Here is a 144179-nt window from a genome sequence, read left to right on the forward strand (position 1 = left end):
TTTTAAAACATCTGCCGGTGATTACTTTTGTCTGTCCTTTCACCGTATGTAGGCCCTTGACAAATTAACAGGTACAAAATAGTACCCTTCCTTTCCTGCCTTGCCTTCCCGCCTTCCCAGCGTTCCTTGCCCCATGTACTGACATGTGGATCCGCCATTTTAGATGTCCTGGAACCTGGACCGCTGGAAATTGAGTTTAATTAAGTGATTTGCGCAATAGAATCGCAGCGTTATTTGCATTCGTTGCAAAATGAATATTTCATGAAATTTGTAACAAATTTGGGTTCGTCAGCTTCGATTCGCTCATCTCTAATTAGGGAATATAGTCATATATTCGTGAATATTCGTGTTTTATTTTCGCATATGCAAAAATTCGCGTATGCGAAAATTAACATATGCGAAAATGAGCATATACAAAAATCAGTACATGCAAAAATTCGCATATGCGATAATTAGCATATGCAAATTTTCGCATTTGCGAAAATTCGCACACCAGTTTCACACAGTAGTATTAGAGCCTTCTTTACACCACACAAGCTGGAAGCAGAGAGGGATGATCCCCTTAGGATAGGGGATAAGTTTTTCAACACTGGACTACCCCTTTAAGGCAAAATTGGGCTGAGTCCTTAAGGGGGTAAATTGGGCTCATCTAATCATCATAGGTGACCGAGATTGTGTTCAGTGATCAAAAGAGCCCTGAGACACAATGCCATCCATGAGTTAAACTGAAAAACAAAATAATTAATCTTTGTGATACTTAAATATAATTTGCATAATAATTTGGAACAGGGTGTAAAAGTTTAACAGTGTTACATAGTGAAGGTGCCAGTGTCATCAGAGTAATACTTAGATTACAATATCTTAGTAAAAACATCATGTGTATTGTACACAGTGGTAATTAGTGTACATGTTAAGGGGGCGGGGCATACATACACTCACCCGGGCTTTACTGTCTGCAATAGATATTCAATAATGGCGCAGGACGCCGCTGCTGCTGTTTGGTGCACCATGTCGACCTATGTGCCTGTGCACATGCACGCACATGAATCGCTAGAAAGTCAAACCAATCAGCGGCAGGCGTTCTCGATGTCCTGTTTTAATAACATATGAATAGGAGTCGGTGGCATAAAACAGCATAAAAATCCTCACTTGTTATGTGCATAGAGTCTAAACATTGATGTCTGTAGATGAGTATATGCTTGGTAGCAACATTTCCCTTATTACGTATGCCTGACGAATTGGCTGACAGGCTTTATCTGACCCCCAGGGTCCCACGTTTGTGACAGGGTCCGTGATGGTCCAAGCGGTGCTCCCCATTACGTGATTTGCGTGAGGTGAGGGCGCCATAGCCAGTTGAGCCTATTCTAACAGCAGGTATTTAAGTCATTTATTCACTATAGTAATGTCCAAGCACATTGCTAGGAACCTAGCATGGCAGTCCGAGACTCTCTTCCACCTCTTGCGCAGACACGTGCCTACCAGGGAAAAGGTTGTCAGGATAACGAGAACACCTGCTGCTGATTGGTTTGACTCTCTAGTGAGTTATGTGTGCGCATGCGCACAGGCACACAGGCCGGACAGCAGTCCTGTGCCATTATTGAATATCTATTGCAGGCAGTAGAGTGTATGTATGCCCCGCCCCTCTAACATGTACACTAATTACCACTATGTAAAATACATATTATGTTTTTACTAAGATATTGCAATCTATGTATTACTCTGATGACACTGACACCTTCACTATGTAACGCTTTTGCACTTTACTATGTACACTGAATGGATGGCTCATTATGATTATGGAATTTTACAAAGGCACTTTATTTAATATGTTATGCACTAATTAAGATGATTGCTCAGATAATTGGAGCCAAATGCTTAAAATACCCTGTTTATGTATAAAGCCTGATGAGCTGTATTTGTGCGAGGGGCGGAAGTAATTATCGCTCCCTGCACTTCCAGGTGGGGCTTATTGGGAACAGGTGGGGGCGTGTGTATATAACTTCCCCCTCTCCTACAGGGGCGGAGCACGTGTCGTTTGTGGAATCTCTGCTTCCTGTGTCTGGTGTTTGAATCTCCCACAAAAATCCTCAGAGCTGCTGGTCACAGTGCGGAGGCCTCGCTGATCATGAGTCTGGGGGTGCAGGCGTGGCATTCCTGGCAGCTCCGCTGACCGTCTTATCTGGGGATGCCGTGTCTCACTCTGATTATAAGGTAATATTGGGCAGGTATGGTTCTGGCTGGCTCTGCCCGCAGCGGTAGTGGGGGCCAGGAGCGGCAAGCAGGGGAGTTAAATCGGTGCTGGGGGGTGGTGCGGCCTCAGCATTTCACGCAGCCCGCTAGCTGCCTCATGGCGACATGTGGACCGCCCGCCAACCGCACAGCTACAATTGTCTATGCCCTTGGGACAGGTTGCGGCAGCTGCCCAGTCCTCTTTATGCGGTTCTGACAGCTTGTCTGCTATCGTTAATCTAAAGTATAGTGTAATGCTCTGCAGAGGGTTGTTTCAATATAACGTTTGCTGTATACAGTGTGGTGCAATGCTCTGCAAAGAGTCGTTTCAATATAACTTTTGCTGTGTGCTGCGGTGCTCTGCGGGGTATACGGTGCCGTTGCAGTATACGGTACAGTGTAATGCTCTGCAAAGGGTCTCGTTACAATATAACATGTACTGTATAACGGTATAGGTCAGTGCTCTGCAGATGGTCTTGTTACAATATAGTATACATGATATACAGCTATGGCGATATGCTCTGCAGATGGTCTTGTTACAATATAGTATACATGATATATAGTTAAGGTGCAATGCTCTGCAGATGGTCTCGTTACAATATAGTATACATGATATACAGCTATGGTGCTATGCTCTGCAGATGGTCTTGTTACAATATTATATATATTATATACAGTATAGTGCTATACTCTGCAGATGGTCTCATTATAAACAAACTTTATACAGTTAGTGCAATGCTCTGCAGATGGGATGGTTTCAATACAACATATTATATAGGACATAGTGCAATGCTCTGCAGATGGTCGTTACAGTTAGCATGTCCAGTGTGGTGCATTGCTCTGCGAAGGGTCTCGTTGCAACACAGGGTGGCATTTACTGTTTGGTGTGGTGCAATACTCTGCAGAGGATCACGTTGCAGGGTAGCATATGCTGTGTGTGGTGATGCAGTGCTCTTCAGACTGTCTTGTTTCAATATAGTATGCAGTAGGGTGCAATGCTCTGTAGAGATATAACATAGGCTACATCCAATTAAATCATAGTATACACAGTGTAATACTCGTTATTTGCACGATCATGGTATCCATACGGTTCATACGCTTGGTTTATTATGGGCATACAAGCATTACTGGTACAAGGTGCACACGAATAGAGCATCTTCACGGTTTGATAACGCCATGAGTTTCTTATTTTCCGTACTCTCATGGTTAATTCATACGCTTATGGCACACTGCTCGTACGCGCATAGTATGTATACAGTTTCATGTGCTAATATCATTATATACGGTACATATACTCACTGACGATACATTCACAGCATTTATACTGTGCAAACTCGTTTATGCTGTTCACCTCATGGTTATTCTCTCACTCGCTGGTGTTTTACACGGTCCACAAACTTGGCATTTATGCTGTTCACATATTCTTGGCATGTTCACGGTCTTACGTTCTTTCTACCATGTTACGTTCATCAAACACCTCGTAATTATCACTGGTTCATACGCTCAAAGTATCATTCGGTTCATATGTTAATGGTATTTCATACTGGTTACGGCAGTATACTGCCTATAGCGATTATATGGTTCATACACTCATGGCAGTTATAGTGGTCACACGCTCACGGTTCTTAAGTTGTTCACATGTTCACCGCATTCATACACGCAGGTTTCATATGCTCATGGCAGTTATATTGGTCACACGGTTATGGTTTTGTTCATCGCATTCATACATGCAGGGTTCATATGCTCATGGCAGTTATATTGGTTACACGGTCATTGTTTTGTTGTTCACACGTTCACTGCATTCATACACGCAGGTTTCATACGGTTCTCACACATAGTGTCATGCTGTTTCGTGCAGTTGTGGCCATGCGCTCATAGCATGTTCACAGCATTATACTGCTCATAGTACTCATACCTCATAGCGTCATACCACATATTAATTTGTAGCACATATGCTCGACGCTTATACTGCACATGTACTTGTAGCATTTATACTGCACATGCACATACGCTCTTAGCATTGATACCGCAAGTATACTCATAGCATTATACTGCTCATAGTATCATATCACTATACGCTCATAGCATTTATACCACATATACGCTCGTTGTATTCATACCACAGACATGTTCACGTCATGTATATTGCACATAGAATTGTAGCAATACACTACACGGACATTCGTAGCATTCATTCTGTACATACGATAGTAGTAATTATTATGCTGACACGTTGTAGTACTTATTCTGCGTACATGTAGCATTCATTCTGTTATGTTCTCTGCACTAACATCCATAGTGTTTACTGTACATGGGTAATGGTATTTATTCTGCATGTTCATCCATAGCGTCTACACTACACACATGCTCCCGTAGCTTTTACTGTACGTATGTTTATAGCATTCATTCTGTGTATTCGTGCATAGTCTTTTATACGGAAAGTTCACTCAGGTTTGTCAGGATGTAGCCCTATTGCCTGACTCCTCTTCAGGTTAAGGGGTCAATGTTGGTTGCTACTGACTCGTTCAGAGCAATCGCATTGTTGTTTATTGTCATGATCTGACAAGTTCTCAGGTCAGATACAACCTCCTCTGTTGTATTTCACAACTACGTTATCAGTTAGTTATAGTACACATATTCAACTATACGGCACAGGTACTCGTTCAAAGGGTGGTCATCATTTTAGTGGCACTAATCGGCTGTTCAATACCCGGTCATCTGACTCGTTCCTTCAGGGGTTGAATTGCGGTTGTTACTGACTCACATTCAGAGCAACCAATTTCAGGAATACTCACAATGTTAACCTGTTGCCTGACTCCTCTTCAGGTTAAGGGGTAATGTCGGTTGCTACTGACTTGTATTCAGAGCAATTTTGTCGTTGGTGTATTTGTTATGACCTGACACGTTTTCAGGTCAGATACAACCTCGTCTGTTGTATTTCTCGATTACATTATTTTGTTATAGTACACAGATTCAACTATCTGGCATAGTTGCACGTTACGCTCATAGTCTGGTTACGTTCATAGCTTTATTTTGTTGTACTGCACATGGGTAATAGTTTTTTGCATTTCCATCCTTAGAGTCTACGCTATACATATGCTCCCGTAGCTTTACTGTACTCATGCTCATAGCTTTATTTTGTTGTTCTGCACATGGGTAATAGTTTTTCTGCATTTCCATCCTTAGAGTCCACACTACACATATGCTCCCGTAGCTTTACTGTACTCATGCTCATAGCTTTCATACTGCATATTCGTGCATAGTGTTTATACGGAAAGCTTATACAGCTTTGTTAGGATGTTGCCCTATTTGCCTGACTCCTTCAGCTTAAGGAGTTAATGTCGGTTGCTACCGACAAATTTTCAGAGCAATTACATTGTGGTTTATTGTCATGACCTGAGACGTTCTCAGGACAGATACAGCCTCCTCCGTGGTATTTCATGACCGCGTTATCAGTTACTTATAGTAGACATATTCAACTATCCGGCATAGTTGCACATTGTCTTTTATCTTTTTAGATATATGTTTACACTTTATTTTCTCGGCATGTATGCGGTACTCATAATGATGTTAGAGCATAAATTCATAACGTTCCTTACGTTTTCACGGTACTTACGCTCCCAGTTTGTGTATGATACATGCACCAGTACACAGCATTTGTTGCATACTACCATAGTTGTATGCGGGTAGGTTATTATGTGCATTTGTTCCTAGTGTTGAATAGCAGTTGCACCTCTGGCTGTACATATATTTACAATACACGATTACAGTATTCATATGGTGCTTACATTCATTGCAGATATATCGAGCACATATTCTTAAACCTCCTACGTCTGCAGGGGGGGATGCACCACATAGGTTATTGTTACAGACATGTCTCAGAGCAATAACATATTGAGTAGCGACTTGTAGTGGGGTATACTGTTAGCAGGTTATGCCGTACATACGGTTAACATGTTTCATGTGGTGCACACAGGGGAGGTAGATCATTTGCTTAGGGTATTGGACACAATTGGTCATTTTTGTTACTGACACGCCTTCAGAACAACACGCCAGCTTCATACAGGTATCTTGTCATGAATACTCATGTTACCCTGTTGCCTGACTCCTCTTCAGGTTAAAAGGGGTAATGCCAGTTGCTACTGACTAGTTTTCAGAGCAATTTTGTCGTGTGTTATATTTGTTATGACCTGACACGTTTTCAGGTCAGATACAACATCGTCTGTTGTATTTCTCGATGACGTTATCATTTCGTTATAGTACACAGATTCAACTATCCGGCATAATTGCACGTTCTCTTTTAAGGAGGGCCAGCATTTAGTTGCAGATATATTGTGCATTTAATACAGTTACATGACTCATTTCTTTAGGATCGGGGATTGAATCGTGGTTGCTGCTGTCTCATTTCAGAGCTATTGATTTGACAGGGTTATGTAGGTAATCTGACACGTTTCAGATAGCATACAATCTCAATATGGCATTTCACACTTATTAAAAAAAAAAAAAAAGTGGTTTACAAAGACCTGTGATGTTTACAGACACGATGATTTCACAAAGACCTGTCATGTCTACAGGCATGATGGTTCACCTAAACACTGGTCACGTCTACAGGAACGTTGCTCTCGCAGGGAGCTGTCATCTGCAACAGGTCATCACTTCCAAGTCCAGTTGGGTCAGTACAGTGGCTAGTTAGGTATGTCTGTTACAGTCTTAATCAGGTAAGGTGCCTTCGTGAACCTTGTCAGGCGACATGACCCACACGGTCAATCAGGTAGATAGGTATTTCTTGTCATTTTCCTGTCAGTTTTTGCCTCTTAAATAGCAGGGGATTGGTGCTAGTCAGACCTGCCATGAAGTTAGCCTTTCCGTGTCCATTTGAAGTAATGTCACAAGTAGGGATGGTGATAGGTATAGTTCAGTTAGTATATTTGGCAGGGAAGGTTATTCTCAGGTTGATTCTTTACAGGTGGACATTACTACCACGGTTTCAAAGGTATGGTTACCACCTCTAGTAGTCACTAGTTGGTCAGGGCTACTCTTTCAGCACACTAGGTAGTCTACTTCGGGTATGTGAAGATTGATGCTGGTTGTAGGATGTTTTATTTCAGGAATTGTATTCATCCTAGCATGGTTGCTTTTTGCCCTCTATAGGCGTGCCCTCATTGCGCGGTTATGGCACAACTCAGACCGCTATGCTAGGGTAAGATCTTGTATAGGTATGTAGGCAATCTTTCCTGTCACTAGTACACGTATGGAGCCCCGATCACAAGTATAAAGCCTGATGGGCTGTATTTGTGCGAGGGGCGGAAGTAATTATCGCTCCCTGCACTTCCAGGTGGGGCTTATTAGGAACAGGTGGGGGCGTGTGTATATAACTTCCCCCTCTCCTACAGGGGCGGAGCACGTGTCGTTTGTGGAACCCTCCCAACCCTCCCTTATCTTATTCCTTCACTATAGTGCATGCCCTCTATAGGCGTGCCCTCATTGCGCGGTTATGGCACAACTCAGACCGCTATGCTAGGGTAAGATCTTGTATAGGTATGTAGGCAATCTTTCCTGTCACTAGCACACGTATGGAGCCCCGATCACAAATCACATTTGTTAAACTTGAGAAAGGCTACAGCCGAAACTTAGCTGTGACACTCGGTGAATAAACCACATTAAGTTTTTCATGCATATTGGAGTGCTGCTGGAATTTTTTTATGGATATGTAGGAAGGTAGCCAATTCACGGGTCTCCTCTCAGTGTAGGCCGCAACCTATGGTGGCCTCTACGAGCCCATTGTAAGTTGAATTCATCTTATGTCAGGGCCATACAAATACATAGATATTCGCATCTCAGCTGTGTGTAGTTCTTGTAACAAGGGTAATAATAAGATGGCATATGGGTAGTAAAATGGTGTAGCTTTATGAGATGGAAAAACTCCATTAAAGGTTTGAATGAGGTAGGAGTAATATTTAATGTTCCAATTATGTTAACCAACTAAACATATTAAACAACTGAGTAAAGTTTTACATGTATATCCCAACAAATCAGGTGTATATGATGTGTGAAGTAAGGACTACAAATATAACTGTACAGTAAATACCTGATAACAAGGACTGTTAACTGTCAGTAACTAAACAGACCTGAGAGTTCAGCAGGATGCACATTATATTTCATGAAAGTGTCAGTAACAATCTGAGGTAATATCTGATATGGTAGCATCAGTGAACAAAGATATCAATAGAATGTTCAAGTTGGTCATATCATTGTTATTAGGAATAGCAGTGTGCTGGTGAGTTTTGCCCATTTAAGTAGCTCTAACCAAGGGCCTAGTGTTATCAATGCATATAAGATTTGATAGAAGAATAGGTGTGTACAGTATCCAAGTCATTAATAGTTCATTTTTAATCTTCTGAATGTATGTAGTGTAATTCCTTGTCATTATGACGCTGGGCTGGAGGCATCTGATATCGGATATTTTTCCAGAACCTTGTGTTAGGTGAAAGAGCTGCTTCTGTGAATTTTCCTTTCCACCGCACAACACCTTGCTTCTGTTTGATGTATTTGATTGATTCAGACATGTTTGCGTAGTCAGTTATCTTTTCTAACTCAATCAAAATGACTTTAGTTTTATTCCGAATGAGGGCATCGTACATGGCTTTTTGCTGTTCAAAGTCATCACCATTCTTTTCATTGAATATGTTTCCTAAGACAATGATTACTCTTCTGCTTTGTGAAATGGTCTCATCCACAAGATCTGCCATAGCTGAAAGTATATAAAAATATTTTATGTTAAAAATGAAAGTACAAATCAGTGTAATCCTGCCTGTGATGATAGAGAGGAGACTGCTAAAAGTGATCTCTATATAGTTTCAGATTATTACTTGGTTCAGTAGCCAGAGTATAGGGATATATAGCAAAAGTGGAAACACGGCATCACTCCGAAGTAGTGTACAACGACATTTTGGCTACCTCACGTGGCCATCATCAAGCCTTGATGATGGCCACGTGGGGTGGCCGAAACGTCGATGTACATTCTTTGTTGATAATAAAGCCACTAGTTATCACTACTTCAGAGTGCTGCCTTGTTTCCACTTTTGCTGTATCCAGAGGGGCTCGAGACCAAAGCCTAACCACAGCTTGCACCCACCAACCTATGTTTGAGTGCTGCTCCACCTGCGGGATATATATATATATATATATATATATATATATATATATATATACACATACATATATATATATATATATATATATATATATATACATATATATATAAACAATAAAGGTTTTTGCAGCACTACTTAGCTTTCTAAGAAAAGACGGTCGGGTGCCAGCTCCCAGGGAACTTGATCAGAGCTCCATAGTTAATCCATCAAAGAAATGGTGCAGCACTCCATGCAAAAATCCAAGGTGCAAAAGGTTTTATTCACTCCATATAAGTAGCTACTGATATGGAGTGAATAAAACCTTTTGCACCTTGGATTTTTGTATGGAGTGCTGCACCATTTCTTTGATGGATATATATCTATACAGATAGTAATGAGCACAATTTGAAATAAGAAAATAGACTAAACATTTTTTTAATTATATATTCAACATAAAAATTTAATTTAAAAAGTACCTGTCACCAAATAAACTTTTCTAAACTAACTCAGGCTATGTTCCCTAACAACCCTTAACACCCCTCCCACCCTTAAAAAAAATTCAGAGCTTTAAAAAGCTCTGTATAGCTCTAGTATAATCTCCCATCAGGAGAAAGTGGGCATTTCCCAGCAGGCATGACATCATTGAAGCCTGCTGGGGGACTACTTCCGCCCTCACATGGTTGAATGCTGTGATGAATAAAAGACCTCAAGCTCTGTGCATATTTCAGTGAGGCTCTATGCATGTTTCAGTGAGGCTCTATGCATATTTCAGTGAGGCTCTATGCATGATTTAGTAAGGCTCTTTACATCTTTCAGTGAGGCTCTGTGCAGCTTTCAGTGAGGCTCTATGCATGTTTCAGTGAGGCTCTTTGCAGCTTTCAATGAGCCTCTTTGAAGCTTACAGTAAGGCTCTGTGCAGCTGTCAATCAAGCTCAGTGCAGAGAAACACACCCTGAGTGTGGTCTCCCGCTAGACCAGGAGGAAACTTATTGTATTAAATGTGGCAGGGAACAGAACAGAGCCACCTAGTGGCCGTTTTTTCTATTACATTTTAAACATATTTACAATATGTTGATAATTTTAAAAGCAAATGAGTGGGAAAGGGTCTGTGAATTACACAAGGAACACTATATTGAAAGTTTTATTTGGTGACAGGTACTGTTAAAACAATTTTAATTTAAACTTTTGACATTCTACTCATTTTTTTTATTACAAAAAAAAAAACAGGATCCATCTGGACAAAGACAAGTAAAAACAGCCCACCTCTTTTTGGGCTTTTCTGCATCGTGTTGTAAACTTCACCCAAAAAAAATTGTATGAACCTAACCAAAAAGGCAAAAACACCTTTGGGTGCTATCCATAAAATTCATAATATCAAAGCATCATACCCAAACAGAATACAAGATGTGAAGTCAGACAGGCCAAGGTCAGAAATCATTGACAGATGATAAATTGGTCTGGCACAGTAGGCATACAGGAGAACAGGTAGAATACGTGCCAAAAAGTAAAGAGTCAGGACTGAAGCAGGCAGACAGATGTGGTCAAAACCTGGGTAATAAGAATAGTGGAACCTTTATACTTTACGGAAACCTTGGAACCATATTGCTCATGCAAGAAATTATGGGCGATGGATCATTAAGTAGCCTGGGGAAACTGGCCATTGGTTGACGAGGAAGTAATTTGGAGTAAAATTTACAGCAAGAGATCCTACTGAACAAGCATGAAGGAACACAATTTGCAGTGGTGAAGAGGAGTGACACTACCAAACTAGCCTTTAAATCTAAATAGGTATATGCAGAAACATTTGTAGCGCTGTGTCAGAAAAACAAAGCGCCATCAACTATAAATACATATTTTTATCATTTAATTAAAAAATTCACCCAAATTTTTTTTAACCTTTTCGTTAGGGTCATACCATAATTTTCATGAAATCATGAAAAAAATTAATATTTTTGCGCAAGCCTCCAATTTTTATAAATATTGCATAAAAATTTGCTACTTTTTGTGCCAGTTTTCTGGTGTAAACCTTAATAAATTCTCCCCTTAGAGTTTTATGGATTTTACAACAGTGTGGCCTTCTTATATAACCACTGTAGCATTGGACATTTATTACAGGGAACCTGTGATCACATCACATGTTACCTGAACCACGAGCCATTAGGGCAGTCCCTGGGGGCTTCTCCTCACCCCAACAACCTCTATTGATAGGTCTTTCCATATTTGGATATAGAACAAGATCTATCCATTGGGGCTGGTATATAACATATTCTTGAAACTTTATATGGATTCCAAATTCTTGGCCAAAAATATTATTCTGATGTTTTACCTATTCATAAACATTATAAGCACATAATCTGAATGAATACTTGCCTTGGCCTGGTAAATCATCTCTTCCAATAATAAACAATCGGTAAAAACACTGTTTTTCAAGAACTTCCGGCAGCACTTTTAGTACAAATATGTCCGTTTCATAAGAGCTTGTTTCCATAGATTTTTTAGGGTACATTATGTAAGCGTCATACTTTTTTCCATCTGCAACTGTGATGACAATCATAGGAACAAAAGTATTATGGCACTGTTAAATAAGATTCTTGTGTAGATCTATAAGTAGCATATGACTCAAAGTGTGAGTGTGAGTGTTTGGGGGGTGTTCACATACAACTTTTTTGGAGCATTTTTTATTCACCGGAAAGGAGAAATCCTTTCACTATATTTCCCATCCCTTTCAATTTCAGGATAAAAGGGGTACTCCAGTGAAAAACATTTTTTTTTTTAAATCAACTGGTGCCAGAAAGTTAAACAGATTTGTAAATTACTTCTATTTAAAAATCTTAATTTATCCAGTACTTATCAGCTTCTGTATACTACAGAGGAAGTTCTTTTCTTTTAAAATTTCTTTTCTGTCTGACCACAGTGCTCTCTGCTGATTGCTCTGTCTGTCTCATTAACTGTCAAGAGCAGGATAGGTTTGCTATAGGAATTTGCTCCTGCTCTTGACAGTTCCTGAGACAGACAGAGGTGTCAGCAGAGAGCACTGTGGTGAGACAGAAAATACATTTAAAAAGAAAGGAACTTTCTGTGGAACATACAGCAGCTGATAAGTAATGGCAGGATTAAGATTTTAAATAGAAGTAATTTAGCTATGAGTAAGGGTATAGCAACCTGAAACGCGTCAGCCTGGTTTGGGACTGTTTTCTACTTTTTTCTGCTTTGGTTGGAGGTAGCCGTGCACGCCCCAGGTGAGCTGAGACTCTTTTCTTCTTTTATTGTTATAATTTACAAATCTGTTTAACTTTCTGGCACCAGTTGATTTAAAAAAATTGTTTTCCACCGGGGTACCCCTTTAACTGGATGTGGACATAATAGCACATGTTAACATATATCCTGAGTGGCTTGCCCACATCTTGCTACAGTCAGCAAATAAAACAGCAGAAAACAAATGTTTTCAAATCAACTGGTGCCAGAAAGTTAAACAGATTTGTAAATTAAAAAATCTTAACCCTTTCAGTACTTATCAGCTGCTATATGCACCAGAGGAAGTTGTATTATTCTTTCCAGTCTGACCAAAGTGCTCTCTGCTGACACCTCTGTCCGTGTCAGGATTTGTCCAGAGTAGAAGCAAGTCCCCATAGCAAACCTATCCTTACTCTGGACAGTACCTGACATAGACAGAGGTGTCAGCAGAGAGCACTGTGGTAAGACTGAAAAGAATCACACAACTTCGTCTGGGGCATACAGCAGCAGATAAGTACTGGAAGGATTAAGATTTGTATATAGAAGTAATTTACAGGTCTGTATAACTTTCTGCCACCAGTTGATTTGAAAACTTTTTTTTTTTTTTTTACCGGAGTACCCCTTTACCCTTTAAAGTTTACACATTTTGTTGTTTAGACATTTTGATCTAATTTAATACAGCGTATGATCCAGTTTAACACAAAAACATACAGCATTTTCATGGCATGTTCTATAGGACTCTATATGTATTCTCAAGTAGCATCTATTATTTTGCTTCTCTCTCTATGAACAGACCCTAAAATATTGGTGCCATTTTTATAAACTGTGAAAATGTTTTGCAAACATATGGTCCCTATGTCAACCCCTTGTGACAAACACCCACTTAACTCTCAAAGGGGTACTCCGGTGGGAAACATTTAGCTGAGCCCAAATGTGATGGATCGACTACTGGAAACCATTTTTTAAGGTAAAAAAATGAATGAAAAACTGTGTGACCCCGATGAGTTAAAAGGTTGGAAAAAAAATCTGAATCTGGTTTGTCATATAATCCATAATCATGTTTTAGGGCTCTTCAAGAGTTAAACATTGATTGAAAACATTTTTTTTCATAAATATACCCAGGCTGCATGATAAAAGTAAAAAAGTTTGTTCACCTCCCATGCTCCCCTACAGCCTCCATGATGGACATTTATCAACGGGTTTAGTCAGGTTTTCTTTACTATAATTGTCGCAAAATTGTCGCAACTGCGACTTCGTGTGTTTTCGTGCGGCAATTTGCATGAAGAACAAGAAAAGCAAGAAAATTCAAACTTGCTTACGTAGTAAATTTTTCAAAATGTATTTGCTTTAGTCGGGTATTTATCAACTGCGACAGTCGCAACTGCGCAAAAAAAAGTTGCAACAAGGTTAAAAATTGACTAAATTTACTCCAGCTCAAACATGGAGCAGAAAAAGCTACTACCAAAGTAAAAAAGGAAAAACTGTTTACGTGAAAGAAAATTATCAACAGGCTGAAAGCAGATGATAAATAAGTCACACATAAGAAAAAAAAAGTAAGGAAAAAATTACTACAAAAAAGACTACATAAGCAAACATTGATAAATGTCCCTCCATTATCGCAGCACCCAGTCCCCGCCATGCTGCACTTCCTGGTGCTTTGGTCAACATATGGTGTCCCTGTGTCCTGCTGCAGACAGCGATTGGCTGAGCGGCAATGCGACATGTTGACCACAGCACCAGAAAGTTCAGGTCTTGGTTTATATGTTATTGTTTATTTACCCTTAGCCTCTGTTTATTTACCCTTAGCCTCTGTTTATTTTCCCTTACCCTCTGTTTATACACCCTTACCCTCTGTTTATATACCCTTACCCTCTGTTTATTTACCCTTACCCTCTGTTTATTTACCCTTAGCCTCTGTTTATTTACCCTTAGCCTCTGTTTATTTACCCTTACCCTCTGTCCTCTGTGTGTATCATGTTTTTTCGGCTCCTATTCAAGTTTATCTGTGGGATGTCTAGCCTTTTCATTACAGAGAATAACAGTTCATAGTGAATATATACCGTAAAGAGGAACTAGTTTATATTATATTTGCTGGACTAAAAATTGTGACAGACTACAGGTTTCAGTCCGGCAACAAAACCGGACATGGTCTAACAATAAGCCAACCGGAGTCACTATCTTATTCCGTCCAGCTCCTTGAAGTGAATATGGTACAGCGCAGGTACGGCGGGACCATGGCAGTGACCATTTTTTTAATTCTCCTGCCAGATCCAGCTGCCTTATAGCCAAAACATGGTGTGAATGCACCTTTAAATTGGAGGTAAGATTTCTTGTCAAACCCAAAGGGTCCTTCTTCTAAGGCATAAAGGGGTACTCCGGTGGAAATATTTTTTTTTTAAATCAACTGGTGGCAGAAAGTTAAATTTTTTTTTGTAAATTACTTCTATTAAAAAACATTTATTCTTCCAGTACTTCTTAGCAGCTTTATGCTACAGAGGAAATTCTTTTCTTTTTTCATTTCTTTTTTGTCTTGTCCACAGTGCTCTCTGCTGACGACTGATGTCCGTATCAGGAACTGTCCAGAGCAGGAGAAAATCCCCATAGCAAACCTGTGCTACTCTGGACAGTTCCTGACATGGACAGAGGTGTCAGCAGAAAGCACTGGGGACAAGACAAAAAAGAAATTAAAAAAATAAAGAATTTCCTCTGTAGCACACAGCTGCTAATAAGTACTGAAAGGATTAAGATTTTTAAATAGAAGTAATTTACAAATCTGTTTAACTTTCTGGCACCAGTTTATTTAAGAAAAAAAAAAGTTTTCCACCAGAGTACCCATTTAAATATGGCTTAAAAAGTCCACATGTACAGCATAAGCAAAGCAAGAATAGTCTGCTTGTATATATATATATATATATATATATATATATATATATATATATATATATATATTTATTTAGTTATACTTTTTTTTTTTTTTGTACCATTTTTTTTCCCCATGCCCATTCAATTCCACAGTCCTATATTGAGCTATGAAACATTGACAGTTTGGGGGTCACCTCATCAGCAAGTTCCCTATTGGTATCTTGATTCTGATTCTGTTGCTGTTATCCTATCCAAGTAATAGTAATAAAGAATTCCCTCTGTAGCACACAGCTGCAAATAAGTACTGAAAGGATTAAGATTTTTAAATAGAAGTAATTTACAAATCTGTTTAACTTTCTGGCACCAAATTATTGAAGAAAAAAAAAAGTTTTCCACCAGAGTACCCCTTTAACGACGCAGGACGTTATAGGTCCTATGGGACCTATAACACTGCAAAAAAAAGTTAAAAAAAAGTGTTAATAAAGGTCATTTAACCCCTTCCCTAATAAAAGTTTGAATCACCCCCCTTTTCCTATAAAAAAAAAAATAAAACAGTGTAAATAAAAATAAAAATAAACATATGTGGTATCGCCGCGTGCGTAAATGTCCGAGCTATAAAAATATATTGTTAATTAAACTGCACAGTCAATGGCGTACGCGCAAAAAAATTCCAAAGTCCAAAAAAGCGTATTTTGGTCACTTTTTATACTGTCACGATTTGGCTGGCAGGAGGTGGATCCTCTGTGCCAGAGAGGGATTGGCGTGGACCGTGCTAGTGGACCGGTTCTAAGTTACTACTGGTATTCACCAGAGCCCGCCGCAAAGCGGGATGGTCTTGCAGCGGCGGTAGTAACCAGGTCGTATCCACTAGCAACGGCTCAACCTCTCTGACTGCTGAAGATAGGCGCGGTACAAGGGAGTAGACAAGAGCAAGGTCGGACGTAGCAGAAGGTCGGGGCAGGCAGCAAGGATCGTAGTCAGGGGCAACGGCAGGAGGTCTGGAACACAGGCTAGGAACACACAAGGAAACGCTTTCACTGGCACGATGGCAACAAGATCCGGCGAGGGAGTGCAGGGGAAGTGAGGTATACATAGGGAGTGCACAGGTGAACACACTAATTAGAACCACTGCGCCAATCAGTGGCGCAGTGGCCCTTTAAATCGCAGAGACCCGGCGCGCGCGCGCCCTAGGGAGCGGGGCCGCGCGCGCCGGGACAGGACCGACGGAGAGCGAGTCAGGTACGGGAGCCGGGGTGCGCATCGCGAGCGGGCGCCACCCGCATCGCGAATCGCATCCCGGCTGGAGGCGGTATCGCAGCGCACCCGGTCAGTGGATCTGACCGGGGCGCTGCCGTAGCGAGGATGTTGCGAGCGCTCCGGGGAGGAGCGGGGACCCGGAGCGCTCGGCGTAACATATACCATTAAAAAATGAATAAAAAGTGATCAAAAAGTCCGATCAAAACAAAAATCATACCGATAAAAACTTCAGATCACGCCGCAAAAAATGAGCCCTCAAACCACCCTGTAGGTGGAAAAATAAAAAAGTTATAGGGGTCAGAAGAGGACATTTTTAAATGTATACATTTTCCTGCATGTAGTTATGATTTTTTCCAGAAGTACGACAAAATCAAACCTATATAAGTAGGGTATCATTTTAACCGTATTGACCTACAGAATAATGAGAAGGTGTCATTTTTACCGAAATATCCACTGCGTAGAAACGGAAGCCCCCAAAAGTTACAAAATGGCGTTTTTTCTTCGATTTTGTCGCACAATGATTTTTTTTCCGTTTCGTTGTGAATTTTTTTAGTAAAATGACTGATGTCACTGCAAAGAAGAATCGGTGACGCAAAAAATAAGCCATAACATGGATTTTTAGGTGGAAAATTGAAAGGGTTATGATTTTTAAAAGGTAAGGAGGAAAAAACGAAAGTGCAAAAACTGAAAAACCCTTAAGGGGTTAAATATGGCTTAAAAAGTCCACATGTGCAGCATAGGCAAAGCAAGAATAGTCTGCTTGTATATATACATATATATATATATATATACATATATATATATATACATATATATATATATATATATATATATATATATATATATATAAAAAAAAATTTTACCATTTTTTCTTTTTTTTTCTTTCCCATGCCCATTCAATTCCACAGCTTAGGGTGATGAATTGACCAAGCATCTGCACAGTGATTCTATTTATACTTTATTTATATGTGATGATTGGTGTATTGTATATTATGAATACCTTGTGATTGATTATTACCACATTTATGGTGAATATCTATCTTTGAGTGTACACAACAATGTCATGGTGCTTAATGTATTTTAATTGGTTATGCAAATAATTGTATCAATATGTTTAGAACTAAATATCAAAACATGTTTTTGGTACTCTATACTTTCAACACAAAGACCTGTATCTTTTTTGGGTTGAAATGCTGCCATGTACTTACATAATCATTAACAATAAGAAAAATATTTTATCTGAAAAAAGTTGTCTTTAGGAGACCAGGCTTTCTAAAACAGATAGGTGAAACATACCTGGTTGACCTTTTTTAGCGAAACAGGAACTTCGATACCAAAGGACAATGTCAACTTTAAAAATCCTTATAGTAATAATAGATATAACCATAACCAAGAACACTGACACAAAAAATGCAATTAAGAATCCTTGGAAATTAGGATCTGCAAATACAATATAGAATACAGGGAGAATTAGAAATGTAGTATATTTGTCATGAATTTTTCAGTTTATAAACTAAAAAGCTTTATTCCTCTATTCTACTGACCAATTATCAACTATATACAGATTTAGCAGAGTGATCAGTCATAGTCTGTTAACTAGAAATGTTAACCCAGCATGTCTGACTGTTAACTCTGCTACATCTTTAGCTAATACACATTTTCAAAATAAATTTAATAATAAGATATAGGCATAAATTGACTCTCAGAATTAAAACGGCAGTTAACCTTTTGGATGTTTATAGTCCCTTAACACACATTATTTATACTTATCCTTCTCAAAAAATTTTTTTACAAATATATGATATCGCTATTATCATAAATCCATCAGGTTTCCTTAAAGGGGTACTCTGGCTCTAAAACATCTTATCCCCTATCCAAACGATAGGGGATAAGATGCCTGATCGCGGGGGTCCTGTTGCTGGGGACCCACACAATCTTCCATGCAGCACCCCGCTATCATCAGCCTCCAGAGTGAACATCGCTCTGGGTCTGATGAATCACGATCGTGGGGCCGAAGTCATGACGTCATGGCTCATGACGTCATGGCTCCGCCCCGTGTGGAGTCACGCTCCACCCCCTCAATGCAAGCCCATGGGAGGGTGCGTGAAAGCTGCCACACCCCCTCCCCCCCTGCATTGAAGGGGATAAGATGTCTTAGGGCCGGAGTACCCCTTTAAGTTTTTAATCCTATATTGTAGGGTTTTCACCTTTATTTCTTTGATCCAGAGATTTATTTTCAGGGTATAAACACTAAAAGGAACATAGGGCTGACTGGGAAATTTAAACAGCTAGAACTGAACTCAAAGGGTTGGTAGTTTGCATCTCCATCCCTAGTGGCAGCCTTGTTCTGCAGAAATTAGCTACTTAAAAGGAACCAATCAGCATATTTTAGCATATATAATGCTTGGCAATGCGTTATATATGCTAAAATCACTATCCTCACATCCCCCGGGGACGTTTGTGCCCCCAGGGATGGTGAAGATATTAAGTTATAAAGTCCACCCAGCCGTCCAGCAAGTAGTCCCCTGGGCGGGGACTTACACTTACCAGCTCCATTAGCTTGAATGACGGCTTGAATGACGGCTCGCTTCATCGCTCTGCTCCATCTGCTTAGGGAGCAGAGCGGTGACGCAAGCCATCATTCAAGCCGTTGGAGCAGGGCCATGGCCTCAGTCAACAGAGCTGGTAAGTGTAAATCCCCGCCCAGGGGACTACTTGCCGAGCGGCCCGGGGGGACTTTATAACTTAATATCGTCACCATCCCTGGGGGCACAAATGTCCCCCAGGAGATGGTAAGGATAATGATTTTAGAATACATAATGCATTGCCAAGCGTTATATATGCTAAAACATGCTGATTGGTTTCCTTTAAAGGAAATCTATCAAGACAGAGAGTTGTGTTGTCTGCCCTGTGGGCAGCATGAAATCCCATCAGGCTTTCTTGTTAAAACAGCTTTGTTGTACTCTGAAATGCTGCAGCAATTCAGAGAAAACATTATTTAAAAACTCCCCACCTGTCTTAGCTTGACAGGTCTCTCTCTATTTGGATATACTGTTCTTGTCCTTGGTATATGTTTTGGATCATCTATAAGTTACCCTGTCAAAGGATAGTCAGTGAATGGCAAAAGATTTAGACCATTCTCTGCCAATTGTCCATGCTTTTTATGTGACAGCAATAAGCTTGACAGATGTTGACTGAAGGGAGATATATTTAGTTGTGACTGGAAACCGGAGTGATGGGGATCCGGCACTTGCAGGACTAGGGCAGTGTATTGGAGCGGGAAATGACGTTGGTGCAGACAAAGCAACGTGTGGATATCGGCGGGGCACCTCAGCATAGTAACATAGTTTGTAATTTTGAAAAAAGACCAGGGTCCATCTAGTTCAACCTATATCCCTAATGAGTCCCTACTGAGTTGATCCAGGGGAAGGCAAAAAACCCTCATACTAGAGGTAAAAATTCCTTCCCGACTCCAAATATGGCAGTCAGAATAAATCTCCTGATAAACATGCTTTCCCTAAATATTTAGTATACATAACCATCAATGTTATTATTCATCAAAAAAGCATCCAGACCCCTTTTGAACTCTTTTACAGAGTTCACCATGACCAACTCCTCAGGCAGAGAATTCCACAGTCTCACTGCTCTTGGTGGTGTAGAAACCTTCTTTCCCCTAAACATAGGGGAGGCCCCCTTGTTATAGATATAGTCCTGGGTATAAATAAATCATGGGAGAGATCTCTGTACTGTCCCCTGATATATTTATACATAGTTATTAGGTCTCCCCTAAGCCTTCTTTTTTCTAAACTAAATAACCCCAATTCTGATAATCTTTCTGGGTACTGTAGTCCCCCGTATTACTCTGGTTGCCCGTCTTTGAACCCTCTCCAGCTCAACTAGGTCTTTCTTGTACACTGGTGCCCAGGACTGTATACAGTATTCTATGTGTGGTCTGACTAGTGATTTGTACAGCGGTAGAATTATTTCCTTGTCGTAGGCATCTATGCCCCTATTGATGCACCCCATGATTTTATTTGCCTTGGCAGCAGCTGCCCGACACTGGTCACTACAGCTAAGTTTACTATTAACTAAGACCCCTAAGTCCTTTTCCACATCAGTCGTCCCAAGTGTGCTCCCATTTAACATGAACCCCATTGCAGATTTTTCCTCCCCATGTGAATTACCTTACATTTATCAGTGTTGAACCTCATCTGCCACTTCTCAGCCCAAACCCCCACTATCCAGTGTAACAGTGCACTGTCCTCTATTGTGTTTACCGCTTTACAGAGTATAGTATCATCTGCAAAGATTGCTACTTTACTATTCAACCCCTCTACAAGGTCATTAATAAATATATTAAATAGAACAGGACCCAAGACTGACCCCTGTGGTACCCCACTAGTAACAGTCACCCAATCAGAATAAGTACCAATCTTTTATGTGGCACCGTATCAAATGCTTTGGAAAAATCCAGATATACGACATATAGCGATTGCCCCTGGTCCAGTCTGGAGCTCACCTCATCATAAAAGCTGATCAGGTTAGTTTGACATCCCTCATAAAACCATGCTGATATGGAGTCATACATTTATTTTTATCAATGTACTCCAAAATAGCATCTCTTAGAAAACCCTCAAACAATTTACATACAACGGAGGTTAAACTAACTGGCTTGTAATTTCCAGGGTCAACTTTTGTCCCCTTTTTAAATATTGGCACCACATTTGCCATGTGCCAGTCCTGGGGTACAGTCCCTGTTACTATAGAGTCCCTGAATATTAAAAATAGAGGTCTGTCTATTACAATACTTAATTCCTTTAGAACACGGAGGTGAATGCCATCTGGACCTGGGGATATGTCTATTTAGATTTTTTGTAGGCGGCACTTTACTTCTTCCTGGGTTAGACAGGTGACCTGTACTGGGGAGTTTACCTTATCTCGCTGTATTTCACCTGGCATTTCATTTTCCTTGGTGAATACAGTGGAGAAGAATGTGTTTAATATATTTGCTTTTTCCTGATCCCCGTTGCATGAGCAACAAAGTGAAACAAAATAGAATCTATACGAAATTGCACTCACCATCCACGGACTTTATTCAACAGAATGTAGGCATGTACAGGCGGAGGCAGGGGCACACCAGGTGTGCCCCTGCCTCCGCCTGTACATGCCTACATTCTGTTGAATAAAGTCCGTGGATGGTGAGTGCAATCTCGTTTGGATTCTATTTTGTTTCATATCTAGTTGTGATCTGCCAAGATGGATTTGGTTGTTATCAGGTACAATAGTTCATAGCCATTCATGCCAAACAACAGATGTGTAGAGACCGTTTAATTTGTTGCTGGCATTGGCATCTAATACCACAACCGTCACAGACCAAACACTAGTCATTTAGAAAAAGGTCCATTACTTGTGTATTTTTAGCCCAAGCTGAGAGAGACCGTCTTTTCTATATAATTTACCCACCAAAATAAAACTTCAGTACATACCTGGCCTTTTGAGTGTAACATAAAACTTCGTGTCTTGGTTATTCTTTAAAGACCATATGTGACAATAAAATTTTCTGTTTAAGTCCTCTTCAGTAACTTTTGTAAAGTTTAAGGTTATGAAGTTCTCTATCCCATCTTCTGTAACTGTTTGCCTAAGGTAAGACAGAATTACATATCACATTTCCATAAGGGTAATATAGTAAAGCAAAACTCTGTTTGGAGAGGCTTTCTTTCCAACTATCCATGATTTCTTCTCAGAGCTGAAAAATGACTGTCCTATTCGGAAGCACTCGGGCCCATTGTGTCATACTGCAGCTCAGCAAATCGCTGGCCGAGGCAGGACATCACGACAGCCAGTGAATTCACTGAGCCGCAATCTGACACTTTGGGCCCAGATGCTTCTATAGATGACATGTGACGCTGCTGCTCCTGAAAGATGGGGGGGGGGGGGGGGACTGTGGGTAAAGCACGACGGGGGTGCAAGGTAAGTAGAGAATAATTGCAGTTGCAGTTGACCTTTAATGACTTATGGCATACAAATGTTGACTTTAATGATACTTAAGGAATTTGTTGAGTCTTTTTGCGATTTAAACCAATTTACAAATACTAGTTTATGATATCAAAGTTGCTGCATGTTTCTGGCATAAAAGCTTCCCATAGGCTATGTTCGCACGTAAATGATCTGCTGCATATTTTTGCTTTATATTTTGTGCAGCTGATTTTGCTACCCACTGAAGTTAATAGGTAGCAAAATAAGCTGCACAAAATATGCCCCATATGAATGTACCCTTATTTTTCAGCAATTTTACATTGATGGCCTATTTACAGAAATGGCCATTAATGTCTGATGGCAGATGCGGCACCCCTGCCAATCAGATGTTCTGCAGAGCCATGGCTCCAGCATTTACACAATGAACTTCCGTAAGCATTGTGTAGTGGTGGTGCTAAGTTAAAGCAGCGCAGCTCCATTTGAAGTGGATGGAAGCTGAGTTGCAGTAACATTGATCCAACACTAAGCAATAAACGGAGCCATGGCTACTGGCCATTCAGTGGGGGACATTTATCATTGGGTTTACACCACTTCAATGTTCTAAATGTCCCTGCAAATTTTGCACAATTGCATTTTTTGCGCAATATTCGATAGAACATCTTTCAAAGTTGTCTACTGTTTGGTGCATCGTACCCCACTTCATGCAGTGGAGCTGTATTTATTATTTGCGCAAATTAAATTTAGAAGTGTTTATTTGTGCAAAGCCTACTTTTTTTGCGCAAATCTACACCATCTAATCGGACACATACAAAAGTGTCAGATGCTAGAGCACAAAGCCTAAACCAATCTCTGCAGCCAACTGGTTTCTATGGTGGAGCAAAATTTATCAAGTCCTGTGCACCATTTTAGTAAATTTTGAGCAACTGTGCAAACAATCCACCAAGCAAACAGGGGTAAAATCTTTTCTACCTTACACTAACATTGATAAATGTCACCCATTTTGTATATGTTAAGCCATAAAAAAGTTCTAAACAGCTGATCGACGGAGGTGACAGCACTGCGCACATCAGACATTAATGGCCTATCCTGAGGAGAGGCCATTAATGTTAAGTACCTGAAAAAACTTTATTACCCTACTAGAGCTTACTATGTGTGAAACCTTTCTAGGCAACATACAGATTCCCTCTGCTTGAGCTCTACTAGTCTAAAGCTGGGTTCACACTACGTTTTATGCAATACTGGACTGCATATGGCTGGGGGGAGCAAAAACCGGGCGCTCCCGTATCCCTGCTGTATGTGGCCCATATGTAATGTATTTCAATCAGCCGACCGGAGTGAAGCGCTGACTTCAGTCGGCTCATTTTTGTCCCATATGCATACAAGACAAAAATGAGCCGGCCGGAGGCAGCGCTTCACTCCGGTCGGCTCATTGAAATACATTACATACAGGCCACATACAGCAGGGATACGGAGCGCCCGGCTTTAGCTCCCCCCAGCCGTATGCAGTCCCGTATTGCATAAAACATAGTGTGAACCCAGCCTTACATCTGGTTCCAGTGCAAATGTAAACAATTTCTAAATATTTTTTACAAACTGTTATTATAGAAAGTAGTATAACTAAAGTAACTACTTACTCCACATATCCCATTGTAACTCTGTCATCTTCAGTATAGAATGCCATAGTAGTGTCATTGTAAGTCCAATACAAGATAATAGATTCGTTATATAACACTTTACAGGAAAGTGTAATAGGAGATCCTGTAAAACATTTAAGGACAGGTAGTGGGCACACATGAAATTCAGCAAGAACCAGTTATGCATATTCATGGTCACTTACCTCTAATGGTAGTGAAGACAAATTACACTTTACTGCACACTTAATAATAATAATTTTATTTATATAGCGCCTACAGATGCCGCAGCACAACACTTTTGGTTTATGAGGATACCAGCTTTTGCTGGCTGTTGTAACTCATGTGGCATCTCATCAGACTGCATTTGCAGTGTGTTTTTACTGTATGTGCCAGGAATGCTCTCTTTATATGGAAAATATATCCATAGACCAGAGGCGTAGCTTGCAGCTTTTTGGCCCCAATGCAAAATCTGCAACAGGGCCCCATATGCCAATTATAATAGTGGTCTCTTATGGGGCAGTTGTGCTTTGGAGCCCCCTTAGGCACCAGGGCCCATGTCGACTATTACCTCTGCTACCTCTATAGCTACGCCCCTGCCATAGACCGTCATTACCCACCAGAGGCCAAAAGAGTGTTATTTTGGCATCCAATTAAGTGTATGTTTATTTGCTTATGCTTCTTTGTTGCATAAAAAGAAATGTAGAAAAATACATGTACTACAGACTATATATTAGGGCCTATGAACACTGTATGTCACAGTGTGAAAGTAGCCCTATGCTCAGTTATATTCTGCCTGTTAAAATCATAAGGCTATTGATTCTGCCCCTTATCAGTGAAATAACAGAGCCTACTACTGTCTCTCAGGGTATATTCTCATTGGGCAGATTTTTTTTCTGAACAAAATCCGCAAAAAGAATAGATAAGTCTATTCTCTTTGCGGAACATCGGATTCAGGATTTTTGCGTCAGTAACATCTACTGTGGAAATTCCACCATGTGAACAGTGCAGCAGAATCCTGTTTATTCGGCATGGACATTCTGCCGTGTGAACATACCCTTAGAGTTCAGCTGACTATTTTGGATCTGTAAAAAGATCCAAAACCTACTTTACCAAAGCTGTCTTAACTAAGCAAGTACTTTTCAAAGCAAGGTACTAGAGTTGATATGTAAGCTTAGAAAAAGATGTTTAATGGAAAAAGGTTGTTCAGAAATTAAATGTAAAAAATTAGTGTTACAGTCATTTTGTAAAACTTTTGACATGTTATCAAGACATATCAAACATATAGATCATACCGGGTCTGCTGTGATTGTGAGATGAAGCCGGGTGAAGTGCAGAGCAGTATGCTTTATTCCTCAGCTGGCCAGCCGCCTGATCTCACTGATGCGCTCCATAGACTACAACTGACGAGTGATTCACCTGGCTATAACTCACAAGCGCATGTGGGTCAGACCCAGTGTTAACTTAAATTTTCACGTGCCTCGATGACATGTCAAAAGTTTTCCAAAATGACAGCTGCACCTTATGGGCTCATGGACACATAAGAGCTTTGTCCACACAGTCTGTAGGGAAGAGCACAGACACTGTCCAACTTTCTATAATGGAATCTCTATGTGTGGTATTCCAGCCAAGGCCGGATTAACATAGGGGCTGATGGATCTGCAGCTCCAGGCCCCTACCTGAAAATAGGCTCAGCTGAGCCCCCAGGCAAAAAAACAAATACATAATTAAAATTTGGCTGAAATATACTACACTGAAGGGGCATGGTTACACAAGAGGGGCAAGGCTTGCTATGAGCACGTCGGGAATTTTCAGCATCGGCTAGACACTTGTTAAGGTTAGTAAAGTTGAAGTGCACCATGGTGGGAGTTGTTGTTTTGGATCAACTGCAGAGCCATGAGCAATATCAGAGCATGCTGGGAGTTGTAGTTTGTAACTAACTGCAACTTCCAGCATTCCCTGGCAAAGACTATTGCTTTGCAGATGACCCAACCCAAAACTACAACTCCCAGTTGTAGTTTTGGTTTGAGACAACTGCAGAGACATAGGCTGTATCAGGGCATTCTGGGAGTTGTAGTTAATAATGAGTTTGAAAAAGGGCAGGGTCTTTGCACGCTGCCCGCAGCAGATTTTCGGCAGCGGAATCTCTGCTATTGAAAATCCGCCGCAGACCCCACTGAAGTCAATAGGGTCTGTGGCGGATTTTTAATAGCAGAGATTCCACTGACAAAAATCTGCTGCAGGTAGCACCCCTTTTCAAACTCGCAGCAGGAGATCCGCTGCAAGTTTGAAAGAAATACGCTTGTGTCAACGTGCCCTAAGGGTATTTTCACATGTGCGTATTTTTGCTGCAGATTTGTTGCTGCAGATTTGACTTCCTTTGACTTCCATGGGTAGCAAAATCTGCTGAAGCGCGGATTGTGCGGATTTTCCGCAGCTGATCTGCTGCTTTTTATTTTATGCTGCTTATATTCAGCTGCGTATTTTCAGACGCTTATTTTCTGCAGAAAAAAAGCTGTATAAAAGAAGCTGAAAATAAGCAGCTTAAAATCTGCAGCAAAATACGCACTAAAATACGCAGCATAATCCGCTTGTGTGAGTGACCCCTTAGGGTATGTTCACATATGTATTTTCTGCTGCAGATTTGCTGTAGCCGATTTTGCTACCTCTTGAAGTCAAGGGGCAGTAAATCTGTAGCAGATCTGCATGAAAAATACACGTAAGGTATCTTACGTTGCGGATCTGCCGCTGATGGACCGATGTATGGTGCCTTTAGATGTGCCGGCAATACGCCACTACGAGCAGACACACTGAAGCAATGTGCGAGTCGCCACGCATGCGCGGTGTACTCGCACACATCGCGGCCACTTCCCCTGCTTTATGAACTAGGCCAAGTGCAAGTATACTGCGCATGCACGTGGTGACTCATACATCGCTTCAGTGTGTCTGCTCATACTGGCGTTATTGCCACTCTGAGAAGGCACATGTAAAGGCACCATACAGCGGTCCTTCAGCGGCAGATCCGCAACGTAAAATATGCAGGGGTTACGCTCATGTGAATGGACCATAAGGGTACGTTTACACGAGTGGACCCACAGCGTATTTAATGCTGCAGATCCGCCGCTGAAGGACCCCTGCATGGTGGCTGTACATGTGCCTACTCAGAGAGGCTATACGCCGCTACAAGCAGACACACTGCTATGTGCGAGTCACAGCGTGCATGCACAGTATACTTGCACATCGCAGCTGCTCTCTGCCTAGTTCATGGCACAGGGGGAGTGGCCACGATGTGTGCGAGTACACCTCACATGGGTGGCGACTCGCACATCGCTTCAGTGTGTCTGCTCGTAGCGGCATACTGCCACTCCGAGCAGGCACATGTAAAGCCACCATGCAGTGGTCCTTCAGTGGCGGATCTGCAGCATAAAAAACGCTGTGGGTCTGCTTCTGTGAACGTACACCTAAAGGTGCGTTCACACACGTGCGTATTTTCTGCTGCAGATCTGCTTCTGCAGATTTTGCTGCCCATTGACTTAATGGAGTACTTCGGTGGAAAACATTTATTTTTAAATCAACTGGTGCCAGAAAGCTAAACAGATTTGTAAATTACTTCTAATAAGAAATTGTTACCCTTCCAGTACTTTTTAGCAGCAGTATGCTACAGAGGAAATTCTTTTCTTTTTGAATTTCTTTTTTCTCTTGTCCACAGTGCTCTCTGCTGACACCTGACACCCGTATCAGGAACTGTCCAGAGCAGGAGAAAATCTCTCTAGCAGCAATCCTATGCTGCTCTGGACAGTTCCTGACACGGATAGAGGTGTCAGCAGAGAGCATTGTGGACAAGACAAAAAAGAAATTAAAAAAGAAAAGAATTTCCACTGTAGCATACAGCTGCTAAAAAGTACTGGAAGGGTAAAGATTTTTTAATGGAAGTAATTTACAAATCTGTTTAATCTTCTGGCATCAGTTCATTAAAAAAAAAATTCCACCTGAGTACCCCTTTAAGTGGGCAGCAAAATCTGCTGCAGAACATCTGCAGCAGATCTGCAGCCAAAATATGCATGTGTGAATGTACCCTTAGGGTCTAAGGGTCTTAGGTACAGTATTCTGTGCAGATTTGATTGCAGGATTTGATGCACATGATTTAAAGTTGTATTCGGTCATTTAGATTACATTGAAATCTGCAGCAGCAAATCCTGGGCATCAAATCCTGCACATAAAATCTGCGCTGGATACTGTTAAATGTGAACGCACCCTTGGACTGTGTTCACACACAGGTTTTTTTTTTGCTTAAAAAAGACTGTCTAAGGGTAGGTTGATCCGCCGCCGAAGGACCGCTACAGGGTGCCTTTAGATGTGCCTGCTCGGAGCGGCAATCCGCCACTATGAGCAGACGCATTGCAATGTGCGAGTCACCGCGCAAATGCGCAGTATACTTGCACAGCTTGCGCAGCTGCTCTCGGCCTAGCTCAGGGAGCAGGGGGAGCGGCCGTGATGTGTGTGAGTACACCGTGCATGCATGCCGATTCGCACATCCCAGCAGTGTGTCTGCTCGTAGCAGCATAGTGCCGCTCCAAGCAGGCACATCTAAAGGCACCCTGTAGGGATCGTTCGGCAGTGAATCTGCAGCGTAAAATACAATGTGGATCCGCTCGTCTGAACGTACCCTTAGGGTACATTCACACGTACGTATTTTTTGCTGCATATCTGCTGCAGATTTTCTTCAGCAGATCATGCTGCCCATTGAAGTTAATGGGCAACAAAATCTGCAGCAGCAAATCTGCTGCAGATCTGCAGCAAAAATACCCACATGAGAACCCACCCTTATGGTGTATTCACACATACAGTATCCTGCGCATATTTGATGCACAGGATTTAAAGCTGCAGATTTGATGCTGTATTCAGTCATTTAGTTTACATTGAAATCTTCAGCATTAAATCTGTAGCTTCAAATCTGCGCATCAAATACACAGCAAAATATGGCATGTGTGACCCTACCCTTATAAGGGAAAACATATCCTGTGTACAGCTGGTAATTACCACTATATGGTCCTGTATATAATCCCTTTTATGGTATACAGATCCTGTGTACATCCGATATATACCTCAATATGGTCCTGTATATAATCACTTACAGTATATGGTATACAGATCCTGTGTGCAGCTGATATCTACCGTTATATGGTCCTGTATATATTCACTTATATTGTATACAGATCCTGGTATCTATCTCTATATGGTCACTGTATGAAGGAATAATAGTCTGTGTACAGTGGTTTTATTCAGTAACAGTACAGTCACTGTGTGATGTATAGTGTGTTCCTGATGCATCGGTATGATTTGGCCCTTGTATTATTTATATACTGGTATTATTGGTATTGTTAGTCTGTGTATAGTAGTTTTTACTCAGAATGGTGTTATTATCTAGTCTTTGTGTGCCGGTTTTTGTTCCATGTATGTTGTTATTGGTAATATTGGTCCTGATACTCTGTATTTGATCACTAACAGTACAATGGTAATATGTATGGTGATAATATTCCTCCTTGTATACTGGTATTATTGGTAATATTGGTCTCAGAAAACAGGATTTGTTCAGTATCAGTATGATGGTAATATGTATGGTGATAATATTCTTCCTTGTATACTGGTATTATTGGTAATATTGGTCTCAGAAAACAGGATTTAGTCAGTATCAGTATGATGGTAATATGTATGGTGATAATATTCTTCCTTGTATACTGGTATTATTGGTAATATTGGTCTCAATATACAGGATTTGGTCAGTAACAGTATGATGATAATATGTATGGTGATAATATTCCTCCTTTTATACTGGTATTATTGGTCTCAGTATACAGGATTTGGTCAGTAACAATATGATGGTAATGTGTATGGCAATAATATTCCTCCTTATATACAGTACTGGTATAATTGGTCATGTAAAATTATCTTAAACGAGAAGTATCACGCTTAGGTTGGTGTAATTTTATAGCTAGCTACCTGGCTACCTACCTAGCTAGCTAACAACCTACCTAGCTACCTACCTACATCACAATGTGATCGTATCGTGATGTGTCGCACATAATGTAAGTACAGTCATGGCCGTAAATGTTGGCACCCCTGAAATTTTTCAAGAAAATAAAAGGGGTACTCTGGTGGAAAACTTTTTTTCTTAAATCAACTGGTGCCAGAAAGTTAAACCGATTTGTAAATGACTACTATTAAAAAATCTTAATCCTTCCTGTACTTATTAGCTGCTGAATACTACAAAGATATTTATTTTCTTTTTGGAGCACAGAGCTCTCTGCTGACATCAAGAGCACAGTGTTCTCTGATGACATATTTGTCCATTTTATGGACTGTCCACAGTAGGTGAAAATCTCTATAGCAAACATATGCAGCTCTGGACAGTTCCTAAAATGGACAGAGATGTCAGCAGAGAGCACTGTGCTCGTGATTCAGCAGACAGCACTGTGTTCCAAAAAGAAAATAATTTCCTCTGTATTATTCAGCAGCTAATAAGTACTGGAATGATTAAGATTTTTTAATAGAAGTAATTTACAAATCTGTTTAACTTTCTGGAACCAGTTTTCCACCGGAGCACCCATTTAAGTATTTCTCATAGAAAAGAATTGCAGTAACACATGTTTTGCTATACACATGTTTATTCCCTTTGTGTTTTTTTGGAACTTAATATTTGATTGCACACCCTTTGGAAAAAATAACTGAAATCAGTCGCTTCCTATAACGATCAGTTAGCTTCTTACACCTCTCAGCCAGAATGTTGGACCACTCTTCCCTTGCAAACTGCTCCAGGTCTTTCTTTTTGGAAGGGCACCTTTTCCCAACAGCAATATTAAGATCTTTCCACAGGTGTTCAATGGAGTTTAGATGCAGACTCATTGCTGGCCACTTCAGAACTCTCCAGTGTTTGGTGCTTTTTGACCTATGTTTGGGGTTATTGTACTGCTGGAAAACCCAAGATCTCAGATGCAACCCCAGCTTTCTGGCATTGGGCTGTACAGTGCGACGCAAAATCTGTTGGTAATCCTTTGATTTCATGATGCCTTGCACATATTCAAGGCACCCAGTGCTCACGCTGACACTGATGCTCCCTAAGCCGGCAGGACAACTTGAATATCTTTGGAACTTGTTTGGGGCTGCTTATCCCTAGTCCTGACTATCCTGCATTGACACCTTTCATCAATTTTTCTCTTCCGTCCACACCCAGGGAGATTAGCTAAAGGTCCATGGGTTGCAAACTTCTTGATAATGTTGCGAACTGTGGACAAAGGAAAATCTAGATCTCTGGAGATGGACTTGTAACTTTGAGATTGTTGATATTTTTCCACAATTTTGGTTCTCAAGTCCTCAGACAGTTCCCTTCTCCTCTTTCTGTTGTCCATGCTTAGTGTGACACACACAGACACACAATGCAAAGACTAAGTGAACTTCTCTCCTTTTTATCTGCTTCTTTTTTAATTTTTATATTGCCCACACCTGTTACTTGCCCCAGGAGAGATTAAAGGAGCATTACACACTTGAAACAATCCTTTTTTTCCACAAAGGGTGCCAATAATTTTGTCCAGCCCATTTTTGGAGTTTGGTGTGACATTATGTCCAATTAGCTTTTTTTCCTCCCCTTTTTGGTTTAGTTCCAATACACACAAAGGGAATAAACATGTGTATAGCAAAACATGTGTTACTGCAATCCTTTTATGTGAGAAATACTTAATTTTCTAGAAAAAATTTCAGGGGTGCCAACATTTACAGCCATGACTGTAAATAGAGTTACACTGCGACCCACAAATGGCTGCAACCCAGCTGATGGGTCAAGGCCACTTTTAGGCCCAGAAAACTCTTCAGCACCAGGCCCATGGTGCTTTTAATCCGGCTCTGGTCCCAGCACCAATAGCTGTTCTGTGGCTTTGGACTGTCTTGGGCAGCTTGGCAGCATAAGGTGTTGGGCCCACCAACGGACTTACTGTAATATTAAATATGATCACATACTGTTGCAAAGTAATATATTTTTCTAATCATTTATATTTTTGTTATATGTATATATGTTTTTCTATGTTACTGTACCCTTAAATGAGAGCAGTGAACCCCATGTGACCCTGCCTGCCAATGGGAACCCCTAAAGTCTACCCTATGTAGTGTAGTGGGGGGGGGGAGGAGTTGGTCAGAACAGTGTAAGCTGAGCTACAGTTTGGTTCAGTTGTGTGTGCTGTGTGCTCTGAGGAGAGGCCTAGTTTAAATTGAATCTCATCTGGTCATCCGGCAAGGATTACTCGCAAGGAGTAAGTTCATGCCCCTGGGGAAAAGGCTTAAGTACCAGTATTCATTCTTCCGTCTCACAAGTAAGTAAATCAGTATTAATCTGTTTGGTGTAAGCACCACAAGTTCTAGCAAGGCAACAGGGCTCCCAAGGGTTTACACTGTACTCTCTCACCTAAAGCCAGCTGTACGTGTATTACTATCTGCACCCAGCTCAGTAAAGACAGTTATCCGTAACCTAACATCGGTGTGTTCATTTACTCCCCATGTCTGGCCCAGGAGAAGCTGTCCCCAACCTCGGACTGTGTATAGGATAACGATGCCCTGGCGTCACGAAGTGATCAGGTATTTCTACTAACACCCCGTGCACTGCTCCATTAGGTGCTATATGTAGGGACCAAGTATGGAAGTAGTGGAAATAAGTGGCACTCACCCCAAAGATGACTTTGAAAACAGGAACAGGATTTAATTCTAAATGACAGCATACAGGTAACAGGGAACAGATAGTCTTCAAGCGGGGAGGATAGAGACCGTAGCCACGGTCAGAAGCGGGGGCACACCATGAAGCAACAACTAGTTTCACGTCATCACAACGCTTCTTCCGGTTGCAGGAAGAAGCGTCGTGATGACGTGAAACTAGTTGTTGCTTCGTGGTGTGCCCCCGCTTCTGACCGTGGCTACGGTCTCTATCCTCCCCGCTTGAAGACTATCTGTTCCCTGTTACCTGTACGCTGTCATTTGGAATAAAATCCTGTTCCTGTTTTCAAAGTCATCTTTGGGGTGAGTGCCACTTATTTCCACTACTTCCATACCTGGTTGCTGTTCGCTTGTATTGCATATTGAGCACCCCCGGCTATAAGAGACTTTAGAGCAGCGGTCCAATTATTTCAGGTGTGATCTCATCCCGTACACACTGTATGAGGCAGTACTGCAGTGCCTGGTGAATTTCTGCTCTCTCCACATCTTGCTATATGTAGAGAGCTATCCTTCCCCAGAAGTATTGCTTTGAGTGTAGAATTATCCTGTAGATACAACGTCCAATATAGCATGTCACAATTTCTGCATGCTACCGTTATGAAATCAGAGGTACATGGAAGTACAGTGGAAGGGTAAGGTATCTCTGTAAAAACACTGTTTTGTCTCTGTACTAAACAGTTGTCATGTGGCCATGTACAGGAGCTTCTATGCTGTATATAAACCGTAAATTCTATTTTCAAAGCAGAGAATAACTCACCTAATTCCACATCTAATACATTATTGCTTGGGAATTTCATAACAGCTTCGGCTATTTCTTGTTGATCTAAAAAAATAAAACACAAAAAACATTTACTATTGATATTGTTTAAACAGCATGAACATATCTTACACAAAATCTTACAATGTTTTATCTGAAGGTGTAATATAAGGTTTTTATAGCCTTAAAGTGGCCATACACTTAAATAACTGTTATTTCTCCACTAACTGTAAAATGGATGAACACTAGTTCACCTCTTCCAGAACAATAGGGTCTGACAGTAAAAATTCATCTTTAATAGGAGAGTCAGGAGGCCACCATACACTTTAAACAGTCAGCCAAACACCTCATGTGGGCAGGTACAGCAGACTTTAGTCTAAGGTGTATGTCCAATTACATTAAAGGGGTTATCCAGGAAATAACTTTTTTTATATATATCAACTGGCTCCAGAAAGTTAAACAGATTTGTAAATTACTTCTATTAAAAAATCTTAATCCTTTCAGTACTTATGAGCTTCTGAAGTTAAGGTTGTTCTTTTCTGTCTTAAGTGTTCTCTGATGAAACGTGTCTCGGGAAACGCCCAGTTTACAAGCAAATCCCCATAGCAAACCTCTTCTAAACTGGGCGGTTCCCGAGACACATGTCATCAGAGAGCACTTAGACAGAAAAGAACAACCTTAACTTCAGACGCTCATAAGTACTGAAAGGATTAAGATTTTTTAATAGAAGTCATTTACAAATCTGTTTAACTTTCTAGAGCCAGTTGATATATATAAAAAAAGTTTTTTCCTGGAATACCCCTTTAACGTGATCTAAAGTGATGTCCACCTTTACAAGCATATAGCAGCGTACTCTCCAATACTCATGTATTGAATCAGCTTATCTTTTCAATAAAAAACTTAGAATATAAGAGGAGGCTATATAACTTATTGGCACCACACATTCAGTTTTTCAGTTGGTTAAACTTATACAGTGGTCCCTCAAGTTACAATATTAATTGGTTCCAGGACGGCCATTGTATGGTGAAACCATTGTATATTTCAACCTGATAATTGGTTTTGAACCCTCAAAATGTCTTCCAAAAATAAGAGATTAGCTATAACGTTTATATTGTGTTGTTCATCCTTTTGGCACTGGAACAACTCTGATCTGTCATAACATGGAATACACAAGACCTTTAAAGATGTCTGGTGGTATCTGACACTAACTCTCCATGAATCGGATTGCGTTCTGGGGAATGTTAAGGCATTATCATTAAGTATGACCAAATAACTCTGCATACATATTTCAGGAGGCATTGCAGAGATCTCTCCCACAATCTAATTATACCCAGGACCATTTTTATAACAAGGGGAAATCCTCAACATCTACTGTATAGGAAAGAAAGTTTCTACACCACCAGCACTGATGGGGTTCTTTACTGTAAGAGCAATCATACCATGGAACTCTCTCCCATGGTAATAACATTACAAGTTATGGATACTATATTAATAGGGATTTAGGGTTGATCCAGGGATCTCTCCTGTTTGCCATATTGGAGTCAGTAAGGAATTGTTCCCCTCTGGTATGGGGTAATTGGCATCAGCCTCATAAGAGTTTTTGGCCTTCCTATGGACATTTATCTTTTTCAACCATAAAAGTGTTACCATGTAACTTTAGGTCATGTTCCTCAAACCATTCCTGAACAATGTTTGCAGTGTGGAAGGGTGCATTATCCTATCCTAAAAGCAGTGGTACATTACCATACCATACCATAGCCATAAAGGGGTGGACTTAGCTTGCATAAATGTGCCCACTGTAAGTGTTTCCAGAGGTGGACAGGGATCAGCATGGGCAATCTTGCCGGTCTGCAGCTACCCAGCCCTGGAATATACTGTGTTTTTTTGTGCTACAGCAGCTCTTCTGTGGGACTGGACCAGAAGGGGCAACCTTTGCTCCCCACAAGCATTAGTGACCCTTTAGTAGCCATAACCATGTCATCGATACCCCACTTGTCCTTTCTTGGATAGATTTTGGTAGGGTAGGTACAACCCACTGCGTACTGAGAACACCCAAGAAGCCCTGACATTTTGAGGATACTATTATGCAACATTTTGGCCCTTGTCAAAGATATCTGACATCCTTGGATGGTAAACAATCTGTGATAGGGTACCTTTCATTAATTCTTCAAAGTTTGGGAATACTTAGGGGGGAACAAGTGTGCCTTATTATGCAAAATAAATGTTGCACAAACTCCCACTTTGCACAAACAGAGCTGGTTAATAAAATTTGCACAATGTTGCTCCTCTGCACCGGTGCAGGAAATGATAAATACCCCCCTTAGTGCTTTCCTGTCAGCATGTTTTTTACTATATTCATTTATGTTCAAACATATACTAATAATATAATACATAGTTGTAGTTATACCTAATATATTGTACTGAATTGTACGGGAGATGTTATAACTGACACCATTGTATGTAAATAACACTTCACAAGTATAATTCCCACTGTCTTGTGTGGATAAGTTGCTTATAATCAAGGTTTTTCCAGGCATTTGGTAGCGCTGACTATCCCGGTTCAGTGGTTGGCATTCCTGTGCACAAAAAAAAAGTTGTTAACCATCACAAATAGCATGCTTTTTATGTGCAATGTCATTTAGCAAACACAGACATGTCTAAAAGCCTGAACATTCAACCACTTTGTCATTTAATGCTCCCTGGCCACTGAATGATCACCTATGTGGCAAGCTCTAGTTTTTGCAATTAATATACAATAAAAGTTGAAAGGGAATCTGATGCTAGGTATGTGTAGTATAAACTTTTATGAAGGTGTAGTGTTCCGCTGGGTCCACACAAAGTGTTTTATTAGCCTAATGCATAGTTTTATGCTGAATGTGTCTTAAAGGGGTACTCTGGGGAACTAAACCCATAGCCCATCCTTTCTCTCTCACCAACCTGTTCATTTGTATAAATATCATTCATTAGCTATATAGAGCGGTTTTCCTCTTTCAGCTGTCACTTACATGCAAGGAGTGAGAGAAAGATGTCATTATCAGATCCACTTTGTCTTTGTGCAAAGCCCTCACTAAGAGTAGCCCCCACCCCCCTGCAAGTCAAACACCATGTGATTTCTGTCTTGTCTAATGGTCTGGCTTCACAGCCACACCTCCCCTCCCCTTCCCTGTGTGAGGATAGTGTCAGGAGAGAAACAGCCCAGCATCTCCTTAGCACACAACGCTGCTCTTTTTCTGCTGTAGTTCTAATCACTGACTGCTGCCATTCAAAGCATAACATGATTTTTTGCTGGGGGGGAGGATAGTTTGAAAGAAAAGACATGTACAGTGTGTGCTGATGACCGTATTTACAACAACACAGCGTGCACACAGATAGTAAAAGAAACTGACTGCTGGGAGTTGTAGAATCGGCTGCAAGCAAGGAAAAAGAATATTCAGGAGACAACAGGGGCCACATGAGCTAGCAAATTCACATGGATAACTACAGGGGACACAGAACAGGTTTTGTGGTGGCTTTGGGGAATTTTTATTTTTATTAACTTCCCCAGAGCACCCCTTTAAGTTGCAACTACCTAAGTGGCAAGTAGCACCCAATGCTCTGTTACAGTCTGAACTGAAGGCCATCCCACCCACATACAGGTGCCCTTATATACACAATTAAGTGTCTGCTATAAAAACCTAGCACAACCTCTACTCAGGTAAGAAGCAGGTAAAATGAACAATCCAAAATCTAGCTTTTGGATTGTTCGTATACTTTGTTATTGTATGAGCACCCTCAATCTGAAGTTGCTGCCAATTGTAGTTCATCCAGGAGGATAAGGCTCAAAGTTGATAGTTTGCAGTACCCAAACCTGACCATCTCATATACATTAAGAAGCAGGTTATGCTGTGTGTTGGTGGGATATACTGAGTCAGTTTGTCTGTGGAAATAATAGTGAAGATGACCAGCAGGTGACGTAAAGCTGAAAGAAGATATACACACATAGATATACAGAGTAACGCATTATTCACACCCCAACAGAAAGATAATACAGGATTTGAATAACATGTCAGCAATTAGTTATTTAAATGATTAAGAGGCAGAACGTCACTCCAGTGGGCAGAGAGGTAACGCGGTCTAGACACATTTTGAATGTAGCAACACTCTTTATCACAGATACCTTTCCTAATAAGAAAACCTCCTTATATATGGTAGCCTAGGAATGGGGTATTATAATGTAAGATCACAACATTTGCAAAATAAAATCCTAATTAAAAACCAAGCATAATAGCAATGACAATGGAAATCCCACTACCTTAATAGAAAGTACATATGTGTATTGGCACTCACCAGTCACTGGAACATAACAGATAAAGTAGTCTTACTGTGACAGATTACTAATATGTGTATTATACTATGTTGCTTGTGTAATTGCATATACAGTGTGAAAACTGTTCATTACTATAAATAAAAACATAATGCAATTATTCATTATTAACTTTTGTATAATGATATCTGAACCTTTTAATTAATGGAATTCTCACCATATAAACCAACGTATGTACAAGTAAAATGTATTAAATAAAATAAAAAACGTAATATTAAAAATATTAGTACCTTAAACCATTTGACTTTTGTGTTCCTGTAATTGACATAGATGTCTATGTCTGGACATTCAATGTTAAGTGATGGCGCCATCGGTATTTCATTCAGATACATCACTGAATGATTATAGCACAGACCATCATCATAATCAAACACTTCAACTCTCCTAATCTTCTTAATGCAGTAAGTTGTGTTTCTGTATGTAAGAGAAGGATAAAATCTGAATCAATAGGAAGAGATAACACTAAATTTATAACCCATTATAACATACATTTATCACCATCTCCTAAATGATTTATTAAATGAGTTGTCTCACGAGGACAAATGAGGATCAAACTCCTTTTATTGCCAGAAAACAGGTCATGTTTGTAGGGGGTAAACCACATATCCCACCTTTTGTAAAAACGTAACTCATGTTCAGCATTAGTGGGGAGTCCTGGCTGCTGATTGCAGCAATTACTCACCAGCTTTGAAACAAGCTCCACTTTTGAGCTCACTTCAAAGTCTTGCAGCGGGAACAGGGCCAAGGGCGTAAATGTACAGTATTCCCTGACACTTATCTTTGATGATTAAATGGGAAGGGTGGAGATAGTAATGGAAAAATGATGACATTGTTTAAATAAAATTAATTTTTTCTTAGTATTTCTTAAGTCTCCATAGTAATATTAGAGTGCTAAAACCATTTATTTTGCTACAAGTAAGACACTATGCAGGGCTCCTCTTTATAAGGAATTGCATTGTCAGCTAAAAAAGGGATGAGGCTACTTATTGTCTTAAATGGGATATCCAGCGGTGGTACAAAAAAACAAACTTTTACTTACATCCTGTGCTCCAGCAGTGTCTCCATTGGCCTGCTCTAGTAACTGGCCGCGATCCTCTTCCATTCAGAAATCATGACTCCTAGATGAGGAGTGACATTGGGGCTCAGAGTGTTACACTGTCCCGCTTCAGCCAGTAATTGGCTAAGGGGCAGTGTGACACTTTGGGCCCCAATGTCACTCCCGATCCAGGCACCATGAATTCTGAAAGAAAGAAAGCCACCGGGGACTGAAGCAGGACACCAGAGGCAGCACTGGAACATAGGAGGTAAGTGAAAGTTATACCATATAATGTTAAGTGCCAAAGTTGTAAAAAAATAATAAAAATTAAAAATTAAAACACTGGATAATTCCTAAGGGAATGGAATTGGTTATAGGGGAAAAAACTAACACAAGTCTCTTCTGTCCTGAGAAAGCAATATCTCATTTAAATCTTTGCTATGGAACCCTTTTACATCTATGCACCAAATTGGGTAAAGTTGACATAAGAATTATGGATGCTATTGAACACTTGAATTCCTGGGAATGAGGTCTAACTACAACCCCCAAGCTCCCCACCCCCAAATATACTTTTAGTTTGTGGTTCTTGTTTTAAATACTTTTTTGTTTGTGTGTATAATAAGCCATGGATGTTTATTCATTTACCATACAGCATACATCTCTTGCATTGTCTCATAAATGAATATTAATATTATGAATAGAGATGAGCGAACTTACGGTAAATTCGATTCGTCGCGAACTTCTCGGCTCGGCAGTTGATGAATTTTCCTGCATAAATTAGTTCAGCCTTCAGGTGCTCCGGTGGGCTGGAAAAGGTGGATACATTCCTAGGAAAGAGTCTCCTAGGACTGTATCCACCTTTTCCAGCCCACCGGAGCACCGGAAAGCTGAACTAATTTATGCAGGAAAAGACATCAACTGCCGAGCCGAGAAGTTTGTGACGAATCAAATTTACTGTAAGTTCGCTCATCTCTAATTATGAATATGGACACAGTCTCACCTGAGAATACATTGATAGAGTCCACTATCTTGTAGATCTGCAGGGATAAACTTTAGGTACTTGTGATCTTGATAAACTCTTGCTTGCCTATCTGTGGCCATTTCTGTTTGTGAGTCATTTCTTATCCAGGTTACATTGAAATCATTTTTCTCAAATAAGAAGTAAAGCGGGCAGACAGCATACAGAGGCTGGCCGACACGTGCATATTCAAATTCAAACTCCATTCCTTCATCAATACAGAGCTCTACAAAATAAACATATTCATCTATATACATTTGTCAGGAAAAACACATCACCAGTATGGTTTAAGTAAATGTAAAGCTCCAATTTCCAGCTACTTTTCTTTCAAATTTGTAATTTTAAAGGAACTCAATAGACCAGTATGCCAGTATTAGTAATTGTGCCAATTGTGCCAAAAAAATCAGTTACAATTCATATTGCATCAACTTCTAGATAGATAGATAGATAGATAGATACTGTACATAGATAGATAGATGGCAACATTTTTAGCATGACAAAAAAAATGAGGTCCAGCTGGACAGGAAATGTCCAGCACCAAAGGAATGTTCAGTCTTATAGACAATTGGCCACAATTAAGGACAGAAATATGTGGTGTTTACCAAAGAGAAAAAATAATCTAATGTTTGATAATGTAAAACAGAAGTCTTTTATGTGAATCACCAGCTTAACAGTAAGAAAAATTTCAACATTAAAGTGGTTATCCAGGAAAAAACTTATTTTTTATATTTCAACTGGCTCCAGAAAGTTAAACATATTTGAAAATTACTTCTATTAAAAAAATCTTAATCCTTTCAGTACTTATGAGCTTCTGAAGTTAAGGTTGTTCTTTTCTGTCTAAGTCCTCTCTGATGACACGTGTCTCGGTCAATGCCCAGTTTAGAAGCAAATCCCCATAGCAAACCTCTTCTAAACTGGGCGTTTCCCGAGACACGTGTCATCAGAGAGCACTTAGACAGAAAAAAACAACCTTAACTTCAGAAGCTCATAAGTACTGAAAGGATTAAGATTTTTTAATAGAAGTAATTTACAAATCTGTTTAACTTTCTGGAGCCAGTTGATATATATATATAGATATATATATAATAAATTTTCCCTGGAATACCCCTTTAACTATTCTGTTTGCTGAACATAAAATACACAATACATATGATAAAACTCTGTAAAAAAAGGGACCAGATGTGCTTCGTGCCATGCACATGTATAGGTTACACCCTTCTTACAGGATGTGGAAGCTGGACTTAACTGCTAGAGGGTACCAGGTCATTTCCCAAAAGTGGTTTGGGTAGTGGCTGGCCAAGCAGACCAAAAAAACAGTGATGTGAGGCAACAAGAAGTCAGGCACTGCAAATCGGGGTCCAAGTATAGGTCATGGGCATATGGCAAGATAGCATAATTGTAAACAGGCAGAAAAGCTTCATGGTCGACAGTCCAAGTGAAGCACAAGCAAGTTAAAATAGTACGGAATAGGTAAGGCCGAGGCAGAATCAAAAAGACAGGCACAGGTAAAATATACAGGATAACAATACTGTTCAGACACCAAGGAGCATGTGGGTTTGACTTAATAGGAACCTGTAATTATTTTCATACTGCCTGAAACATGAGTCATCAGGGCAGTCCCCGGTTGGTTTTGCCTGCTCAACAAGGCTCGATTGATATATTTTTCCCTATACCCAAAAAAGGTGAGATCTATCCATCAAGGCCGGTGGGGTGGGGAGATGCCACCAGGCACAGCCCCAATGGCTCAGGAAGCATGAAAGTAATGACAGTTTCTCTAGAAATGTGCAATGTATAGCTAAGATAGGAGGGGAACAGGATTGAGTGTGTGCACTGCTCCTTTAATTGGCAAATAGAGCACAGGGCACTAGAGAGGAGGGCACATACCTGGAGTCAGAGGCGGTAGAGACTGAAAATGTATCTACCATCAGAGGTACAGACTTCTAAAGACAATGAGGGAGATTTATCAAAACCTGTCTAGAGGAAAAGTTGCTAAGTTGCCCATAGCAACCAATCAGATCGCTTCTTTTATTTTCCAGAAGGCTTTTCAGAAATGAAAGAAGGGATCTGATTGGTTGCTATGGGCAATTTAGCAACATTTCCTCTGAACGGGTTTTGATAAATCTCCCCCAAGAAGACCAACCGCTTTACTACTCAGTACTAGAAATTTGTGGGAATAATTTGTTATTACCCAAACACCCCTTTAAAAATCAGGACGTTCTTTTGGTAATTATGTAACAGAAGTGCTTAAAATGTAACACATTTAGTGACATTTCCATGTACAATATTTTGTACAATATCATGCAATCTGATTTCTTCTGATTTCCATTGTCATTATGCCTCAGGTTGCCATAATCTGCCATGTGCTCTGTAAAAAACAAATATTCCTACTGTTGGATTTGACATTGTACCGCCATTCTGTGTAGCTGCTGAGGGCATCATAACCTAAGGGAAACATGGCTAACTGGCATCTCCTTAGCCTTTAGCCAACAGATAAAGGCCCAAATGAAATGAAGATTTGGCAAAGATTATTTGCATGATAGACTAATTTCCCTCCCTAACGTATACTCATAGCTGGAGTACCTTACATCAATGCCTTGGTCAAAACAATACGGTTAAGTCCACAAAATGAGTAAGAGATGCAAATATTTTTGTAAAGTGTTTGATCTACAGTATAAACTTTTTCAGCATTCTGTGTGGTTTAGCTTATGACATAAAATGATTTAACATCATATTATTAAATGAAAAGCTGACTCCAAATTTCTATGACATTTGAATTTAGAAAAATGAATCATCCAGCCATATAAAAAGTTTCAGCTTCAAATCTGAGAATTTTTTTTAAATAAAATGCATATTATTTAGGAAGTATTTTGTATCTACTGTATAATAATACAGCAGAGCTATGTTTGTTTGTTCCCTATTCGGATCTACATGTATGTTGTGTCAACTGTAATAACACCCAACATATTGTAATACCCTGATAAGTTGTTCCAAATGACAATCTCAACTTTTCTGCATCCTCTACTACATCTTTTTTTTGTATTTTTTTAAACTGTCATTTTTATTAAAGATTTTACATGGAAATGAATCCAGACATAAAAATAACACATGAAGTACATGGCAAGGGTCGCAGCCCAAAAATAGTTCCATAGTAATATAAGGCAGAAACAGGCAGACAAGTAATCGAATCTAGCCCGTAGGCAATAGAACGTCCTACTGGAAACCTCGGCATCCTCTACTACATCTTTATGCTAGAAAACAATGTTATGAAAGTTATACTGGACTTACCTGCTTTACCTAAAGACAGACATATGACAATATGAAGTGCGTAAACAAGCAAGGGACCCAACATTTTATGGACCTGTGGAAATACAGAATAAAAGTTTAATTGCTTCACCTCCACCTATCTGGACACTCATTAAATTAAAACACTATTACTGTATTATATTCTTTATTATTAACCAGTTTCTGCTTTGTTTTCCTGAAAATTAGTTGAAGCTTTTCTTCTGCACAGCAGTAACTTAGACAATAAAAAAAATTTCTTTGCCAAGTGGCAGCCATACATGTAGTACAGCATCTATATACACTGCTAAAAAAAAAAAAAAATGAACACTAAGATAACACATCCTAGATCTGAAGAAATGCCCTTCTCCGTGTCCTGTTTCAGGGACGGGCAGTGCCACGGCTCGCATGTCAGGCTGAGGGCGCACTGTTTCACCTGGCAGTTACTTAGCTCTCTGCACTCCTGGCTCCTCTGCTTCCTCTGACAGTCGGCATGCGCATACCTGTCTCCTAGGGCGTGCGCACCAGCTCTCTGAAATTTAAAGGGCCTTGCCGGGTGCTGACACTATATAGTGTCTGCACTTCCTCTTGACCTTTGTCAGATCTTTGTGCCTTGTAGCCATTGAAAAAGTGTTCCTTGCTGTGTCCAGTCTATACCGTGTATCAGTTTCATTTCACTACATTTCCTGACCATGTACCTAGCCGCCTGCCCTGTCCTTTCTGCCTGACCCTGAGTTTCCTTATTAAATTGTATCACGTCTCACTTCGGACACCACTGTGGGTTAGTTGTACCTGGGAGTTCGCCTGCAGTAGCAAGTCCATCCCACTTTGCTGCGGGTTCTGGTGAAAACCAGCGGCTCCTTAGACTCCGCTCCCTGGTGCGGCTTTCTCCAGTGGTACAGCGGATCCACTACTCAGACCGTTACAAATACTTTCGTCTTTACATAGTTGAATGTGCTGACAACAAAATCACACACAAATTATCAAGAAATCAAATTTATCAACCCATGGAGGTCTGGATATGGAGTCACACTCAAAATCAAAGTGGAAAACCACACTACAGGCTGATCCAACTTTGATGTCCTTAAAACAAGTCAAAATGAGGCCCAGTAGTATGTGTGGCCTCCACGTGCCCGTATGATCTCCCTACAATGCATGGGCATGCGCCTGATGAGGTGGAGGATGGTCTCCTGAGGGATGTCCTACCAGACCTGGACTAAAGCATCCACCAACTCCTTGACAGTCTGTGGTGCAACGTGGCGTTGGTGGATGGAGGACAGATTCAGGTCTGAGGAATGAGTGGGCCAGTCCATAGCATCAATGCCTTCCTCTTGCAGGAACTGCTGACACACTCCAGCCACATGAGGTCTAGTATTGTCTTGCATTAGGAGGTGCCTCATTTCTTTGAGAAAGCCATTCAGAATGGAGAAAACGTTTAGAAGAGAGGATTAATGTTTTAATAGCAGACTGTACCAGAGACCTTTCCTAGTTAGTACACCGAGTGCCCAAGCTGCAGCAGGGCACCGGGGTACACTAGATAGTAATGACAAACTAATAGTCTGCATGACAGACATTTTCATGATACTATAGGAATTAACTGGATACAGTGCTGATAATTTTAAACACCACTGCCATTTAGATGCAATAAATGTGCAATATACTAGTTTGGACACTATTTTAATGAGCATAATTAAAAGTTATATTTTATGGGGGATTTCTAGTCAGGGTTTATCCTGAGGGGATTTATTCCCCAAGTAGGTTTTGTGTTACTTGCATTAGGAGGAACCCAGGGACAACCGCACCAGCATATGGTCTCACAAGGGGTCTGAGGATCTCATCTCGGTACCTAATGGCAGTCAGGCTACCTCTGGCAAGTACATGGAGGGCTGTACGGCCCCCCCCCCCCCAAAGAAATGCCACCCCACACCATTACTGACCCACCGCCAAACCAGTCATGCTGGAGGATGTTGCAGACAGCAGAACGTTCTCCATGGCATCTCCAGACTCTGTCACGTCTGTCACATGTGCTCAGTGTGAACCTGCTTTCATCTGTGAAGAGCACAGGGCGCCAGTGGCGAATTTGCCAATCTTGGTGTTCTCTGGCAAATGCCAATCGCCCTGCACGGTGTTGGGCTGTAAGCACAACCCCCACCTTTGGACGTCAGGCCCTCATACAACCCTCATGGAGTCTGTTTCTGACCGTTTGAGTGGACACATGCACATTTGTGGCCTGCTGGAGGTCATTTTGCAGGGCTCTGGCAGTGCTCCTCCTGCTCCTCCTTGCACAAAGGTGGAGGTAGCGGTCCTGCTGCTGGGTTGTTGCCCTCCTACGGCTTCCTCCACATCTTCTGATGTACTGCCCTGTCTACTGATAGCGCCTCCATGCTCTGGACACTACGCTGACAGACACAGCAAACCTTCTTGCCACAGCTCGCATTGATGTGCCATCCTGGATGAGCTGCACTATCTGAGCCACTTGTGTGGCTTGTAGACTCTGTCTCATGCTGCCACTAGAGTGAAAGCACCGCCAAAATTCAAAAGTGACCAAAACATCAGCGAGGAAGCATAGGAACAGAGAATTGGTCTGTGGTCACCACCTGCAGAACCACTCCTTTATTGGGGGGTGTCTTGCTAATTGCCTATAATTTCCACCTGTTGTCTGTTCCATTTGCACAACAGCATGTGAAATTGATTGTGAATCAGTGTTGCTTCCTGAGTGAACAGTGTGATTTCACAGAAGTGTGATTGACTTGGAGTTACATTGTGTTGTTTAAGTGTTCCCTTTATTTTTTTGAGCAGTGTATTATACACTAACGCCATCTTCAAGAATTTTATCTTCCTATTTTGCTGTGTGTAGCTTACAAATCTGGGCTTCAGAAACCATATGGAAAAATAGTTTCAGCTCTTACAGTAAGAACACTAAAATTCTACTTGAAAGAATGGATATTTTGCAGAGCAAAATGAAAAGCTAGATATATGATTAACATGAAAAACAAGCTTTCTGACATCTAAAAAAAAAAAAAAAAACATTTCTTCTACTGTAAAGAACTGATATACTGCAATGGAATTCACTTCTTAATGGGAAACTAAGCTAAGCCCATGGTCAGACAGGTTTAGCAGCAGGGTCCCTGTCATACCTTACATTTGGTGAGCCTGTGTTATTTTCTGAATAGGTAAATTAATCTTAAATGCCCAAGGTGTTCCCGAGCACTGCAAATGCCTAGCAATCCTAACCCATCTCGCCTTTCACTTCCGTGTGATTGACTGCTTCTAAGCTGTCCTTTCAGTTTTCTATTTTGGCAAAATCTTATATCCTATTGTGGGTGGGAGATGTGAAGTAAATCATTGGTTTCTCAGGGGCCTCATAGATGTTTACATGATAAGACATTTATTTTTGGCCTCCAGTATTCCGAAGGAAGAAGTGGAGACAATAAATTCCTTAAATAGGCACTGTCATTAAAACTTATTTTTGCTATTGCACTCCTTATGGCAAATAAAAAATCTTTCTAATGTACTTTGTTTAAAAGAAAATGAAGTTTTCTATGTTTTATTTGTGTTTAACCCCTTAACGACGCAGGACTTATATTTACGTCCTGCGCCAGCTCCCGCGATATGAAGCGGGATCGCGCCGCGATCCCGCATCATATCGCGTTGGTCCTGGCGCTCATCAACGGCCGGGACCCGCGGCTAATACCACACATCGCCGATCGCGGCGATGTGCGGTATTAACCCTTTAGAAGCGGCGGTCAAAGCTGACCGCCGCTTCTAAAGTGACCCGGCTGCTCAGTCGGGCTGTTCGGGACCGCCGCGGTGAAATCGCGGCGTCCCGAACAGCTTGCAGGACATCGGGAGGGCCCTTACCTGCCTCCTCGGTGTCCGATCGGCGAATGACTGCTCCATGCCTGAGATCCAGGCAGGAGCAGTCAAGCGCCGATAACACTGATCACAGGCGTGTTAATACATGCCTGTGATCAGGATGAGAGATCAGTGTGTGCAGTGTTATAGGTCCCTTTGGGACCTATAACACTGCAAAAAAAATGTAAAAAAAAAGTGTTAATAAAGGTCATTTAACCCCTTCCCTAATAAAAGTTTGAATCACCCCCCTTTTCCCATAAAAAAAAAATAAAACTGTGTAAAAAAAAAATAAATAAACATATGTGGTATCGCCGCGTGCGTAAATGTCCGAACTATAAAAATATATCATTAATTAAACCGCATGGTCAATGGCGTATGCGCAAAAAAATTCCAACGTCCAAAAAAGCGTATTTTGGTCACTTTTTATACCATTAAAAAATGAATAAAAAGTGATCAAAAAGTTTGATCAAAATAACAATCATACCGATAAAAACTTCAGATCACGGTGCAAAAAATGAGTCCTCATACTGCCCTGTATGTGGAAAAATGAAAAAGTTATAGGGGTCAGAAGATGACATTTTTAAACGTATAAATTTTCCTGCATGTAGTTATGATTTTTTCCAGAAGTACAACAAAATCAAACCTATATAAGTAGGGTATCATTTTAACTGTATGGACCTACAGAATAATGATAAGGTGTAATTTTTACCGAAATATGCACTGCATAGAAACGGAAGCCCCCAAAAGCTACAAAATGGCGTTTTTTCTTCGATTTTGTCGCACAATTATTTTTTTTTCCGTTTCGCCGTGCATTTTTGTGTAAAATGACTAATGTTACTGCAAAGTAGTATTGGCGACGCAAAAAATAAGCCATAATATGGATTTTTAGGTGGAAAATTGAAAGGGTTATGATTTTTAAAAGGTAAGGAGGAAAAAACGAAAGTGCAAAAACGGAAAAACCCTGAGTCCTTAAGGGGTTAAAAAAGATGCCACTAGGTGCCTCCCTACTTGTCCAGAGCATATTTCTCCCCATCTCTTGCACAGACTGTGGACTCCTGCTGGCCTGGCAGAAGTCCAAAATCAGGAAATGCTGGGGGGGGGGGGGGCAGCCTTATCCAATGATAGCTCATCCCACACTGAACTGCTCTGGGCTGTGTGTAGCAGACTGAGGGAGGAAGTTCTCTCCTGTATGGCTTCAGATGTCACATCTGCGCAGAAAATACAGAGCAATATCAAGATGGAAAACAAAAAAATAATAAAAATTATTATCGTGATGGGGCAGTGAACTGGGAGGATTATAAAATTTAACAAGATCATGACAGGTACTCTTTAATAATAAAATACAGACCTAAAACAGATCACTGTGTTTCCAAAGTAAAAGGCAACTGACAAACCTTGTAAAATGAGATCCAGTAATCACGCTTTCTTTCATTCATTTACTATGTCTTGCTTATGTGCATATTGTAAGATAGCAAAAATTAGGGGGGCAACTAAAATTAAGTATAACAGCAAATCAAACTTTACAAGTTTGTCTGTTTTCTGTTACCAGTGTGATGTCCCAGTACAGGATATAGTCCCGTACAGTACTTGGGCCCTGTCAGGTTGAGTCCCTCTGTGCCTTAGGGGCCCTCCTGCAGTGTCTACCCCATAGTAATATATATTACTATGCAGCTTGACCTATGGGCTTCTGGCTCAGCCCCCCTTTATAAGAAGGCCAGCCATTACAATCTCTCTCTTAGATCCTGAGGCACAGTGAAGACCAGACGTCTCAGAGCTAGTGTCCAGCACATCTGGAGGCCTCAAGTAACCTACAGCCAGTAAGTCAAGTATCTATCATCTGCTGTCACTACCTACAGTCAAGTCTATAGTCAAGTCTATTATAGTGAGTGTGGCTGTACTAAAGTCTGTCAAAGTCACTACAAGTCCCAGCAGGTTGCGAGGTCCTTCTGTGTTACTGGCCACCTCTCTGGGATCCTGGTCTAGCTGTAAAGACTATTTCCATCTGTCTACCTCAGTAAAGCTACCGTTAAGTCTAACCTGGTCTTGGACTATTATTACCCTGCCTAACCTAGGGATAGGGTGCTACCATTCGGGTGGTTACCGGGAAAACCCACGCCTTGATGTCACGAACATTTAGGGGTTAATAACATCTGCCCCTGGGCTATAACACCTGCCCCACACACCTCACCTTCACACTCTGTGGCTCACCACACCAGAAAAAAGTACAGATATACTGTAGTTAAGAGCCATTAAAGCAAATTAAAAAAAAAAGTGACTAAGCTTGGTCAACCACGAGATTACTTGAGCTGCACTTTTTACTAGCTGTTTGTAGTACACGGTTATCATGTGTAAAGTTGGCCTCATTTTAGCTAGTTTTATTGTTTAATTTACATATTATTTATGTGCATGTGTGCATTATCTTTTTTCTCCAAAGATGGACTTGTGATTACACCTGTAAGGGCTGTATTTGTGGGCGTGGCCTGAGTCTATAGCAACCCCAATATCTTACTGCCAGACATATGTTGGGTTGCATGTTCTCTGTTTACAGAAACATTGCTGCTAGCACTTAGGTTTAGAATAGGAGTGAGGAGTATGCCATGTTACGCACAGTTTCAGAATACCAGGACACCCAGTGTCAGGCAAAGATTGAACAGGTGCAGCAAGTTCAGTGGCCAAGCGGCTTCATGGTAACTGCAGTTGTGGAGGTCATGCTTACAGTTCCAGTGAGGCAGACAGCTGATGGAGAGTGCTGGTCTGCGGTGATGTGGCCGTGTATAAGCTGTCGGCAGGTTCTGGCTTGTCAGCAGGGCGTCCATGCTCCTGAGCTCATCCCTAAACTGTTTGCACTCAAAAGGAGGGAAGCCAGGCATGACTAGGTATGGTGGATGTGCAGACATTGGCTAGGGCTCTTAAAGCATAGCCAGATGCTGCTTGGGTAGAATGGTTGATGGCGGGGGTCAGGGAGGAATTTCACACTGACCTTATAGCCCTTCCACAAAGCATAATACATGCAAAAATGTATAGTCTGCTTCACAGGATCCTAATACCATCTCTGCCCTGATACAAGTAGAATTGAATAACAGGTTCCAGCTTGGAACTTTGTGAGAGGTTCCTTTTGATTACTGGCAGGTTAGCTCCATAGGTATTGTCACAGGAAAGTTTAATAATAATAATAAAAAACTTTGATTTCCAACCTGTCAGCACCTCATTCATCCAGTATTCCTAGTTTAAATGCACTCATACTATTAGAGGAATTTAGTATGAAGTATATTGCAATAGATCAGACTATACAGATGGTTTTGCAATTAGGAAGAGTGGTGCATGGTTGTCCAAGGCTGATATTGCTGGCACATTTATGTTATTACCAGTAAGGGCAGAATCATTAAAATGGTATGGCATAAAAAGGCAGGGGTTGTATTATTTTGCTAATAAGTTGACATTTGGATCATAAAACGTTACAATCCGAATTTCAACTTATTAGCAAAAAAAAGTGTGTTAGTGACCGCAGCTCAGGCATGGATACTACTGTAGAATTTATTTCTGACAACATAGCTACGATTGAGGTCCTGAACAAAGGTCCAGTTTGGAGCAGGTCATGCATTTTGCCAGGAGGCTGGTGTGGTTGTCACTACATCATGGTTTTATTTTCATGTGTCAGCGCATACAGGGTGTACTGAACATGGCAGCCGATGCCTAGTCAACGTTTCATAAAAAAACTGTTTTTTTTAGGTTATGCAAGACGCAGAAACAGTCAGTATCCTGGTCTTTCGCATCAACTACTCATGATGGACTAAATCAATATGCTGTGGTACCAGGTCACTTATTCAGGACTCCCTGTCAAGTCATACACATTTGCCTGGAATACGTATGGTGATGTGAACAAAATCTACGGGAAATGGCAAAAAAGTTTTTTTTTCCCCAGAAGAATCAGTGTGGAGGCAGCTTTACCATGAAATGCGTCTCTGATGAGACAATCCCTTTAAACCAAAGGGCCACAATGTGTCAATGTGGTGAGGACCACTAGCTCAGGTGTTTAACACTATAACATGACATGAGATAAAGAGAATTTAAATTTTGAATCTAATTATAAAAAAAGCTAGAATGTGTCCTTATTCAGGTAGTCAAGGTGAGTAAAACATGTAAGAAAAAGGATTTTATTCACATTTGTTTCAAAATTAAAAGTACAGTTTCTGACACACAAAAGGAAAACTTCAGTCTAGCATGTAAAACGGAAACCAGGATGAGTAACTTTACTTACCACAACATTTCAGTGTAAGTTACCAACCAGAAGGTTTTAAACTTCTGTGTATCATTACTATATAAAAATCACCTATGTTTAAAAAGTTTTTCTTTTCTGAAAAAAAGTCCAAGTAGGTTCATCGGAGATTTATGAATGTCAGATAAATGGTAGACACCCACCAATTCCAAGAACAAGTAGATGCTGGCCCTGGTTCTATAGCAGATGTAAGTCTGATTGAAAAGAATAGGAATTATTGAAATGTACAAGTCTTTAAAGGGGAACTCCAGTGGAAAAAATGTTTTTTTAAATCAACCGGTGCCAAAAAGTTAAACAGATTTGTAACTTACTAAATTTTTCTAGTATTTATCATCTGCTGTATACTACAAAGGAAGTTGTATAGTTCTTTTTAGTCTGACCACAATGCTCTCTGCTGCCACCTCTGTCCATGTCAGGAACAGTTCAGTGCAGGAACAAATTACCATAGCAAACCTCTCCTGCTCTGGACAGTTCCCAACATGGACAGAGGTGTTAGCAAAGAGCACTGTGGTCAGACAGAAAAGAACTATACAACTTCCTCTGTAGTGTACAACAACTGATAAGTACTGGAAGGATTAAGATTTTTATGTAGAAGTAACTCATAAAACTGTTTAACTTTCTGGCACCAGTTGATTAGAAAAAAGTTGTTTTCCACCAGAGTACCCCGTTAATGTCTACTCTTCACACTATTAAACGGGTCTTTTCTCTTTGAATTGCCTTTCTATCTGACCACAGTGCTCTCTGCTGACACCTCTGTCCATGTCAGGAACTGTCCAGAGCAGGATAGGTTTTTTATGGGGATTTGCGCCTACTCAGGACAGTTTTTAAAATGGATAGAGGTATCAGCAGAGAGCACTGTGGTCAGACAGAAAGGAAATTCAAAAAGAAAATAACTTCCTGTGAATCATACAGCAGCTGATAAGTATTGGAAGGATTAAGATTTTGTAATAGAAGTCATTTACAAATCTGTTTAAATGTGTTGGTTTAGTTCAGCATACTGGCAGAAAGGTATTTTAATGCCTTTCTACCCGGGGCCTGCTGAGTTCAATGGGCTGAACTCATGGGGGAGGGGCATTTATCAAGGTATTTAGAGCCTTTTTTTTTTTTTTTGCTTACTCCGGGCACACAAAAAGTCGCACGTGCGCCTAAGCACTATTGTGGGTACGTAAAAAGTTACAAACAGCCTTACCTAAGCAAATTTCAGTTTTAACTTTGCAGTGGTAACAAATTTATGATGTGCGAAAGTTGCACATAGACAAAAAAAAAATTACTTACAAAAAGTCGCAAGTCTGCTCCAGCTCTGATGTCTGGAGTACAAAACTCCTGTACATGAGCAAATTTAAAATGTCGCAAAAAGGTCTCACAAAAGTCTCAGCTGCAACTTTTTTCTTTTACTTATGTGCTCAAAACGTATCAACCCCTTGTGACAGTATGAAAAATATGTAGCACACAAGCAAAACTAAAGCAAAAAAAAAATGACTTCAAAATCAAAGCAAACATTGACAAATTCAGTTTATCTACAAAGGTATATTTTTTGCAGGACTCAAAAGTACTGGTGGCCACACTATTGAGTGCTCCAAAATAAAAGTATACATTCAGAAATGGATCAAAGTAGTCACTAGTAGACTAAGTTCAGTCCATTGAACTCAGTGGGCCTGGTGCTTGCTGGGACTCTGAGTATACTTTAAAGGGGTACTCTGGCCATAGACATCTTATCCCCTATGCAAATGATAGGGGATAAGATGTTTGATCGCGGGGGTTCTGCCGCTGGAGACCCCCGCGATCTCTCCTGCAGCACCCACTTGTCATCAGTCTCATGGAGCGAAGATCGCCCCGTGTCTGACGACTCATGATAAAGGGGCCGGAGTATCGTGACGTCATGGATCCCCCCCTCTTCCATAGGCTTGCATTGAGGGGGCGTGGGATGAGGTCACGAGGGGGCAGAGCCATGACTTCATGATACTCTGGTCCCCTGTATTGTGAGTCATCAGACACGGGGCCATCTTCGCTCCATGAGGCTGATGACAAGTGGGTGCTGCAGGAGCGATCGCAGGGGGTCTCCAGCTGCAGGACCGTGGTTGACCACAGTTTTAGGTCCGGTTGTAAAAGCGCATACGGCGCAATAATGAGCCGACCGGACTGAACGTTTCACTCCGGCCGGCTCATTGAAATGAATGACATACGGGAGCGCATACAAAGGCATACGTTTTAGCTCCCCCCTGCCATATGCGCTCCCGTATAGGAGAAAACGTAGTGTGAACCCAGCCTTAAATTGTAAGATACCAACTAGGCCTCAGTGTCCTCTCTACAAAGGTCCAACAGCTGCCACATTATGTGCCATTATAATATACAGGGCCGCCCTTAGGGGGGTACAGTCAGTACTCCAGTGAGGGGCCCGGGATCCCAGGAGGCCCGGGCCCCTGCTGCACCCCCTGCAGCAGCCCCAGCACAGAATCAGAAGACCGCTGTTTAAACAGACAAGTCCTGCCCCCCCCCCTCCTCTGTGGGGAGACCATGTGCCCAGGCCTCATGTCACTTTATTAACCTCTTCCTCTCACTTTATCTTTTCTCTAACAGGCTCTGTTCAGACTGCTTTTTGAATCCTTGTCACAAGTATCTGTCAGCATCCGGCCAAGAACTGGAAACTGACATATACTGTGGTAAAAGCAGTGGGTGCCATTTACTTCAATTCCCTTAAAGGGGTACTCCGCCCCTAGCATCTTATCCCCTATCCAAAGGATAGGGGATAAGATGTCAGATCGCCGGGGTCCCGCTGCTGGGGACCCCCGGGATCTCCGCTGCGGCACCCCGCTGTCATTACTGCACAGAGCACACTCGCTCTGTGCGTAATGACGGGCAATACAGGGGCCGGAGCATCGTTATGTCAAGGTTCCGCCCCCTCATTACATCACGGACGGCCTCAATACAAGTCTATGGGAGGGGGCGTGGCGGCCATCACGCCCCCTCCCATAGACTTGCATTAAGGGGGAGTGCCGTGACATCACCAGGGGGCAGAGCCGTGACGTCACGATGCTCCGCAGCGGAAATCCCGGGGGTCCCCTTTGGATAGGGGATAAGATGTCTAGGGGCGGAGTACCCCTTTAACAGAATCTGCTCCATTCTGGCTGTACACGCTAGAAGGCTGGCTCACATTGCATGAAGCACCTTAGGGTATGTTCACACCACACTATTTCTGTCCGTTTCACCCCTTGAGGACCCAGCCAATTTTCATTTTCCCGTTTTCGTTTTTTCCTCCTCTCCTTCTAAGAGCCATAACTCTTTTTTTTCCATCCACAGACCCATACTAGGGCTTGTTTTTAGCATGACCAATTATACTTTGTAATGACACCTTTCATTTTACCATAAAATGTACAGCGCACATTAAAAAAATATAATTTTGGAACAATTGGAAAAAAAAACATTTTGCAATTTTGAGGGTTTCGTTTTTAAGCAGTGCATTTTACGGTAAAACTATCATGTTCTATTTACTGTGGGTCAATACGGTTAAACTGATACCCATATTTATATAGTTGGGGGGCCCATAAACTTCAGCTGTATGGGGCTCCAAAATTTCAGATGGCAGCCCTGATAATATATATATATATATATATATATATATATATATATATATATATATATTACTTATATGTCAACAACAAACATAGGATAGGTAAATTAACCCTTACTCACCCCCATTTGCCAGGGGCAGGGTTTTTGTTTAAAGTCCCATACAAGTCTATGGGAAATATATGTTACTGCATAACTTCCAAACAGCTGGAGATATTTTGATAATACTTGGTCACATGTTACTTATACGTCCACTTAAAATATAGGATAGTTAATTTAACCCCTAACTACCCCCATTTGTGAGTGTCAGGGTTTTTGTTTAAAGTCCCCTGCAAATCAATGGGAAATGTATGTTCCCACATAACTTCCGTACGGCTGGAGATATTTCAATACCTGGTACACATATTATGGGTCGGGATATGAGGACGGGATATGAGGTCGGGATAGGAGGTCGAGATAGGAGGTCGAGATAGGAGGACAGGATATGAGGACAGGATGAGGATGGGATATGAGGATGGGATAGGAGGTCGGGATAGGAGGTCGGGATAGGAGGTCGAGATAGGAGGTCGGGATAGGAGGACAGGATAGGAGGACAGGATAGGAGGACGGGATACGAGGACGTGATACGAGGATGGGATAGGAGGTCGGGATAGGAGGTAGGGATAGAAGGTCAGGACAGGAGGTCGGGATAAGAGGTCGAGATAGGAGGTCGAGATGGGAGGACGGGATATGAGGATGGGATAGGAAGTCGGGATAGGAGGTCGAGATAGGAGGACGGGATAGGAAGACGGGATAGGAGAACAGGATAGGAAGTCGGAATAGGAGGTCGAGATAGGAGGTGGAGATAGGAGGACACATGTTACTTATATATCAACAACAAACATAGGATAGGTAATTTAAACCTTACCCACCCCCATTTGCCAGGGCCGGGGTTTTTGTTTAAAGTCCAATGCAAATCTATGGTAAATGTATGTTTCAGCATTACTTCCGTACAGCTGGAGATATTTCGATAATACTTGGTCACATGTTAATTATATGTCAAATAAAAATATATAATACCGGTAGTTAAATTAACCCCTAACCTACCCCCATATGTGAAGGATGGGTTTTTGTTTCAAGTCCCATGCAAGTACAGTGACCCCCCCCCCCCCCCGACCTACGATGGCCCCGACATACGATAATTTCAACATGCGATGGCCTCTCAGAGGCCATCGCATGTTGATGGCAGCATCAACATACGATGCATTTGTATGTCGGGGCCATCGCATAAACTGCTATCCGGCAGCGCTGACTGCTTCAGCTGCCGCCGGATAGCCGTTTACGGTGCCCCGTGTGCTCCGGTGATGGTCTCCTACCTGTCCTCGGGGCTCCGGAGCTCCTCTTCACGATCCCCTCCATCGCCGGTGCTCTCCTTTTTCGTCATCACGTCGTGTGCACGTCGTCCCGTCATCCAATAGGAGCGGCGTGCGTAGTGATGTGATTACGGAGAGCTTAGAGCGAGGATCCCTGGGAAGCAGAGATGTCCGGAGCGACGGGGACACCCCGGGGACGCGGCGACAGCGATGGAGGGCGACATCCAGGGCAGCGGTGACGGGTCTGGAGCGGCAGGGACAGGTGAGTACAGCTTCCTATACTTTACATTGCACGGATCCCTCAACATACGATGGTTTCAACAAACGATGGTTCATTTGGAACGGATTACCATCATATGTTGAGGGACCACTGTATATAGGACTTCTGGTGCCTTACTCCACAAGCTCCGCTCTGCATCTCCTGGTGAATGAGTCAATCTGGCTGGCAAGCCACACCCTCCCCACATTCCATGCCAATCTTGCAAAGACACGCCCACACTTTAAGCCACACCCCTTTACCAGTCATATCTTTACCACAACTCAGCCCCACCTGAGGACGGGATATGAGGATTAGAAATGAGGATTAGATATGGGGTTGGGATATGAGTACGGGACATGAGGTCGGGATTGGGGACGAGATATGGGGACGGGATATGAGGACAAGATATGAGGACAAAATATGAGGACAAAATATGAGGACAAGTACTTTCTCCTTTGTTGCTTTTCCTCCCCCACAAGGATAAGGTAGGAAAAACCGGGCAGCGCCGGGTACTCAGCTAGTATATGTCAGCATTGTGCACCCATGTAGCAACACATCATACAAATACCGTATTTTTCGCTCTATAAGACGCACCTGACCATAAGACGCACCTAGGTTTTAGAGGAGGAGAACAAGAAAAAAAATATTCTGAACCAAACGGGTACTAAAATATTTGATAAACTATAACAGAATAATTATTCAACCATGTTATTCAACCCCCCTTGTGGCCAGCAGGACCCCCCTTGTGGCCAGCAGGACCCCCCCCCCATGTAAACAGCAGGACCCCCTTGTAAACAGCAGGACCCCACTTGTAGTTGCTTACTTATCGCCGGTCCGCAGCCCCATACTTATCACTACCGCTGCCTTGTTCTGCAGTCCGCATAATGGAGACTATGGAGGAGCATGTGACACACACGTCACTCTGCTTCCTCCGCAGCATCACACAGGGCGCAGCGGAAAAGGCGGAGTGACGTGTGTGTCGCATGCTGCTCCATAAGACTCCATTATGCGGATAGGAGAACGGGACAGCGGCAGTAAAGGGGATGGCATAATGGGGGCAGCGGCATGAATCAGAGAACGGGGCAGCGGAGAACTTCACCGTACAAACACAGGAGCAGGTTAGCTTCAGCAGCCTCCCCTCTGCAGCCTTCCTCCTCCATCCTGCCGGGCGCGATATGTCCTCCTCTATGCTGCAAGCCAGGATCTGCTCTCCACCCCTGCACTTCGGCACACATATTCACTCCATAAGATGCACAGACATTTCCTTCCCACTTTTGGGGGAGAAAAAGTGGGTCTTATGGAGCAAAAAATACGGTAATTTGGTTCTTACAGCTACAATAATAGGTTTGGTGCACAGGTACTTTTTGCCCATTTACAGATCTCATGCAAGGTATAAGCGTAAGAGAAGACACACTAGAATAATTATAAATTATTTTAAAAAAATTAATCTGGCATTGTAGCAGCAATGTATGTTAGGCAGAGTGCACCTTTTTGGCATTGTAGTAAGAGCTATTTAAGCTATAAAGTTTTCTGATTTTGCATTACCCCCTTGAAGTTAATGGGTAGCAAAATCAGCTGCAGAAAAAATGCAACAAAAATATGCAGCAGATCCTGTATGCATGAACGTACCATAAATATAGTTCTAGCTCAACCTTATAATTGTACTCACCCAGGAAAGAGACTTTAATAGCTCTTCATCTGCAGCATCACAGCACTGAGAGGCACAGTTTAATACCTGTAAAACAAATAATTTCCTGTCATTAAAAAGAGAGGGATTCCCCCCACCCCCTTCCACCACCACAACAGCTACACCACGATTATTAATGAAAGTATTGAAACATTAAAAACATTCTAAAGATATCTTTTGAGCATCAATTGAAATACAAGTATTTCTGTACAATACAATTACAAGTAAACTGTGAAAAAGGAATAACCTTTAATGATTTATAGAATAGCTTCTTAATGACTTATGTCATGAGTACATACAAAGCCAACACACCCCACCAACAGGAAATGTTGTCAATGCGATTCCGCTGTACAAAGCACACTACAGAATTTCAGCAGTAGAATTTTCCACTGCTGAAATTCCTCCTGCAAAAGAATAAACATGTTCAATCTTTTGGGGAAATACTGTCCAGAATGCATTAGTGTCTATGGGGACTGGCAATGTCCACATGGTCCATGTCGGCAACTCTCGGAATCTCTGTAGTGTGCATGGACCTTAGCAATAGTTTGTTGTAACCAAAAGAATTACACCTACCTACAAAAAACAGAAACCGCCAATAAATATAGAAATATAGAAACATCATATATATTAATTAAAGGGCTTAAGTATAAAAAAGAAGTTATACTCATTCTACTGCCTGATCCTCTATGTGCTGCTGTCTCAACAGTGCCTGGTTCTCCTTTAAAGGGGTACTCCGGTGAAAACCTTTTTTCTTTTAAATAAATTGGTGGCAGAAAGTTAAACATATTTGTTAATTACTTCTATTAAACAATCTTAATCCTTCCAGTACTTATTAGCTGCTGAATGCTACAGAGGAAATTCCTTTCTTTTTGGAACACTGATGACATCACGAGCACAGTGCTCTCTGCTGACATCTCTGTCCATTTTAGCAACCATGCATAGCAGATGCATAGCAGATGCATAGCAGATGTATGCTAAGGGCAGCATGGTGGCTCAGTGGTTAGCACTGCTGCCTTGCAGTGCTGGGGACTTGGGTTCAAATCCCACTAAGGACAACAATAAATAAAGTGTTATTATTATTATAATAACGTCAGCAGAGAGAACTGTGCTCGTGATGTCATCAGAGAGTATTCCAAAAAGAAAAGAATTTCCTCTGTAGCATTCAGCAGCTAATAAGTACAGGAAGGATTAAGATTTTTTTTAATAGAAGTAATTTTAAAATATGTTTAACTTTCTGCCACCAGTTGACTTAAAAGAAAAAAGGTTTTCACCGGAATACCCCTTTAAGGCTGGTCACCGCTAGGGCTGGTAATTGGCCGAGTGCACGTTTCCTTAATATCAAAATCAACACATGAATTGCTGATCGGGCTCCATTGAGATGGCAGCAGTGGGGCATCAGGCAGCTCATAGCAAAAGATTTTGTGGGGCTGGACAACCTCTTAAGGGGTTGTCTAGGATTAAAAAAAAAAAAAACATGGCTGCTTTCTTTCAAAAACAGCTCCACACCTGTTCTCCAGTTGTGTTAGTATTACAACCCGGCTCCATTCACTTCAATTAAACTGAGCTGCAATACCATACATAACCAGTGTGGTGCTGTCTTTTTAAGAAATAATTTGTTTCTCTAAACGCCTTTAAAGCAATTTCATAAAGTGAATGTGGGACTGTTGTGCCTGAGGAAGCATGTTTCTGCCACTGGAGTGGAGACTGAGGTGGAGTGGAGAGAGAGTTGGCTATCAGTCTATGTACTCCACTCCAGCCTAGAACTCATTAGGCCAAAAAAACAAAAAAACACTGGGGGGGGGGGGGGGGAGTACTCTTTAATACAGAGCTATGAATCCCAGTGAGTGACTTCCAATCCAACATAAGAAGACAGAGGCATTCTAAGCAGGAGAGAACAAAGCTTCGGTTGCTGAGCACTAACCTCAGAATATGACTGATAGGGACTCTATTTAGAGCCCTCTGACTCTATTTAGAGGCTAAACAGGCAGGTTTTCATTATGTTTATATTATTTACTTTGCCCAGTTTGCTGTGAAATGAAGAATAAAGCTTGTTCCAGACAGTCTTAAAACCAGACCTATTTGTGTTGGAGTAAAGTTTCTAAGTTTCTAACAATGTGTCAACCATCTTTACTCAGGAGATGGCAATCCCTTATGAGCTATTGCCCAACCCCTCCTAAGATCACAGCATCACCAATGCAGTTTGTAAATAAAAAATAATAACCATGTATTTGTGTATAAAAGTATAAATATTAACCCTTTAAGGATTCTGCCCATTTTTACCTTAACCCCTTAAGGACCAAGCATTTTCCTGTTTTTGCACTTTTGTTTTTTCCTCCTCACCTTTTAAAAATCATAACCCTTTCAATTTTGCACCTAAAAATCCATATGAGGGCTTATTTTTTGCATCACCAATTCTACTTTGTAATGACATCAGTCATTTTACCCAAAAATCTACGGCAAAATGGGGAAAAAATCATTGTGCGGCAAAATTGAAGAAAACACCATTCTGTCAGTTTTGGGAGCTTCCGTTTCTACACTGTACATTTTTCAGTAAAAATGACACTGTAACTTTATTCTGTAGGTCCACACCATTAAAATGATACCCTACTTATATAGGTTTGATTTTGTCGTACTTTTGGGGGAAAAAATCATTACTACATGCACAAAAATTAATATATAACTTTTTTATTTTTCCACGTACAGGATGGTATTAGGGTTTATTTTTAGGGCCGTGATCTAAAGTTTTAATTGGTACCATTTTTGTTTTGATCGGACTTGTTTGCAGCAAGTTCTCATTTTTGCATTTTCATTTTTTCCTCCTTCCCTTCTACAAATCATAACTCTTTCAATTTTGCACCTACAGACCCATATAAGGTCTTGTTTTTTGCATCACCAATTGTACTTTGTAATGACATCACTTATTTTTTAATATAATCTGCGGCGAAATGAAAGAAAAAACAACACCATTTTTTAACTTTTGGGGGCTCCTGTTCCTACACAGTGCACTTTAGTCTAGTTTTAGGATGCCACGATCAATTTTGATCGCGGCAGCTAACGGGTTAATGCCAGGCATTGGCCCGATCAGCGGTGCCCACCATTAGACGTGGGTCCTGGCTGCCGCTAGCAACCAGAACCAATGGGATTTAACTCATTCTCTGCTGGTGAGAACGGTTTAAACCCTGTTAACGGAATCAGGGCGTACACGTACGCCCTACGTCCTTAAGGACTCAGGATTCAGGGCGTACCTGTATGCCCTGCATCCTTAACAGGTAAAAACTGTTATTCAGTTGACAAATGCATACAAATGTCCCAGTTGACTATATGTAGAAGGTAAAATAATGCAAATATACAAAAGAAGAGATCTATTAATCAAGGCCAATTGTACTGGGAGAGGCTGGCTGTGACAACCAAGAAGGGCAATATTACTATATGGGCATCATGGGCATAAGGAGGGCATCATTACTATTTGGAGCACAGGTGTGCATTATTACTATATGGGGAACAGGATGGCATTATTACTATATGGAGGCACAGCAGTGAATTCTTACTATATGGGGCACATGTGGTCATAATTACTATATGGGAAACAGGAGGGCATTAGTAGTGTTGCTCACGAATATTCGCAATTCGAATATTCGTTGCGAATATTACGAATTTCGCGATTAAAATTTGCTATTACGAATATTCGTCTTTTTTTCAAACTGTTTTAAAAACTGAGCACATTGTAGGGATCTCCTTCGACTGATAAATGCAAAGCTTGTATCATTTCATTAAAGACCCAGGGATGAGACTGTGAGGCGAAAGGTTTATGCTTGCGAATATTCGTGGAAATTCCACCCTACTTATGCCTGTGAGCCAATGAGAGTTCTGCAAGCACAGTTGTCAGAGCTTAGCAACGTCCCTAGCAATGTCCCTCGCATGATGTTATAGCGCGCATGCACAGACTAGCGAAATTTCGCTATTAATTTCGCATTCGCAATAGCAAAATTTCGCAATTCAAAAAAATGTCACGAATATAACGAATATTCAAATTTCACGATAATAGAACGAATATGGCATATGCCGCTCATCACTAGGCATTAGTACTATTAGAGATGAGCGAGCCAAATCCGGTGAAAAAGCAGGGCAGGCAGGGGGCAGTGAGACGATGTACGGACATCAGCAGATCACATGATAACCCAGACTTATCATGTGATTTGCTGCTTACTGTGTCAATCAGCACAAAGGTCGATAGGACACAGCAAGGGACACAGATAAACGGTTCAGAGCGCTGGAACTTCTGCACAGAGGAGAAAGAGAAAGAGGTAAAGAGCCAGACATAGGGACAGTTAGTAGTTAGAAATATAGAGACTGAGATACAGATTACAATGAGAAAAAAAATAGGGACAGTTAGTGATTAGAAAGAGAGAGATAAAGATTACAAAGAGAGACCTTGTGTGTGTGTATGTGTGTGAACAGGATTCAATCCCCATACACGTTTCCTATAGGGGCTCCTATACACCAAAAAAGCATATAAAAAGGGGACATTTTAATCACAGCCTTTTGAAGTGCTCATCTTTTGCTACCGCAAATCCAAAGCCTTTTTCAAGGCTCATACCTGCATATACCTGAATTGAATGGTGTTCCTGAACTAGCTAAAGTAGCTAGTGAGGTGCATTGATCTGTGCCACCCACCCACAAAGCATATTCAAATAACACCTATATACCTATAGGGCCTGTCAACACAGTAGTGAATATAATAGATTTCCGCAAACACCTTCAGTACTTATTGTGCTGTCATCCCTGCGATGCAAAAATCATGTTGAAGTTACACGTATCTAGCCTGTAGTGTTATACGGTTCTGGTGCATTTAATATTGATCCGCAAACCCATTCAGTACTCATTGTGCTGTCATCCCTGCCATGCAAAAAACATGTTAAAGTGTTTAACATGAAAACCTGTGAAAATCGCTATTGCAACCTCCATCCAGCCAGCCAGGCCTGGGTCACCTGGCTGGCCAAATGTGAATTGAATTTAATTGTTTCCCAACCTGCTGCTGTACTTAGGCTACTACTACTTCCTCCAGTAAACCACTATGACATGCTGAAGGTTGCTATTGCAACCTCCCTCCATCCAGCCAGCCATGTCTGGGTCACCTGGCTGGACAAATTTGAATACATTTTTAAGGTGTCTCAACCTTCTGCTTTATGACTACTACAACTTCCTCCAGTAAGCCAATGACAAGTTCTGCATGTAGTTTCAGCCAGGACTTTGCATACACAACCGATGCATGTCAGCATCAACAGTCCAGGAACCATATAATAACATTTTTTTTTTTTTATTTAAAAATGAAAAAACTTAATTGAAACATTTTAAAATTTAATTTAAAAACCACCACCTTCCTGCTACCACCAGTCCACCATCTCCTGCTGTATGCTTTTGACATAACTCCACTATCTCATGCTTTACACTAGTAAAAGTCAGCTACCACCTGCTGTATATATACCAATATATATATACCTGCTGCTATATACTACCAATAACACCAATTCACCATTACCCTACTTTCAGCCAGGCCTACACGTACACAACCCATCATCCACAAAAGAAGGGATCATTTTTGGCACGCTTGGAAAAAGCCACTGCATCTTCCAATGGCTCTGTATGGATATTAACACTAGCAGGCATCTACCGACAACCAGGGATACTTTATGCCGCTTTATTTTGGTGTGAATAAGCCTAAAAAATGGTAGAGCTGTAATAGTTACCATAAATAACCACATGTCGCCATAACTGATCCTCCTTATAGTGTTAGACAGGGGTTAAGAGGTGTTAGACAGTGTAGTAAACCTGTTTAGGGGCTTATTTCATTGCCGGTTCGAGTCGAACCAAGCCAAACTCTTTCCGAAAAAGTTTGGCGACTCCGGCAAACCGAACTTTACAAATGTTTGCTCATCTCTAATTACTATACAGCCCACTGGTGGGCATTATTACAATAAAGGACACGAGGGGGCATTATTACTATATGGGGCATAGGGTATAGTATTAATACAGGGGGATATTAGTGCTGTATGGGTTCACAGGAGGGCATTACTACTATATGAGAGTACAAGATGGCATTGTTAATGAATGGGTGTACCATTGGGATGTTATTGGTGATTGGGATCACAGTTGCCGCATTATTAGTGAGGACATTTTTACCACATAGTACATTAACGGGGCAGGAAATTCTGTGGAGACAAGTCACAGTTGGGAGAAGTCATCAATGGGGTGGTGAAGAAAATGGAAAAGAAACTACTTCAGTCAGAGAAGACATCGACTGCGAGTCACTGGATGTATCTACACTGTGAACACCTATATGGGCCGCAAAGCTTAACATTTGTATCTATAACTGCATTGTTATACAGTAACCCCCCAACATGCGATGGCCCCGACATATGATCAAATCGTCATACGATGGCTTCTCAGAGGCCATCGCATGTCGATGTCAGCATCGACATACGATGATTTTATATGTCGGGCCATCGCATTAACTGCTATCCTGCAGTGCAAAATGCTTAAGCTGCTGTCGGATAGCAGTGTAATGTGCCCCAGCAGGTTCACTTACCTATCCCTGCTGCTGCGGGTCCTCTCCGGGGTCCGGGCCTCGCTTTCCGGCGTTGTTATTACGTAGCTGCGCACGCCGTCCCAGCGCAACAACATAATAACGTCACCAGAAAGCGAGGCCTGGACACCAGTGAAGATGCGGAAGACGCCGGAGGACCCAGAAGAATACGCCGGAGCAGCGAGACACCATCGGGAGCGGTGAGGACGCGGTCCGGAGCGGCGGGGACAGGTGAGTATTTAATGTACTCATTGCACAAATCCCTCAACATACGATGGATTCGACAAACGATGGGTCGTTTGGAACGAATTACCATCGTATGTTGAGGGACCACTGTATTGGTCTTTGCAGTAGATGCTGTATATGTAATGTGGAGGTATTATTTGGCCTTTGTATAGTGCTGTTGGTAAGTGCAATACTGTGTTTTGCAGAGAGATCCCATTATATATACAGATTATTACATTATTTGGGACGGTGCAGATGTATCTTTAGTTAGGTACAGGTTTCAAGATAAAGTAATATGCAGGAAAAGTGTACTATATATTTTAAAAGGAAATATTTATATATGTATATCTATCTAGATATACATATATATATATATATATATATATATATATATATATATGTGTGTGTGTGTGTGTGTATGTGTGTGTGTATCTTTTTTTTAAGAGGGGAAGGGAGGGTTTAAAGATATATTTTCTGACCCTAGCAACGCCCCTAATATAATTTATTATCCCCCAGTATTAACTGAATAACATTGTACAGCAATGATTTGGCTATGTGTTCATTGTCAGATGACCTTATTTTTATCACTAGGTGCTGTACATCATAAACTGCTACCGGCTGCAATGATTACTAATTGTCTGGGTTGAATCCTATTTCCCAAGGCTGTTACTTAAATTATGTACTTTCCTGGAAATGTCAACCTTTTTGTTCACCGCAGCTGTTATCTGCAATGCAAAAGAAAAAATTTTTACGGAAATCTGTCACCAGTGTCACCTGCACTAACCTGTCAGTACCGACAGATAGTGCAGGTGATACTGATGACAACGGTTCTTACCTTGTCCCGTTCCGTGGCGGGGATCTCCAGTAATCTCCTCTGTTAGCTTCGCTCCGGGCACCCGGCAGAGAGCAGCAGTGGCTTGGGGCATGGGCGGAGCTTAGTGACATCACCGCTGCTGCTCCCTGCTGGGTCCCGCTGTGAGAGAACATTAGCGGTGACGTCACTAAGCTCTGCCCGTGCCCCAAGTCGGGTGCCCGGAGCGGAACTAAAGGAGGAGATTACCCAAGATCCCCGCCACAGACCAAGACAAGGTAAGTACCGTTGTCATCAGTGTCACCTGCACTATCTGTCGGTACCGACAGCTTAGTGCAGGTGACACTGGTGACAGATTTCCTTTAAAGAGTTCCTGTCATTAGGAAAAAATTTAGACATGTTACCCACACATATCAAAAGTCTCACTCCTGTTACCTACTGTAACTGCATGTCTGCATAGACTTGTACAGAAAATAAGATTAGATCTGCCGGCCAGGGAGTGAGAGGCTGTCTGTCACTGGCTTCCCCATGTGTGCTAAAAACTTTTGACATGTATAGGCAACGTGTCAAAAGTTTTTCCTAATGACAATATCTCTTTAAGTATTCCTAGTCAAAATCACTTGCAAATAGAATGAATCTGCCATGCTGCCATAAACTACTAAATATTAATGCAATACAAAATAAATTCTGAAGCAATACTACATATGTGTGTTCCTAATCCACTACCTTTTCAAAAGAGCATACTGTGATTTAAATAAACTTTTTACATGTCGCACAGATATGGCAAAAGTTTAGATTGGTCAGGGACTCAGTCTGGAGACCCCCTCAGATCATTATATATAGCTGGATTAAGCATAAGACTTGGTTCTTTACTGCCAGGATCACTGCTCGATCTATCTGATTGCAGGAGACAGACTCTATTATAAGTCTATTATTAGGATTGAGCGGCAAGCGGAGGAGTGAAATGTGTGTCATGTGCTTCACCCAGCTATATTTAATGAATGCAGCAGGTCTCGAGACTTGGACCCTGACTGATCTAAACTTTTGACATGTCTGTGAAAGTAACACCTTAAAGGGGTTATCCACCATAAGGTTATTTTAGTACGTACCTGGCAGGCAGTAATGGACATGCTTAGGGAGGATCTGTGCTTGTCTGGGGGCTAAATGGCTATGGTGTGAGATTACCATAACACTGTGGCTAGCTTTTTGTGAACTTGTATTTCCTGTTTGACTTTTTTTTTTTTTGACTACAAATCCCACAATTCCATTTTCCTCCCTCCCACACATCAGCCACCCCACCCATTGAAACAAAAGACCTGTGGTTTTCAATCAGGGTGCGTACAGCTGTTGCATTAGTTGCAATTGATCTCTCTCCCACCAAGCGATCACTCCACCCATTGAAGCAGACAGGCTCCCTGTCATCAGCTGACTAGTGAGTCAGGTCTTGGCCACATTGCAAGCTGGGAAAAATCTGAGACAGTCATTTTGTATGCTGTTAAAAATAAATAGTGGGGTGAAAATCACAGAAGAATTGTTAGAAAACCGTCACGAACAGGTACAGACACTATATTATAAACTACACTAACTTTACAGCCCCTGTAGCATAGTCAAATAAAAAAAAATCCTGGAATACTCCTTTAAGCTACTCAAAATCACAAGATGAAAACGTTCTGCAATAGACAATTACTAGATTAAATGAAATCTATCAGCAGGTTAGGACATCCTATTCATGAGGAGGCAATGCGTTGTTAAAGGAGCAGGCGGCCATATTGGTGCATCTAGGGGTAACGGAACACCCCCAGTGCACGGCATGGTCTTGTTTGCATATCAGTAAGCCTGATTTGACTGATAAACTGCACACCAGAGTGCCATAGTAAAGGGGTACTCCGCCCCTAAACATCTTATCCCCTATCCAAAGGATAGGGGATAAGATGTCTGATCGAGGGGGTCCAGCCACTGGGAACCACCGCGATCTTTCCTGCAGCACTCTGTCTCATCTGCTGCACGGAGCAAACTTCGCTCCATGCCTGATCACGGGCGATACAGGGGCAGGAGTATCATGATGTCATGGTGCTGCCCCCTCGTGATATCACACCCCGCCCACTCAATACAAGCCTATGGGAGTGAGTGTGACGGTCACCACGACCTCTCCCATAGACTTGCATTGAGGGTGCAGGCCACGTCGTCACAAGGGGACAGGGCCATGATGTCACAATACTCCAGCCCCTGTTTTGCCCGTCATCAGGCATGGAGCGAAGTTTGCTCTGTGCAGCAGATGACACAGGGTGCTGCAGGATAGGAGATAAGATGTCTAGGGGCGAAGCACCCCTTTAAGGGTACTATAATGCTCATGGTATTGGCTGCTATTGGCCTCCATCAGCAGGTTAGGATGTCCTAACCTGCTGTCAGTTTACCTTCAATAGGTTGAGCAGAATTTTTTTGTACTTAGGTAAAACATCAGTGTAATACAAAGGATATTGCTTCTCCTGTTACTCCACCCACACCCTTTATGTGAAGTGACTTTTCAACAATGTGAGAAACCTTTAAGGAGTTCTCCAACTGAAATCTTTTATCCCCCGCTGTGCCCGGACTGTAAAACTATACATAATAAACTTTCACTTACCTGACTACGATCCCCCGTTGTTCCGATATCACCGCCTGTTCTCCGTTCCCGGTCTCTTCCACTTCCTGCGGGTCGGTGACTTCACTCTGCGCTCAGCCTATCAGCGGTTGCGACGGGGCATTGCTGCGGCCGCTGATAGGCTGAGCGCAGAGTGAAGTCACCGACACGCAGGAAGTGGAAGAGACCGGGACCGGAGAACGGGACGGCGATATCGGAACAACGGGGGATCGTAGGCAGGTAAGTGAAAAGTTATTATGTATAGTTTTACAGCCCGGGCACAGCGGGGGATAAAAGATTTAGCTTAGAGAACTCCTTTAAGTACATATAAGGACAATCAAGTATTACACAATACTAGTTTCTTATTTTTTAAAGGTGCTGTCCTACCATTAGAATACATAGTTTATCCCCACGATAACAGTCTTATTGCTATCACAGCTGCTGAGGATAGCTAAGTACATTGCTCGGCTATCTTCAGCAGTTGCCATAAAGATTGATTTTAGCAGCGGACACACATGTGCTTCCATGCTCTTGAGCTCATGGGGAGATTTCTAGTGTTGTTCCAAGAGGGGCCCTCCCCCTCTGACCAGTCAATATGGGTAAAAGTTTACAAAATGTAATGCTACATTAAGGTAATATCCACCTATAGGGAATTAGTAGGTTTGGGCTGTCACGCCCCCTCCCATAGACATGAATAGAGGGGGCGTGATGTGACGTCTCCGTATTGGAAAACCAGCGTTTCCGAGACTGAAGCAGCAGCCGGCACAGAATGCCGGGTGCTGCACAGAGATCACAGGGGTCCTAGCTGCGGGACCTCCACGATCAGACAACTATTCCCCTATTCTTTATATAGTGGATACGATGTCTAAGGCTGGAATACCCATTTAACTCCCTTCGAATGTGGGGGTAAATGCCATCTGGACCTGTTGATTTGCCTATTTTTATTTTAATGCAGCCCTGTACTTCTTCCAGTTAGCCAGGTGACATGTAACGGAGGGTTAACCTTATCCCGCTGTATTTTACCCTGCATTTCAATTTCCTCTCTTAAAAGGGGTTTTCCAGGCAAAAACTTTTTTTTATATATCAACTGGCTCCGGAAGGTTAAAACAGATTTGTAAATTACTTCTATTAAAAAATCTTAATCCTTTCAATAGTTATTAGCTTCTGCAGTTTTCTGTCTAACTGCTCAATGATGATGTCACGTCCCGGGAGCTGTGCATGATGGGAGAATATCCCCATAGGAACTGCACAGCTCCCGGGACGTGAGTCATCAGAGAAAAAAGTTTAATGTATTTCCTTTATCCTCATTCTCGCCTGTAATTTCTTCTTCATTACTTTTTAAATGGCCAACATTTTTTCAGTTTTCACTTACTTCTTTACGCAACTAAAGAACAGTTGGGGTTAGGTCTACACTCTTTGACAATGTGTCTCTTTGTCTTTCTCTTAGTTTTGCTGCTTTTAGCTGTTATTTTTATTTTATTTTTTACATTTTACTGTTATTTTTATTTACATTTGTTCCCCTATAACTTTTTAATGCTCCTTCACTGTCTTCCTGTTTTAGTAGCTTTAATGCTGTCTTTTTGTCAATAACTGCCCCCTTAAACCTAAACCCTTAAATCTAAACAATGGATGCACACAGATCATTGTCAATATTGGGTGCACACAGACAATTCTGAACACTGGTTACACGTAAACCAATCTGTACAATGGATGCACTCAAACCATTGAGAATAATTGGTACAAATAGGTAACTTTGAACAGTAGGTACATGTAGACCATTGTGAACATTGAGTGCACACAGACTATTCTGAGGAATGTGTACATAGAGAATTCTAAACAATGGGCACACAGACAGTCCTCAACATTGGGTACACACAGCCCATTCTGAGGAATACATACACACGGACAGTACACACAGACAATTTTGAATATTGGTTACACACATACTATTCTGAGGAATAGGTACTTATATACAATTTTGAACAAAGTGTACACACAGAACATTCTGAACACTGGGCACACAGACAATTCTGAACACTAGGTACAAACAGACCATTCTGAATCTTGGGTACATGCAGACAATGGTACACCAAGACCATTTTAAGCCATGGTTACACAGACCGTTTTGAGCAATATGTACAGTCAGACCATTCTGAGCAGAGCATTCTTAGCATTGGGTACACAGACCATTCTGAACATTAGGTACACACAGAGCATTCTTAGCATTAGGTACATAGACCATACAGAGAAATGGATACACACCGACCAGCTCTGCATTCACTTCCAAGCAGATACTGCAAGAAAGAAGAACCTTTTGGATAACTTTAAAAGCTAACAAACAAAGCAAGTTTGGCAATGTGCCCGAGTGCGTGTTAATACGAAATTTGTTTACATACAAAGTGCGGGGAGTTACAGGGACTTTAGATTTAGGAAGTTTAGAGAAGAGCTAATCAGATCAATTGTAATATTTATTTATTTATGTTTGATTCTATTTGATATCTGTGCTATCCCCTTTACAATGATGTCCTCCATGTTTGTCAATGCTATCCAGTGTACATCGTGATCAATGTATGCCCTCCCTGAACAGTGGTTCAAGAGTGAATATTGCTGCGCAAGATGTGTGCCAAAGGCTGTCTGGGCATGCTGGGAGTTGTAGTTTTGAAACTCCTAGAAGCTGCAGTGAAGATCACTTTATGGCGATCTTCACTGCAGCATCTGACACCGCTGCCGCACCACTTGCTTGCTGCCGGTCCTGGTCCCAGCGTGATCGGAAGTAACTGCCGCCAGTCCCCACCGCATCCACGGCCCCCGCACCTCGCCGCTATCTTCCTCCGCTCTGCCCCAACATCCAGGGTCGGGCAGAGCGGGGTAAATTAACTTTCACCCCTGCCCTGCGATTCGCCGATCAGTCCTGATCGGGCAATTGCAGGGGATAGGAGGAGGTGGCACCGCTGCCACCTCACTCCTATCCTTCTGGATGGTCGGAGCTGTTTCTGACAGCTCTGATCATCCCTATTTTCTGGGCTATCGGGTCATCAGATACCCGATCAACCCGGAATTGCCGCAAGTCCCAGATCTGAATTGATCAGCGATTTGCGGAGATTGCCAACATGGGGGGTCTCAGGACCCCCCCATGCATTTACACAGGATGCCTGCTGAATGATTTCAGCAGGCATCCCGATCCGGTCCCCGCCCGCCACGTGACGGGGACCAAAATTCCCACGGGCGTACAGGTACGCCCTTGGTCCTTAAGTACCAGGGAGCAAGGGCGTACCTGTACACCCTTCGTCTCTAAGAGGTTAAAAATGATTTCAGGGACTTAGGCAGTAAGCTTAAGGCAAGGACCTCCAACCTGTACCATGTGCCATTCCAGAGAGGCATCAAGATCAGTGAATTTAACAAGTGGTTCAAAAAGAAGAGAAGATGGCTAGAAGGGTGGAAGAGTGTTTAAACTAGGGACAGGTGAGGGTTATTATATAGAAGGAGAAGACAGTATAGATAGAAAACTGGGACTCCTTATTGTACCTGGGGGTGAAGCCACTGAAGGAGTTAGAATAGTTACTAGGGATAGGCTTTCTAGACCTCTACATTGCACACTGACTAATGCTATAAGCCTGAGCTATGCAATTGATGAACTGGAGTTGATAATGTCTGAGGAAAGTTATGACCAAGCAGAGAGAACTGGGACATGGTTGGATGATAGCTGACTGGATAACATACAGGGTTATAGTCCATTCTAGAAGGATCATAAAAATGGGAAAGGGAGAATAGTTTGCCTTTATGTAAAGTCCAGTTTAAAGGCCACACTGTAGGAATATAAACATAGGAGAAATGATAATGTTGAATCATTATGGGTAGAAATATATAAAGATAATAATAACAAAATACTGATAGGGTTTTGCTAAGAGCCGCCAAATATAATTGAAGCAGCAGAAGATAAGTTATTGAGGCAAATAGACAAGGTGGGAAATCCCAATGAGGTGCTTGTTACAGAGCACGTTTAACTACACCGATATAAACTGGGAAACTGAACACATATTTGGAGTCAGGAATTGGTTGTTTTTCCCCTAGTTTGGGGCAATTGACATTTGCCTCATAAGTGTTTTTTTTGTGTCTTCCTCTGGATCAACACAGTAGGGACACAATAGGGATGTAGACTGAACTTGATGGACTCTGGTCTTTTTTGAACCTTATGAACTACCGTATTTTTCGCCCTATAGGACGCTCCCTATTTTAAATTAGGAAAATCTAGAAGACAATGGAAAGTATAGGTCACAGTGATCTTCAACCAGCGGACCTACATATGTTGCAAAACTACAACTCCCAGCATGCCCAGACAGCCGTTGGCTGTCCGGGCATGCCAGGAGTTGTAGTTTTGCAACATCTGGAGGTCCGCAGGTTGAAGACCAATGGATAGGAGGTAATACTCACGTGTCCCCGCCATTCCGAACCGTCACCGCTCATCACCGCTGCCCTGGATGTCGCCCTCCATCGCTGTCGCCACGTCCCCGGGGTGTCCCCGTCGCTCCGGAACGTCTCTGCTGCCCGGTATCCTCGCTCTTCGTCGCCGCCATCACGTCGCTGCGCACGCCGCTCCTATTGGATGATGGGGCGACTTGCGCGACGACGTAATGACGACGAAGGAGAGCGCCGGCCATGCAGGGGATCCCGGCACAGAGCAGACACTGAGGAGGCAGGTAAGGTCCCTCCAGGTGCAGCCGGGTTAGTGTCACTTTTGCTTCAGACGTGGCGGTCAGCTTTGATCGCCGCATCTGAAGGGTTAATACAGGGCATCACCGCGATCGGTGATGTCCTGTATTAGCCACGGGTCCCGGCCGTTGATGGCCGCAGGGACCGCCGCGATAGGACAGGGTTTTAAGGTGTATTCGCCGTTTAAGACGTACCAACTTTTCCCCCCCAGTTTCGGGGAAGAAAAAGTGCATCTTATACGGCGAAAAATACTGTATGTAACTTTATAACCAGTTTGAACATTGGGCGCACACAGACTATTCTGAGCAATGATTTTAATATTGGGTATGTGCGTGTGTCACCACTGATTTCATCACAACATAATTGATCTTAAATGCAAGTTTGTCCAAGTGCTTTGTTTGCTTTATGGATTAAGAATAAAGGTTCCATTTTGTACATGTTGTATTTAAAGGGATCATCTCTGTTACCTAAAGGCAGCACCAAACAACACTTCCTGTTCTGGCAAACCACACACCACTAATGAAATCAATGGCTGTCTGCTGAATTTATTGTAATGCTCTATTTTCCCTGCTTTATAGTGGAACTATCATAATCCAAACCCAGCAAGATACATTTTTGGGCTACTTTTTTTTTCAGCATTTCAAGCATTCTCTTTCCTTCCATACCAGTCTGTATCTTTGTAAGCTCATGTTCCAGTTTTATTGGCTTGTTTTGTCACATGATATAGGGTACTTTTGCATGTGGCAAATTGATTGTGGATTTTACCATTGCATTCCTGCAGGTAAAACCTGTATTCAAGTACAATATACATAGGTAAAATTTTAATGGCTGCAGAAATTTTCCACACACAGAAACTGACCTGCAATGTGTATTTCATTCTCAGTTTCAGGTGTGTTTTTACCCCAGTGATGTAGCAGGGGTGAATCTGTGTTGAATCTGCACAAATATCTACACGTGTATTGCATGAGGGTTTTGCAATACATTTACTATGCATTTCAGCGGAAATATCTGCACTTTTTATTTTAGTCATATACTCTATTGCAGTGTTTCACAACCAGGGTGCCTCAAGCTGTTGTCTAACTACAACTCCCAGCATGACAGGGAAACGCAGATCTATTGTATGAGCTTGTTTTCATAATGCATGTTATGAGACCCCTCTATATTTCACGCATACATCGCCTTGGAAGTGATTGACACTATGAGGCTAGGTTTATACATAGGGTTTTTTTCGGGCATTTTTTGGAAAACTGCGACTGCAATTTTTTAGCTAAAGTAAGAAGTGGATCCAGTAGGAAGGAGAAGTATAAGGTATAAGTCCTTCCTTTATATTCCCCAATCCTTTTGAATTGGGGTAGTTTTCCCCAAAAAATGCCAGCAAAAAACCTGTGTGGAAACCTAGCCTTAAACCAAGAATAATAGTCATTCTCGCATATTTGGAATCCAAGCGGATTGTTGCAAAAAAGTTCTATTAGAAACGCCATTGTCTTTGACTAAAAAAAATAAATAAAAAATAACAAAGACAATATGAGAAGAACATGAAAACAAATTACAAAATGAATACTAACCTAATAAAGTCCATGACATGACAGCACTTATGACTCCAAGAAGTAAGATCCTTTGTTCACCTATGCAGCAATATCCCTTCCATCCTAGGGGAGCTTCTCTCTCTATTTAAGCTAAAAAAAACAAAATCCAAATCATGAGTGCATAAACATTTATACTGCTTGGAAACATAAAAGCTGCACCTTTTATTTCCTATCATGGCACACCTAATGTTTTGTACTAGATCTGCCAGTCTACTTTGAACCGAGTTTGCTAATTTTGGCACTGCACGACTGTTTTCCTTTTCTACAGTATGTTAAAGGAAATTAAATATACTCTAAGGATGTATAAAAATATCCGTAGTGTGCAGGAATTCTTAGCTTGTATCTATGTTACCCTTATTGTTTGCGTGAAAGTGCCTGACAACCATAGTGTCTAGGTCAACATTCTACAACTCACAGGATGTGTTTGTGCCGTGGGTAAAATCTGCTGATAGTTCCTGTTGAAGGCTCCTGGTGAGAGCAGTACAGTACTAGTATGGTGCATGGTGCTTTACACAGGGTAAAACAGATACCATGTATTGGGGGGATATTACTGGGAAGGGTACAGTTTACACAGGGGGGGGAACAGCTGATATTGGGGGGAGATATTATTGTGGGAAGAATAATACCGGGGATAGAGAGATGATAGTGCAGGGAAGAGATATTAGTATGGGAGTAAGATTAAACTGGTGAGGATACTGGATGGGAAAAGATGATACTGTTGGGGAGAAATTTAATTAGGGGAGAGAGAATATTGTTGGGGTAGAGATGATACCTAAGGATGGGATTATATGGGGGGGGGGGGGTATTTGACCATAAGGTAAAATAACACCTGGGTGGGAGAGTAGATGCAGGAAAAATGATACCTGAGGAATGGAGGAAATTTGTTATCCAAGAGAGGAGGGAGACACAATACCTGGGGACAAGAGTAAGGATTATACTTAGTGACAACAAGGAAACAGAGTGTCTGTCACTGTTCAGACACAGCAGACCTTTACCATCCAGCCTCATTCACATGCACAGGTGTCAGGTGTAATACAGTCTTTCCATGGTGTTAAGGCATGTATAGAGCATGATCCCATTTAAAATACATAAATGAAGAAATGCAGATGAAGGCTTCTATTTTCTTAATTAAAAAATACTCACAATGCGAGGACAATACTCACAATGCCATAGATTAAATATCACAGAGGTGTAAGAAAAGGCTAACATGGTTTCGTGCCTTCCATCACTTCATATGTCCTTGGTACCAAGGCCCAATGAAGTGTCGGTAGGCATTAAATAGAATAACCCTGGGATAGAAGGTAAATGATCCCTTGAGGTTATAGCTCGGAAATGTGAGAGCTAATATCTCGCATACCCAAGTAAATACCTGTCCTGGGGGGGGGTGGAGATGAACCTGGGCAAAGTAGAGAAGGTGACAATTAGGACTTTGAGATTATCATTAGATTATACTGATTGGAGGGAGGAGATCCTTAGATGATTGGGTGAAGTGAAAAGGTTGTCTTCATTTGGTCGGATAACAAGAGGAGGGCAGAGGTAAGATAGTGTGACTGCCGGGTCTATACAGAATATGCTTGTAGTCTAAGCTAGTCTACATATTTGCAAATTTGTCTAATTGTTCCTAATGGTTCCTTCTATAGTGGTTGTAGGGGGGAAGGGGTGAATAATCTTGCACATGGATAAATTTGCCAATCTGTTCCTATACTGTATTAATGTACAGGTATATGGTCTGCACATCCAGAATGCAATTCACCAAAGCAAGCTCTGTGCAGATGCTGAACAAACAAGGTATGCTGGAGGATTTTAGCTATGAAGAGAACAGGACTGAGACTGAGCTCAGGACTATAGTGCAGGCAATAATTTAGAATGGGTCAGATAAGAAATACATTGCATTTACAATGGCATTAAACTTGGTGTGTTGATTTACTCCATATATAAACTGTTAAATATTGTCTTAAGATGAGTATTTCTATTTTCCTTCTGTTCTGCCCTAAAAGATCACAAAGATAACTGATACAATAAAGAAAAACTAGAGGCCACTCACCGTTTCTTGTGCTTCATTTATTAATCTTCGTTCATTAAAATAGCCATCTTGGCAGGACAGAGACACCTAGACTGCGCCGTCCGGGCGTCTCTGTCCTGCCAAGCTGGCTATTTTAATGATTAATAAATAAATGATTAATAAATTAAGCACAAGAAGCGATGAGTGGCCTCTCGCTTTTCTTTATTGTATGCTTTGCACCAATTTGTGGACTTACAGAGATTGTAGCACCTTGTAGCTAGTAGGGGTGTGAATCACCAAGAATTTGGCGATTCGATTCGAATTGCGATACCAGTGTGGCGATTCGATATATCCCGATATATCGCGATACCGTCTAGGTGACGATACATCGCGATATATCCCGATTCTGTCTAAAAAACAATGTCTTTTACACTTTTATTAAACTTTATTTTTATTTTATTTATTAGTCTTTTAGGAATCATTAGATTCCTCAGACAGATGAATGGGCCCTGAAAGGTAATGGAAGGGCCCCATGGGATGGGCCCCCCATTCCCCCTTCTTCCAGGTTTTAGATAATAAAAAAAAAAAAAAAAAAAAAAGGAAAGTGAAGTAAGTGAAGGATATAAAGGGTTAACATTGTTATTAATTTGTACTTGGAGTCTTTTATTACAGGTTGTTGCTGTTGCTGGGCAGAAGAAGTGGAGTTGCAGATTGGCTACCTAGGCCACGGCGGGAAAACAGAATTCTATTTAAGAAAGGATGACTGGGCAGTTGGCTAGTCAAAGAAGAGTTACCTGAAGAAATAACAGCGGGATGATGTCCAGGTCGTCGGCGGAAGATTGTCAGTCTGGTGCCAGCCTCCCTGTGAATGATTTATACCGACTGTTGCTGGAGAGAGCCTCCGGACCCGGCGGCGACGATTGGCTTCGCCGATGCTTGGAGCTACAGGTTCCTGCACACAGAGAAGAGGGTGAGCTGTTACCGTCGGCACCCAGCTCTCCTGCGACCAGGTCCACGATGTCCGTCAGGCAGAAAGGAGCGGAGGAAGCGGAAACAAGCGAGTTTGGAGCGGCTGCGTCCATGGTATTTGACGTCAGCGGCGCAGGTCAGGTTTCCGGTGACGTCATTGAGAGCTTGCCGGAAGCGGAAGAACAAGCGGAGCAACCGCGACGGTCGCTTCGCAGCGCCAACCGGCCGAAGAGGAAGAATTACTCTCCGGAAGCCGCAAGACACAGCCGGACCGCAAGTAAGAAAGCGCCCGTCCCTCCCTCCCGTTCAGCGAGTTCTATTGCTCCCATCGGAAGAGAAGAAGAGAGCCAGGCACCTGCAGAGAGGGCATCGATCGGTGAGTATGATGCCGCTCAATTTATGATGGGTATTAAGGAGCTAGCCGGGTTGTCTGGTTCTGCTCCTGGGCACGGTTTACTTGCTGGTGTGGCGGCCTTTTTCAATATGTTGGCCGCCACGCCAGCAAAGGGACAGGCAACCCCCCCCCCTCCCGGCGGTCCTACAAATCCTAGTGCTGCATGGTCGGTTTCCCGCAGCAGCGATTCGACTAAGGTACAAAGTACACTTCAGTCGGGTGAGGAGCAAGTCGCATCCTCCCCTCACTGTAGGATAGAGTCGAACAGTGCTAAGGATACAAGTAAAGTCCAAGAGGTTATTAGGAATACAGTATCAGGGATGGCTGCGCAGAGTAGAGATAGGCCAAAGGATCCAGATACTCTCCCTTTAGGGTCGGTACCGGGGGTGTGCATGAAGGAGGCCATGGTATGTGAGTTGTCGCCCCTCGGGTTCCACCTGTCAAATGTGGTCAAAGAGAAAATCTGGAAGGGAGAGTATATGGATATTTTTTCATTATTACCATCAGTATAAGAATCCCAGAAAGTTAGTGATAAAAAAGAAGAGAAAGATGAGGATAAAAAAAAGATATCAGCCGATTAAGTCATTCAACAATTGGATACAAGCATTCTGTATATTTGCAGCAGTAATGGGGGAGAAAAAGCCCAACCTATGTTCGGGACTTTTCCAACACATGGATATAATTTTAGAGGCATATAGAAATTTTGGGGGAGTAGCATGGATTGGGTATGATGAGATGTTTAGACATAAAATAGCAGTACATCCCAATTTGAAATGGGGCCAAAAAGATGTGGGCCTTTGGTTAAATTTAATGCTCCCCACGCAAAGGTCGCGCAGTTTGCCAGCGGGTCAGAGCTCCTTTCGGAAAGGAGTATGCTTTGCGTTTAATGAAAATCAATGCAGATGGCAGGCAAACTGCAAGTACCGGCACGAATGTTCACACTGTGGAGGTAGCCATGCAGTATTCAAATGCTTCAAGAAGATCAACATGTCCAATAATAACCCCCACCACAGTAGAGAGGCGGTTTCTAAAAGCATGGACGCCAGTGAAACTCAAAGGAATGTCCCCCTTCCTAAGCAGGTATCCAGACACAATGAAAGCTAAATTGTTAGAGGAAGGTTTTGATATGGGTTTTTTTTTTTTTTTTTTTTTTTGTTCCAGAGTATGAAGGGGAGGGGTGCATATGGGTGGATAACTTGAAGTCAGTAGTTCAGCATGCGGATATTGTTAGAGAGAAAATCAGGAAGGAAGTTGAAGAAGGTAGAGTAGAAGGTCCGTTTGATGCTCCCCCTTTCAAAAATTTCAGACTCTCCCCATTAGGTATTATCCCCAAAAAAGAGCCAGGAACATTTAGACTGATACACCATTTATCCTATCCGGATAAGACTTCTCTGAATGACACAGTGAATAGTCAGGAATTTTCAGTTGAATACGCTTCATTTGACTCTGCCTTGGACAAATTGAGAAAGACTGGTCAAGGCGCTTTGTTGGCCAAGGCAGACATCAAATCCGCGTTCAGGTTACTGCCAGTTAGACAATCCGGATATAATTCCCTGGGTTTTCAATTTGAAAATAAATTCTACTTTGATAAGGCACTGCCTATGGGCTTCAGATTGTCTTGTTTTTACTTTGAGGCATTTTCTTCCTTTTTAGAATGGTCAGTTAAGCAGATATGTCCGGTAGGGGAAATGGTACACTATTTGGATGATTTTTTGTTTATAGGTCAAGAGAGCAGTGAGGACATTAATTTTTTCTTCAAAGCATTTAGGGAGATTTGTTATGAGTTTGGTGTTCCGTTAGCTGAAGAGAAAACTGTTTTGCCATGCAGGAGGTTAATCTTTTTGGGGATAGAAATCGATTCCTTCTATATGTTATTCTCTTTGCCAAAGGAAAAAATTGTTGAATTGTTAAATAGAATAAATAGTTGTTTGATTAAAAAGAAAGTTCAGCTGAGAGATTTGCAGAGGTTGCTTGGTTTATTAGTCTTTGCCTCTAGAATAATTCCGATGGGTAGAGTGTTCTCAAGGAGGTTATATCTAGCTACTAGTGGAGTCAGGTCCCCTCGGCATCATATAAGGATTAATAGACCCCTTAAAGAGGATTTATCGTTGTGGGCGGAATTTTTAAATAACTATAATGGGGCTTCGGTGTGGCAAGCAGAATTTGCTAGTTGGACAGAATTAGGCATTTTTACGGATGCTGCAGGGTCATTTGGTTATGGAGCATACTTTAAGGGGCAATGGTCTGCTGAGCCATGGCCTATAGCATGGATAGAAGCAGGGGCAACAAGTAACATAGTTTTATTAGAGTTATTCCCAGTGGTGGTGTCCCTAGCAATCTGGGGTGCAGCTTTTAGAGACAAGAGAATTATTGTGCATACGGACAATAAAGGTGTGGAGTTTGCAATCAATTGTCTAACTTCTAGGTCGGTGGAAGTTATAAAACTGCTCCGTCATTTAGTTTTGTTGTGCTTGCGATTAAACATATGGCTTAAAGCTTCGTATATTAAAGGTGAGGTTAACTGTATAGCTGACGCACTTTCCCGTGGACAGTTCCGCAGGTTCCAGCAATTGTGTCCAGAAGCAGCAAAGGAAGGGATACAATGCCCACTGCATTTATGGGACCTAATTTGGGAATAATGCAGGAGTATTTGAAGAAGTCGGTATCTGACAAAACGTTTGTAGACTATAACAAGTTTTGGTCAAGATGGTGTTCTTTTTGTGAAAAGAGTGGTTTTAATGTCGATAATTCAGATGTGAGTTGCGCAATGTTGTTTCTGGCGGAGTTATTACATAAGAAGTTATCACCAAGCTATGTGTCTAATGTGAAAAAAGAAATATATTGCCCGGACCTTCCAAGGTAGTGTATTTTAATTATATAAACGATAGAAAACTGGGTCGTACTCCAATAATAATTCAATGGTTATTTATTAAAAATGTATGGTGCATTATTCCTCACAGGGCCCTTGTGAGAAAAAACACATATAATAGATGTACAAAATTACATATATAAAATTAAAATGTAAAAGTATTATAAAAATGTATCACTGGCATATAGAGTAGCTCTATGCTGATGGATTCATATATCGTCTTTAGAGTATTATAAAGGTATAGATGTCCTTTTAAATAGTAATTAAAGTGGATACTCTGTTACCGGTCCTGGGTGATGTGGCTGTGTCAGCTCCCGTGCCCGGATGGCGGTCAACGGTCCTAGATAGTGCTGTGGCTTTGTCTTTCAAGATCCAGGTGTTTATGCGGTGTTGGTCGTCCCAGGCTAGTGGCACTGGCAGGTGCCGATGGTGATTCGCCGGGAGGCCGTGCGCTGGCAGGCGCTGATGGAAATTTGTCAGGAGACCAAGCGCTGGCAAGCGCTGATGGTATCAGTCTCCTCACCGCTGGACTTGGAAGCCGGAGGTTACACGCTGGGTAGATGGAGCTTGCCTCGTGTAGATGGCGTGTGACGTCAGCTTGAGCCGGAGCTGACCAGGTAAAATCAGGACCGGACACTAGTCTAGATCGACTAATGCGTGAAGAAATCCATCACATTGTGGATTCTTCACGCATTAGTCGATCTAGACTAGTGTCCGGTCCTGATTTTACCTGGTCAGCTCCGGCTCAAGCTGACGTCACACGCCATCTACACGAGGCAAGCTCCATCTACCCAGCGTGTAACCTCCGGCTTCCAAGTCCAGCGGTGAGGAGACTGATACCATCAGCGCTTGCCAGCGCTTGGTCTCCTGACAAATTTCCATCAGCGCCTGCCAGCGCACGGCCTCCCGGCGAATCACCATCGGCACCTGCCAGTGCCACTAGCCTGGGACGACCAACACCGCATAAACACCTGGATCTTGAAAGACAAAGCCACAGCACTATCTAGGACCGTTGACCGCCATCCGGGCACGGGAGCTGACACAGCCACATCACCCAGGACCGGTAACAGAGTATCCACTTTAATTACTATTTAAAAGGACATCTATACCTTTATAATACTCTAAAGACGATATATGAATCCATCAGCATAGAGCTACTCTATATGCCAGTGATACATTTTTATAATACTTTTACATTTTAATTTTATATATGTAATTTTGTACATCTATTATATGTGTTTTTTCTCACAAGGGCCCTGTGAGGAATAATGCACCATACATTTTTAATAAATAACCATTGAATTATTATTGGAGTACGACCCAGTTTTCTATCGTTTATATAATTAAAATACACTACCTTGGAAGGTCCGGGCAATATATTTCTTTTTTCACATATTCTATTATTTTTGCAACTGTGGTATAGTTGTATGCCCTGTTGACCTCAGGCAGTATTTATACACCAATTGTGAGCTGCACTTGCACCCCTTTTTTTCTTTTTTTCTATGTGTCTAATGTGTTAGCGGGAGTGTCGTTTTTTCCAAAGGTGGTTTGGTTGGAGAAGCATTAATTCCTTCTATCAGATAAAGCAGGTGCTAAAGGGTTATCGGAGTACGAAAAGAGTTAAAGACAAGAGACCCCCGATAGTGTTTAGTACGGTGATTAAACTGTGCAGGGCATGTGATGAAGTGTGCAGAGACAGTTTTGAAGCAGTCCTATTTCAGACTGCCTTTGTAATAGCCTTTTTCGGGGCACTCAGAGTAAGTGAATTCACAGCAAGTTCAAAGCATGTCCCAGCACCGTTAGAAGTAAGCGATATTTCCATAACAAAAGATGGTTTAGAGATAAGCATTAAAAAATCGAAAACGGATCCATTTGGGAAGGGCAAAAGATTGCACATTCTTAGCCTTCCAGGTAATGACTTATGCCCAGTAAAAATGATGGAAAGCTATTTAAAAATTCGCCCAGATAACTCTATTTACTTATTTATACATAGGGATGGCTCAGCTATCACTACATTTCAGTTTAAATATATTTTGAAGAAATGCACTATACAATTGGGTTTGGCTAATGCGGGAATCAGCTCACATTCATTTAGGATTGGGGCCGCGACTGAAGCGGCTCTAGCAGGGTTGTCGGTGGATGAGATTAAGAAGTTGGGTAGATGGCAATCTGATCGTTACAAAATTTATATTCGCCCAGAGTTGCTCCTTGACTAAACATTGGTTCTTTTGCAGACAAAGCAACCAAGATTGTATGGATACTGGGACACTCCTTCGTCCACTGGGCCAGGAGACGTGCAGTAAGCAGATCATATGGCCTAAATCTCGGTTTCCCTGATAAGGAAGTCTGCATCTTCTGGGGAGGAAAAAGAGGTTTAGTTTTATCAGAACTGTTTGATTTATGTTTAAGTAAAGCCGCAGTGTGGCCAAACCCAGATATTCTAATACTGCATATAGGGGGTAATGACATAGGGAAATGGAATACGTCTGTGTTATATCAAAATTTAAAGCAAACTATTTTTGCAGTTAAAGAAGTTTGTCCAGCAGCGTTAATTGTCTTTTCAGAAATAATACCGAGGCTAGTTTGGTTGGACAAAGATGAAAAGTTCAAAGATAGAATTCGTAAAAGATTGAACAGGAGTATGGAGAAGTTTATGTTAAAAATAAATGGGTTTTCTTACAGGCACATGGACTTTGAAGGTTTTGTACGAGGTCTGTACTGGTCTGACAAGGTGCATTTGTCAATGATCGGTATGGACATTTTTAATGTTGGGTTACAAAATATGATTGAGAAGGCCACGGTTGTGGGTGGGCATGACTGAGGGTCATGCGTGTGGGGTATGTCACCCAGATCTGCTGGGTGGACAGCTTTGGTGAAAGAGTTTTACTAGTGGTTTAATTTGATTGATGGTTTATAGGTTAATTATTATTATGAATTATTGATGGTTATTTAATGGTTATTTATTAATAAGTTAATTATTTATTTACCCTCAATAAACGGCCGTGGCCTTTTTTACCCCATACAAGTGTAAGTGTTTTCATTTAAGGGGCAGTTGGTTGGCGGGGGGCATTGGGGGGTCCCCTTCCCATGAATGGGCCCTGAAAGGTAATGGAAGGGCCCCATGGGATGGGCCCCCCATTCCCCCTTCTTCCAGGTTTTAGATAATAAAAAAAAAAAAAAAAAAAAAAAGGAAAGTGAAGTAAGTGAATGATATAAAGGGTTAACATTGTTATTAATTTGTACTTGGAGTCTTTTATTACAGGTTGTTGCTGTTGCTGGGCAGAAGAAGTGGAGTTGCGGATTGGCTACCTAGGCCACGGCGGGAAAACAGAATTCTATTTAAGAAAGGATGACTGGGCAGTTGGCTAGTCAAAGAAGAGTTACCTGAAGAAATAACAGCGGCCCGTCCCTCCCTCCCTGTCACGGTCTGTTTGTTGAGGGGGTCACCAGTTGGGTGGACATAGATACATATTGAAGAGTGGGGTATGTCACCCAGATCTGCTGGGTGGACAGCTTTGGTGAAAGAGTTTTACTAGTGGTTTAATTTGATTGATGGTTTATAGGTTAATTATTATTATGAATTATTGATGGTTATTTAATGGTTATTTATTAATAAGTTAATTATTTATTTACCCTCAATAAACGGCCGTGGCCTTTTTTACCCCATACAAGTGTAAGTGTTTTCATTTAAGGGGCAGTTGGTTGGCGGGGGGCATTGGGGGGTCCCCTTCCCATGAATAGAGTTCTATTGAACTCCATTGATCTGCGATCCATTGATAGAGCCTGGTCCAGCCAGGCTCTATCAATGACAGAGCCACGGAGAGCAGGGAGCAGAGGTAAGCCCTCCGGCTACCTCCACAGTGGATTGCCTGCCCGTGATCGCGCTGCGCGGGGGGGGGGGCGATCCACCCCACTAGCCCACCAGGGAGCATTCACAGATCCCTTTAGACGCCGCTGTCAGCTTTGACAGCGGCAATCTAAAGGGTTAATAGCCAGCCACGGCGATCGTCGAATGCTGGCTATTAGCGGTGGCCCCCGGTTACTGAGAACAGCCGGGGGCTGCAGAGTATGGAGCGGGCACGATTCGGGAGTCCGCTCCATACACACTGCAGAGCACCGCATGCTGGATATTAGCGGCGGTGATGCATCAGCGGCCCCCGGATATAGAAATCAGCTGGGGGCTGCAGAGCATGGAGCAGGCACAAGTCGGAGCCCGCTCCGTACACCCAGAGCGCCGCCGCGTCAGGTCCGGCTAACAAAATGTGGAACTTGTATCTCCTGATGCCCGGGACATGCTGTTCCGGGCATCAGGAGATACAAATTCCACATCACTAAAAGAATCAATTCAAAAATATTTTGAATCGATTCAGTATCGGCAAGTGAAAAATCGCGATAATCGATTTTTTCTTACATCCCTAGTAGCTAGCTTCCCCAGTACCCCCGTCAGACACCACAGAGCTTCGGCGGTTAAAGAGTGAATGGTAGTGCCAACTTCTGTATCTATTTGCTGTTTGTTGACAAATATAACTGATATCAAGAGATGTGCATGTGATGTATCTTCAGCAGTGCAATTGGTGAGTCCATACATAAGATACAGTTGGGGAGATTTATCAAAACCTGTGCAGAGGAAAAGTTGTCCAGTTGCCCATAGCAACCAATCAGATTGCTTCTTTCATTTTTAACAAGGCCTCTGCAAAATGAAAGAAGCGAGCTGATTGGTTGCTACGGGCAACTGGGCAACTTTTCCTCTGAATAGGTTTTCATAAATCTGTATAGAATTGTGCATATCCCTCATATTAGATGTAGCTATTCTAAATTCACATTTTCTTTGGACACCAGTCTCAATATCTGCATCTTGTGCTCGCTTTCTTGCAAATTCCCCAATAGAAATGAACAATATCAGATGGACCATGTAAAGAACTACAGAGAGAGTGGAAACGGTCAGTGTAGATTCCCACTAGGTAGGTTGATGTCTTGTATCAAGTGCATAGTGATGGCGCCTCCTATTGTCATCACAAAATTGTTCATATTGGGGGAGATTTATCAAAACCTGTGAAGAGGAAAACTTGCCCAGTTGCCCATAGCAACCAATCAGCTTGCTGCTTTCATTTTTATGAAGGCCTGTGAAAAATGAAAGAAGCAATCTGATTGGTTGCTATGGGCAACTGGGCAAGTTGGGCAACTTTTCCTCTGCACAGGTTTTGATAAATCTCCCCCCCTTGCCCTTGCGCTCTCATTTCCTTTCTGTCTGTGTATTGGTTACTGCAGTAAACAAATGTAACACAATTCTAGTCTTTTTTTCTAAATAGTCAAATTTTTTGAATTATCTTGCTTGAATGTACAAATAAAGATCAATGTGCAAGGAAATCAGTGTGTTACGAAAGTCAAGGAAATCTGAGTCTAGAACAGTGGTCTCCAACCTGCGGACCTCCAGATGTTGCAAAACTACAACTCCCAGCATGCCCGGACAGCCGTTGGCTGTCCGGGCATGCTGGGAGTTGTAGTTTTGCAACATCTGGAGGTCCGCAGGTTGAAGACCACTGGAGAAGGACAAGTTCTGTACACTCTAAGCCAGTGCCAGTGGTGAACTAGTCACAGTAAACATCATTACAAGACCATATAGTCAGACAGTGGTGATATGACGCATTATTGTAAATGAGAAGAATAATACCTCTATAAGTGGGTGATGTGTACCCTGTATGGAGAGCAGTCAGTCCTGGGGATTCTCAGTTACCCCCTCTCATCCTGTACACAGCCGACATGTCCGGCCTTACTGCTGGATATACTTTCCTTCCTGCAGGGGAGGAGACACTGAAGATTTCGACATCCATGAGCATGTTTGTACAGCTTAATTTCCCAGCATTTAAGCTGTGTGCTGATGTCAGTGTTCTCAATGGACCTATTAACCCTTTCCACAGCTTTTCATTTCTTTATACAAAGGGGTTCTGATTAATACCTAGAATAAAGAAAAGAAATCCTAAAGGAATGTAAAGGGTGCTTCAAAACAACATGCTCTCATATTCAAAGTATAATAATGTGTAGGTGATATATTTCTCTAAGATGTACTGACTAGAGATGAGCGAACTTACAGTAAATTCGATTCGTCACAAACTTCTCGGCTCGGCAGTTGATGGCTTATCCTGCATAAATGAGTTCAGCTTTCAGGTGCTCCCGTGGGCTGGAAAAGGTGGATACAGTCCTAGGAGATTCTTTCCTAGGACTGTATCCACCTTTTCCAGCCCACCGGAGCACCTGAAAGCTGAACTAATTTATGCAGGATAAGTCATCAACTGCCGAGCCGAGAAGTTTGTGACGAATCGAATTTACTGTAAATTCACTCATCTCTAGTACTGACTGTTGGAGGTTGATTGCTTGCTTAGAAATGTAAATCTAAATGTCTAAGAGATTCTGGTTCTATCTCATATGTTAATTATTTGGGTCATCTGGCCCCTTCCCACTTGGAAACGTGTTCGTAGGCCACAGCACCAGGCAGATACTGAACAAAGAGATGGTTGTTTTGAGAAATGAGCAAGCTTTTTATAAGTTTGGCTTGTTGAACTTTTGAAAAGTGGTTGGTCCAAGGTGAATAGTTAGCAGCTAACCGGCAATTATATTGTTAAGTTGCGCTGCTATGCAGCTCAACTTAAGCCATATTAGGCTGGGTTCACATCACGTTTTTGCCATACTGTTTTCAATCAGTTTTTCTAAAGAAAACCGTATGGCAAAAAAATGGATGGAACAGTATGGGAAAAAGTAAACCGTATGCGTTTTTAAACTGTATATTGTTTTTAAAAGTGCATACAGTTCCAGCTGAGCGGCAGTGTGACATTTTTGGCCCCGGCAGCAGGTGACGGTGTAGTGAATAATTTTGTGTCCTGAAGCGTTCTCACACTACCGCTCAGCCTATCGCCGGCCGAGTCGGGACTTCGCTGTAGCCGGTGATTGGCTGAGTACAGTATGACTCGCGCCAACCACCGGCAACCAGGAAGAGGATCGTGGCGGAGGCCTGAGCCGGTTACCGGAGGCCCCGGGGGAGCGAAGGAAGGTATGTACATCTTTATTTTTTTTTCTGCCGGCAGTATGGAGGACAATTTTTATATTCTGGAGTTCTCCTTTAAGAACCCATTACTGACATACATATTCAACAAGCATTATTATTTCTAGATCAATGGTCTGTAAATACTTATTAGATACTGATGTCGAAAGATTTATCTGCCGGGTAACAAGACACAACAGATACAGTACAGTACTGCACTAAGGATGTGAAAAACAGAGACGGAAAATTACACTGTGGTTTACTAACCAAAGAGTTTTGATATGTCATCTGTATTAGTTTGGGGGGTCAGGTATGTGGTCTATTCATTGTGAGGTGTAATGAAGGGTTTATATGTATTATATGTTATTCAAATTATTTAAGTTGAGGGCTCATCCTATACTATAGGTGCATGAGGCCAACATTATAGGTTTTGTATGCCCCTTTTCTGCAAACATGACTCCAAATTGCAGCTGTTTTTTTTCGCAACTGTAAAGCAAGTCTATTCTGTGGAGCCAAGTGAACACAATGGGGGAGATTTATTAAAACCTGTTCAGAGGAAAAGTTGCTGAGTTGCCCATAGCAACCAATCAAATCGCTTCTGTCATTATTAAAGAGACCTGTGAAAAATGAAAGAAGCAATCTGATTGGTTGCTATGGGCAACTCAGCAACTTTTCCTATGAACAGATTTTGATAAATCTCCCCCAATTACTAGTATTATTATAATTATCATTAGTAGTGGTAGTATTTAATAGATTTAAGCTAATACTTTACATATTAGTACTTGATTAAACTATGGGTCTTCGTGGATGCCATCTTCGGAATCTGTCATGAGGACCCATGAACAACATAAAACAGTACATCCATAGAATAGGGGATAAGATGTCTGATCACGGGGGTGCTGCCACTGGGACCCCCCGCGTTCTCCGTGCAGACAACCGGCATTCTGAATTTTTTTTTTAGAATTCTTGGTGCGGTCGGCCATGGTTGTGACATTACGCCATGCCCCTTTGTGACATGAATGAAAGGGGCATAGAGTGATATCACGAGGGGGTGTGGAGTGACGTCACAACCACGGGCACCAAGAGTTCTGAATATAATGTTCAGAATGCCAAGTGTCTGAACAGTGTTCGCGGGGGGCTTCCAGCGGCTGGACCCCCGCGATCAGACATCATATCCCCTATTCTATGGAGTCCCTTTGTAAAATCAGCCACAATGCTGTATAGGGGAGGTCACACAGGTGCAAAATGCAGATTAACAACTACTTAGGCTATATTCACATGGCAGAATGTCTGTGCAGAATTCCATATGAACATTCAGCAGCAGCAGAGTCCCATTGATTTCAATGGGATTCTGCTGCTCTGTTTACAAGGCAGAATTTCTGCAACAGCAACATCTGCCACTGAAATCCTGATTGCGGCATCTGCAAAAACATTGAATATGCTCAATGTTTTTGCAGATTCCGCAAGGAAATGCATTGCCATGTATGAGACATTTCCCAGCATGTTCTGCCGGCGCTCCGCTGTCTGTGGCATGTCCGCACGGAACATTCCACCATGTGAACATAGCCTTATACGTCCACTATTCATAAGTAGGGTTGCTGCTTAGTATTATACTTGCACATAAAGAAAGCATACACAGGGCGCCAGGTACATGATAGTGTGTAATGCACTATGCTGGCTCACAGCCTATTAGTGATGTCCATAATATTTTATCAGGTGGTCTGCCCAGCATTTTATAAAGTATGTGCTCTGCCCCAAGGCAATGGCACTCTGGACTCTCCAGCATCACAAGGCAAGATTACACCCTGAAAAAATCATGAACATCGTATACATGAGGTATTTATTAATATTTCGGAAGATGCGCAAGCTCATCCCCCGCATCAAGAGTCCCCAGTCTCTTGCAAGTCCCTACACTAACGAAAAAAATCACAGAAAATGGAATAAAAAATGTGTTTAAAATTACAGAAAAGAGGTCATTGCAACCTAGGGCTGTCTGAGGAATATGGTTTCTGGGAAAGAGTACATCTTGTTCTAAAGCTGGAGCCCTAGCCCAGCACCTAATGGAAGGCATCAACTTCTGAACCTTTCTCCGCCATCAGAAGCGGGAATTCAACAAAGACTGTTGGCTTGAAAGTTTTGCAAATTTCCCAGTATAAACCTGTTGCACCTTCTCTTCCAAGTACCAATGAACTACTCTCGCTACTATGTCCTCCCTAGGTCTTCCCATAGCAAAATGTAAAAAAAAAAAAAAAAGTTAAAGGGTTTGAAGACTTTCTGTATGTATGTAAAGGCTGATCTGCTTGCCTTCTAGTGCACAATGTGGCATGAGAGTCCCTTGCAGCCCCTAGCTCAAACATGCCAGTTCTTTTGCCACAAGGTTTTGCTTGACTGAAATGGGGAGCCTTTTGAAAACCAGACATTACTTAAAAAATTATGTGTATGATTCAGACACACCTTTAAAAGTCATGATTTTCCACTGGTTTGTCCAACACTAAGTATGAGGGTGACTTTGTGTTCTTAGATTTCCTTCCAGTAGACAGTTGTCAGACTTGTTCTTTAACAAGTATAGTACATTTTCTTGTTGACAGAAATGCAGTGACATGAGGTGGGACAGTGCTACAGTCCCTAGTTGGCTGAGCCAAGTCCTGTGGGAGTTTGGACAATGCAGACCCCAGGAAAAATCGAGACCAGCGAAAGAGTGGAAGTGTCGGTATGGAGCTGTGGAGGAGCGAAGAAGATAAGCATAGCATGTTTATCATTTGCAATGATTTTCATAATACTAAAGAGAATAACATCCATGTTTCCATTAAAATTAATGATGTGCTTAAAATATTTCTTAGCTTGAAATTATTCAGTGTTTGTTGCCGGTGTATGGAAACAAGAGGCTAGAAGTAAAAATTAATTTCCGCATGTGTGGATATATTTCTTAGTGACTTCTAGTGAGCACTGTGAGACAGAGGCAGAATTTCTGGCTCAAATAACATGGTACATTTTACACTAAATCTTTATTATCTCTCGATGTGTGTTGGTATGTGTATTCGTGGCAGCTTTACTCCCGTGTTGTGCTTAAGCTAAGGAAATTAAATTGATAGATTTGCATAAGAAAGAATGTACATGAATAATTTATTTATACTTATGTTCAGGAATTCAAGATATGTGGCAATTGTCAAGTTTTTTTTATACGTAACACCCATCGCAAACAATAAACAGCCCGGGAGTATAAACCTACTGACACCCGAAAAAATGCATTTGCCCTTTTTGTGATTTTGTGTTACTTTAATTGAATAATTGAAAGACTGCCCAATGGACATTGTTATGACTTTAAACATGATATGGAGGATTAGCAAGGTAGCGCTCTTGGCTCTAAGAGGAGAGTGTGAGAAGACAATCTTGAATAAGGCTGTTGGCCTTTGTGCATAGTAGGTCCGAGCTTTTGCATCAGAGCATTGGCCTGTTCTTCTAAATGAACAGCATGGTGACCGGAAGCAGGAAAAGTGCTGGTGATCTGCCGGCTGGGAAATGTGGGGCAGATGTGTGAAGGTGCAGATACCAGGCAAAGCCTGAAGTGTGAAGGCGCTGATGTCTGTCATTTAACTGGTTATACATTAAATGCCACTATCTGGTGTCTTAATCAGCAAACGTTTCTGAAGAAACAAAGCAGAGCTTCTCATGGGATAGTAGTCTAGATAGTGAGAGCAAACTCATCCATCAAATCAGACAATAGGGGCAATCATGCTCACCTTTTGTGGTTGTGTGCCAGACACAACCACCAGAAGTAGCGCAAAGATGTCGGTGCAGCCACCCGGGTATCGGCATTCAGGGGTCTTCAGCCGAGCGTAGAGACATAAAATGGAGGAATAAAAAGTTTCACAGGTTCTTTCGACGCAGACCGTCACAAGTAATCACAGTTGCTGTGAAAAGGAAGTCCATTTATTCAATAGCCTGTCAGGATCCGGGTACTGTGAGGATACTGGTGGTGGATCCTCTGTGTCAGTGGGGTGATGACGTGGCCCGTACCAGGGGAACGGAGTCTAAGGGGTTACTGGTATTCACCAGAGCCCGCCGCAAAGCGGGATGGACTTGCTGCGGCAGGTAACCCCCAGGTCGTTCCACCCGATAAAGACTCAACCCCAACTGACGTCTGAGATAGGCGCGGTACAAGGGATTAGGCAAGAGCAAGGTCGGACGTAGCAGAAGGTCAGGACAGGCAGCAAGGATCGTAGTTAGGGGCAACGGCAGGAGGACTGGAACACTGGCTTGGGACATACAAGGAAAGCTTTCACTGGCTTTCACTGGCAACAAGATCCGGCAATACAGGGAAGGCGAAGTGAGGTAATATAGACCAAGACACAGGTGAAGTTACTAATTTGGGCCAGGCGCCAATCAGCGGCGCACTGGCCCTTTAAATCGCAGAGAGCCGGCACGCGCGCCCTAGGGAGCAGGGCCGCACGCGCCGGGACTGGACAAATGGGGAACAGGTCGGGTAAGCAGGCTGGGATGCGAACCGCGAGCAGGCGCGTCCCGCATCGCGGGTCGCATCCCCGCTAGAGACACTAGCGCAGCGCTCCAGGTCAGCGGGTCTGACCGGGACGCTGCAAGCAGGTAAACGCTGCGAGCGCTCCGGGGAGGAGCGGGGACCCGGAGCGCTCTGCGTAACAGTACCCCCCCCTTGGTCTCCCCCTCTTTTTGGAACCCGAGAACTTGTAAATGAGGTCTTTGTCGATGATGTTATCCTCGGGTTCCCACGACCTCTCCTCAGGACCACAATTCTCCCAATCTACGAGAATTTTTTTTTTACCTCTGACCGTCTTAAAAGCAAGAATTTCTTTAACAGAGAAGACATCGGAGGAGCCGGAGACAGGAGCTGGAGCGACAACCTTGGAAGAGAAGCGGTTTAAGGAGAGAAACATGAAAAGCGTTAGGAATACGGAGAGAAGGGGGAAGAAGCAGTTTATAGGAGACAGGATTGATTTGGCTCTTGATTTTAAAGGGTCCAAGATAACGTGGTCCCAGTTTATAACTGGGGACACGGAAGCGGATATACTTGGCGGAGAGCCACAGTTTGTCTCCAGGAGCAAAGAAAGGAGGAGTTCTTCTCTTTTTGTCGGCATGCTTCTTCATCCTGGATGAGGCCAGTAGAAGGATTTTTGAGTTTCCTTCCAGATGGTGGAGAAGTCCCGGGTAACTTCATCAACAGCAGGCAAACCAGAAGAAGTGGGAGTGGGGAGGGGGGGCAGAGGGTGACGGCCGTACACCACAAAGAACGGGGATTTGGCGGAGGATTCAGAGTCCTTGAAATTGTACGAGAATTCAGCCCAGGGTAGAAGATCGGCCCAATCGTCCTGGCGGGAGGAAACAAAATGTCGCAAATAGTCACCAAGGATCTGATTAACTCTCTCTACTTGCCCATTGGATTGGGGATGATAGGAGGATGAGAAATTTAATTTGATTTTTAGTTGATTACAGAGAGCTCTCCAAAACTTTGACACAAATTGAACGCCTCTATCCGAGACGATATGTGTGGGAAGCCCGTGAAGGCGAAAAATGTGCACAAAAAATTGCTTCGCCAACTGAGGCGCTGAAGGAAGGCCTGGAAGTGGAATAAAATGTGCCATCTTGGAGAAACGATCAACGACCACCCAGATGACTGTGTTGCCATGGGATAAAGGCAGATCCGTAATAAAATCCATGGCAATCTGAGACCATGGTAACTCAGGAACAGGCAAAGGATGTAGGAGACGGGCAGGCTTCTGGCGAGGAGTCTTGTCCCGGGCACAAACTGTACAGGCCCGAACAAAATCAGCGACATCTGCCTCCAGGGTAGGCCACCAATATAAACGAGAGATGAGTTGGATGGACTTCTTGACGCCAGCATGGCCGGCGAGGTGCGAGGAGTGTCCCCACTTGAGGATCTTGAGGCGCTGGCGTGGAGGGACGAAAGTCTTTCCAGGAGGTGTTTGTCTGATAGAAGCTGGAGCAGAGGAGATCAGACACTCAGGAGGAACAATGTGTTGCAAGGGGGCTTCCGATTCGGAAGCATCAGAGGAACGAGAAAGGGCGTCAGCCCTGATGTTTTTGTCAGCAGGGCGAAAATGAATCTCGAAGTTAAAACGGGCAAAAAACAACGACCACCTAGCCTGGCGTGGGTTCAGCCGTTGGGCAGACTGGAGATACGAGAGATTCTTGTGATCCGTGTAGATGACAATCGGGTATTTGGAACCCTCCAGCAGGTGCCTCCATTCTTCGAGGGCTAGTTTAATGGCCAGAAGTTCACGATCACCAATGGAGTAATTTTTTTCTGCCGGAGACAAGGTCTTAGAAAAGAAACCACAAGTAATGTTATGTCCAGTAGAGTTTTATTGTAGGAGTACAGCTCCGGCTCCAACCGAGGAGACGTCCACCTCCAGCAAGAAGGGTTTTGATGGATCAGGTCTAGAGAGTACGGGAGCAGAAGCAAAGGCAGTTTTGAGACGATTGAATGCCACATCCGCTTGGGGAGGCCAAGACTTAGGGTTACACAAAGATCACAAGGAGCCTCCAAGGAGGTGGCGGACATCAGGAGGCGCTGGACACACTCGGAGGGTAGAAACAACTTTAATCACCCATCATGATGGGTGATTAAAGTTGTTCCTACCCTCCGAGTGTGTCCAGCGCCTCCTGATGTCCGCCACCTCCTTGGAGGCTCCTTGTGTTCTTTGTGCATCTATCTGAAGGTTGACCGGCTGCCGGCATACTTACACACAAGTTTTTTTCCATTGTTACACTTGGCGAGTGTAACAATCTGGGTGAGCATTGTAATTACCTCTGTTCACCCTGGTTTTTAGTGGTAATGCGCTAGGTAGCGCCCTCTGTATTCCTTTGCTGTTCCAAGACTTAGGGTTGGCATTCTTCTTGGTTAGGGCCACAATCGGAGCCACAATGGTGGAAAAATGCGGAATAAACTGTCGGTAGTAATTGGCAAACCCCAAGAAGCGTTCGATAGCTCGGAGTCCAGAGGGGCGTGGCCAATCTAAAACGGCTGACAGTTTGTCTGGGTCCATTTGAAGTCCCTGGCCAGAGACTAGATAACCTAGCAAGGGAAGAGATTGGCATTTAAAGAGACATTTCTCCATCTTGGCATATAATTGATTGTCACAGAGTCTCTGGAGTACTAGGCGGACATGGCGGCAGTGTTCTTCGAGGCTAGAAGAAAAAATCAAAATGTCGTCCAGGTAAACCACAACACAGGTATATAACAAATCCCGAAATATTTCATTCACGTAGTCCTGGAAGACAGCAAGGGTGTTGCAGAGCCCAAAGGGCATAACCAGATATTCAAAATGTCCTTCTCTGGTATTAAATGCGGTCTTCCACTCATCCCCTTTCCTGATGCGGATGAGATTGTATGCACCTCTTAAGTCCAATTTGGTGAAGATGTTAGCACCACGAAGGCGGTCAAAGAGTTCCGAGATAAGAGGCAGGGGATAGCGGTTTTTTATAGTGATCTTATTTAAACCGCGGTAATCAATGCACGGCCGTAAGGACCCGTCTTTTTTTTAGACAAAAAAGAACCCCGCTCCGGCAGGGGATGAAGACTTGCGGATGAATCCCCTCTTTAAATTTTCTTGGATGTAGTCCGACATGGCTTGAGTCTCAGGGGCAGACAGAGGATAGATCCTGCCCCGGGGTGGAGTAGTACCAGGAAGGAGATCAATAGTGCAGTCATAAGGCCTGTGAGGAGGCAAAGTCTCTGCTTGTTTTTTGCAAAAAACATCGGCATAGTCCTGATAGGCCTTGGGGAGACCTGGTATAGGAGGAGCCACAGGGGTTTGACTGACGGAGCTGGGAGCAGACGTGAGGCATTTTTTGTGGCAAGAAGAACCCCAGCTCTTGATCTCCCCGGTGGTCCAGTCAAGGGTAGGAGAATGGCGTTGGAGCCAAGGCAAGCCGAGGAGAATTTCAGAAGTGCAGTTAGAGAGGACCAGAAATTAAATTTTTTCGTGATGTGGTCCAATGCACATTAACAGGGGTTCTGTGCGGTAACGCACAGTACAGTCCAATTTTTCTCCATTAACTGAAGCGATATAGAGAGGTCTGGCGAGACTGGTCACTGGGATGTGGAACCTGTTAACGAAAGAGGCCAAAATAAAATTTCCTGCAGAGCCTGAATCCAAGAAGGCCACAGCTGAGAAGGAGGAGTTAGCAGAAGAAGAAATCCACACAGGCCCAGTAAGATGTGGAGAAGCAGAGTTCACACCTAGAGCTGTCTTACCTTTGTGCGGAGTCGGAGTGCATCTTTCCTGATGCGGAGGACGGATAGGACAATCCTTCAGGAAGTGTTCGGTACTGGCACAGTACAGGCATAGGTTCTCATTGCGGCGGCGTGTCCTCTCTTGTAGGGTCAGGCGAGACCGGTCTACTTGCATAGCCTCCACGACAGAAGTCACAGGAACAGATTGCAGTGGACTTGAGAAGAGAGGAGCCGGGGAGAGAAATTGCCTGGTGCGAACAAAGTCCATATCCTGACGGAGCTCCTGGCGTCTTTCGGAAAAACGCATGTCAATGTGGGTGGCCAAATGGATAAGTTCATGCAGGTTAGCAGGAATTTCTCTTGCGGCCAGCACATCCTTGATGTTACTGGATAGGCCTTTTTTAAAGGTCGCGCAGAGGGCCACATTGTTCCAAGATAATTCAGAGGCGAGGGTACGAAATTGGATGGCGTATTCGCCCACAGAAGAATTTCCTTGGACAAGGTTCAACAAGGCAGTTTCGGCAGAAGAGGCTCGGGCTGGTTCCTCGAAGACACTACGAACCTCAGCGAAGAAGGACTGAACAGTGGCAGTGACAGGATCATTGCGGTCCCAGAGCGGTGTGGTCCATGACAAGGACTTCCCAGACAGGAGACTAACCACGAAAGCCACCTTTGACCGTTCTGTGGGAAATTGGTCCGACATCATCTCCAAATGCAGGGAACATTGCGAGAGAAAACCACGGCATTGTTTAGAGTCCCCATCAAATTTGTCCGGCAGGGACAAGCGGAGGCTGGAAGCGGCCACTCGCTGCAGAGGAGGTGCAGGAGCTGGTGGAGGAGTTGGTTGCTGAAGCTGTGGTAAAAGTTGTTGCAGCATAACAGTCAGTTGAGACAGCTGATGACCTTGTTGCGCTATCTGTTGCGACTGCTGGGCGACCACCATGGTAAGATCAGCGACAACTGGCAGCGGGACCTCAGCGGGATCCATGGCCGGATCTACTGTCAGGATCCGGGTACTGTGAGGATACTGGTGGTGGATCCTCTGTGTCAGTGGGGTGATGACGTGGGCCGTACCAGGGGAACGGAGTCTAAGGGGTTACTGGTATTCACCAGAGCCAGCCGCAAAGCGGGATGGACTTGCTGCGGCAGGTAACCCCCAGGTCGTTCCACCTGATAGCGACTCAACCCCGACTGACGGCTGAGATAGGCGCGGTACAAGGGATTAGGCAAGAGCAAGGTAGGAAGTAGCAGAAGGTCAGGGCAGGCAGCAAGGATCATAGTTAGGGGCAACGGCAGGAGGTCTGGAACACTGACTTGGGACATACAAGGAACGCTTTCACTGGCACAATGGCAACAAGATCCGGCAATACAGGGAAGGGGAAGTGAGGTAATATAGACCAAGACACAGGTGAAGTTACTAATTTGGGCCAGGCGCCAATCAGCGGCGCACTGGCCCTTTAAATCGCAGAGAGCCAGTGCATGCACGCCCTAGGGAGCGGGGCCGCGGATGCCGGGACTGGACAAACGGTAAACAGGTCGGGTAAGCAGGCTGGGATGCGAACCGCGAGCGGGCGCGTCCCGCATCGCGGGTCGCATCCCCGCTAGAGACACTAGCGCATCGCTCCCGGTCAGCGGGTCTGACCGGGACGCTGCGAGCAGGTAAACGCTGCGAGCGCTCCGGGGAGGAGCGGGGACCCGGAGCGCACGGCGTAACATAGCCATTACAAACGTGTTTCGAGGCCTAAGCAAGCCTCTTTCTCAATGTTAAAATTGGCATGTGCAAGCAGTGCAAACAGTGGGGTTTATAAAAGGAAAAGGGCGTAAAAAGATAATTGATTGCAGCATGGCTGACGTCAGGGCTTCTGCCCTACATATGTAAGAGAATCTTGTAATGCTGAGAAGCCCTTCACCTACAATGCCGCTGCAGTAGGTGAAGGGCTTGTCAGCATTACAAGATTCATACATACATACATTGATACATACGTAGCTTCTCATGAATGAATGAAACACGTGGCTTACTGTTTACGCTGCATGTCAGTGCTCTGCGCTACCGGCAGAAGCCCTGACATTAGTCCTGCTGCAATCAATTATCTACCCTAAATGACGTCAGCCCTGCTGCAATCAATTATCTTTTTACGCCCTTTTCCGTTTATAAACCCCACTGTTTGCACTGCTTGCACATGCCAATTTTAACATTGAGAAAGAGGCTTGCTTAGGCCTCGAAATGCGTTTGTTTGTACTGGCTATTGAATAAATGGACTTCCTTTTCACACGCCTGCAACTGTGATTACTTGAGACGGTCTGTGCTGAAAAAACCTGTGGAACTTTTTATTCCTCCAATTTACTATGTGGTGTCTTGAGGTCCCATCAAACCCCCCCCCCCCCCCCCGGATGTAATTATGGGGAGTGTTACGCCGAGCGCTCCGGGGAGGAGCGGGGACCCGGAGCGCTCGGCGTAACACTCCCCATAATTACATCCGGGGGGGGGGGGGTTTGATGGGACCTCAAGACACCACATAGTAAATTGGAGGAATAAAAAGTTCCACAGGTTCCACAGCGTTCTCCTATTCGCAGCGCCCCAGTCAGACCTGCCGACCGGGTGCGCTGCGATAATGTTCCCAGCCGGGATGCGATTCGCGATGCAGGACGCGCCCGCTCGCGATGCGCATCCCGACTCGCTTACCAGACCCGTTCCCCGTCTGTGCTGTCCCGGCGCGTGCGACCCCGCTCCTTAGGGCGCGCGCGCGCCGGGTCTTTGCGATTTAAAGGGCCGGTGCGCCACTGATTAGCGCATGAGGTTTTAATCAGTACCTTCACCTGTGCACTTCCCTACTTATACCTCACTTCCCCTGCACTCCCTTGCCGGATCTTGTTGCCATTGTGCCAGTGAAAGCGTTTCCTTGTGTGTTCCTAGCCTGTTTTCCAGACCTCCTGCCGTTGCCCCTGACTACGATCCTTGCTACCTGCCCTGACCTTCTGCTACGTCCGACCTTGCTCTTGTCTACTCCCTTGTACCGCGCTTATCTCAGCAGTCAGAGAGGTTGAGCCGTTGACGGTGGATACGACCTGGTTGCTACCGCCGCTACAATACCATCCCGCTTTGCGGCGGGCTCTGGTGAATACCAGTAGCAACTTAGAACCGGTCCACCGACACGGTCCACGCCAATCCCTCTCTGGCACAGAGGATCCGCCTCCAGCCAGCCGAATCGTGACAGGGAGATGATGGGTTTTTAGGGAAGCCCGAGGACTTACCTCTGCTCCATGGGCTTCCTTGGTTCTGTGATTGTTGAAGGCCTTTGGCAGCCCTTAAAAATCAAGCGCAGATAGCAACTAATGATGGCTTATCAAAAAGTTTATATATGTTTTTAAAAATATTTCAAAAATCCCCCTCCCGATTGCAAATTTAAAGTGGTATTCCGGGATTTAGTTTTTATTTTATTTGACTATGCTACAGGGGCTGTAAAGTTAGTCTAGTTCATAATATAGTGTCTGTACCTGTGTGTGACAGTGGTCTTGCAATTATTCTGTGATTTTCACCCCAATATTTATTGGTGAGGAAATTACAAGTTTCTCAGTTCTAAGATTTTCCCAGGCTGCATTGCGTCAAGACATGACATCATTAGTCAGGTGTGCAAAGGGAGCCTGTCCTGCTTCAATGGGTGGAGCAACTGCTGGGTGGGAGAGAGATCATTTTGCAGCAGCTGTAGGCACCCTGGTTAGAAAATACTGGTGTATTGAATGGAATCCAACTAATTTGTGTTTCAATAGGTGGGGTGGCTGCTGTGTGGGAGGGACTTACAAACATGGAACTATGGGATGTATAGTTTGAGAGAACAAACTCCAACAGGAAATACCCAGTTCACAAAGATATCCACAGCATTATGGTAATCTCACAACATAGTCATTTTGCCCCAAGACAAGCACAGATCTTTCCTAAGCATATCCATTACTGTCTGGCAGGTACGTACTAACCTTATGGTGTATGACCCCGACCCCTTTAAATCACACCCACCCCCACTTCCCATTTTTCAAATAAACACTGCAACAAATAAATGATGAACATTTTTGGTATCGATGCATGTGTAATGATCCGAACTATTAAATTATGATGTTTCTGATCCTGCATTGTAAACGGCGTAAATGCAATAAACATTTTAAGTGCCAAATTGAGAATTTTTTATCACATCACGTCCCAGAAAAAACATTTAGAAAAAGTGATCAAAAAGGCACATATACGCAAAAGTGCCATTAGAAACTACAGCACATGGTGCAAAAAATAAACCCTAACACAGCTACATAGGTGAAAAAAAATTTTTTTTAAGTTAAAGAGGTCAGAACATGGCATTGAACAACCTTTTTTTCAATTTTTTTTCTTTTAACCATAAAATGAAAAATAAAATTCCAAGTTTGGTCTCATTGGAATGGTACTGAACCATAGAATAAAGATAGTATGTCAGATCTACCATATTTTGAACTCCGACAAAATTATTGCCCCACAAAATTGCACAAGTACATATTTTTTGGATTTTTATATATATATATTTATATATATTTTGGCCCTGGAATACATTGTATGATAAAAGAAAGTGTGTCAATGAAAAGTATAACTTGTCCCACAAATAAAAAGCCCTAGTACAACTTTGTGAGTGGAAAAAAAAGTTATGAATGTGAGAAAGAAAACAATGTGAGGCAAAAAAAAAAATTGCTGGGTGATGAAGGGGTTTAAGGAGGATGTAGATAGGACTGTTTTAGAATCTGTGGAAAAAGGATCATATCTAAAGTGCCCGATGACCCAGTCCACCCCTGCCAGGGGTCAAGAACAACCTTTACTGTGCAGACCTCTAATTAGAAAAGATACAGAGACAAGGCTACCATGATATCATAGACTTTGCTAGGTGTACTACTACCCCTAGCTGGACCTGCACTACTAATACATATCCTCCTCGTGAATACTACAACATAGCCTCCAGAGATATCCTCTCATTAACTCCTCTTATAACGCTCCAGTACTGATATAACCTCCAGAGAAATTTGCATCATACGTCAGTTTTTTCTGGTGAAAAAACGCTGTGGCCAGATATTATCTGAAAGTCAATAGGGAATTATAAAATGCCAAATCCACTTGGCAGTTTTTCCTTTGTCGTTTTGTCACTCATTTTTGGCGTTTTTCTGCAATTTTAGACTTAAGGGCAGTTTTCCAAAAATCGTAGCATGTTGAGACTATGGCATTTTTCAGGACAGAATTTTGGCGTTTCTCTCTATGGGTGAGTCTATGGGAGAGAAAAAAACACGTCATGTCGGTTTAGCATTGGCGTTTTTTTTCTGGCGTTTTTTCCCCATTTCTTTAATAGAAATCCTTCAGTCAATTGATAAAAAAGAATCACTTGACAGGAGAACTCCAAAGAAAGAAAACAAAAAGCTTTGCAGGCTTTTTTTGTGCATCATGTTAAGAAGAGGCTTTCTTCTGGGATGACAGCCATGCAGACCAATTTCATGCAGTGTGTGGCATATGGTCTGAGCACTGACAGCCCCCACAATGAATATCACTGTGCCCTCTTAATAAATGATGACGCTTTGCCCCCACAATGAATGATGTCGCTGTGCCCTCACAATGAATGATGTCGCTTTGCCCCCACAATGAATGATGTCGCTGTGCCCTCACAATGAATGATGTCGCTTTGCCCCCACAATGAATGATGTCGCTGTGCCCTCACAATGAATGATGTCGCTGTGCCTCCACAATGAATGATGTCGCCGTGCCCCCACAATTAATGATGCAGCTGTGCTCCTGCAATGAATGATGCTGCTGTGCCCCTTCTCAACCCCCCCCCCCCTCACCCTTTCTCCCCCTTTCTGACAGGAGATCAGCAGCAGCCGCTTCAGTGGCAGGGGATGTAGATCAGGTTGGCAGTGCTCACAGCCGACTATGACAGGACACCAGTGTACCGGACTGGCAATCACTTTTTCCCCCTCACTCAGCGCATGATGGAAGATGCAGGCGGGGCTAAGAACAGACGTGCGTGCCTGTGCAGGCCACATCTTTTCCCAGCAGGCTCCCTGGTATTCAGTCCACGCTACTTCCTAAAAGCCATCACTTTATAAAGCAGCGGGGGTAATAACGGTGGCCTGGCCAGAGCAGATGATGAAGGCAGAGCTAATCGCGCAGCCTGCATCACAAAAGAAGCGCCGGGCGGGTAGGGACATAGCTTACAGCCGCGGCTATTCATTTGTATCAATGTCTAAAGACATCTATACAAATGAACGGATGACTGGAGGCCGCGGTCCGGATCTGGACCGCGGTCCACCAGTTGAGTTCCCCTGGTTTAGACATTAATAGCTGTGTGTTGAGTCAATTTGAGAGGACAGTAACATTAAACACTGTTATAGAGACTGTGCACTCACTACTTTACATTGTATATTTCTTCAGTGTTGTCACGTGAAAAGACAATAAAATATTTACAAAAATGTGATACTGTATTTTTCTATATACAAACTGATTAAAGGCATATTTTAATGGTGTCAAGAGAAGATAATAATAGCAGTAGATGCTTTTATTTATAGCATCTCTTAAACAGGGACTCACACCAAATAAAAGTGTCATCGTGCAGCTATTTCTTGCTATACAATTGGTTCATCCCACTACAAAATTTACATATTGTACAAACAAATCCTTGTGAACTTATTGTGACATCATATTAGATGTATTTAATGTTCATAAGCAGAATGATAACCCGCTCCAGCCTCTATACATCTGTACATATGGAGTACTATACAACATGCCATGAAAACGTTGTATGTTTCTGTGTGTAATTGAACCATACGCTGTATTGAATTAGATCAAATTGTCTAAACAACAAAATGTGTAAACTTCAAAGGGGCACTCCGGTAAAAGAACTGTGTCAGGAACTGTCCTGCGCATGAGAGGTTTGCTATGGGGATTTGCTTCTACTCCAGACAGTTCCTGACATGAACAGAGGTGTCAGCAGAGAGCACTTTTGTCAGACTGAAAAGAGTAATACAACTTCCCAGTACTGAAAGGATTAAGATTTTTTAATAGAAGTAATTTACAAATCTGTATAACTTTCTGGCACCAGTTGATTTGAAAGCATTTGTTTTTCACTGGAGAACCCCTTTAAGGTTTTTTTGTCTTTTATTTGCTGACTGTAGCAAGATGTAGGCAAACCACTCAGGATATGTGCTAATATATGCTATTGTTTCCACATCCATTTGCACAACAGTAGAAGATCACAGTTAACACCATTAACAATGCATGGACCATACACCTTAACCTTATGGCAAATGGTATACTATGGTTTATAGCAATAAATCCGTGGGCAGCTTGGTAATAATAATGCAGACAGCTGTGGATTTCTGTCCCCATTCCATAACATTGTAAAGTACTTATTATTCTATTGTTGTAAAACTTGTTTGGCAGATCAACCACATATTCATGTCATCCCTATTTTCCTCTGTTACAATGTTTAAGATGAAAGAAATAAAATTAAATATTATTTTGTAGGATTGCTGTAAAACTTGTCATGCAGGTCTATCTCAGGCGGATATGTAAATGATAACAGGTATGGTCTGAAGAGACACTGGGTGTTGCCATTAGAGGGCATAAAAGTTATCCCCACCTACCCTATAAAAAAAATTCTCAGAGGCTACTTTTCACTAGTGTACCTCTTAATGAAAAATCGTTGAATGCTAGACTTGCACTTGAAGATTTTTTGCCCAGTTCATAGGAGGGGCACCTTATCGAACTAAGAGAAGCAGGATGGTCATTTTGACAAACTGCCTGTCATCTAGGCCGTTCATTTCTCGCTGTTAGGAGGTGTTGAGTGCAGTGGTTATGTGTGGGCACACACGGTGAACAAGCCCCAGGCAGACCACTAGTAAAGATGATTGTTTAATTCTCAGGGAAACACAAGCAGTTCACTTAGTTTGGTTGTCCATCATCCAGACACAGATAGCACCTTCACTACACACCCCTGTTTATGTTCACAATATTTCTTGACACTTAGCAGAAGGAAATATGGTTTTACTATGCCCATTATGTGTCTTGCCAGTAGTGTCATAAACAGGAATTCTGGAGTGCCAATGACTAGAACTGTATCATCTTTACTGGCCTGGTTCAAGTATGAAGGGCTAATGTGATGATATGGGGAGTCATTCACCCTAGTCACCCTAATAGTGATACAAGGGATACTAACAGCTCAGGGATACGTGCAGGACAACCTGAGGCTATATGTGTTCCAGGGCTTCCAACTGGCTCCCTCACACAGGAAGGATTTCTTAAGAATCACTATGTAAGATTTCAACACTTCCTTGACTGGTCCGGTCACCAGATTAATTACTATTCAAGCATTTATGGGACCAGCTGGAATGCCAGCTTTGGCAACCTATCTATGTGGTTGCCAAGAGCAATTAATCATTGAATTATAAATAAATGTTGTACTTAAATTAATTTAAAAAAATTACCAGTAAAGAGTCATATCATTTAATGCCACCTGGTGTTCAAGACTGCTTCTTGTTAGGGTTGTGAAACTGAATTGGAAAGTAAGAAAGGACTATGAGGCAGATTTATTAAAAGCTGTGCAGGGGAAGAGTGGTGCAGTTGCCCATGGAAACCAATCAAGTTGCTTCTTTAATTTTTCACAGGCCTCTTGAAAAATGAAAGAAGCAATCTGATTGGTTGCCATGGGCAACTGCACCCCTCTTCCTCTACACAGGTTTTGAGAAATCTCCCCTATATTGCCAGAGGCCAGAGGGGAAGGAGAATGACTCTGTCCAGTGTCTGTCCTCAGCAGCACAGATGAGCAACTGTAACACATGGAGAAAAAGTATAAACACTTTATTTCAGAAACATTGATAATTACTTTAACCCCTTAAGGATTTAGAAGGCAGGGCGCCTTCCAGCAGACCAGAGCAGAAGATCACCGATAATACTGATCAGTGCTATGTCTATGCATAGCACGGAACAGTATTAGCAATCTGATGATTGCTATAAATAGTTCCATATGATAATGATAAATAATAAACATATTTGGTATTGCCTTGTGTGCAAATGTCCAATATATATACACACATATATATATATATATATATATATATATATATATATTTATATTAAAAAAAATAATGTTAATGATTCCATAGGGTGAACGGCATAAAAACAAAAAAAATGACATTGCAAAAAAATGTATAAACAGAAATCAAAAAGTGGTATATATACAAATACAGATACATATGCAAAAGTAGTACTAAAACAAACTAAAGATCCTGGCTCAAAAAATGAGCCCTCATACAGACCTGTTTATGGAAAAATGAGAATGTTAGAGGTGTTCAAAATAAGGCAATTTTAAACGTACTGATTTTGTAATAAAAGTTTGAGATTTTTTTTAAAGTAGTACAATAATAGAAAAGTATGTAACCATAGATATCATTTTAATTGTATTGACCCACAAAATAAAGAAAACATGTAATTTTTACTGTAAAGTGTACAGCGTGAAAACGAACCCCCCCCCCCCCCCTACATTTAGATTTTTGTTTAAATTTCCTTACACAAAAAATAATTTTTTAGGTTTACCATACTTTTTAGGGTAAAATGAGTAAGGTCATTACAAAGTACAATTGGTTACGCACAAAAAAAAGCCCTCATATGGGTCTGTGAATGGAAATATAAAAGAGTTATGGATTTTAAAAGGCGAGGAGAAAATAACGAAAACACAAAAATAAAATTGGCTGTGTCCTTAAAGAGTACCTGTCACCAAATAAACTTTTCTAAACTAACTCAGGCTATGTCCCCTAACTAATCATAACACCCCTCCCTCCCTTCAAAAAAATCTGTATCATACCTTTCTTATTGCTCACATCAGGAGAAAGTGGGCGTTTCCCAGCAGACATGACATCACTAAAGCCTGTTGGGGACCACTTCTGCCCTCACATCATTGCAGCGCTGTGATGAATAGAAGACCTCAAGCTCTATGCATCTTTTAGTGAGGCCCTATGCATGTTTCAGTGAGGCTCTGTGCAGCAGCTTTCAGTCTATGTATCTTTCAGTGAGGCTCTTTGCAGCTTTTAGTTGTACAGGTTTCAGTGAGGCTCTTTGCAGCTTTAAATCTGTGCATCTTTTAATCTGTGCAGCTGTCAGTGATGCTTTTTGCAGCTGTCAATCAAGCTCAGTGCAGAGAAGCACTTCCTGAGTTTAGTCTCCTGCCCCATTACAAGCAGGAGACCAAAATCTGAGATTTTGACCAGACGGAATGTGTTCTGGCCAAGAAGGGAGACCCCTGGTGGGCAAAAGTATACAGCAGAAAAACTAACATATTTTTATTTTTTTTGTAATTGGAAGCCAATTACAAAAGTTATTTATTTGGCATAAGGAATCAAATATTAAAAATCATGTTTAATGATAGTGCCCATTTAAGGACAAAATGGACTGTGTCACTAAGGGTTTAAAAAGCTATTAACAGATCTGACACTGGGAAAATGATCTGCAGTCAGTCCTGGGGGCCTACCTAGAATGGACCACATGGCTACCTGTTCAGTGGGAATGCTTTTAGGTTACAGTGGGGGTGGGAACATTTATTATTGTTGGTTTTGGTAAGCAAGTTCTGAAGTAAATTTTTTTTTTGCTTTAGTTTTGCTCATGTGCTACATATTTATCATAAAAAAACAGGGGGTTGATAAATGTGGAGAACATAAGCAAAACACAAGAGTCTCAAATTAGACTTTTTGGCGACTTTTTACATTTTCTCACGTACAGGAGTTTTGTACTCCAGGTCAGACCTGGAGCAGACATCATAAATTCGTGACCACTGCAAAGTAAAACTGAAATTTCATAGGTAGGGTTGTTTGTAGCTTTCAACTTACCCACAAAAGTCGCACAAAAAAGAGCTTAGGCGCACATGCGACTTTTTGTGTGCCTGGAGTAGGCAAAAAAAATATCTAAATACCTTGACAAATGTCCCCCAGTAAGTGTAGCCGTTACAGCAGCTTCTGTAAATCTATGCAAAAAGTGATTATAGAGTATATAAAAAGGGCATACAGTATACTGTATAAAGAATAAACTTAACAGATTTTAATCCAAAGCATAGGGGATAAGATGTCTGATCGCGGGGGGTCCCGCCGCTGGGAACACCTGCGATCTCTCCTGCAGCACCCTGTGTCGTCTGCTGCACGTAGTGAACTTCGCTCCATGCCTGATGCCAGGCATTACAGGGGCCGGAGTATCGTGAAGTCAAGGCCCCACCCCCTTGTGATGTCATGCCCCCTCAATGCAAGTCTATGTGAGGGGGCGTGGTGATTATCTGATAGGACTCCTCTGTGCTCTCTCCTGTCTGATAGCACTCATCTGTGCTCTCTCCTGTCCGATAGTACTCCTCTGCGCTCTCTCCTGTCTGATAGTATTCCTCTGTGCTCTCTCCTGTCTAATAGTACTCCTCTGTGCTCTCTCCTGTCTGATAGTACTCCTCTGTGCTCTCTCCTGTCTAATAGTACTCCTCTGTGATCTCTCCTGTCTGATAGTACTCCTCTGTGCTCTCTCATGTCTGATAGTACTCCTCTGTGCTCTATCCTGTCTGATAGGACTCCTCTGTGCTCTCTCCTGTCTGATAGCACTCATCTGTGCTCTCTCCTGTCCGATAGTACTCCTCTGGCGCTCTCTCCTGTCTGATAGTATTCCTCTGTGCTCTCTCCTGTCTAATAGTACTCCTCTGTGCTCTCTCCTGTCTAATAGTACTCCTCTGTGCTCTCTCCTGTCTAATAGTAGTGTTGAGCGGCATAGGCCATATTCGAATTCGCGAATCTTCGCGAATATATGGACGAATATTCGTCATATATTCGCGAATATTCGCATATTCGTTATATTCTCGTTTTATTTTCGCATACGCGAAAATACGCGTATGCGAAAATTAACATTTGTGAAAATTCGCATATTAGCACGTCAGTCTCACACAGTAGTATTAGAGCCTTCTTTACACCACACAAGCTGGAAGCAGAGAGGGGTGATCACTGTGATGTATACTGTGAAGAAAAAAAAAAAAAACGAATATTCGTAATTACGAATATATAGCGCTATATTCGCGAAATTCGCGAATTCGCGAATATGCGATATTCGCGAATAATATTCGAATTGCGAATATTCGCGAGCAACACTATCTAATAGTACTCCTCTGTGATCTCTCCTGTCTGATAGTACTCCTCTGTGCTCTCTCATGTCTGATAGTACTCCTCTGTGCTCTATCCTGTCTGATAGGACTCCTCTGTACTCTCTCCTGTCTGATAGTACTCCGTACTCCTCTGTGCTCTCTCCTGTCTAATAGTACTCCTCTGTGCTCTCTCCTGTCTGATAGCACTCCTCTGTGCTCTATCCTGTCTGATAGGACTCCTCTGTACTCTCTCCTGTCTGATAGGACTCCTTTGTGCTCGCTCCTGTCTGATAGGACTCCTCTGTGTGCTCTCCTGTCTGATAGTACTCCTCTGTGCTCTCTTCTGTCTGGTAGTACTCCTCTGTGCTCTCTCCTGTCCTATCAGACAGCACAGAGGAGTGCTAGCCCACCCTCACTGACTGGACTTTGTCCATGATGTGCTTCAGCTTGGACAAAGCCATGATTTTATAAGCCATGATTTCCATAAAAAGGCAATACAATTTTCTTATGAAGTATATTAGAAAGGTTAATGTTTTGCCAAGATGTACAACATATAAAAAGTTTCTGTATCAGACAGTGCCCATTTAAGGACACATCCCCTTGTGGGCACAGCCGGTTTTAACTCTTTAAGGACACATGACGTACTGGAACGTCATGTGTCCGCTCCCGATCTATAACGCGGGTCATAGCAGGTCGGGCCCGGCCTCTAACAACGGCCGGGACCCATGGCTAATAGTGCGGGGCATTGATCGCGGTGCAGCGTGCTATTAACCCTTTAGACGCAGCGTTCAAAGTTGAACGCCGTGTCTAAAGTGAAAGTATGCCGGTTAGCTCAGTGGGCTGTTCGGGATAGCCGCGGCGAAATCGCGGCATCCCGAACAGCTTACAGGACAGCAGGAGGGCCCCTTCCTGCCTCCTCGCTGTCCGATCGCCGAATGACTGCTCAGTGCCTGTGATCCAGGCATGAGCAGTCAAGCGGCAGAATCATCGATCACTGGTTTCCTATGAGAAACCAGTGATCAATGTTAAAGATCAGTGTGTGCAGTGTTATAGGTCCCTATGGGAGTTTGAATCACCCCCCTTTTCGCATAAAAAAAAAACACAGTGTAAATAAAAATAAAGATAAACATATATGGTATCGCCACGTGTGGAAATGTCCGAATTATAAAAATATATCATTAATTAAACCGCACGGTCAATGGCGTACGCGTCAAAAATTTCCAAAGTCCAAAATAGTGAATTTTTGTTCACTTTTTCATGATCAATGATCAATAAGTCCTATCAATGCAACAATGGTGACGGCGCAAAAAATGAGCCCTCATACTGCCCCATATGCGCAAAAAAAAATAAGTTATAGGGGTTAGAAGATGACAATTTTAAACGTATTAATTTTCCTGCATGTAGTTATGATTTTTTTCCAGAAGTACGCCAAAATCAAACCTATATAAGTAGGGTATCATTTTTGTCACGATGCCGGCTGGCAGGTAGTGGATCCTCTGTGCCAGAGAGGGATTGGCGTGGACCGTGCTAGTGGACCGGTTCTAAGCCACTACTGGTTTTCACCAGAGCCCGCCGCAAAGCGGGATGGTCTTGCTGCGGCGGTAGTGACCAGGTCGTATCCACTAGCAACGGCTCACCTCTCTGGCTGCTGAAGATAGGCGCGGTACAAGGGAGTAGGCAAAAGCAAGGTCGGACGTAGCAGAAGGTCGGGGCAGGCAGCAAGGATCGTAGTCAGGGGCAACGGCAGAAGGTCTGGAATCACAGGCAAGGAACACACAAGGAACGCTTTCACTGGCACTAAGGCAACAAGATCCGGCAAGGGAGTGCAGGGGAAGTGAGGTGATATAGGGAAGTGCACAGGTGCAAAGACTAATTGGAACCACTGCGCCAATCAGCGGCGCAGTGGCCCTTTAAATCGCAAAGACCCGGCGCGCGCGCGCCCTAGGGAGCGGGGCCGCACGCGCCGGGACAGAACTGACGGAGAGCGGGTCAGGTACGGGAGCCGGGGTGCGCATCGCGAGCGGGCGCTACCCGCATCGCGGATCGCATCCCGGCCGGAGACAGTATCGCAGCGCCCCGGGTCCGTGGAACCGACCGGAGCGCTGCAGTGAGGAAGGTGTAGCGAGCGCTCCGGGGAGGAGCGGGGACCCGGAGCGCTCGGCGTAACAGTACCCCCCCCCTTGGGTCTCCCCCTCTTCTTGGAGCCTGAGAACCTGAGGATCAGACTTTTGTCCAGGATATTGTCCTCAGGTTCCCAGGACCTCTCTTCTGGACCACAACCCTCCCAATCCACTAAAAAGAAGGTTTTCCCTCTGACCTTTTTAGATGCTAGAATTTCTTTGACGGAGAAGATGTCCGAGGAGCCGGAAACAGGAGTGGGAGGGACAGATTTGGGAGAAAAACGGTTGAGGATGAGTGGTTTGAGAAGAGAGACGTGAAAGGCATTAGGGATACGAAGAGAGGGAGGAAGAAGAAGTTTATAAGAGACAGGATTAATTTGACACAAAATTTTGAAAGGACCAAGATAGCGTGGTCCCAACTTGTAGCTAGGGACACGGAAGCGGACATATTTAGCGGAGAGCCATACCTTGTCTCCAGGGGAAAAAACGGGGGGAGCTCTTCTTTTCTTATCCGCGAACTTCTTCATGCGTGATGAAGCCTGTAAGAGAGAATTTTGGGTCTCTCTCCATATGATGGAAAGGTCACGAGAAATTTCATCCACAGCGGGCAGACCAGAGGGCAAGGGAGTAGGGAGGGGAGGAAGAGGGTGACGGCCGTACACCACGAAAAATGGGGATTTGGAGGAAGACTCAGAGACCCTGAAGTTATACGAGAATTCGGCCCATGGGAGGAGATCTGCCCAGTCATCCTGGCGGGAGGAAACAAAATGTCGCAAATAATCACCCAAGATCTGGTTAATCCTTTCTACTTGTCCATTGGACTGGGGATGATATGCAGAAGAAAAATTTAATTTAATCTTGAGTTGTTTACAGAGAGCCCTCCAGAATTTAGACACGAATTGGACGCCTCTATCCGAGACAATCTGCGTAGGCAACCCGTGAAGACGAAAAATGTGTACAAAAAATTGTTTAGCCAACTGAGGCGCAGAAGGAAGACCAGGAAGAGGGATGAAATGTGCCATTTTGGAGAATCGATCAACGACCACCCAAATAACAGTGTTGCCACAGGAAGGGGGTAAATCAGTAATAAAATCCATACCAATCAGAGACCAAGGCTGTTCGGGGACAGGCAGAGGATGAAGAAAACCAGCGGGCTTCTGGCGAGGAGTCTTATCCCGGGCACAGATAGTGCAGGCTCGCACAAAGTCCACAACATCCGTCTCCAGAGTCGGCCACCAATAGAAGCGGGAGATGAGTTGCACAGATTTCTTGATACCCGCATGACCTGCGAGATGGGAGGAGTGACCCCATTTGAGGATTCCGAGGCGTTGGCGAGGAGAAACAAAGGTCTTTCCTGGAGGAGTCTGCCTGATGGAGGCAGGAGAAGTGGAGATCAGGCAGTCAGGTGGAATGATGTGTTGCGGAGAGAGTTCAACTTCTGAGGCATCCGAGGAACGAGAGAGAGCATCGGCCCTAATGTTCTTATCGGCAGGACGAAAGTGAATCTCAAAATTAAATCGGGCAAAGAACAGAGACCACCGGGCCTGGCGAGGATTCAGCCGTTGGGCAGACTGGAGGTAGGAGAGGTTCTTGTGGTCGGTGTAGATAATAACAGGAGAACTTGATCCCTCCAGCAGATGCCTCCATTCCTCAAGTGCTAATTTAATGGCTAGAAGCTCTCGATCCCCGATGGAGTAGTTCCTCTCCGCTGGAGAGAAGGTCCTAGAGAAAAAACCACAAGTGACAGCATGCCCGGAAGAATTTTTTTGTAGAAGAACAGCTCCAGCTCCCACTGAGGAGGCATCAACCTCCAATAGGAAGGGTTTGGAAGGGTCAGGTCTGGAGAGGACGGGAGCCGAAGAAAAGGCAGACTTGAGTCGTTTAAAGGCGTCTTCTGCTTGAGGGGGCCAGGACTTGGGATCAGCATTTTTTTTGGTTAAAGCCACGATAGGAGCCACAATGGTAGAAAAATGTGGAATAAATTGCCTGTAATAATTGGCGAACCCCAAAAAGCGTTGGATAGCACGGAGTCCGGAGGGGCGTGGCCAATCTAAGACGGCAGAGAGTTTGTCTGGATCCATCTGTAGTCCCTGGCCAGAGACCAAATATCCTAGAAAAGGAAGAGATTGGCATTCAAACAGACATTTCTCAATTTTGGCATAGAGTTGGTTGTCACGAAGTCTCTGAAGAACCATACGGACATGCTGGCGGTGTTCTTCTAGATTGGCAGAAAAAATTAGGATATCGTCCAGATATACAACAACACAGGAGTATAACAGATCACGAAAAATTTCATTGACAAAGTTTTGGAAGACGGCAGGGGCGTTGCACAGTCCAAAGGGCATGACCAGATACTCAAAGTGTCCATCTCTGGTGTTAAATGCCGTTTTCCACTCGTCCCCCTCTCTGATGCGGATGAGGTTATAGGCGCCTCTTAAGTCCAATTTAGTGAAGATGTGGGCACCTTGGAGGCGATCAAAGAGTTCAGAGATGAGGGGTAAGGGGTAGCGGTTCTTAACCGTGATTTTATTAAGACCGCGGTAGTCAATGCATGGACGTAGGGAGCCATCTTTTTTGGACACAAAGAAAAATCCGGCTCCGGCAGGAGAGGAGGATTTACGGATAAAGCCCTTTTTTAGATTCTCCTGGACGTATTCGGACATGGCAAGAGTCTCTGGGGCAGAGAGAGGATAAATTCTGCCCCGGGGTGGAGTAGTGCCCGGGAGGAGGTCGATAGGGCAATCATAAGGCCTGTGAGGAGGTAGAGTCTCAGCTTGTTTTTTGCAGAAAACATCCGCGAAGTCCATATAGGCCTTAGGGAGACCGGTTACTGGAGGAACCACAGAGTTACGGCAAGGGTTACTGGGAACCGGTTTTAGACAGTTCTTGGAACAAGAGGACCCCCAACTCTTGATCTCCCCAGTGGACCAATCCAGGGTAGGGGAATGAAGTTGAAGCCAGGGAAGTCCAAGGAGAATTTCCGAGGTGCAATTGGGGAGGACCAAAAGTTCAATCCTCTCATGATGAGATCCGATGCTCATAAGAAGGGACTCCGTGCGGAAACGTATAGTACAGTCCAATCTTTCATTATTTACACAATTGATGTAGAGGGGTCTGGCGAGACTGGTCACCGGGATGTTGAACTTGTTGACGAGGGAGGCCAAAATAAAATTTCCTGCAGATCCAGAGTCCAAGAAGGCCACTGTAGAGAAGGAGAAGGCAGAGGCAGACATCCGCACAGGCACAGTAAGACGTGGAGCAGCAGAGTAGACATCAAGGACTGTCTCACCTTTGTGCGGAGTCAGCGTACGTCTTTCCAGGCGGGGAGGACGGATAGGACAATCTCTCAGGAAGTGTTCGGTACTAGCACAGTACAGGCAGAGGTTCTCCATACGGCGTCGTGTCCTCTCTTGAGGTGTCAGGCGAGACCGGTCGACCTGCATAGCCTCCACGGCGGGAGGCACAGGAACAGATTGCAGGGGACCAGAGGAGAGAGGAGCCGAGGAGAAGAAACGCCTCGTGCGAACAGAGTCCATATCTTGGCGGAGTTCCTGACGCCTTTCGGAAAAACGCATGTCAATGCGAGTGGCTAGGTGAATAAGTTCATGTAGATTAGCAGGAATTTCTCGTGCGGCCAGAACATCTTTAATGTTGCTGGATAGGCCTTTTTTGAAGGTCGCGCAGAGGGCCTCATTATTCCAGGACAATTCTGAAGCAAGAGTACGGAATTGTACAGCATACTCGCCAACGGAAGAATTACCCTGGACCAGGTTCAACAGGGCAGTCTCAGCAGAAGAGGCTCGGGCAGGTTCCTCAAAGACACTTCGGATTTCCGAGAAGAAGGAGTGTACAGAGGCAGTGACGGGGTCATTGCGGTCCCAGAGCGGTGTGGCCCATGACAGGGCTTTTCCGGACAGAAGGCTGACTACGAAAGCCACCTTAGACCTTTCAGTGGGAAACAGGTCCGACATCATCTCCAGATGCAGAGAACATTGGGAAAGAAAGCCACGGCAAAACTTAGAGTCCCCATCAAATTTATCCGGCAAGGATAAGCGTATCCCAGGAGCGGCCACTCGCTGCGGAGGAGGTGCAGGAGCTGGCGGAGGAGATGACTGCTGAAGCTGTGGTAGTAACTGTTGTAGCATAACGGTCAGTTGAGACAGCTGTTGGCCTTGTTGCGCTATCTGTTGTGACTGCTGGGCGACCACCGTGGTGAGGTCAGCGACAACTGGCAGAGGAACTTCAGCGGGATCCATGGCCGGATCTACTGTCACGATGCCGGCTGGCAGGTAGTGGATCCTCTGTGCCAGAGAGGGATTGGCGTGGACCGTGCTAGTGGACCGGTTCTAAGCCACTACTGGTTTTCACCAGAGCCCGCCGCAAAGCGGGATGGTCTTGCTGCGGCGGTAGTGACCAGGTCGTATCCACTAGCAACGGCTCACCTCTCTGGCTGCTGAAGATAGGCGCGGTACAAGGGAGTAGGCAAAAGCAAGGTCGGACGTAGCAGAAGGTCGGGGCAGGCAGCAAGGATCGTAGTCAGGGGCAACGGCAGAAGGTCTGGAATCACAGGCAAGGAACACACAAGGAACGCTTTCACTGGCACTAAGGCAACAAGATCCGGCAAGGGAGTGCAGGGGAAGTGAGGTGATATAGGGAAGTGCACAGGTGCAAAGACTAATTGGAACCACTGCGCCAATCAGCGGCGCAGTGGCCCTTTAAATCGCAAAGACCCGGCGCGCGCGCGCCCTAGGGAGCGGGGCCGCACGCGCCGGGACAGAACTGACGGAGAGCGGGTCAGGTACGGGAGCCGGGGTGCGCATCGCGAGCGGGCGCTACCCGCATCGCGGATCGCATCCCGGCCGGAGACAGTATCGCAGCGCCCCGGGTCCGTGGAACCGACCGGAGCGCTGCAGTGAGGAAGGTGTAGCGAGCGCTCCGGGGAGGAGCGGGGACCCGGAGCGCTCGGCGTAACAATTTTAATCGTATGGACCTACAGAATAAAGATAAGGTGTCATTTCGTAGAAACAGAAGCCCCCAAAAGTTACAAAACAGTGGGGGTTTTTTTTCAATTTTGTCTCACAATGATTTTTTTCCCGTTTCGCTGTAGATTTTTGGGCAAAATGACTGATGTCATTATAAAGTAGAATTGGTGGCGCAAAAAATAAGCCACCATATGGATTTTTAGGTGCAAAATTAAAAGTTATGATTTTTTAAAGGCAAGGAGGAAAAAACGAAAATGCAAAAACGGAAAAACCCTCGGTCCTTAAGGGGTTAATAGTTGTGTTTTATGTTTTTTCCTTATCTATTTGTGAAAACAGCATGTCTACTTGTGTGAAACCGACCTCATGCCTGAATCATGGCCATTCATAACTTTCTCTCTTGAATCATCACTTTGTTGTCAATTTTCTTAACCCCTTAAGGACACGGTCCATTTGAGCCTTAAGGGGGTATTCCAGGCCGAAACTTTATATATATATATATATATATATCAACTGGCTCTGGAAAGTTAAACAGATTTGTAAATTACTTCTATTAAAAAATCTTAATCCTTTCAATAGTTATTAGCTTCTGAAGTTGAGTTGTTGTTTTCTGTCTAACTCCTATCTGATGACTCACGTCCCGGGAGCTGTGCAGTTCCTATGGGGATATTCTCCCATCATGCACAGCTCCAGGGATGTGACATCATCATTGAGCAGTTAGACAGAACACTTCAGAAGCTAATAACTATTGGAAGGATTAAGATTTTTTAATAGAAGTAATTTACAAATCTGTTTAACTTTCCAGAGCCAGTTGATATATATAAAAAAAGGTTTTGCCTGGAATACACCTTTAAGCAGCTAGCTTAATTTTTGCAGTTTTCCAACCACAGAACCTTATAAGAAATAGTTTTTCTCACGAGCAATTGTAATTTATAAGGACACCTTTCATTTTTCCATATAGTGCACGGCACAATGAGAAAATTGTTATTGGTGGGGGGGACATTGAAAACAAAAACACTGTCCCAATTTTTTTTAGGGGGGGATTATGCAGTGCACTTTCTGGTAAAACTAACATGTTCTCTTTATATAAATACAATTAAAACAATACATGTTTACATTTTTGTCCGTTACAGTACTATTTTTTTTTTAAAGCAAAACTTTTTTAACAAAATAATTATGCTTACAAATGCACCATTCTGACCCCTATAACTTTATTTTAGAATTATGAAATGGGCAAAATCAGATCCAAAAATTTTTATATGTTGTTACTGATGAAAATTAAAGACCTTTTATAATATGGTTGTTTAAAAAAAAAAAAATCCTGAATATTTAATTAAAAAAAGGCTCCTGAAAATCCCACCACTAGGGGTTCCTATACCTACTGGGATACTAACCAGTCCTGCAGCAGCATCAGTTTGTCCATGAGTCATGGACAAGGGATCACTCATGGACAAGGCTGCATGACCAGACACACCAATCACCTCCCACCATCACAAGGGAGGGGCACGCCCCCTTACCATGAGAGGATTTCTAACACTGTAAACACTAATGAAAATAGGTATTTTTATAATAAATATAGGTGATAGAGGCATAAAAATAGATTTACAGGTTCATGAATAGGTACTGAGAAACATATATATATATTTTTTTTTTACATAGGATTTGACAGGTACGCTTTAAGGCTCAAATGAGCTGTGTTAAGAAGACTGACAACAAAACTAATGTGATTACTGAAGGGAGAATGCTATGAATGGCCATGATTCCGATGAGGTCTGTATCACACAAGCAGACATGCTGTGCACACAAATAGATGTTAAGATTGGTTTAGCCAAAGAAGTTCTTAACTACAGCAGCCACATATTACATCTGTATGAGAGTGATGTTAAGTAATAATTCTTATTCAGACACCCCAGTAATGAGAGATGTATTGTTTTTTTCACATTTAATCTATTGAAAAGAGAAAAAAGAAAGGCAATTCATGTACTCCAAACAAAAGAACGGAAGAGTTGGAAGATATTATCTTCTGATTAGAAGTATTATATGGAGGCAAAACATCAGTCCCCCGCAGATCCCGGTTTCTTCTCTTCCAGTCCACTGCTGCTCCTGTCTTATGTCTGCTTCTGAGATGAGAGCTCAGAGTAAGACCTGCCTGCTCAGCCAATTACTGGCCACAGTGGGGACCCATCTTGGCCAGTGACTTGCTCCTGCTGAGTGGGCCGCTTCTTCTCCCTGCTAAAGAACAAAATAGTAAAATGAACTGTAAGATACACTTTCAAAAATAGAGGATGAGAGGGTCAGTGTACAGGCCCTGGTGGGATTGTTTGTAGCCAGTATTGGTAATATGGCAAAACATTTGCAAAAGAATGTAGAACAAGCTGGTCAGACAGAACTGGTCAGGCACCTAAAAGTAACACCACTTGTAATTCAGAGCCAAGGTACATATATAATGGATGCCATAATATTGATGTTACAGAAATATATGGACAACGCATGATAGTACAAGCACATGGACAAGCAAATAGACACCTGAGAACATGTCTCATAGACATGAACTCGTCACAAGAAATTTGTTCAATGATTATTTTCAGGACAATAATAACATTCAATCATCCTTTCAACAACAACAAATTATATCCCAGATTATATACCGCATGGCAGGGAAGTACAGTACATTGCCATAATAGTTGGGACATCTATGGAACACCTTAGTCATGGTAGAGCCACTATTTAATGCATACAAATGTATACTGTGGGCAGTGAAATGAAAATAATGTTGTGTAAATAGGGGATGTGCTTTAGTGAGAATTATGAATTGAAGTAATGACCCTATTATGATTTCTCCATGTTTAGCTATAGCTTAAACACATACAGTATGGGCTAATGGTTTAAAGAACATGCCTATAAAAGTTGAGGAAACTTCTACAACAGCATTGGTGCACCTTAGCCCACCATGATGAAGACTATGGCTGCACAGAAGCAACTGAAAGAGAGAAATAAGGGAATCGACATATTCCACTAGGGCTATTTTTGGAGGTAAAAGCATTGTCAGATATGTCAAAAGTTTTGATCAATTGGAGTCTCAGTGCTGAGACACCCCCTCCCTCACCCTCTCCCCCCCTCCCCCCCCCCTCCCCCACCTTCTGGTCTCCACATATAGCCAGGAGAAGCACACTGCTGTGTGCTTCTCTCCCTAGCTCGCCGCTCAGTCTGATTTATTAAACAAGATGGGTTCCAGAGAAAGACTTAAAGGAGTTGAAACTTTTTGTTTGGTGTAATAAAGGCAATCCTTTTTTTTTTTATTTTTTTTTTTGAGAGCTGCATGTAACATCTGCTGTTTACTTGGAGGGCTACCAGGTCTGGTGAGACACACACGATGCTATTCTGTATAGCTTTTATACTAAAACCTGTGCTGCTTGCTTTTCTTTAGTTTTGCTTGTCAATATCTTGTCAAAATATGACTCCCTGGCAATCATTTGTGAGCCTTCATTGGAACCTCAACATTCAATAAGAAAGACAAATAGTTGTAGTGCAGGGGCCTGCATACAAAGGGAAGAAAAAATGTGGTGGTGGAGCAGTCCTTTAATCCCTTAAGGACTCAGTCCATTTGGGCCTTAAGGACTCAGACAATTTATTTTAACGTTTTCGTTTTTTCCTCCTCGCCTTCTAAAAATCATAACTCTCTTATATTTTCATCCACAGACAAGTATGAGGGATTTTTTTTTTTTTTTGCGCAACCAGTTGTTCTTTGTAATGACATCACACATTTTACCATACAATGTATGGTGCAACCCAAAAAATACTATTTGTGTGGGGAAATTGATAAGAAAACCGCAATTTAGCAAATTTTGTAAGGTTTCGTTTTCATGCTGTACATTTTACAGTAAAATAGACCTGTTTTCTTTATTCTGTGGGACAATATGATTAAAATGATACCCATGATTACATACTTTTCTATTATTATACGGCTTAAAAAAACCGCAAACTTTTTAACAAAATGAGTTTAAAAAAGTTTGTGTTTAAATTCCCCCTATTTTGCTGACCTATAACTTTTTCATTTTTCTGTATAAGTGGCGGTATGAGGGCTCATTTTTCGCGCCTTGATCTGCAATTTTTTTTAAATTTTTTAATCCATTTTATTTGGAATTTTTTTCTTAATAAAAAAGCAGCTTATTGTGACTTTTTTTTTTTTTTTACTTTCACGCCGTCCACCATACGGGATAATTAAAAATTAATTTTAATAGTTTGGAAATTAACACATGCGGCGATACCAAATATGTTTATTAAAAACATTTTTTTAAACTTTTTGGGGGTAAAATGGGGAAAACTGACAATTTATATTTTATTGGGGGAGGGGATTTTTCAAATTTTTTTACTTTAATTTTTTGCTTTTTTTACCTTTATTTTTACACTTTAATAGTCCCCATATGGGACTGTTTATAGCAATCATTCGATTGCTAATACTGTTCACTACTATGCATTGGGCATAGCCCTGATCAGTGTTATCGGTCATCTTCTGCTCTGGTCTGCTCGATCTCAGACCAGAGCAGAAGACCCGTGTAAGGCAGTGGAGGCAGCTGAGGGGACCTCCGTCTGCCATTCTGGATGATCGGATCGCCGTGGCAGAGCTGCGGACAATCCAATAATCCATTTTAGTGACTGCAGCACTCCAGATGCCGTGATCTGTATTGATCACGGCATCTGAGGGGTTAATCACGGACATCCGTGCGATCGCGGATGTCCGCCATTACCAGCAGGTCCCTGACTGCTATCAGCAGCCGGGGCCTGCCGCGCATGACCCGAGCATCGCTCCAATGCTTGCGGTTATGTAAAGGACATAAATGTACGTCCTGGTGCATTAAGTACCTTCGCACCAGGACGTACATTTATGTCCTGCGTCATAAAGGGGTTAAATAGTACAGTTTTAAAAATTAAACTTTGTTTGCAGTACCTGCTTGCCTGTTCATGTGTTGTACAAACTGGTGGCAGAGGAGTGCAGCACAACCTAACTCATGACCAATAAGGCAGGAATGTAGAAAAGGAAAGAGACCTACACTGAGAGGACCTTTAATCCTAAAGACCTTTTTTTATCTTCCCAAAACCCACATTTAGATTTTTTTTGCTTACAGTTTCTTCCTACTCACCTTCCAAAATCTATGCTTTTATTTATCTCCTGTCAGGGCAAATTTTTTTGTTGGACAAGTTGAACTTTTTACTGTACAGGACAAAATGGAAAAATTGCAATTGTACTGTTTAGTTCTGACCACTATAACTTTTTATTTTTTCACCTACGGAGCTGTGATCTTTTTTGCGCTGTGATCTGATGTTTTTATCGGTACCACTTATGCGTGGATTTATTAAAATCACCTTTTGGGGCTCATTTACACTAATCTGTGCCTGGAGATATTTGAGGCAGAGATTCCATGGGAAACAGGCGCAAACAGAACAAGCTGGCGTAAGGAACATTTGGATAATGTCATCTCCAATCTATTTCTGAGCACAGGTCGCTGAAAGACCATTCCATAAAGTGAATGGTGCAGCATTGAAAACAATAGGAGGCTGCTGGACCGGATTTTACGCAGCTGCATTCCAGAGCAAAATTCCTCTGAAAAATATGTAGTGGGAATGGGCCCTAATTCCTTTTTTTCTGGGACGTGATGTGACCAAAAGCAGCAATTTTGTGTGGTATCAGGAATGTGATGGACAATACAGCTTACGGCAGTACCAAATATGTTACATTTTTTTGTTTACTTTTTTATTTGGAAAATGGGAAAAGGGGAGTTTTAAATAATCATTAGGAAAGGTTATTTTTATATTCTTAAAAACTTTTTTTTTACTCTTCCTTTTACACTTTTTGAGTCTTCTTAGAGGATTTCATAAGCAATGGTTTCATTGTTTACAAAGATCAATGCATTGCACACGAATTGCATTCATTTATTCGATGAGTGCTCTATATTGTCCCCGTCAATGTAGTTCTCTTTTTGCTGGACATATTGGCCAAACTGCTGTTATATTTTACAAATTTTTATTAATTTTTTAATTAATTTATTAATTTATAAATTTATTCATTTTTTGAATATTGGCCTGGTGGCTTGGATTCTTTGTATTTCATATGAGTAACCAGGTAGAATGCCATACCAGGGGGATGCCATACCAGGGGGTGGTTTATTAGACAAGATTGAGAACTACTATTTTTTTTTTACAGAGAAAAATAAAAAACTAAATATTTAATGTGGATCTAATAAAATGTTGCCTGATAAAATTCTTTTGACATCAAGAAGCTGCTTTTAAGGTAGTTGTGTGTCCCCTGACTTACTAGGCCCCTGTTTATGTCCACCCTGGGATCTACTGATTTATCAAGAAAGGGAATAAAGAAGTTAATCCTACTAAATAGGACAGATAACTCCTACTACATAACTGGTTGTTATCATCAGTATCACTTCCTTTATCCTGCACTGCATTAACCTTTTGCATTCAGATAACAACTAGGAGTGGTTTTCTTGAATAATAAAGATTAGAGTTGCTGATAATTGTGTTATTTGTGTTATGCAATACTGAACAGGAAATAATTGAAATAGGAATTTACACAAGACGTCAAGCCCTCCGTTTCAGAAAGACAACATAATGTTACCCTACAAAAGACCATTTGGGAAGTGCCTATAGCCACAGAGTGAGTCTTAGCCCCATTTACCCCTCAGGGCCATGAAAAATATTAGCATTTTTGTTTTTCCTCCTCGCCTTCTAAAATCCATAACTCTTTCAATTTTCCATCTACAGAGCTTTATCAAGACTTGTTTTGTGCAGAACCAATTGTAGTGAAACCGCTCATTTTAACACAAAATCTACGGCAAAATTTTTAATTAATATTTATGGGGTGAAATTGAAAAATAAAAACCCAATTTTGCTACTTTTGAGGGGTTTGTTTTTATGCAGTGCACTTTTTTAAAATGACAAGTTTAGTTTTATTCCGTAGATCAGCATGATTACAATACCCAATTTATATAGGTTTTATTTTACTACTTTGCTAAAAAAAAAATAAAAAAAAAAAAATCCAAACAAAGTAATATGCTTTTACCCCTTTACAGCCCTATGATTTATAATTAAATCATGGGTTGTTATACATACAGTCATAGCCATAAATGTTGGCACCCCTGAAATTTTTCAAGAAAATGAAGTATTTCTCACAGAAAAGGATTGCAGTAACACATGTTTTGCTATACACGTTTATTCCTTTTGTGTGTATTGGAACTAAACCAAAAAAGGGAGGAAAAAAAGCTAATTGGACATAATGTCACACCAAACACCAAAAATAGGCTGGACAAAATTATTGGCACCCTAAACTTAATATTTGGTTGCACGCCCTTTGGAAAAAAATAACAGAAAAGCGTTGCTTCCTATAACCATCAATAAGCTTCTTACACCTCTATGCCGTAATGTTGGACCACTCTTCCTTTGCAAACTGCTCCAGGTCTCTCTTATTGGAAGGGCGCCTTTTCCCAACAGCAATTTTAAGATCTATCCACAGGTTTTCAGTGGGATTTAGATCTGGACTCATTTCTAGCCACTTCAGAACTCTCCAGCGCTTTGTTGCCAACCATTTCTGGGTGATTTTTGATGTATGTTTGGGGTCATTGTCCTGCTGGAAGACCCAAGATCTCAGACGCAAACCCAGCTTTCTGACACTGGGCTGTACAGTGCAACCCATAATCCATTGTTAATCCTCAGATTTCATGATGCCTTGCACACATTCAAGGCACCCAGTGCCAGAGGCAGCAAAATAACCCAAAACATCATTGAACCTCCACCATATTTCACTGTAGATAATGTGTTCTTTTCTTTGTAGGCCTCATTCCATTTTCAGTAAACAGTAGAATGATGGGCATTACCAAAAAAACTCTATCTTTGTCTCATCTGTCCACAAGACGTTTTCCCAGAAGGATTTTGGCTTACTCAAGTTCATTTTGGCAAAAAGTAGTCTGGCTTTTTTATGTCTCTGTGTCAGCAGTGACCCTCCTGGGTCTCCTGCCATGGCATTTCATTTCATTTAAATGTCGACGGATAGTTTGCGCTGACATGATGCTCCCAGAGCCTGCAGGACAGCTTGAACATCTTTGAAACTTGTTTGGGGCTGCTTATCCACCGTTGACACCTTTCATCAATTTTCATCTTCTGTCCATGCCCAGGGAGATTAGCTATAGTGCCATGGATTGCAAACTTCTTGATCATGTTGTGCACTGTGGACAAAGGCAAATCTAGATCTCTGGAGATGGACTTGTAACCTTGAGATTGTTGATATTTTTCCACAATTTTGGTTCTCAAGTCCTCAAACAGTTCTCTTCTCCTCTTTCTGTTGCCCATGCTTAGTGTGGCACACACAGACACACAATGCAAAAACTAAGTGAACTTCTCTCCTTTATATCTGCTTTCAGGTGTGATTTTCATATTGCCCACACCTGTTACTTGCCCCAGGTGAGTTTAAAGGAGCATCACATGCTTGAAACAATCTTATTTTTCTAAAATTTTGAAAGAGTGCCAATAATTTTGTCCAGCCCATTTTTGGAGTTTGGTGTGACATTATGTCCAATTCGCATTTTTTCTTACCTTTTTTGGTTTAGTTCCAATACACACAAAGGGAATAAACATGTGCATAGCAAAACATGTGTTACTGCAATCCTTTTCTGTGAGAAATACTTCATTTTCTTGAAAAATTTCAGGGGTGCCAACATTTACGGCCATGACTGTACAATAATGCAAAATTATTTATATTTCCATCATTTAGCATTTACCATCTAAAAAAGCGAGCACAGGAGCTGCTCTAGTTTCATAGAAGGTGGTAAAAAAAAAATACCACAGTTCATAATTGCTGATTATTGGTCAGATACCAGAAAAAAAAAAAACGGCCAAAAAGTCCCATCAAAACAAAAATAGTACTGATAGAAACAACAGATCACGGCGCAAAATATGAGCCCTCATACAGCCCTGTGTACGGAAAAATAAAAATGTTATAGGGGTCAGAAGAGGACAATTTAAAGCATTCTCATTTTCTTACAAAAAGTTATCATTTTATAAAAGTAGTAAGAGAAAACAAAACCTTTATAAATTGGGTATTGTTGTATTCGTATGGACCTACATAATAAAGATAATATATCATTCCACTGTAAAATACAGCGAAGCAAAGAAGCGAAGAAAGGCGACACTCACCAGGCAGGTCTGTTTATTCTGGTCATAAAGACATCATACAGGTAACAGGTGGGGGAGCAATAGTGGAGGACGAAGTTGTTTTGTGCGATTCGCGCACTTCCTCCAGCTGGAACGGCGTCTGAATGCATCACCTCCCAATTCATAGAGGCGGTGCACTGCAGTCGCCAGGCAACCTGGTAAACAATGTTATTATGTGTATATGGTCATGTGACCAGCAAATAAAAATACAAACAAACACAGTGTCGAAAAACATTGAAAAACACTTCTTAAACACAGGCCAGTGCAAAGTACTTATAGAAAAGAACTATACTCATTGCGATCATTCAAGCCGATGTTGCCAGTGGCGTTCAGTCGTGCAATCCATTGGGCTTCTCTTCTGGAGGGGTAACACTCTTTCTAAACCCAGAAACTTCACTACAGACTCCACCATGCGCTTGATTCATGTGGGCAATAATAGAAAAGTATGTAAAGATGGGTATCATTTTAACTGTATGGTCCCACAGAATAAATAAAACATGTCATTTTAACGTGTACAGTGTGAAAATAAAACCTTCCAAAATTGTGGTTTTCATTTAAACTTCCTCACTAAAAAAAATAATTTTTTGGGTTCGCCGTACATTTTATGGTAAAATGAGAGGTGTCATTACAAAGTACAATTGGTCACTCAAAAAATCGAGCCCTCATATGGGTTTGGGGATAGAAATATAAGAGTTATGGATTTTGGAAGGCGAGGAGGAAAAAACGAAAACATTAAAAAAAATCTAAAATTAAATTGTCCTGGTCCTTAAAGGGGTTCCAGCTGCATCAGAACATTTAGTTCCGAATTCTGTGCGAGCGCTGCGGGGGTTGGCCATGCCCCCTCATGACATCAGGCCACACCCCTTCAATACAAGTTTCTGGGAGGGGGCGTGATGGCCACCACGCCCCCTTCCATAGTCTTGCATTGAGGGGGCATGGCCTAACATAATTAGGGGGCGTAGCTGACTACCACAGCATGCGCACAGCATTCGGAACTAAATTTTCAAAACACAGCCGGAAGGCTGGCCAGTGGAGAACCCCTTTAAGATCACTGCGCAGAAACTAGTGTACTGAGCAGAAACACAATTTTTTTGTTTCGCCGTACACACTTTTTTTCATTTATGGTACACTTTATGGTAAAATGAAAGATGTCATGACAAAGCACGATTTGTTACACAAAAAACAAGCCCTCATATAGGTCTGTAGATGAAAAAATAAGAGCTCCTAAAAGACGGGTAGGAAAACATGAAAACGCCAAAATAAATATATTGTGTAACTTGTGTGCCTCAACCTTGCTCTCACACGTCTAACAAAAAATGAAAAAGGGGAGAAGAGGAAGTGATTCTTATACTGAGCTGAACCTGCAATGCCATCTGCTGTTGAAAAGTATATATTGTCAAGAACAGATCATACCATGATAACCAACTGAATAACACAAAAAAATGGTAAACTCTTAACAAAAGCCTATATACATCATATATATTTTATGTAAGTCAGCATTGACCTCAACCTTTTTTGACCCTTAAAAAAATTGAAAATGTATGGTGAACTAAAAAACTGTCACCGAAAATCTGGTCTGGATTAGCTAAACCAGCTAAAACACAGGGCATCTTCAGAACCGGACCGCAGATCTAAGTAAGTGATACATCATTGTAATCCACTTCTCCTGCACTATAACCTCATGTATTGGGTTTAGTATGAGTGAAACAGCTGTCAGTTTACACATATGGAGGGCATTTACAAAGAGTATTGTGTATTCTTAACAGTTTTAGAGCCCAACTGTTGCAGTGAAAGTTGCAGACATGCGCCAAATTTATCAAATGTCGCACAGACTTTGATAAATTTTGCCGACGCTGAATCAAAATAAGTTATGCTCTATTTTTCACAATCGAAAAGTCGCAGAGTAAGAGGCGGCCGTGCGACAATTGTATCAAATGTCGCACGGACCATAATGCAATTGTCACATAAATTCTATCTACATTAACCCCTTAAGGACCGGGGTTTTTTCCGTTTTAAAAAATCATAACTCTTTCAATTTTGCACCTAAAAATACATATGATGGCTTATTTTTTGCGCCACCAATTCTACTTTGTAATGACGTCAGTCATTTTGCCCAAAAATCTACGGTGAAACGGGAAAAAAAATCATTGTGCGACAAAATTGAAAAAAAAACGCTGTTTTGTAACTTTTGGGGGCTTCCGTTTCTACGTAGTAAATTTTTCGGTAAAAATGACACCTGATGTTTATTCTGTAGGTCCATACGATTAAAATGATACCCTATTTATATAGGTTTGATTTTGTCGGACTTCTGGAAAAAATCATAACTACATGCAGGAAAATTAATACGTTTAAAATTGTCATCTTCTGACCCCTATAACTTTTTTATTTTTCGGTGTATGGAGCGGTATGAGAGCTCATTTTTTGCGCCGTGATCTGAAGTTTTTAACGGTACCATTTTTGCATTGATAGGACTTATTGATGAAATTTTTTTGCGCGCACGCCATTGACCGAGCGGTTTAATTAATGATATATTTTTATAATTCGGACATTTCCGCACGCGGTGATACCATATATGTTTATATTTATTTTTATTTACACTGTGTTTTTTTTTTATTGGAAAAGGGGGGTGATTCAAACTTTTAATAGGGGAGGAGTTAAATGATCTTTATTCACTTTTTTTTTTCACTTTTTTTTTGCAGTGTTATAGGTCCCATAGGGACCTATAACACTGCACACACTGATCTTCTATGTTGATCACTGGTTTCTCATTAGAAACCAGTGATCAACGATTCTGCCGCATGACTGCTCATGCCTGGATCTCAGGCACTGAGCAGTCATTCGGCGATCGGACAGCGAGGAGGCAGGAAGGGGCCCTCCCGCTGTCCTGTCAGCTGTTCGGGATGCCGCGATTAGCCGCGGCTATCCCGAACAGCCCGACTGAGCTAGCCGGGAACTTTCACTTTCACTTTTAGCCGCGCGGCTCAGCTCTGAGCGCGCTGCTAAAGGGTTAATAGCGCGCAGCGCCGCGATCGGCGCTGCACGCTATTAGAGGCGGGTCCCGGCTTCACTATGACGCCGGGCCCGCCATGATATGACGCGGGGTTACTGTGTAACCCCGCATTATATCAGAAGAGCAGGACCAAGGACGTACCGGTACGTCCTTGGTCCTTAAGGGGTTAACCTTTGAATAACTTAGTGATTTATACACTAGAATAGAGGAGACTAGGGGTAGACTGGATGACAGGGATCCCTACGTCCTAGGGACTCTGGCTATGGGGACCCATACATAAATAGGTACCGTATAGAATGCGATACTGGGACACCACAGTTGCTTGATCAAGTTCACCAGAGTGGGAGTAACTTTTGCAGAGCTGCTCTCTCTTTGGGGTTATAGAGAGAGGTCACAGAGAGGTTCTTTAATAAGAAAAAGGACCTCTGTGCGATGTTATTGAAGGCCCCAAAAATGAATCACTATGTTTAACCTCTTAAGGACCAAGGACGTACGCGTACGTCCTAGCTCCCTGGTACTTAAGGACCAAGGATGTACGTGTACGTCATGGGGAATTTCAGTCCCCACCAGGCGGGGACCGGACCGGGGTGACTGCTGATATCGATCAGCAGGCACCCCGCGCAAGTGCCCAGGGGGATCACCCCCATGTCGGCGATCGGCACAAATCGCAAGTGAATTCACACTTGCGATTTGCGCCTATTCCGGGTCACCGGGGGATTGCGGTAGTCTAAGACACCCACGATCCCCCTGAAGGGATAGGAGTGAGGTGGCAGGGGTGCCACTCCTCCTATCCCTGCTGTTGGTCATCAAGACACAATGACCAATAGCAGATCGGGGGCAGGGGGATTAACTTTCGTTTTCCCCGTCCTGCCCACCCACAATAGGCGGGGCAGGACGGGGAAGGGGACCAGGGCCGAAGTCCACTTACCCATCGGCGATGGCACCGGGTAGTGATTGATGGTGGCAGCAGGTGGCAGAAGAGGACGGCTATGCAGCTCCCTGGATCCTACGGAAGCCGGGGAGTTGCCTAGCAACATCTGGAGGGCTACAGTCTGAGACCACTATACAGTGATCTCTATACTGTAGCAGACAGCTGTTTGGGCATGCTGGAAGTTGTAGTTTTGCAACAGCTGGAGGGCTACAGTTTGGAGATCACTTTGCAGCGAACTGTGGCCCTCTAGATCTTGCAAAACTACAACTCCTAGCATGCCCACACAGCTGTTTGCTGTGTGGGCATGCTGGGAATTGTAGTTTTGCAACATCTGGAGGGCCACAGTTTGGAGATCACTGTGCAGTGGTCTCTAAACTATAGCCCTCCAGATGTTGCAAAACTGCAAATCCCAGCATGCCCAAACAGAAAACAGCTGTCTCAGCATGTTGGGAGTTGTAGTTGTGAACCTCCAGCTTTTGCATAACTACATCTCCCAGCATGCACTTTGGCGATCAGTACATGCTGGGAGTTGTAGTTTTGCAACAGCTGGAGGCTTACCCCCCCCCCCCCCCCCCCATGTGACTGTACAGGGTACATTACACGGATGGGTTTACAGTAAGTTTCCTGCTTCAAGTTTGGGCTGCGGCAAATTTTTCGCCGCAGCACAAACTCCTAGCGGGATACTCACCGTAACCCGCCAATGTGAATGTACCCTAAAAACACTGCACTACACTAACGCAAAATAAAGGGTAAAACACTACATATACACCCCCTTACACTGTCGTCGTCCCCCCCCCCCCCCAGTGTTTCCAAAACGGAGCCTCCAGCTGTTGCAAAACAACAACTCCCAGCATTTCCGGACAGCCAACAGCTGGAGGCACCCTGTTTGGGAACCACTGGTGTAGAATACCCCTATGTCCACCCCTATGCAATCCCTAATTTAGTCCTCAAATGCGCATGGCGCTCTCTCACTTCAGAGCCCTGTCGTATTTCAAGGAATCAGTTTAGGGCCACATATGGGGTATTTCTGTACTCGGGAGAAAGTGCACTACAAATTTTTGGGGACTTTTTCTCCTTTTACCCCTTATGAAAAGGAAAAGTTGGGGTCTACACCAGCCTGTTAGTGTAAAAAAATTCAAATTTTTATACTAACATGCTGATGTTGCCCCATACTTTATATTTTCACAAGCGGAATAAGCAAAAAAAAAAAGACCCCCAAAATATGTAACGCAATTTCTCCTGAGTACGGAAATACCCCATCTGTGGGTGTAAAATGCTCTGCGGACGCACAACAAGGCTCAGGAGTGAGAGTGCACTCTGTACATTGGAGGCCTAAATTGGTGATTTGCACAGCTGATTTTACAGCGGTTCTGACATAAACGCAAAAAAATAAATACCCACATGTCACCCCATTTTGAAACTACACCCCTCACGGAATGTAACAAGGGGTATAGTGAGCCTCAACACTCCAAAGGAGTTTGAAGAATTTTCATTAAAGTTGGATGGGAAAATGAAAAAAAAAATTTTCACTAAAATGCTGGTGTTACCCTAAATTTTTCATTTTTACAAGGGAAAATAGGCAAAAAGCCCACCAAAATTTGTAACTCCATTTCTTCTGAGTAAGAAAATACCCCATATGTGGATGTAAAGTGCTCTGCGGGCTCACCACAATGTGCAGAAGAGAAGGAGCGCCATTAGGATTTTGGAGAGAGAATGTGTGGGTGGAATGTGTCTGAAATTGAAGGCCATGTGTGTTTACAAAGCCCCCATAGTGCCAGAACAATGGACCCCCCATTTTGGAAACTACACCTCTCACGTAATGTAATAAGGGGTACAGTGAGCATTTATGCCCCACAGGTGTCTGACAGATTTTTAGAACAGTTGTCCGTGAAAATGAAAAATTTTATTTTTCATTTGCACAGCCCACTATTCCAAAGATCTGTCAAACGCCCGTGGGCTGTAAATACTCACTGCACCCCTTATTAAATTCTGTGAGGGGTGTAGTTTCCAAAATGGGGTCACATGTGGGGGGGTCCAATGTTCTGGCACCACGCGGGGCTTTGTAAACACACATGGCCCCTGACTCCCATTCCAAACAAATTCACTCTCCAAAAGCTCAATGGCGCTCCTTCTCTTCTGAGCATTGTAGTGCGCCAGCAGAGCACTTGATGTCCACACATGGGGTATTTCCATACTCAGAAAAAATGGGGTTACATATTTTGGGGGTCATTTACTCCTAGTACCCCTTGTAAAAATGTAAAATTTGGGGGGAAAGCAGCATTTTAGTGAAAAAAAAATTCATTTACACATCCAACTTTAACGAAAAGTCATCAAACACCTGTGGGGTGTTAAGGCTCACTGTACCCCTTGTTATGTTCCTTGAGGGGTGTAGTTTCCAAAATAGTATGCCATGTGATGTTTTTTTTGCTGTCCTGGCACCATAGGGGCTTCCTAAATGTTACATGCCCCCCAAAAATCATTTCAGAAAAACTCACTCTCCAAAATCCCAGTGTCGCTTCTTCCGTTCTCAGCCCTCTAATGCACCTGCTGAACACTTTACATACACATATGAGGTATTTCCGTACTCAAGAGAAATTGGGTTACACATTTTAGGAAGATTTCTCTCCTTTTACCCCTTGTAAAAATGCAAAAACTGGATTTACAAGAACATGCGAGTGTAAAAAATGAAGATTTTGAATTTTCTCCTTCATTTTGCTGCTATTCCTCTGAAACACCTAAAGGGTTAACACACTTACTGAATGTCATTTTGAATCCTTTGAGGGGTGCAGTTTTTATAATGGGGATTTTTAGTGGGTATTTCTAATATGAAGGCCCTTCAAATCCACTTCAAAACTGAACTGGTCCCTGAAAAATTCTGATTTTGAAAATTTTGTGAAAAATTGGAAAATTGCTGCTGAACTTTGAAGCCCTTAGATGTCTTCCAAAAGTAAAAACATGTCAACTTTATGATGTAATCATAAAGTAGACAGATTGTATATGTGAATCAATATATAATTTATTTGGAATGTCTATTTTCCTGATAAGCAGAGAGCTTCAAAGTTATGAAAATGCTAAATTTTTTATTTTTTCATCAAATTTTGGAATTTTTCACCAAGAAATGATGCAAGTATCGATGAAATTTTACCACTAACATAAAGTAGAATATTTCACAAAAAAACAATCTTGGAATCAGAATGAAAGGTAAAAGCATCCCAGAGTTATTAATGCTTAAATTGACAATGGTCAGATGTGCAAAAAACGCTCTGGTCTTTAAGGCCAAAATGAGCCTGGTCCTTAAGGGGTTAATAGAATAATAGCATGATGTGTCTGCCATGTTGTATGTTCTAAATAGACTACAATGTATTATAAAGTTCTTCTATTCAAGTGCCAGTCTGAGAGAATACTTGTTGTCTCTTTTGATATTTATGGCTGTTTAGATAAGACAGATAAAAGGGCTAGTTAGCAAGTCTTGTGAATGTTATTCTAACAATTAATTACCTAGACTAGACACAGAGAGATATTTACACATCTGTGTGAAAGAGACCTCCATGGTATTCTTTTCTCTCCAATAAATTTGGATGTCTAGGTAGGCTTCAAGATGTCTATGAGAATCCAGGTTTTAATTACTTATATGTCAAAAATAATCCCTGAATTTTTAATTATGGCTCCATACGTCAAGTGTGGAATGTGGGTTTAAGACCAGTTATTGACAGTTAACCCTTAATGGTAATGATGCTAATTGCCTATACTATAGCACCCCCTAACGTATGAGTAGTTTACATTACACCTACAGGAAAGGCATTATGGGTGATATGCTCAATGCATTCTGGGTATTACAGTGATGTCATAGTCATTACCATATGTACATGCCCAACCTACATTCATTGGGGAATTCCAATTTAGGGAGGTATGTCTAACTAATTAAAAATTCTGGTAAACCGGATGTAAGGGACGGTAGAGAACACAAAGACACAGGAAAGAGGTCCAACAAGGTGGAAAAGCCATGTGAGATCCCAGAAGGTCGGACTGATCACACAGTACCAGACCAATGGCTATCCATGACGATGAGATGGACCGTTCAATTTTCCTAAGACCAGCAGCGAAGTTCTTACATAGACTTGGTAAGAGACACAAAAAATGGTATTCCAATTAATCAAGACTAATTTGTATAATGTGGATGGAATTATACCATTTAGATTGGCGAAAAAATTAATTAAATAAAATAACTAATTATATCCATATTGAGAGTATAGTTTTAGGATATTGTGAGACTTCATTCTACCTCCAGAAGAATCAAGACTCATAATCTTTCAAAGCATGATAGAATCCCTACTCCTACTCGTATATTTCCCACACAGGAAACTAGCTTCAAGTTCTTCCTCCTAAAATATAGTCTAGCGAGATCATAAAACTCTGCTATTTGTCTTAATGTCTTACCAAGATCATGCATAGAAAATACTCCAGAATGGGGTGGAAGTATATAAAATTTCTTCCATGTTTATATCCTTAGATGGATTTGCACATTCTTGGAATCATGTGATTTGCAGTTGGTTAGAAGGGGACGGGGAGTGTATTTAGCATTCCATATTGATATGTGTATAATTAGATATTTCCCAACTTGATATCATGAGGTTCCACTGGATAGAGTGATATGTTGTAACCTTTTTCTTATATGATATTCCTAACCTAGTAGCTTTTGTTTTATTGTAACAGGTTACTTACTACTCACATGTATTGTTCTACTATATGTAGTCAATTAAAAAGGTTGTAATGTACTAATATATCTAATTCATATTCATTTGCATATATCATGGTGTTTGTTACTCATTTATGTTTATAACCTTATAACCAATAAATCTGCACACTTTAAAACCTGTGTATTATTGTACAGGGTGGGTCATTTATATGGATGCACCGTAATAAAATGGGAATGGTTGGTGATATTAACTTCCTGTTTGTGGCACATTAGTATATGTGGGGGGAACGAAACTTTTCAAGATGGGTGGTGACCATGGTGGCCATTTTGAAGTCGGCCATTTTGAATCTAACTTTTGTTTTTTCAATAGGAAGAGGGTCATGTGACATATCAAACTTATTGGGAATTTCACAAGAAAAACAATGATGTGCTTGGTTTTAACGTAACTTTTCTTTCAGGAGTTATTTACATGGTTCTGACCACTTATAAAATGTGTTCAATGTGCTGCCCATTGTGTTGGATTGTCAATGCAACCCTCTTCCCCCACTCTTCGCACACTGATAGCAACACTGCAGGAGAAATGCTAGCACAAGATTCCAGTATCCGCATAACAGGCTGAATGACAAACCTTGCTTGTCCTGCCTTCACCTCCTGTGTTTTGTCTCTGCACAGAGACATATAGGCAAAGGCTGCCGGGACAGCATTTTTTCACCCCAAAATATACACATTTTTTAACCAATGTATATTACAAGTATACATATAGTAGGAGATTTATCAAAACCTGTCCAGAGGAAAAGTTGCTGAGTTGCCCACAGCAACCTTTCAGATCAATTCTTTCATTTTTCAGAAGCCTTTCAAAAATGAAAGAAGCAGTCTGATTGGCTGCTATAGGCAACTCAACAACTTTTTCTCTGGACAGGTTTTGATAAATCTCCCCCTTAATGTTATTATTTACAGTACATTATATAAATAGTTTTTGCAAATGACAGGTACACTTTAACCATGTAGTTATGCATAGATAGCCAGAGAAGTTCAGGCTCTGGGGCCTGAAACTTTAAAGGAGAAAACCTGTCGTGTAGGTTATGCGGCCCTTGATGAACACTTTGTGCTGCCTTTTTTCAATTTTCGGTTCACCTAACCCTGTGTACATTCTGGCATAAGACAGACAGTCAGTTGAAAACTGTACTTGTTCTTATGTTATGCTGCACTTAGGATAGTATATTCTACATGACAGGTTCTCTTTAGGCAACCATATCGTAGTGTAAAAATGAGAAATGAACTCCTTAAGGACTTAGGGCGTACCTGTACGCCCTGAGTCCGCTCCCATTCTATAACGCGGGGCCACAGCGTCATAGCGGGTCGGGTCCGCGGCTAATAGTGCACAGCACTGATCACGATAGCACTGATGAATAGCTTTTAACCCTTTAGATGCAGAGTTCAAAGTTGATCGCTGCGTCTAAAGTGAAACTAAAACATTGCCGGTTAGCTCAGGGGGCTGTTCGGGATCGCCACGGTGAAATCACGGCATTCCGAACAGCTGTAGTACAGTAGGAGGGTCCCCTTACCTGCCTCCTGGTATCTGATCACCGAATGACTGCTCAGTGCCTGAGATCCAGGCATGAGCAGTCAAGCAACAGAATCATTGATCAATGGTTTCCTATGAGGAACCATTGATCAATGTAAAAGATCAGTGTGTGCAATGTAATAGCCCCATATGGGAGCTATAACATTGCTGAAAAAATGTATAAAAAGCGATCAAACAGTCCAATCAATACAAAAATGGTACCGCTAAAAACTTCAGATCACGGCGCAAAAAATGAGCCCTCATACCATCCCGAAAGTAATAGGGGTCAGAAGATGAGAATTTTAAACGTATACATTTTCCTGCATGTAGTTATGATTTTTTTCCAGAAGTACAACAAAATCAAACCTATATAAGTAGGGTATAATTTTAATCATACAGAAAAAAGATAAGGTGTAATTTTTACCGAAAAATGTACTGCGTCGAAATGGAAGCCCACAAAAGTTACAAAATTGTGTTTTTTCTTAAATTTTGTAGCACATTGATTTTTTTTCTGTTTTGCTGTAGATTTTTGGGTAAAATGACTGATTTCATTACAAAGTAGAATTGGTGGCGCAAAAAATAAGCCATCATATGGATTTTTAGGTGCAAAATTTAAAGGGTTATGATTTTTTAAAGGTAAGGAGGAAAAAACGAAAGTGCAAAAACGGAAAAACGCTCAGTCCTTAAGTGGTTAAAAAAGGCTTCCCATATTTTCAAGCATAAGAGTGTCATAAACTTTTTGGGGGGTTTCCTTAAAAATACATGCAGTTCAATAACCTGTCACTTTCAACATTTAGGCTAGGTTCAGACTACGGAATTTCCGACAGAAATTCAGTTTTAAAATTTCCGTCCGAAATTCCGCTTGCTAAAAAGTACATGCGAGTTAATGGGATTACAGTGCACCTGTTCATACTTCGGATTTTTTCACTCGGAATTTGCGTGTCTAATTTCCACTAGAAAATTTCCACATGAAGAAAGGAGGTGCTCTTTCTTCAGACGGATTTCCACAGCAGAATCCCATTGACTTCAATGGGACTCTCATTTCCCGGCGGATTTTTGTTTAAACGCGGAATGTAGGCAGATTGAAAGTGGATTACATGCGGAAAATCCGTACGGATTTGAGTCAGAAATTTAAATATGATCAGCCCACTGGTTCTTGGACTAGCCCACATTGAAAAAATTGACTGACCTGGTTTGGGTCATGTGATCACATGGTCCAAAAGGGGCTGAACTTGGCTCTTAGCACTCCCACTGTTTTCTGCTTGTAATTGAAGCGGAAATTTAAGGCGGATTTGGTGGCATCATTTCCGTGCGGAATAGCGGCGGATTACTTGCGGAAATGACAAAATTATGCATAAAACTGAAAAACGCCTTTGGAGGTGGAAAATTGTCGCAGAAAATGTAGCAGGCAGACAGTCGGAAATTCCATAGTCTGAACCTAGCCTTACTGAAGTCTATAAACATAATATATTTTATTACAAAAAGAAAAGAAAAACACAACTATATGGCTATAAGGAAAACACCATATTTTACGGGGGAATTAATACAGTATGTGATAGGTTAAAGGGGATATCCCAAGAGTAAAAGTTATATACCCACAAGATAGGTGAGAACTAGTTAAAGGGAACCAATTATCAGATTGTACCCTATATAAAGCTTGACAAAGTGTTCTATAGGTAAAATATTTATCCTCGCCATCCCCAGGAGATGCTCCTGCCCTCAGGGATGGTGAGGATATGAGGAACTTATAAGATGCTCGCTGCCGGCCCCGTAAGTAGTCCCGTGGGTGGGGAGCTCCTCTCACCTAGTTCCGTGTCTTCGGCCAGCAGCGACACCCCCTCCGCTTGATTGACGGGCCATGTCATCGCTCTGCTCACTGAACAGACGGAGCAGAGCGATGACGCGGCCCGTCAATCAAGCCGCTGCTGGCTGAAGACACGGGACTAGGTGGGAGGAGCTCCCAGGGGACTGCTTATGGGCATGTTGGGGAGCAGTTTATAAGTTCATATCCTCACTTCCCCGCAGGCAGGAACTTCCCCCAGGGATGGTGAGGATAAAGATTTTACCCTATATAACACTTTGCCAAGAGTTATATAGGGTAAAATCTGATGATTGGGAGACCAGTTTTTAGCTAGTTAACACATATAGAACGGATAGGTGATTAGTTTTACTTTTGGGATGACCTCTGATTTTACAAAGGCTATTAATTTTCCAGAAATAGTTATTACTGTTAATTGAAAAATAATGATACTGTACAAATATTAGTCCCATGTGGTCAAATGAGTTGGATGTCATATGTTCTAAAAGAAGAAACAGTCAATAATAAAAAAAAAATTTAATGAAAGGGATGCTTTTCCTCATACAGATAGATGTGATGCTTGTATTCCGTTCCTCTTAATGACCAGACTTGATGTTGTATCGCCAAAAATACTACATCTAATAGGCTTACTTGTGTGATCCTTTCTCTATAAGATTTCCTATTAGGCTTGTAGCTTAGTAATGTACAAAATATAACACCTGAAAAGTGATAAAAAGGGTAAGATATAACGACAATGATATATACATATATGATTGCAACAGATAAATGAATTTCAGTTTAATAATTAGCGAATAAAACGTTAGGCTAAATATACACATACATTTCTATAATAAATTACAACATATACCTTTATCTGTTCAGAGGAAAAGTGGAGCAGTTGACAATAATAACCAATCAGATTGGTTCTTTAGTTTTTCAGAGGCTTTTTTTTAAAATAAAACCAATCTGATTGGTTGCTATGGGCAACTGCACCACTTTTTATTTGAACAAGTTCTGATAAATCTCCCCTATATGATTACAGGTCTATAATATGACACCACAGGGCCTCCTGTGGATGCATATTGCCACCTTACAGGCTCCACAACAAAAATGTAAATAATAAATAGTGATGGATTGTCAAAAAAGAGTTTTTAAGGTTTGAATAAAGAAATTAAACTCCCTTTACTAATTTAAGGCACAATCTCTAGCAACTGTGTTTCAAATAGTAGGAATCCTACTATAAGTCTGGGGGTTTCTCACAGCTGATCCATTGCTCTGGATAAGCTGATCTTGACAGCCAGCCCTGGATGGTTTAGGGTGCATTCCCACAGGGCGTATACGCAGTGTATTTGACGCTGCGCAAAATTTATGGCAGCAGCGGGAAATACGCTGCGTATCCCTTGCTCACTATACACACAGGGCTTTCCGGCGGCAGCCCTATGTGTGTAGTGAGTTTTGGAGGCGGAGCCATATGCCGGCGTGTCTGTGACACGCGGCTCCGCCTCCAAAACTCACTAAATGCATAGGGCTGCCGCCGGAAAGCCCTGTGTGTATAGTGAGCAAGGGATACGCAGCGTATTTCCCGCTGCTGCCATAAATTTTGCGCAGCATCAAATACGCTGCGTATACGCCCTGTGGGAACGCACCCTAAAAGTGGAGTTCCGGGTTAGTTAGCTTGGTTAGTTCTTTGTGGATTATAGCATAAAAAGACTGTGTGTTTGTTTCACTGTTGTTTGTGCTTCTAGTGCCATATTCTTGTCTAGTCTTGTAATATTTATAAAAATAACTTGTAAAAGTAGGCCTGGACTCCAAAGCTTTGCCTGTCAGTAAATAGCATAAACTCTAGCGGAAATCTATGTTAACCTCGGTTGAATCTCAGTTGCCTGTTTGTTTAGCTCTTGGCATTTTCTTGGTTATGTCCTTGAGCCCTAGTGCATGTTTTGTGTTTCTGCTCAGGAATGTTAGTCCAGGGTCTTCATATGGATATTTGCACAGACAGTGAGGCTTTGTGTTCTCTAGTGAGACTTTGTGGAAATATCTAGGGGAGCTTCGTCTGTCCTTGTATTTATTCCTGTTTATCATCTTCTGCTCCATTCATGACTAGTTTTATCATTATTCACTTGTGCTATCATCCTTTACATCAGCTCCATTTCCTGTTATCAATTAGTGAGTTGCTATTTTTGTTTAACCTGACACAAATGATATGTGCTTTGTATGGTTTTCTTGCAACTGTTTTCTAGTTATTCTATTAGGAACCACAGTTAAGACCCAGGAAAGGTGGCTTCTATAGGTGATGTCCAGTCCCAGCATTGTTAAAGGGGTACTCCACAGCCCCAGCATCCAGAACATTTAGTTCCAAATGCTGGGTCCAGATTTTGGGGGTTGTGAAGTCATGGCCACGTCCCTCGTGATGTCACCCCATGCCCTTCAATGCAAGTCTATGGGAAGGGGGCATGATGGCAGCCACACTCCCTCCCATAGACTTGCATTGAGGGGGCGTGGTGTGACAACACGAGGGGTGTGGTCGTGACTAGAGATAAGCGAGTTTTTCAAAAATTCAATTCGGCCAAATTGCCAAATTTTACAAAAAAAATTGGTTTGATCCGAATTTATTTGTGCCTAATTTCTATTTAACCCGATAACGACCATGGACGAGTATAGACATCCAGGTTGGCGGCCGTTCCCGCACCTGGACGTCTATACTCGTCCATTATTCTTGTGGGTGCTGCCCAGTGCACCCACGAGATCACGGCAGGGACTCGGCTGTATCACACAGCCGGGACCCTGCTGCACTGCCAGGACCGAAGTAAACTTCGGCTTTGGCAGTTTTAACCCTTACAGCCGCGGTCGGAAGTGACCGCGGGCTGTAAATGTTATGACAGAGGGAGGGGGCTCCCTCTGTCTCCTCTGCAGCACCCCGCATCGCGATCGCGGAGTGCTGTGTGTAACACGCGGCTGGCCGGGGCCTGCCGCACTGCCGGGAGTGAAGTTCACTTCACTCCCGACAGTTTAACCCTTACAGCCGCGGTCAGAAGTGACCGCGCGCTGTAAGGAGTTCTGACAGAGGGAGGGGGCTCCCTCTGTCTCTCCTGCAGCACCCCGGAGCATCGCGGGGTGCTGCTGCATACCTGGGCAGCCGGGGGTCCTACAAAGACCCCCAGGTCTGCCCTGGGTATTGCCTGAAAGGACGTGCCAGAGGCACGTCCTAATATGCTGCCTGCTAGTGAAAACTGACAGGCAGCATATAACTGCAATGCTTTGGAATACTAAGTATTCCAAAGCATTAAAAAGTGTAAAAATAAATAAATAACATAAAATAAAAGTGTAAAAATAATAAAAGTGTAAAAAAAAAAAAAATCATAATAATAATAAAAAAAAATATTAAAAATATATTTAGTAAATTAATCTAATAAAAAAAAATGCATAATGTGTAGGATCGCATTGGCGGACATCCGCAGCATGTAATATGCTGCAGATGTCCACCATGTGATCCTACACATTATGCAGCAGTCACAGTAATGAGCTCACTGCTGCGGCTGGGTAGCTTCGTGTGTCCACTCATAGCGGCGGATTTCCCGCCAGCAGTCATGAGCGGACACACTGAGCTACCCAGGGTGCTTATTCCCACAGCATGGCGGATATATCCATCAGGAGCCTTAACTGTCACAGACAGATGTGTTATACTGACAGCCGACCAAGGACCAATCAGAGAGGTCCCTGGTCCAGCCAATAACTTGTAGGGGTGCGATATATAAATGGGGTCACTTGTGGGGGTGGGGGTACTGTTCTGCCCTGAAAGCCAAATGGTGCTCCTCTCCTTCTGAGTCCTACCACGCGGCCAAGGAACCATATATGGCCAAAGCGGGGGTATTTCCGAACATGGGACAAGCAGCTTAATAAAATATAGGGTGCATTTCTTTCAATATCAGAAGTGATGTACAAAAAATATGCCCCCCAAATGATGCATTTGTGAAAAATTGCAAATTTCGAATTTTTAACACTGACTTTGTAATAATTCCTGCCAAAAAACTATGGTGTTAAAATACTCACTGTACCCCCTAGCGAATACCTTGAGGGGTCTAGTTTTTAAAATGGGGTCATTTGGGGGGGGTGTTCCTATGTTCTACTACCTTTTAATTTCTGCAAACCTTGCATAGCACATAAAAAAATAAAAAAAGATGTACTTTTCAAATTTTCAAAATTTTCAAAATTTCAAGTTAAATTGTTAGGCTTCTAATTAATTTAAAATGTTAATTAAAAACAAAAAAAAATTATGTCAAAATAAAGTAGACATCTGAAAGTATAAGTTTCATAAACTATTTGGTCAGTAAGTATAAATATATGCAACCTATTAGTGTTAAAATAGCAAAAAATCGTAATTTTTGGTAAAAATACAAATGATATCGGCTTACTTTTACTATGTACATGAAGGACAACTTGTGACAAAAAAACAATGTCAGAATTATCGTGATTGGCAAAACGTTACCAAAGTTATTCTCTAATAAAGACAGACATCCCCGATTTGAAATAACAGGCCTGGTCTTTCAGGGGCGTACAGGTTTATTTGCATTGGTCCTTAAGGGGTTAAAATGACTATTTCTGGGCTATAGAGAGCCTCAATAGGGGTGTAGAAAACTTTGCCTTGCCGTAACATGCATAGGGAGTGTGCTGGGGTAGTAAATTAATACTGTTATTCAGAATGACATGCAGATTACAGGCGTCGCTATTAGAATCACTGCCACAGAGCGGCACACACAGAGTCTGGATGTGGCAGCAGGATCAGGAGACCATATGGCGCACAATTGAACCAATTAAGCGATTAAAGAGATTTTTTAAATGTCAATTGAAGATTTTGATGAGATTAACAAGTTTAAAGTGCCAGCAGCATGAGGAGATCACATAGCAGCACAATGAGAGAGCCTCGTAATTGGAATGAGCAAATTTTAATCCTTTTTTGAGTGCCCATTGGAGGGAAAGTCTGGTGCCCGCAGCCACGGTAATTCCAGCTCCAAGTACTCGAAGTGTTAAGATTTTTAAGTAGAAGATAATTACAAATCTGAAAAAAAATGTGAAAACAACTGGTGGCAAAACATTATAATCTCAGAGTTACCCATGTTAAACAATCAGGTTTATGGAACGGACTGTTGCAGAAATGTCTACAACTTAAACAGCCCCTTTTAAATCCACCCTTGATGACCATGTCACATATAATACTACCTCTTTTTTTATAGCACTTTTCTCACAGATTTTAGTGTTTTTTAAAGTTTGTGTTTTTTGCACTTGCATGTTCTGTAATGCACATCATGTAACAATGTTTAGCACTTCTCTGATTGCTGTTATAAGTTCCTTTTAGTTTGCAGAATTTGTTTAAAGATGTTTTATAATTTATGAAAAGTGAACCAACACAATTCCCCTTATAAATAAAAGACCCCACCCAGAAACTATATTTATGCACAAAGGAAAAACAAAATGTTTATGGAATCCAAAATAATTTTAATGATACATCATATAAAAACACATAAAATCATGGGCATGCATTTCCTGATAGAAAGGGATGCAAAGAGATAACCTACATGAAACTGAAAAGAGGTGAGGGCTCACATCATAAAAAATTACATAGTGATACACAGATACCTGTATGCAGGTGCAGTCAAACAACTAATATAAGTGCATGTAATAGACAAAAAGAAGTAAACAGCATAATGTGCCAAAATAATAATTACCAAGTGGTGTAAAGAAGTAGTAAGATGTGGGCCATTACAACCCGACGTTTCGCCAACAATTGGTTTCTTACGGGGCGTGATCAATGTGCAATCTGCCCTTCTAAGAATATCGTCCACGGACCAATCCACCAACCCTGACTTTAGTAGACTAGTCAGCTGACATGAGTGAATGTGTCACACAATAATGACATACATCCAGTTGCTAGAATCCAATGTGAAGATAGGAACCGGAACCTCACTTCACCAAGGAGATGGAGGCAAACAGACCGGACGACACCCGCCGGCAAGCCACGTAAGACGCAAGTCGCCGGAGGACGGAGCCCGAAACCGTCCACCCATGTCACTGGGAGAAGCACCAATAGTAAGTATGAGTGAGGGAGGAGTTCGATATCAATAGGGCCGGTCAGGCGCGGAGGCAAACAGATCGGACCGCGCCCGCCAGCAAGTCACGTGAGACGCAAGTCTCTGGAGGACAGAGCCCAAGAACGCCCACCCACGTCACCCAGAGAGGCATCAATGGTAAGTATAAGGAGAAGTTAGATCTCAATGGGACCAATCAGGCGCAATGTTATGTAAACACCATGGTCAAGACCGATGTCCCCGGAGCTTGCAGGCAGGCGGGGTCCGATCTGTATGCCTCCGCACCTGACCGGCCCTATTAATATCTAACTCCTCCCTCATATTAACTATTGGTGCTTCTCCGTTTGACTTGGGTAGGCAGTCTCAGGCTCTGTCCTCCGGCAACTTGCCTCTAATGTGGCTTGCCGGCGGTTCCGGTCTGTTTGCTTCCATCTCCTTGGTGAAGTGAGGTCCAGTTCCTATCTTGACACTGGATTCTAGCGACTGGATATATGTCATTATTGTGTGATGCATTCACTGATGTCAGCTGACTAGTCTACTGAATGTGGATTGGTCCGTGGACGTTATTTATAGAAGGGCAGATTGCACATTGATCACGCTCTGGAAGAAGCCAATTGTTGGCGAAACGTCGTGTGGTGATGGCCCACATCTTACTACTTCTTTACACGACTTGGTATTTATTATTTTGACACTTTATGCTGTTTACTTCTTTTTGTCCATTACATGCACTTATATTAGTTGTTTGACTACACCTGCATACAGGTATCTGTGTATCACTAAGTAATTTTCTATGATGAATTTCTATGGCGAGAGCCTTCACCTCTTTTCAGTTTCATGCTGGTTATCTCTTTGCATCCCTCTATCAGGAAATGCATGCCCATGATTTTATGTGTTTTTATATGATGTATCAATAAAGTAATTTTGGATTCCTTAAACGTTTTGTTTTTCCTTGTGCATAAATCTATGAAAAGTGACTGGTAAATTTCATAATCATGTAACATTCTAATAGGCTATAGATAATTAAACATTTATTTACATAAATAAAAAGCTAAACAGCTGTCTGTATTGGAGTG

At 42.3% G+C, this 144179-nt stretch overlaps 1 protein-coding gene across 14 annotated transcripts; it reads right to left on the minus strand.

The window, feature by feature from the left end:
* Nucleotides 1-8083: 8083 nt before the first annotated feature.
* On the minus strand, nt 8084-87226 carry IL1R1 (interleukin 1 receptor type 1). Of its 14 annotated transcripts, none has more exons than XM_056556070.1 (14): nt 86116-86316; nt 75924-75973; nt 75040-75150; nt 58508-58573; nt 43536-43608; nt 40233-40476; nt 38427-38610; nt 36241-36409; nt 33834-33899; nt 24326-24449; nt 22202-22353; nt 18012-18155; nt 11733-11900; nt 8085-8980 (listed from the first exon to the last, which is right to left on the minus strand). In XM_056556070.1, exons 5-14 carry the CDS (start codon nt 43597-43599, stop codon nt 8619-8621), a joined length of 1677 nt encoding a protein of 558 aa, XP_056412045.1. In that variant the 5' UTR covers nt 43600-43608; nt 58508-58573; nt 75040-75150; nt 75924-75973; nt 86116-86316; the 3' UTR covers nt 8085-8618. The 14 variants fall into 14 exon arrangements, with proteins under 14 accessions (XP_056412056.1, XP_056412057.1, XP_056412045.1 ...); XM_056556074.1 differs by having other exon boundaries at nt 86219-86273; XM_056556073.1 differs by lacking the exon at nt 86116-86316 and adding an exon at nt 85706-85868.
* Between the last annotated feature and the right edge of the window lie 56953 nt (nt 87227-144179).

Source organism: Hyla sarda, chromosome 2 (genome assembly GCF_029499605.1).
Source record: "Hyla sarda isolate aHylSar1 chromosome 2, aHylSar1.hap1, whole genome shotgun sequence".
Taxonomy (NCBI): Eukaryota; Metazoa; Chordata; class Amphibia; order Anura; family Hylidae; genus Hyla; species Hyla sarda.

Bases quoted from the DNA above. Each gene is read 5' to 3' on its own strand.
- IL1R1 (XM_056556081.1), bottom strand. From the start codon at position 43,599: ATGTTGGGTCCCTTGCTTGTTTACGCACTTCATATTGTCATATGTCTG. The intron at 33,900-36,240 runs GTATAACTACAA...TTATTTTTTTAG, and splicing joins AATTCAGTACAATATATTAG to ATCAACAAGAAATAGCCGAA. The intron at 11,901-18,011 runs GTATGTTTCACC...TTGTCATCACAG, and splicing joins CGCTAAAAAAGGTCAACCAG to TTGCAGATGGAAAAAAGTAT.